General features: G+C 40.3%; 2 protein-coding genes across 3 annotated transcripts; one reads left to right on the top strand and one right to left on the bottom strand.

Moving 5' to 3' along the window:
* Positions 1-343: 343 nt before the first annotated feature.
* On the bottom strand, positions 344-27,144 carry LOC126162335 (cilia- and flagella-associated protein 418-like). Its single transcript, XM_049918771.1, has 3 exons — positions 26,963-27,144; positions 4,477-4,647; positions 344-3,182 (listed from the first exon to the last, which is right to left on the bottom strand). Exons 1-3 carry the CDS (start codon positions 27,049-27,051, stop codon positions 2,903-2,905), a joined length of 540 nt encoding a protein of 179 aa, XP_049774728.1. The 5' UTR covers positions 27,052-27,144; the 3' UTR covers positions 344-2,902.
* A 175-nt stretch (positions 27,145-27,319) lies between these two features.
* On the top strand, positions 27,320-112,205 carry LOC126162333 (activating signal cointegrator 1 complex subunit 1). Of its 2 annotated transcripts, none has more exons than XM_049918764.1 (8): positions 27,320-27,589; positions 54,596-54,686; positions 59,042-59,151; positions 60,522-60,673; positions 88,436-88,596; positions 109,122-109,291; positions 109,708-109,859; positions 111,727-112,205. In XM_049918764.1, exons 1-8 carry the CDS (start codon positions 27,457-27,459, stop codon positions 111,844-111,846), a joined length of 1,089 nt encoding a protein of 362 aa, XP_049774721.1. In that variant the 5' UTR covers positions 27,320-27,456; the 3' UTR covers positions 111,847-112,205. The 2 variants fall into 2 exon arrangements, with proteins under 2 accessions (XP_049774721.1, XP_049774722.1); XM_049918765.1 differs by having other exon boundaries at positions 27,400-27,596.
* The last annotated feature ends 31,974 nt before the right edge of the window (positions 112,206-144,179 follow it).

Genomic DNA, 144,179 nt, shown 5'->3' on the forward strand with positions numbered 1-144,179 from the left:
TACATTAGTGGGTGGTTCATAAGGTTACTTCCAGAGAGTTTTACTACATTTTAGTGATGGTCCTGAGAGGAACACATTCTGATTAAATAAATACATTCCTAAAAGATCCTCTCTAAAGCCCCCAAATTACAAAAAAACATGAGAGTGCATCTGATACATGACATGTCAGCTGAAGAATTTTTACATTTTCCTTAACCCTTACACATCTGAATGTTTTCTCAATGAAGGAAAAATTTTTCTTTACACTGTAATACTCTTAAGTGATTTTTAATGATTTTAATTGCAAGATTTATACAAAAATATGCAAGCATTTTCAAAATATACTTTTTACAATTTACTTCTTTTTATGGACTAAAATAACTAATTTTGAAACATTCATGGTTGAAATAAATAAACTGACCATTCATTGATTACCATCCAAAATAACAATAATAATAATAATCAGTTATGCAGTGGGATATAGCTAACCAGCTGCTTACAAGTATTCTGATGGTCACAAGCTGCTGCGTATTGTTACATTAACTTGTCAATACTTTTATAGTGATTCCCAAAAGTTGGCAGCACTTTTGCACGATGAAAAGGCTGAACATCCAGAAATCTGTACATGAGGTTTCCACTGATGAAAAATATTTCTGTTGCAGCTAAGATACATTAAACATTAATGCAAATAATTATAGCCAGTGCATCTGAAAGCATTAAGCTGTGAAATGGGTATTATCCAGTTACACATGTCTGGATACAGATTCTGAATGAGCTATGACTACAATTCAAAACTTAATTTTGTAATATCTAAATATATAGTTAAAATTAGGACAATATTATGGAATGTTTGTGTGATACAGCTATTCTTACCCCAAGAAACAAACAAGGCTGTCATCAATGATATTCTCCTGTAATCATTCAAAGAAGTATAACAGTTGTATAGTTCAACAGCTATAATGATAGGTATAGAGAACATCTGTAGAATTTGTGAATACTCTGAATCCACTGGGTCTGCTGTACCATAAATTTACCTTCACATGGGTACACCAGTGACTTTTATGAGAACTTCATAGCAACTAAAACTCTGTAATGGCACTACAGAAGTGGAAGCCACTATTTTAACTGGATGTTCTCAGTAAAAAAAATGTTTGTGCTCTGAATTATATTGATCCCAAATGATGTCCTGTTTGAATTCAAGAGACTGTGGTTTCCCCTCAAATTGTGCTTTGTAATGATGAAAAACAGATTGCAGGAAAAACCAGTAAAATTCACAGGAGCTGACCTGAGACAGGGATGTTTTTCCAAATGTCAGTTTCACTTGGTGTGCTAGCTTGTAAGCTCCGTCACCAGACAACCTGGATGTTTGCTGCCTCCTTCTAAAATGGCAAAGAACTTTTGTTTTCAAAGAAGTATTGTTAAAAATTTAAGATACAAAGTGATACTTAGATATGCTAATAGCATTCTTAAGTAAATGGCCATGTGCATTTGAGCTGGTAAGTAAACATCTGCCTGTCTGCAATTTGCACTTGAGCTTCGTATATAACTGTACAGGTCCTTGTTTAACTTTCTTTCCAAAGCACAGCCATACAGTTAGTTATTTTCTTATCTAGACTAATAAATTTAGATTATAGCTAATAAATAACTTTTTATGGAATGTGTTTTCTGCCATTGACTTTATAGGTCCTTACACATAATTCACTCCATTATTTGTGTTTTGTAACGCTTTATCTTTTCTTAGATTTTTATCTCTGTATGTTCATTTTCTTGAGCTATTTGTAGACACATAATGAATATGTCTTGAAAACCTTTTTGGTATCACAACTTTGTGTAGTGACCCAACAATGGACTGCTTGTAATACAGGCTGTACACCCCTTCATTCTGCTGGTCATCGGCAGCTTCACTAAATGCAGTACACACTCTGAGGTAGCTTGCAGGAAGTTTACAGTGCATAGATGTTAAGTATGATAGAAAATACTGGAATGTAAATTACAATCTAAGTTTAAGTTTACAATTTCACATGCCTCCATTGCATCACAAGAAGCTGATTTTACCAGATTTTAGCTTCCACTCAATGGGGATGTCATACAAGATGGAGCACTCATTCAGTTAGAAAGGAAACCATCAGTAGAGGCCTTACGGAAGAAAAGCTTAGAATTATCCTGAGGTGATGGCATAAAAAAACAGAGATGTGCTGAATTGGTACTTTTGCCACCACACTTGTTAGTGATTAACTCTTCCTGCTTAATTGTACATAGCTTGTTGTTTTTATGCAAATATCTGGGACCAGTCACAAACTTACGACTCAACATATACAATTGCTCAAGCATTTAAATGCTTTTGGTAAAAGTACATTTCAAGGAAGGAAAAAAGTTATCTGACAGTAAACCTGTCATTGTCTTAACAGTAATTTTTTTTAGAAAGTTTAACAATGTATCAAGAAAAGACAAATGTAGCGTATTCCTTGTAAGTCATAAGAACTTTAAAGCCATTTTTTGCTATAAATAACATAGGTCAACAACAGATGGAAAGCACATTTTTCAACACCCTGTAAATATTTAGCCTGCAGTAGTAGTTACACATCAGTTATATGTAAGTAAATTCTGTAAGACTACATTCGACATCTTAAGAATGTATTACAAATATGATTTATAAAATAATATTCCCAATTATATGATATCTTTTAAATTCAGCACTTTTTGCAATATTATCAAAATTATCATTACGTACATACACATTACAACTACTCTAGAAGTATCATAATACGTATTTTCACAAACTGAAAAGGAAGACATTACTACAACCAGGACTAAAACAAATGCAGTGAAATCTCTTGTGTAATTGAAGCATTTAACGTATACTATGAGAGCTACAGCAACATCTGAAAACTGCTACAAATTACATAAGAATAATAACAGACATTCAGGAACTGCTATGTTTTGTATCTTTTGTGGAATGACCTTTGCAGATCCACTGAATGGTTGGCAATGTATTTAGGTCAACAAGTTCACGTGTTGATTGGTGGCAGCATTGGCAAGCATAAGCCTGCCACTGTTCTGCAGTTTTGAGATTTGTGCTCACTTTGGCAAAATCTGGCATGTTTGTTCGAAGGAATAAGTAATCCGTACCATCTCTCCATGCCATGTTCCCATACATGGCTACTGAGAAGTCACAGGATGTGCAATGTAGCTTGTCACATGCCCTATGAACAGAATATTATTATAAAATCATACAAATTTTTACAACCAATATGATAAATCATGTTAAAAAAGTGTTTATCTTGTTGTCACAGATGAAATTATAATCATACTCACCTCTGTTCAAGTATAATGAATGTTAAAGTAGTATGGATGAGTGAAAGGTTGCACGTAAGTATCTGTGATTATTTGGTTCAAAACATGTACAGAATGACACAGGCAAAATTCACATATTTAATGGAATGTTCATTGTTTTAAAGATTCATATTGAAGTACATCTATTTGCAAATCTGGAGCAGGATACCTACTTTTCGTTGGGATTGTTTTTCTACTTGAAGTATCTAAGCCTTCCTCCTGAACTGATTCAGATCAACCAGACATTACTTCCTGTCTTCCAAAAATCATTGTTGTATTAATTTGAAGAAGGAAATAAAATATGGCTTTAAGACCCTACTGATGATGAGGCACCCAGCATGGAGAATAAACTTAGATTGGTCAAGAATGGGGTAGGAATTCAGCCCTGCCATTTTCAAACGAATCATGTCAGGATTGCATTACACAGCAGTGACAATAACACTTTTTCACTTATGGACAGCAATTTCTTTAAAATTATTAATTATTAATACTAAAATTTACATTCCTCTTAGTTTATGAAGATTTAAATATTTAATGAAAACACAATGGCCTTTTTTTTTTTTTTTTTTTTTTTACACACACACCTATCACAATTTACTTCTCAATTAACCTCATTCCTTTTGGGACTCTACAGTATGAACCTATACATTCAAAATCACACCATTGTAGGCACATTCTTGAGGATTAATTATAAAGATAAAATATTTCCCTATTACTAGCAGTGAACAAGTAGAGATACAAAGACCATTATTAATGTAATACAATCATTCCTTTACTTTTTGAAATAATTATCTATGTAATTTAGGAATTTGTTGTAGAATACAGTGAGGTGTCAGATGACACACCAATAGGAAGTAACATTCTTAATAGAAAACTGTCTGCCCAATACATGTTGTTTTATTTTTCTTAATTATATACAAGCCAAGCATTCCAGTCTCTGACAATGATGAGGTTTGGAAACACTGGGCATTTGCTATGTAGGAAAAGTCATGTGTTATCGACAACAAGGGGCCACATACCATGATGACCAGTTGCATGAAAGGAGCTGCTTATTCTGGTAATTAAATACAGAAATTTTGTTGTGGCATAGGCAGGTGTTTTCCTGTGATCAGAATGCTGTTGCTGAAATTACATATTTTGCAAAACAAACTGATTGCAGCTGACCTTATTTCTCCTGCAGTTGTACATCCTTTGCTGATCTGTGTTCCACTTAAATACACTGGGAAACATTTCCTTTGTGTTCTTGGATTCCTCATTTGTTCAGAAAAAACCTCATCATTTAATGACTCATATTCTCCAATATCAAAAAGAATGCTGTCCAGTGAAGTTACATCACTGAAATATAAAAATAAATTAAATGAGGTGACACTGATGTTTGGACAAAAATCAGTGCTCTAAATTGTACAATTCACAGTACTTGTCACATTTTATGTTATTTGAAGAGGTAACCAGTTTTGGCTTTACAGTCATCATCAATTCGATAAGAAGAAAATAAAAAAAAGATTTTCAGAATTTCTTAAACACAAACATGGACCTATTACATAAAAATGCCTTGTAAGGTAGAGACAGAGGACACACAGTAGTTAACTGAATAGATTAACAATATACCTGATACTCACATAAGTTACAAATCTTGGTACTGGCAGAAGGGGTAGTGATAGATTTTTAATAAGCAAATATTTACTGAGAGTAATGTGCCATAGAAAGTGTAGTCAACAGTATATATATCTTTCTTATCTCCTTTTACTAAAACAGTAGTTTTAAGTAATTGGGACATGTATGAACCTCACTTTTGACTATGCTTTCTGATATTTACTTACACTCGGTAAATATTTGCGTATTACAGATCTATTCCTGTACCCTCCACCAGTATCACCAATGCCGATATGTATACTTCAATTATAGATTGCCATATATAGTAGCTGATACACGTGAGATGTGTGTTTCATTCTGGGATACAGAATTTAAAATGAGCAGCAGGTGTGAAGGATATGAATAAATAAGCATTTAGTGGAAACACAAAGCTAAATTTTAGAAAATGAGTTGGGCAGTGCATGTGTGGCTGATGTTATTTGTATTGCCTTCAGGCTGAGAACTTATAAAGGTGGGCATTCTTTTGCAACATTCAAGTAAGATCCCACATTCTCTTCTGTGATTACATTTCTGCAAAACAGCTTTGCTGCCTTTGTAATTCCATTACTAGTTTATAAAAGAGTGTCTTCACACTAGGACTACTTAATTGTAAGAAGACTGATGATTTCAGAGATAAACAGAAGATGCTGAACTGGAATAATATTATGAAGAATGAGTTATTGAGAGATATTTTTGATTATTTCTAATGTATTGTTGTGACTATCCTTAAAGAATATTATCCCCTTATCATCCAACACAACATGTTAAATGTAAAGAAGAAACAGAAGAGAAGTTTGACTGACTGGTATACACCTTACTTGAACAATTAAGTAGACTGCTGAAAACTTACTGTAACTAATTTTGCTCTAGTAATGGATTCATATGCCAAATTGAAAAAAAAATGTTGCAGAAAGAAGATCATTTTTGCAATGCTTTACATTTGTTACTGGGCTGAGAAATATATGATCCTTGTGGCAAGGGGGTGCCATAGGGATGGACTGGGATGTTGTGGAGGTTGGTTGGATGACAAAGTACCACTTTAGGAGGGGTGGGAAGGATCTTGGGTAGGATGTCCCTCAGTTTAGGGCATGATGATACGTAATCAAAGTCCTGATGAAGGTTGTGGTTCAGTTGTTCCAGTCTGGGTTGGTACTGGATGATGAAGGGGCGCTCCTTTGTAACTGGTTCTTGGAGATGGTGGGACGATTGTGTTTTGATGGGGAAATTGCGTGGGAGATCTGTCTGCAGACTAGGTCTGGGGTATAGTGCCTGTCTTTGAAGGCCTTGGTAAGACCTCCCATCCCCAGGAGACCTGGCTGTATGGGAAGGGTAGTTTGGTGTGGAAGGGATGGCAGCAGTCAAAATGCAGGTACTGTTGGTGGACAGAGGTGTGAATGGAGCCATCAGAGAGAAGGAGATCAACTGGAGGAAGGTGATATGTTGGGTTGAGGAGTACTATGTGTAGCAGATGGGCGAGAGGTGCTGAGGTTGTGAAGGAATGAGGATAGGGTGTCTTGGCCTTGAGTCCAGATCGTGATATCTTCCATGAACCTGAGCTAAACTAGAGGTTTGGCATTTTGGGAGGCTAGGAAGGTCTCTTCTAGTTGGTCCATAAACAGGTGAGCATATGAGTGTGTCATGCAGGTGTCCATGGCTGTGCTGCAGATTTATTTGTATACTTTGCCTTCAAAGGAGTAGTTGTGAGTTAGGATAAAGTAGTAAGATGTATGAGGAATGAGGGAGTGGGTACAGAGTCTGAAGGATGTCGAGAGAAGTACTATTCAATAGCATCAAGACCATGGACATCAGGGATGTTGGTGTATAGGGAACTGGTGTCAACAGTGACAAGTAGGGATCCAAAGGTAAAGAAGAAGGGATGCAAGTGATTGATATAAGTGACACAGGAAGCTAAATTACAGGCAATTGGTTGGAGGTGTTGGTCAATGAGGCCTGAAATTCTTTCAGTGGAAGCACAATAACCAGCTGCAATGGGACATCCAGGAATGTTAGGTTTGTGGAGGATATAGAAGGTGGGTGTGTAGGGTGTTACAGGCACGAGGAGGAAAATGGATAGATGGGAGAGGCACTGGAAAGACAATAAACAGGGATTGGAGGTTATGTTGAACTTCTGGGATAGGATCACTCTGGCAGAGTTTATAGGTGAAGCAGTCAGATAATTGGCAAAGGCCTTCAATTTAAAATGACATTGGTGGATCCTTTGTCTGCAGGTAGGATGATTGGGCGAGGATCAGTTTTGAGGGTGTGTATGGATGTCTTTCCTTCTGCTGAAAGATTGAGGTTCTTAGAAAGGGACCTGGGGAAGGATGGTGATGCCATGTTGGAGGTAAGGAATTTCTGGAAGGTGACCATGGTATGTTTAAGTGGGAGCAGTGGGGGATTACAGTTGGGTGGCAGTATGAAATGGGAGAGGGATAGTTCAGTGTTCGGATTAGGTTAGATTTGGTTGGAGGAATTGGTGAGAAGGTGAGTAAATCTTCAACAAGTCAAACATGTTTAAACTTGGGTGTGGGGCTGAAGGTGAGGTCTTTCAATAGGACTGAAACTTCTGTGGAGCTGAGGGTTTTGTGGAAAGGTTAACAACAGTGATGCAGGAATGTTTCAGCTCTGGATTTGCTGGAGTGTTGTTAGGGAGTTTCAGCGATGTGGCAAGTTGGAAAGGTCAGCTATAGGTTTAGAAACAGGAATTATCTGGACATTCCTTAGATTAAAATAAGTATAGTAAATTCAAAAATATTTCTTTACATGTTGGCAAAATATTTTTAAACAATGTACCATATGACACTAGCTAATTGAATGAAAATAAATTGAAAATGGTGGTACATAATTGAAAAAGGGCTTATCTTTTACTATAAATGTGACTGTGAACAAACCAAGCCATAACTTATGGCATACAGCGTAATGTGTAGTCTATGCAGTCTGTGTAACAAAATTAGTACAATATTGGTAATATCTGTGTAATAATATTTATATATGTAAACCATTTGTACAATTATGCAAATGACAAACTCTCATACAACACAGTTGTTTACAGGCAAATAAATATTTTTTTTTTTTTTTTAAAATCGGCATATGGTTAATTTTCAACTCCATTGATGAAGAACAACAATGAAACATAATTACCAAATTGTCCTTAAGGAAACAATAACTTTCACATGATACCTCCAATGCATTTCTCAGCTAACAAACTGCCAAGACTCCAAGGAATGTCTTGTGTCAATCAGTTCATAAAACTGCACATTAGACTACCATCTTAAATTACTACTACATACCACCATCGGTAGAGAAATACTAGAAAACCACAGCATGGATTCTTATTATCATACTTTGCAGATCCATATGTGAAGGATAACCTACATATATGGAGAACTAGTCAAGTAAACACAACTTGACATTTTTAATTTCAAGCAACTAGATGTGAACAACAACAGAATACCAATGTTGTTGTTGTGGTCTTCAGTCCCGAGACTGGTTTCACGCAGCTCTCCATGCTACTCTATCCTGTGCAAGCTTCTTCATCTCCCAGTACCTACTGCAACCTACATCCTTCTGAATCTGTTTAGTGTATTCATCTCTTGGTCTCCCCCTACGATTTTTACCCTCCACGCTGCCCTCCAATACTAAATTGGTGATCCCTTGATGCCTCAGAACATGTCCTACCAACCGATCCCTTCTTCTGGTCAAGTTGTGCCACAAACTTCTCTTCTCCCCAATCCTATTCAATACTTCCTCATTAGTTATGTGATCTACCCATCTAATCTTCAGCATTCTTCTGTAGCACCACATTTCGAAAGCTTCTATTCTCTTCTTGTCCAAACTATTTACCGTCCATGTGTCACTTCTATACATGGCTACACTCCATACAAATACTTTCAGAAATGACTTCCTGACACTTAAATCTATACTCGATGTTAACAAATTTCTCTTCTTCAGAAACGCTTTCCTTGCCATTGCCAGTCTACATTTTATATCCTCTCTACTTCGACCGTCATCAGTTATTTTGCTCCCCAAATAGCAAAACTCCTTTACTACTTTAAGTGTCTCATTTCCTAATCTAATACCCTCAACATCACCCGACTTAATTCGACTACATTCCATTATCCTCGTTTTGCTTTTGTTGATGTTCATCTTATATCCTCCCTTCAAGACACCATCCATTCCGTTCAACTGCTCTTCCAAGTCCTTTGCTGTCTCTGACAGAATTACAATGTCATCGGCGAACCTCAAAGTTTTTATTTCTTCTCCATGGATTTTAATACCTACTCCGAATTTTTCTTTTGTTTCCTTTACTGCTTGCTCAATATACAGATTGAATAACATCGGGGAGAGGCTACGACCCTGTCTTACTCCCTTCCCAACCACTGCTTCCCTTTCATGTCCCTCGACTCTTATAACTGCCAGCTGGTTTCTGTACAAATTGTAAATAGCCTTTCGCTCCCTGTATTTTACCCCTGCCACCTTTAGAATTTGAAAGAGAGTATTCCAGTCAACATTGTCAAAAGCTTTCTCTAAGTCTACAAATGCTAGAAACGTAGGTTTGCCTTTCCTTAATCTTTCTTCTAAGATAAGTCATAGGGTCAGTATTGCCTCACGTGTTCCAGTATTTCTACGGAATCCAAACTGATCTTCCCCGAGGTCGGCTTCTACTAGTTTTTCCATTCGTCTGTAAAGAATTCAAGTTAGTATTTTGCAGCTGTGGCTTATTAAACTGATTGTTCGGTAATTTTCACATCTGTCAACACCTGCTTTCTTTGGGATTGGAATTATTATATTCTTCTTGAAGTCTGAGGGTATTTCGCCTGTTTCATACATCTTGCTCACCAGATGGTACAGTTTTGTCAGGACTGGCTCTCCCAAGGCTGTCAGTAGTTCCAATGGAATGTTGTCTACTCCGGGGGCCTTGTTTCGACTCAGGTCTTTCAGCGCTCTGTCAAACTCTTCACACAGTATCATATCTCCCATTTCATCTTCATCTACATCCTCTTCCATTTCCATAATATTGTCCTCAGGTACATCGCCCTTGTATAGACCCTCTATATACTCCTTCCACCTTTTTGCTTTCCCTTCTTTGCTTAGAACTAGGTTTCCATCTGAGCTCTTGATGTTCATACAAGTGGTTCTCTTATCTCCAAAGGTCTCTTTAATTTTCCTGTAGGCAGTATCGATCTTACCCCTAGTGAGATAAGCCTCTACATCCTTACATTTGTCCTTTAGTCATCCCTGCTTAGCCATTTTGCACTTCCTGTCGATCTCATTTTTGAGACGTTTGTATTCCTTTTTGCCTGCTTCATTTACTGCATTTTTATATTTTCTCCTTTCATCAATTAAATTCAATATGTCTTCTGTTACCCAAGGATTTCTACTAGCCCTCGTCTTTTTACCTACTTGATCCTCTGCTGCCTTCACTACTTCATCCCTCAAAGCTACTCATTCTTCTTCTACTGTATTTCTTTCCCCCATTCCTGTCAATTGTTCCCTTATGCTCTCCTTGAAACTCTGTACAACCTCTGGTTCTTTCAGTTTATCCAGGTCCCATCTCCTTAAATTCCCACCTTTTTGCAGTTTCATCAGTTTTAATCTACAGGTCATAACCAATAGTTTGTGGTCAGAGTCCACATCTGCCCCTGGAAACGTCTTACAATTTAAAACCTGGTTCCTAAATCTCTGTCTTACCATTATATAATCTATCTGATACCTTCTAGTATACCAATATGAAAATATACCAATATGAAAAGCAAATAATAAATGCATGTCAGGGATTATATGATGCAGTGTGTACACTTTCTGTTCGGCTCACGCTTATCACTATGTTGCACAATCACTTCACCACCCCCTCCCCCCACTGCCCTTAGTGCTAACGGTATCTTATCTTAAAACAGATGCAGTGTCTGGATCATGTAATGACAGGCCTTGTGCAATGTGACATCTAATCGTCAGTATGAGCAGTTGCCATCCGTTGCAGCTGGTCCATGGTGGGTAGCAGACAAGTCAGTTCTATCCTTTGAAAGTCTATCCGGTGACGTATTTGTACCAGTGTAAGAGGTGCTGAAAGTGAGTTTGGTCGGTAAATGGAGATAATGGTTGGTGTCCCAATATTAGCATCCTTGGACATCTGCTGCTTGCTGATAACCAGATATGGTCCATCATATGGTGGCTGCAGTGGCTTGCGTACCACAACATATGAGACAAAGACTTGATTGCATTTCCAGAGGTCACTGAAAATCAACAGGTGACAAGTCTGTTGAGCCCTCGGGGCAACGGGTCATAGCTGCTGAATTTGTGAACAAGTGTTATACCTCGACAAGGTAATTTGGCCTGTTTCTGAAGACTCACCAGGCATTTGGCCATAGACAGTCTCTGCGATCATGGCCTTTAGATCTTCCTTGATGGATGCATGGATGTCCACGAGGAAAATTGGTAGTGATTCTCTCCACTATTGCAAGTCACGAGATTGAAGGGACACTTTCAATTATCGGTGCATGTGTTCTACTAATACATTCACTGCTGGATGGCATGCTATTATTGTAATAAGCCTCATGCCCAGTGTAAAGGTGAGCACTTTGAATAGGTACAAATTGAATTGTCTGCCCTTGTTGGCTGTAATACAATACCAATCCATCCACAGAGGAATGTGGTAACAACTGTTTTGGTGGTACTGTCAACTATGGGGAACACTTCAGGCCAGCAAGTGAAAGCAGTAAGTATATCCTTTGGAAGGTGGGAGAGGGCTGATGATATCCAGATGTACAGGACCCAGTCATTGGCTTGGTGGTACAAATGCAACAAGGCGTGTGTTTGACATCTGATCTTGTTCCATTGAAATGCCACACACCAGTGCACAAATGTCTTGCAGTCTTTGGTCATGTTTGGCCACACAACAGCTCAATTTACTAGGCTCATCATACCATGTACCCCAGAATGAGACATATCAATTAATGAAGCTATTGCCTGTTGATGAAAGTCCCTCATCACAAACGGTTATGGTTGTACCATAGCCTCATTTGAGTATAACAATGTGCTTGATGAAGGTATTTGGATGTGACAGAGGTGCAAACCCGATGGTTGTGTCAGCAGATCTCACAAGTCAGCGTCAAACTGCTGTGTCAAAATCTATTGCATATGTAATCACTTCTATCCCCCTGTACACTCAGTTCTTCCTCAATATGGACAATACAAGTGATGAACTGACCTGAGTAATCAAGGTGGTGCAGTTGGCATGGTGATGCTCTGTCTGTTCACTGAAGGTAAGCATATGTCAGTGGCTTGTCATCCATGACAGGTGTAAACTGTTGTCCATCCAGCATGTGGTGGAACTTCTTGATAGTGACATACGCTGCTTACAATTCATGATTGTAGATTACCCAGGTCTGTTGTGATGGCAATAACTCTGGCTGAAAAATGCCAAGGGTCACCACTGTTCTTCTACATGTTGTTTTAGCAGGGCACCAATTGCAGTGGCAGACGCATTAACCATTAGAGTGAGAGGCACATACAGAACTGGATGCCCTAATAGAGCAGCCTCTGTGATGGTGATCTTTACTTCGACAAATGACAACTTTTTGTTCCTAGTTCACAGCAGTTCATCACTCGATTTCAGTGAACATTGCAGCAAACCATTCAGTGGAGCAGCTAAGAATGCATGGTGGTGCACAAAATGGTGATAAAAGTTGATGGTGCCAAGAAATTATTACAACCCTCAAAATGTCAAAGGTATGGAAAATTAATAATAGCCTTGACTCGCTCCAGTGGCAGCCATATTCCTTGTGAACTGATGCTGAACCCAGGAACTGGACCTGGCAGATTGACAAGTAATCCATGCGAACAGAGGCGAGTAAAAACTTGGCATAAGTGTGTTAGGTGTTCCACCCCCTAGCTTGACATCACCTAAACATCACCAATATATACATAGCAAAAATCATGGACACAAGTGGCTTCTTCCATGAACTGCTGAAGGCATCATCAATGTAAACATAGTAAAAATCGAGGTCACATGTGACTTCATCCGTGAACAGTTGAAAGTTCTGTTACATTGTTGCATAGTCCAAAAGGCATTCTGGTAAATCAAAGAGTCTGAATGGAGTGCAGACAGCGGTTTTAGCTATTTTATGCAGAGTGACATGTATCTGACAGAATGCACATACAAAGTCCAACATGGAGAAGATGCATTTGCCATGGATGTCAAATGCAAAGTAAGTGTGCGGTACTGGATAGTGATCATGGATAGGTCTGGCAATGAGCTGTCTATAATACCCTCATGGGCACCATCCATTATTCTTCTTTGGGACTCCATGGAGTGGAGGTGCCAAACAACTGCTCAACAGGCAGTAGATTCCTCTTGCGAACATAAAGGAGAATTCCTGCTTTGCTACTTTCAACTTCTTTGGTGTTGAACAATGAGGTTGAGTGTGAACTGGGGGTCCTGCTGTGATCTGTATATAATGCATTGTCGAGTGCTGAACCGATGTTAGTGTAGGTTGTTGTCAGGTGATTTCCAGGAACTACATCAATAGTTCTACAAATGGAAAATCACCTGCAATCATCAGCATTGGAGTATTATCTGTACGGCATACACATCCATGACTGACCAAGTTGCTAGCAGTTTCAAGGAAGTGACAATGATGGAGGTCAAGTAGGAGTCCATAGAATGACAAAAAGTCTGCCCTGAGAATAGGGTGTATCACATCCATCACAATTTCTATTCAAACTTACCGATGGAGGCCAATCACGTACAACAGAAGTGATATCTGGCATTCTGCAAGGTAGTGTCATAGGCCCTCTGCTGTTCCTGATTTATATAAATGATCTGGGTGATAATATGAACAGCCCCCTTAGATTGTTTGCAGATGACACTGTGATTTACCGCCTCATAAAATCATCAGATGATCAATTCCAATTACAAAATGATCTAGAGAGAATTTCTGTATGGTTTGAAAATTGGCATTTAGCACTAAACAAAGAAAAGCATGAGGTCATCCACATGGGTACTGAAAGATATCTGATAAATTCTGGGTATACAATAAATCGCACAAATCTAAGGGCTGTCAATTCGACTAAATACCTAGGAATTACAATTACAAGCAACTTAAATTGGAAAGACCACATAGATAATATTGTGGGGAAGGCGAAACAAAGACTGTGCTTTGTTGGCAGAACACTTAGAAGATGCAACAAACCCACTAAAGAGACAGCCTACATTACACTTGTCTGTCCTCTGCTGGAATATTGCTGTGCGGTATGAGATCCTTACCAGGTAGGATTGACAGACGACATCAGAAAAGTGCAAAGAAGGGCAGCTCGTTTCTTGTTATCGCGCAATAGTGGTGAGAGTGTCACTGACATGATATGCGAATTGGGGTGGCAGTCACTGAAACAAAGGCGGTTTTCTTTGTGGTGAGATCTATTTACAAAATTTCAATCACCCACTTTCTCTTCCGAATGTGAAAATATTTTTTTGACACCCACCTACGTAGGGAGAAATTATCATCATAATAAAATAAGAGAAATCAGAGCTCAAACGGAAAGATTTAGGTGTCTCAAGCGCTATTTGAGAGTGGAACGGTAGAGAAGTAGTATGAAAATGGTTCGATGAACCCACTGCCAGGCACTTAAGTTTGAATTGCAGAGTAACCACATAGATGTAGATGTAGCTGGGCAAATCAATATACTCACACATCAGCACTTGTGTCCACCAAGAATTGCAACTTCGTATAATGTTCCATGTTGAATAGTCAATGGCTGCCACAGGAGGGGGCCAGTCACCACCATCACTGACTTCTAGGTGTTTTGGGTGGTGGGTGGAGAGACAGCAAGTTATCTTAGGTTTAGGCCATGGAGGTTGAGGTTATGGGACTGAAGGATGTGCTGTAAGGATAGCTCCCATCTGTGCAGCTCAGAAAAGCTGGTGGTTGTGGGGAGGATCCAGATGGCACGGGTTGTGAAGCAGCCATTGAAATCAGTGGTATGAGGTTTGCTTGCTGTTGGAAATCACAGTGGTATCACCAGAATGTTACGGATTTAAACAAATTTAATTTACTCCCAAAATTAAACACCACAACTATAACTTGACATTTTTCAGTCCAAGCAACTGGATGCGAACAGTAACAGCATACCAATGAGAAGCAAAGCTATATGTGTGCCAGAGATTAAGTGATACAGACTATTCACTTTGAGTTTGGCTCACACTTGTCACTATATCACACAGTCATTTCAGACTCTTAACACTGCTAGATAACTTTGACTTGATTAACACCAGACTTACAAAATGTTCATGTTTATGATTTACAGCCAGTCAACACCTAGATTATCAGTGGATTAACAACAATCAGATAACTGACACAGAAGAGAAGCATGAAGCAATGCACACAGTTTAATTGATTTTAAAGATTGTATTGTTTTACTCCATGTCATCCTACTTTGTACAGTTTGCATTTACCTTTCCCTGAGATCTTAATCAACTTTTTTCTGATGATATGGAGGGATCTACAGTTTAACACGGGATCCAACCTATGGTAAAAGATGCTGTTATTCTTCACATAAACAAAGCTTTGTCAGAAAGTATAGTCCAATGAAATGTATGCACAGAAAAAAAGGGCATTTCTTAGTATCACTGTCTCTCACTTCTATGAGCCACCAACACATATTAAATGACTACATCTAAAAAATTCTGGAAGAAAATTTAGGGGTTTTCTTCCCTTTTTATTTGTTGTTATAGACAGTATCAAGTTCACAGGTATGAAGTTTCTAAAGAAAAAGGCATGCAAAACTGTTTTACTACAGTAATGTTTCGCAAAGTACAGCACCTGATGCAGCCAATAGAAATTACTTTTTATTTTGATTATGAGGCAACTGTGATTCAAGTGATGATAACTTCTTTTATTTAGACAACAATATTTCACTGATGCTGACACAGAGGTTAAGACATTAGACTCAGTCAAATTTCTGTGTGTCCTCTCTGGTTTATATTTACTAAAATAGTTTTAATACAATGCATCACTGGCCAATTAGACGCTTAATAAACATGAACTATTTTGTAGTTATACCTACAGCCAAATTATTTTTTTTGTTTCACAATTGACTGAACTACACAAGGGCAGTTTAGTGACATTAGTTCCATTCTCTTCTTTGTTTATAATCTATATTGCAAACAGTTGTTCCTTCTCAAGTGACTGATAATTGATAATACAGGTACTGAAATGTAAGTGTGTCACAGTTATTTCATCTATGTTTACTCAAAATTAATTATCTTCATATGAAGCACTGGTAAATTTCAGAAGTCCTATCTTTTCATTTGTGGCACCGATGAAATCGACACCAACACTGATGCATCCATCTTTGAACTAAGCTAAGATTGTCGTTGGTCTCTTCCGCCATGTCCAGTTCTTTGTGAGCCTTGCTTGTGTTTGGGTGAATAAATGAACTACTGTGAAATGGGGGTCATTTGGTGTAACTAACCCGAACATCTCCCTCACATTATTAAGTTAATTCTAAATGAATTTGGACAACTGAGTTTTTGTTTTTATCTTGCTAGCAGATTGTTTCTCTAGGCTGCTATTTTGTAATATACGCAGAATGTTTGCTTATGAAAAAGTAGTTATTACATTCTGAAGTTCTGTTACATTTTAGCACTGGTAAGCAGAGAACCTCACAAGGATTTCAAGTCAAACTATAGAACTGTTTGCTGCCACAAGATTTTTCTACAGCAAGTCTGCCACTTTTCCTGCATTTCATTACTGTCCTTTATATATGGGTCAATGGCTCTATAAAACACATATGTAGTGGCCAATAATGAAATGTAAAGATACCCCTCATTTACATTGTCTTGGTCATCATGAATGTATAATTGAAATAATTTTAATTAACACTAAAGAGTACTTTATGCACCTATTGTTTTATTGATTAACATAACTTCTTATTGAGAAATGTTTTCAACTCCTTTTTTTCAATGTAGGCGAGTTACAAATTTAAGGCTGAGATAGGTGAAAGGATTTTTCAAAAGACTTATGTTTGGCAGTACAATGTGTTTCTTCTTCTTTTATTATCATCAATATTACTAATTCTTCACAGAAGTTCTGTCTTAAACTTATGTTATGGACTTGGATGTCATTACAGAGTAGTCATTTCTGTTGGATGCCACTGATACAATAACTGAGCATCTAAAACAGTGATTTTCAGCAGTCCTCAATCTGAAGATCAGCTTCATTACAACTTGATAGCTTTGTTAAGCATGTAGGAATATGTTGTTGTTGTTGTGGTCTTCAGTCCTGAGACTGGTTTGATGCAGCTCTCCATGCTACTCTATCCTGTGCAAGCTTCTTCATCTCCCAGTACCTACTGCAACCTACATCCTTCTGAATCTGCTTAGTGTATTCATCTCTTGGTCTCCCCCTACGATTTTTACCCTCCACGCTGCCCTCCAATACTAAATTTGTGATCCCTTGATGCCTCAAAACATGTCCTACCAACCGATCCCTTCTTCTGGTCAAGTTGTGCCACAAACTTCTCTTCTCCCCAATCCTATTCAATACTTCCTCATTAGTTATGTGATCTACCCATCTAATCTTCAGCATTCTTCTGTAGCACCACATTTCGAAAGCTTCTATTCTCTTCTTGTCCAAACTATTTACCGTCCATGTTTCACTTCCATACATGGCTACACTCCATACAAATACTTTCAGAAATGACTTCCTGACGCTTAAATCTATACTCGATGTTAACAAATTTCTCTTCTTCAGAAACGCTTTCCTTGCCATTGCCAGTCTACATTTTATATCCTCTCTACTTCAACCATCATCAGTTATTTTGCTCCCCAAATGGCAAAACTCCTTTACTACTTTAAGTGTCTCATTTCCGAATCTAATACCTTCAACATCACCCGACTTAACTCGACTACATTCCATTATCCTCGTTTTGCTTTTGTTGATGTTCATCTTATATCCTCCCTTCAAGACACCATCCATTCCGTTCAACTGCTCTTCCAAGTCCTTTGCTGTCTCCGACAGAATTACAATGTCATCGGCGAACCTCAACGTTTTTATTTCTTCTCCATGGATTTTAATACCTACTCCGAATTTTTCTTTTGTTTCCTTTACTGCTTGCTCAATATACAGATTGAATAACATCGGGGAGAGGCTACAACCCTGTCTTACTCCCTTCCTAACCACTGCTTCCCTTTCATGTCCCTCGACTCTTATAACTGCCATCTGGTTTCTGTACAAATTGTAAATAGCCTTTCGCTCCCTGTATTTTAATCCTGCCACCTTCAGAATTTGAAAGAGAGTATTCCAGTAAACATTGTCAAAAGCTTTCTCTAAGTCTACAAATGCTAGAAACGTAGGTTTGCCTTTCCTTAATCTTTCTTCTAAGATAAGTCGTAAGGTCAGTATTGCCTCACGTGTTCCAGTATTTCTACGGAATCCAAACTGATCTTCCCTGAGGTCAGCTTCTACTAGTTTTTCCATTCATCTGTAAAGAATTCATGTTAGTATTTTGCAGCTGTGGCTTATTAAACTGATAGTTCGGTAATTTTCACATCTGTCAACACCTGCTTTCTTTGGGATTGGAATTATTATATTCTTCTTGAAGTCTGAGGGTATTTCTCCTGTTTCATACATCTTGCTCACCAGATGGTACAGTTTTGTCAGGACTGGCTCTCCCAAGGCCGTCAGTAGTTCCAATGGAATGTTGTCTACTCCCGGGGCCTTGTTTCGACTCAGGTCTTTCAGTGCTCTGTCAAGCTCTTCACGCAGTATCGTATCTCCCATTTCATCTTCATCTACATCCTCTTCCATTTCCATAATATTGTCCTCAAGTGCATCGCCCTTGTATAGACCCTCTATATACTCCTTCCACCTTTCTGCTTTCCCTTCTTTGCTTAGAACTGGGTTTCCATCTGAGCTCTTGATGTTCATACAAGTGGTTCTCTTATCTCCAAAGGAAAAAATGTAGGAATAGGCTGAACCAAATACAATGAGCAAGTTGGTGCAGTAGTTAGCACACTGGACTCGCATTAGGAAGGATGACAGTTCAAACCTGCATCTGTCCATCCAGATTTAGGTTTTTGATGATTTCCCTACATTGCTTCACGCAAATGCTGGGATGGTTCCTTTGAAAGATCACAGCCAATTTCCTTCCCCCATCCTCTTGACACAATCCAAGCTTGTGCTCCATCTATAATGACCTTGATGTTGATGGGACATTAAACCCAATCTTCCTTCCTTCCTTTTGAACCAGATACATCAGGCTAATTGCATATGTAACATGCTATTTTTAGACATATCAAGCTTTTTGAGTGGCAAAGATGCATCAAGTGACAGAAAAATATCAGTTATTGATTATTAATTAAGCTCTGGACACATCGTCAGTGTTTGGTCACTTAATCAACTGAGCTACCAAGTCAAATACATAATTATTAATACAAGCACGTGAATGCTAATAGCCGCTATTTTATTATGTGAATAAGGTTAGTACAGCATTCTGGGGTGAAATTATGTATCATTAGAGGTGGAGTATTATATCGGATTTGTCTGTTTCCATAGTTCAGTGGTCAGCATGCCTGGATGTTATGAAGAGAAGCGAGGTTTGATTCCTAGTACTGTCAGGGATTTTCATTAGCGAGAGGACTAAAACAGGCTGCACTCAATCTCATCCAGCCAACTGAGAAGCCACTTGATTGAGAAGTAGCGGCCCCAACATCAAGAAAGCAACAGCCAGGAGAGAGAGGCATGCTGACATCATACCTCCCCCCCCCCCCCCCCCTTACCGCATCCAAGTGATGCCATTGGCAGAGGATGATATGGCAGTCTGCCATTTCTGATTGGACCATCTGGGCCAGAACACAGACATTGCTTGCTTGCTTATTGTCTTGGATTTGAAACAGCAATTGGTGTAGGGGGGATGGGGTGGGGAGGAGAAGATCAGTCCAGCATTTACCTAAGAAGTTATTTAGGAAAAATCCACACTCTAAGGATGGTTGGGGACTTGGAAACAGCTCCTCCTAACTTCAGGTCCAGTGTCTGTGTAGAGAGTAGAAAGTTCCTATGAATTAGCACAGGTAGACATTATTCTTGACAAATGGAATAAATTAATAACTGTTTCAAACAATGGAAAATCCAGGGTGGAATATGACAATGGTGTGAAAATGATAGTTGCACTCACCATACAGTGGAGATGCTGAGTTGTAGATAGCCACAACAAAAAGACTGTCTGAAAGTAAGCTTTTGACCAACAAGGCCTTAATCGGAAATAGACAACATACTCATACACACACTCATGCAAACATATCCTTCACGCACCAATGGCAGCATGCATTTGTGTGAGAGCATGTATGTGTATTTTGTCTATTTCTGATGAATATCTTGTTGGCCAAAATCTTAGTTTTTGACAATCTTTTTGTTGTGTCAATCCGTGACTCAGCATCTCCACTATATGGTTAATAATTGGATCCATTTATTGATCCCCAACTCAGACGATACAGTTGCAGAACAGTTCAAAGCAGACTTGACTCCTGTTTCAAATAGGTACACCACTAATACAATTATAGTTGGTGGTGACTCCAATCTACCTTCAATATGTTGGCGAAAATACATTGGTAGGCATGAAACACCACCCAAAATCATACCAAATGCTTCCTCTAAAAACTATTTTGAACAATTAGTTCAGGAGCCCACTCAAAATGTAAATCTTTGCATGTCTATCCTTGTAATAGATGGTTACCAGGACTTCAGCTGTTCAATATGAAATGAAAGTTACAAGACCTGCAACTGTCTCTTTTGCATTTAATTAATTTATTCAACCAGTTTTGGTATTCCATTATACCATTTTTAGGTCCCTTGACCAACGTAAGTTGAGAGGACTCCAATCTCGTGTGTAGTCAAAACAGGAGCCAATATTAAATAACCAATGTACATAGGTCTCTGGTTTACACAACACATACCTTCATTCACCAACCAGTAACTTACATTTTGTCCTGGCAGTTGTTGGCTGACAAATGAATGGATAGTGTCATGTAAAACCAGAGATCTATGGACACCGGTTGTATAATATTGACTCCTGTTATGACTGCACATGAGATTGGATTCATCGCAATTTACATTAGTCAAAGGGCCTGAAGACGTTCTAATGAAACACCAAAAATGGTTATGTAAATAAATTAAATGCAAAACAGATGGTTGCAGGTGTTGTAATTTTCATTTTGAAGTGTAAATGGTTGCAAAAACACACTTGACCTCTTAGCAACAAATAATAATCCTGAGCAAATATGAAGCAACACGGCAGATACAGGGATTTGTGAGCACAAATTTGTAATCCACCAAAAATAATGCATAATATATCTATTTAAAAGCAGACAAAAATTTCCTTTACTATGTTCCTAAGCAACACACTTCATTCCTTCTGAACTCTGTAAGCACATACCACATGTGGCTTGAATTCAAATAAACAGTATTGATGGCAGTTGAGAGATTTACACCAAATAAATTAATAAGAGATGGATCTTATCACCCATGGTACACAAAACAGATCAGAATACTGCTGCAGAAGCAAAGAAAACACATGCAAAGTTTAAAAGCACACAAAATCTCCAAGACTTGTGATGTTCTACTGAAGCTCAAAACTTAGGGTGGGCTTCAGTGTGAGATGCTATTGATAGTTTCCACAATGAAACTCTGTCTCAAATTCTAGCAGGAAATCCAAAGATATTTCTGGCTGAATTTAAAGTACACCAGGGACAAGACACACAATTAATACCTTCACTGTGCTATAGCAAAGAAAATGTTAGTGATGACAGTGCCACTAAAGCAGAGTTGCAAAACAAGGTTTTCCAAGAATCCTTCACCAAAGAATATGAAGTAAATATTCCAGATTTCTACTCAAAAACAACTGCCAATATGAGTAACTTATAAGTAGATATCCTCGGTGTAGCGAAGCAGTTTAGAACACTTATGAAAGGCAAGGCTTCCAGTCCAGACTGTATTGCAGTCAGGTTCCTTTCAGAGTATGCTGAAACAACAGATCCATACTTAGTGATCATATACAACAGTTTACTCATCAAAAGAATCATACCTAAAGACTGGAAAGTTGTAAAGGGTACACCAGTAATCAAGAAGGCAAATAAGAGTAATCCACTAAATTAAAGACACATAACACTAATGTTGATTTACAGTAGTGTTTTGGAACATATATTTTCCTTGAACATTATGAATTACCTTGAAGAAAATGATTTATCAACAAATGGCCAACATGGATCCACGAAATATTGTTCTTGTGCAACACAACTAACTCTTTATTCACACAAAATAATGAGTTCTATCAAAGAGGGATGTCAAACTGTTTCTATATTTCTAGATTTCCATAAGGTTTTTGACACTGTTCCTCACAAGCAACTCCTAATCAAGTTGTGTGCTTATGGATTTTCATCTCAGTTGTATGACTGAATTCATGATTTTATGTCAGAAGGGTCACACTTCATAGTAAGTGATGCTATGTCATCGAGTAAAATAGAAGTAATATCTGACATTCCCAAGGTAGTATTATCAGTCTCTGCTGTTCCTGATCTACATAAATGATTTAGGAGATACAATGAGCAGCCCTCTTAGATTGTGGATGTGCTGTCATTTACTGTATTGTAAAGACATCAAATGATCAAAACCAATTGCAAGATGATTTAGAGGAGGTATCTGTATAGTGTGAAGAATGGCATTTGACTTTAAACAATGTAATGTGTGAAGTCATCCACATGAGAACTAAAATGAATCTGCTAAATTTGAGTGTGAGTTGCATTTGCGTGAGTGTGTATGTATGTGTTTGTCGTGTAATTTTGACGAAGGCTATATTTGTGACAGTCTTTTTTTTTGTGCCTATCTGTGACTCAGCATCTCCACTATACGGTGAGGGTGAGTAGCAACTTTCCTTTTCATTATATTGTTACATTCCATCTTGGATTTTCCATTGTTTGATATCCACTAAATTTTGGTTATGTGATAAATCACACAAATCTAAAGTCTGTAAATTCAACTAAATACTTAGGATTACAATTACAAATAACATAAACTGGAAAGTTCATACAGAAAATTTTATGGAAAAATGAACCAAAGACAGTGACTTATCTGAAGAACACTTATAAAATGCAACTGGTCTACTAAAGAGACTGCCTTCACTACCACTGTCCATCATCTGATAGAGTATTGCTGCAAGGTGTGGGATCCATGTTAACTAGAACTGACAGAGGACATCAAAAAATTTCAAAGAAGGGCAGCTCGTTTTGAAATATTGTGAAATAGTGGATGAGTGCGATGGATACGATACATGGGTTGGGGTGGTAATCATTAAAACAAAGGCATTTTTTGTTGCAGCTGGATCTTCTCCGGAAATTTCAATCATCAAATTTCTGCTCCAAATGCAAAGTATTTTGTTAGTGTCCCCCTACATAAGGAGAAATGATCATTGTAATAAAATATTGGAAATCAGAGCTTGCATGGAAATATTTTAGTGCTTCTTTTTCCCACACTTTTCAAGAGGAGAACAGTAGAGAAATAGCTTGAAAGTGGCACTTAACTGTGAATTGCAGAGTAATTGTATAGATGTAGATGTGTGACTTCACTTGGGCTCTTTCTTTAAAATAACACTAGTCGATGATTGCATAAGTGACACTGTGATTGCTGCATTACAATCTGTAAGAACTTAGAGTAACTCATCAAATTATTGGTATATTTTTCAACATAATCTTCTTATCAGAACATTATGAACACTGAGGTCAACCACTAAGTCCCTTTGCTAAATTTTGTTCAGCCCCTTGGCCACTTTGTCCAACATATATGAAAGCAATAAGCAATTCAGTTCCCTTTTGTGTATATCATAATGTTCACACAGTACATAAGAAATGCCAGCTGTGTACAAGCAAGATCTTTCCCTGCACATAAAATAACATTGTTCTTACCATTGGTAAGAAATGTAGTTAGCTCACTTTGTTACCTGTGGCCGATTTATTAATTCAGCACACATCATCACCTGTCACAATGGCGCACAGAGTACTTTACTCTATGGATACAAGGGCTCACACAGATAACAATATAGGTAACCTAATACAGCAACTGAGTAAACTAAGGAAAATACTTACAGATAATGGCTATGTTATGTTGGTGGACATAGTGTTACATTAAAAATAAATGTATAAAAATATGTCACAACGAAGAAAGAGAACAAAGGTCTATAACACATACTGTTCCTATCATATACTGATGGAAATAAATCACAACACAAAAAATTAATGAATAGTAATGAAATTTTGGGAGTACATTTGCCTAGTTAAAATATCTAAGTGATTAACTTTGCAAGATCACAGATTAATGTAATCGCAAGATAAGCCAATGCAAATATTAAATGCTTGTACATTAATAAGTGGTGTAACTGCTAGAATTCTGAATGTAAGCATCAAAATGTGCAGGAATTGTGTTATACAGGTACTAGCTGTTAGTTTGTGGGATGGAGTTTCGTGCCTGTTGCATTCAGTCGGTCTGTACAGGGATAGTTAATGTTGTTTGTGCATGATGCTGGAGTTGTTGTCTGGTGATGCCCCAAATGTGCTCATCTGGAAACAGATCTGGTGATCAAGCAGGTGGAAACAACATGTTGACACTCTGTAGAGCATGTTGTGTTATAACAGTGATATGTGGACGAGCATTACACAGTTGGAAAACACCTCCTGGAATGCTGTTCATGAATGGCAGCACAATGGGTCAATTCACCAGACTGATGTCCAATTTTGCAGTCAGCATGCGTGGGATAACCACAAGAGTGCTCCTACTGTCATTCGAAATCATACACTAGGTGTAAATCCAGTGTGTCTAGCATGCACACAAGTTGGTTGCTGGCCTTCAACTGGCCTCCTCCTAACCTACACATGCCTATCATTGGCACTGAGGCATAACCAGCTTCCATCAGAAAACACAACAGATCTCCACCCTGTCCTCAAATGAGCTCTTGCTTGACTCCACTAAAGTGGCAAGTGGCACTGGTCTAGACTCAGTGGAATGCATGCTACAGTGTGTCTGACAGAGCTGTCTTTGAAGTAACCAATTTTTAACAGTTCTTTGTGTCATTGTGGAGCCAACTGCTGCTCAAATTCCTGCTGCAGATGAAGTATGATGTGCCAGAGCCAAACGCTGAACATGATGGTCTTGCCTCTCCAGAGTGTCATAGGGAAGACCAGTCTCCTTGCGAATGTACAGTCTTGTGGCCACTGCTGCCAGCCGTCATGTGCAGTGGCTACATTTCTGCCAAGTCTTTCTGCAATATCGCAGAAGGAATGTCCAGCTTCTTGTAGCCCTATTACTCAACCTTCTTGTAACTCAGTGATGTGTCGATAATAGCATCTTTAAGGTATTCTAGGCTAACATCAACCCAAAACATCCAATGTCAAAGGTAACTAACACTCACGACCATTGCAGTGTGTATTTAAATCAAATCTGATTTTCGTCCTCATAGTGGTGCAACTAAGGCTGCTTTTATGCAACTGGTGAGAATTTTGGATAGATGTCATCTTTCAGAGGCAGAAACACACCTACCATTTGTCATATATGTCATTCAACTCCTTCTTGATGTTGTGATGTTTTCTTCCCATCAGCGTATATTAAACATGTAACCAAAGTAGTAGTAGTAGTAGTAGTTTTTTTTTTTTTTTTTTTTTTTTTTTTTTTTTTTTTTTTTTTTTTTTTTTCCAGAGAAAGATGAGACTGACTTCTTACAGACTGTTTGGGCTGTTGAGATGCACTGCCCAAGAATGTACATATAAAGGAGATCAGCATCTTAATCAATGAATGCTTCTCAGATTACCCAATACTTTAGCTATTTATTCATTACTCGTACCATAGATCCTATCAAGAAGGACAACCTTCATGGACGTGGAACAAGTCAGGGTATAAACTAACAAAAGAAAAGCAACTCATACAATAAACTATTATTATACTGCTTACTATTACTTGTGCTTATGGCAGCTAAATGTAACCTAGGGATTTAGCAGAACTGTTTATTCATTGGTTTATCCTAATATTTAAATGAATACAAAGAATAGCATTATCTTCATATGTAGCAATGGAGACCTTTTTACAGTACTTTTCTCTTGTTATGCAACTTGACAATGAATATTGCTACTAGTGAGTTTTGAATTTTTTTTTTTAATTGTAGTGAATCCAAATTTCTTTTTCTTTTATGCTATATGGGGGCTTGTGAAAGATATTAGCATGAGAGTAGGTAAGTCCAGTCTGAACTCTTGACAAGTAGAAACAGTTAAGGGACATGGAGTGCCAATATTTCTTCCTTACACAAGAAATGCAAACCATTTTGTTACTTAAAAATGCTGCGACTTTAATGTCTTGACAACAATAAAAAATTGGAGGAGGTGAGGGTCACAGACTGCTGTTTTAGAAATCTGCAAATGTTTTTGATATCTCGATTTTTGGTTCAATTTTGTGCCAAGTTGACTCTAGTCTGTCACGAGCTTTTACTCACGATTTCCTCATTGACTATTGTGCAGGATTATTTTTTAAAAATGTTTTCACAGCAATTTGTGAGCAGTTTGACTGTAACTTTACTTTATGATATTGGTAAGTGACCATGCAGGAGTATTAAAAAACGGGTCATTGCAAAAATGTGGGATTGGCCACATTCTGTGCTCTGTAAGAGATCACCATTAGCAATAGAAAATTTATTGGGCAATAAGAAGTTATCTCTCAGTGCCGGGTCAAAAGTAGCTTGTATTTGATCCGGTAAGCCGTGGTTTATGTATTCTGACCTGCCTTAGCCAGTGTAATCTTTGTGGTTATCATCAGGAAGTCAGCCTGTCGTTGCACGTGTAATACAAGTTGTATCCTACTAACGAGACTGAGAAATTGTTTTCCTTTTCCAATTCCTAACTTTGCATGTGAGCTGTGAATAAATGTAATTCTGTTTCAATTTTACAGTAACAGAGCACAACACTACAAGGTAGCAACTTAAGGTTAAAGTTCACCTTTCGCTTTTTTGTAAATTATCCCTGGGCTTGCTTTTAAAAAATTTATTTTCTACCTCTTCCAACAAATCATCAATATCGTCTGCCATCGTAACAACAACGAAATGTTGTATGTAAAACAGCCGTGGAAAATTGTGTACAAAAGAGGAAGCCGAGTGTTAACACACGACTTCGTTACTATGGAAACAGTTAACTATGTTTATAAACAGAGAGAGAGAGACCTGTCAAGTGAACAATTGGTCCATTTTAAGCATTTTGGTTAAACTAAAGTATGTTCGAAGACGAATGTAACGCTGCGGAGCTATCAAACGTTTCAGAAAACGAACTAATACTTGAGTATTGGGCTATTGGGCGATTGTAGCGTCTCAACCTCAACAAATGAGACTCCAAATTGCGATTACATTTTCGATACAATTCGATTTTTTATCTCGCAAATCGTAGAGTGGGTGTCAACACAGACTGCACAAGCGAAGTGAATGAAAACATAAACAAGAATGGATGTTCTCAGACCTGAGCTCACGTGGGTGGATGGAAAATGCTATCGTGTGAATTTCGTTGATCCATCAGTAACAAGGGGTGGAGGGGACGATTTTGAGACGTATGGTGCGGACAGTTACAGATATGAAGGTACCATGTAGGAATGTAAACTTCGTATTACTTTAACGTGTACATTGCATTTCCTTCAGTTCCAGTAATTCTTGACGATATAATGGTTGTAGGTGATGTAACGTATTTTTAATCGTCACGATGCATGTTGACATCACGTTTGCAGTGAATCATCAGTGTCATGACATATTATGCGGTTTGTGTATCTGCATACTGTAGTTACAATCTAGCATAGTGTGTGCTGTACTGTGTGTATGTTTCAGTTGGTATTAAATTTGTGAAAGTTCTGGTTATATGTATCTATTAATTACTTGTCCATATCGTAAAGTATTATCTTCAAGAACAGATGCAGTGATATAGCTCAAAGTATCCTAATGCTGTATTAAAAATACCAGACAAAAATTAGGTACTCCAGGAGACATCATGTCCAGTACCATGTGACATCGACTGATGCCTCGTTAATAGCTTCAGCGTATACATAAATTTCTTGACATATGCCCCATCCAGCTGAGATCACTAATTTGATTATTCAACCCAAAAAGCTAGCCTACTTAATTGTGTGAATGTTGTTTACTGGGTTTCATCTGCTGTTCCAAGTAATCCTGGACATTTTCTGCAAGATGAAGATTGGATGATACAACAGGCTAGGTGAGATTCTTTGTAGTAGTTAACTGTTTGTCAAGCCAACTAGGTGTATATACAATACTGTGGACATGTCAGTTGTTATAAAAGATGGGGAGTGTCCACAGCATATTCATTCTGAAGATGTAAAAAAAGGGATAACACTTGATCACTGAGAATCTTGAAATAAACATCCTGGTTCATGTTCTTGGTAATGTGAATGAGTGGGCTGAGGTTATGAGAGAGACCTGACAGCTATTCCTTTTGGGATTGATCACTGTTCTTATGGTGTGTTACATGACTGTGGGAGGTACATCATTCTTTGTTGGTACATTTTTCAGCCATGTTGATGCATTAATAAGTTGGTCAACTTTAGTCACTTTATGCCCATGGACACATCCAGACACAATAGTTCCACCTTACTGTGGTGATTCCATACAATCATTCAGCAGATAGACACCATTTCACTGCTATGATGTACGTCAGGTTTGAAGGGTCATGTGACCATCTGTTACCGATGTTACACCATAGGTTGTGTAGCACTCCATTGTGACTAATATGCTCTTCTGAAGGTTGAGTAATCTTTTGTCTGTGAGCCTATATGAACAAAGGTTGAGTAATCTTTTGTCTGTGAGCCTATATGAACACCTGAATACAGGTGTCTGTAAAGAAAGTGTACAGTTTGCTAGAAGTTAGTGAATTTCTGTAAAACATGCAAAAACCCTATAAGAATGGCACCCACTACCTCCTCAACATTAACCAATACCTTAGAAATGGTTTAGTGGATCATAACTGCATGATTAGACATTGTTATGTCAATTCAGTAACTAAGCACAGATGTAACAACATATGTAGGCCCCTACAAAAGATCGATAGGCAATGTGTGTATCAACTCTCACATAACTACATAATGAAATTGATTGAGGTGTGTTAATTATGGCAGAAGTGTTGACATCAACATCAAGTAGATAGAGTATTTTACAGAACTGTTATGATATGACTTCATAATCAGTTTCAGATGTCATTTCTTCACAAAAGTTGAACTAAACTGAAATTTGTCTTGCCATCTCTATTTTATTGTAATGTTGGTTTGGTAGCAGATTTGATTTCTAGCACAGCCCGAGATTTGAGCTTCTGCAGAAGTTTTTCCAGAATGGTGCACGAGTCAAAAATTTACATTTTTTTATATAAATGGTGCAGTGAGTTTAAAAATGCATCATTCCCCAAGAACTAAAGTTAAACAGAAGTACACAAAACTTGATATATCTCAAAGACAGATATAACAACACAAATAATCAATTACTGACAATATAATGTAAATGGATAGATAAATTGTCTACTCACCAATCAGCGACAGGGGAATACACACAAAAGGGTGTAATTTGTACTAGCTTTTGGAACCAGTGGCTCCTTCTTGTGGCAGAATAGTTGAAGGGAAGGAAAAGGACAGGAGCGGTTTAGGGAAAGGGGTACAACTCGGAAAAGCCCCACGAACACCGAGTCAGGGGAGACTTACCAGATGGGATGAGAAGGAAAGACTGATTGTTGGGAACTGCACTGGACGAAATTTGAAAACCTGAGAGCTTAAAGGTGGAAGACAGGGTAATATGCAAGAAAGAGATTGCAACTAAAACATCATGCACAAGTTAATAAGAGTGAAAAGCTAAGTGCATTGTGTGTAACAGAGGTGGGAGAGGGGGACGGCGAAAAATAGACAGGTCAGAAAATGAAAGATGCAGAAAACTAAAATGGAGTGAAGAAAGCAGTTACTGTTAAGAAATGCTGAGACAGAAGAAATTAACGTAAATTAAGGCCACGTTGGTGGTGAGGACCAAGGACATGTTGTAATGCTAGTTCCCACCTGCGGGGTTCTGAGAAACTGGTATCTGGGGGAAGACTCCAGATGTGTGTGTTACCTATATGCCTCACCTGCCAGTTTCCAATCCATCAGACTTCTCTTCTTCAAAACCCTGTAGTTATCTCTCCCTCATGTTTCCTTGGATGGTATCATCTGCCGACCCAACTTCAGACTGCAGCAACATGTCAGACTTCACCTCAAAGAACTATCCCGCCTTCTCCTAAGCTACTTCAACAGTGGTTTTCCCTTCCTGTCTGTTGGCAGCTCCCCTAACAGCCATACCATCAACCACCATTCCTCTTCTACAAAGCAAGCTTGGCCATCCTACAGGCTTCACCTCTGCCTCCCACACCAATAATAACTCGTAATCAGAAGAACCAGTCACAACAGTACAATGTTCTCAACCTCTCACCCAAAGCACTGCCCCCCCCCCTCCCTCCCCACCCCTGAATTATCTGTATTATCCAAGAGTCTCACTTTCAGCGCTAAACCAGCTCCTTTGGGCATACTTTCTTTTACACATAATGTCAACTGGAAATATCACTTTGCAGCACAATCCCAAAATTTTTCCAACAGCAAACCTGACATTGAACCCTGCCTTGAATAGTTCTGACCATGATCCCAACTTGACCCACCACCACTACCTCAGAATCATCCCATACAAGCCTTCCAGCCCCCAGGGGCTCAGCATTCATTTGCTGGGTACGGGCTTGGCGACCCCGGGGTTCCTGAGCTGGGGACTGGTAAGCGCCCCCTGTCCCCCGTCACCGTAAGCTCTGAGTACACTTCAGCGACCACCGTGCGGCGCGGCGGTGGAATGTTGTGTGTTTCAGGGAATGGGGATCTTGGCTTGACCGCCCGGATCGCGAGGATGGAACAAACCTCTATAAAAAACCCCTCAATCTTCCGGTGTGCTCCGCGCCTATGAGATGCATGGCTGTTGAGGTGGAACAGTCGCAAGCGGGCAACCTCTGGGGCACCTGCCACACCCCAGTTGTATAGGGCTTACTCAGGCATGCGGGGCTCTGTCTGAGCGGACCTTTAGTTCCCTAGCTGCTCGTGGGATCGAGATGGAACCCTCGAACTTTTCTTTTCCTCCCAGCGGAAAGGGTGGGCCGCTGGTAGGTTCTAACACCCAATCTAACAAGAGGGCTCGTGTAGCCAGTCCTCCTAATTCAGGTACTAGTAACAGAACGCATTCTGCTTCTCAGAATGTGTTTCTCATAATTAAAAGAAAAGATGGGAGTTTTGAAAAAGTTTCGCCATTTTATATACAGAAGGGCTTAGAGGGTATTGCTGGCACGTTAAAGTCTGTAAAGCGCTTGCGCAATGGCACCTTGCTGGTTGAAACATCTAGCTTCCAGCAAGTCCAGAACCTTCAGAAGGCACAATTTCTTGGGGAGTTTGCGATAGAGACTGTATTTCACAACACCTTGAACTACAGCAAGGGTGTTGTGACTTGCAGAGATCTTGTCGACATCCCCCAAGATGAACTAAAGTTTGAATGGTCCCGGGAAGGAATTGTCGACGTGCAACACGTTATGAAACGGGTGGATGGTGCTCTCATAAAAACTGACTCATTTATTCTTACGTTTAACAGCACCAAATTGCCAGAGCATGTGAAGGCCGGTTTCCTACGTCTCAGTGTACGGCCTTATTACCCCAATCCCATGCGGTGTTTTAAATGCCAACACTTTGGCCACACTACTCTCGGCTGTAAAGGGGAAGCCACTTGCGGGAAATGTGGTAAAGCCGCTCATGAGGGAGTTGATTGCTCCTCTCCTCCCAAGTGTGTCAACTGCTCTGGGGATCACCCTGTGTGGAGTAGGGAATGTAGAGTTTTCCTTGAGGAACGGAAGATCCAGGAACTTAAAACCACCAAACGCATCCCGTACGGTGAGGCAAAGAAAATTTACCAGTCCCTGCAGCCGCCCACGTTCGCTGCTTCCTTTTCTTCCGTTCTGAAACAGCCAGTCTTGAAAACTGATGCCGCTACACAAACGGAGGTTGCTACTGTCAGCACTAGCACCTGTGTTTGTCAATGTACATGTGCTGCTGCTGTTCCTGTGAAGCCTGCTGCTCCTCCCCGGCCTTCTGACCAGGCCGTGGTAGCTGACGTCATGGAACTTCCTGCCCCTTCCCAGGTCCAATATTGTGCCATGCCTAGCGCTTCTACACCCCCTACTGCTTCTGAGGTTTTGGCTCCAATGCCATCTCAGGCCAGAAAATTGAAGCACAAGCCAAAGGTGAAGACTCGCCCGCTAAAGGAGACTGAAGTTGTACAGTCTGCTGATGTGGATGTCATTCTCTCCGACGTCTCTCTCGACTCCTCTTCTGAGGCGATGGAGGTAGATGCCAGACTGGGGTAATCGTCTCGCCCCAAAACTGAGCCTCCACCTGTTGTGGGTTCTCCTCCCCGACAGAAAGTGCGACTGAAGGTCCTCCCGCCCCGATAGATGGCTCCCATTATTCAGTGGAACATGAATGGATTCCGGGCACATGTGGAGGAACTGCACCTCCTAGCACGGCAACGCCCCCTGTGCTTGTGTTTACAGGAAACACATCTAAAACAATCTGATGCTCCTGTACTCAGGGGCTATAGGTTGTATCGCAAAGATGACCTGACTGGAGACAGGGCCAAAGGCGGAGTCGCCGTGTTTGTCGATAATGACCACCACTCCTCTGCTCTCCCCCTGGATACTGACCTGCAAGCAGTTGCAGTTGCAATTTATTCCGGTCGGAGGCTTACCGTTTGCTCCCTTTATTTACCCCCTCTGGATGCAGTGAACTTAGAGGCTCTCACAAACCTTATCGACCAACTCCCCCGCCCGTTTCTCCTCCTGGGAGACTTCAATGCCCATCATGTTCTGTGGGGCTCCGCTTCTATTTGCGCTCGAGGTCGAATTTTGGAGAGCCTCCTAACATCTCAAATGTTGTGCATCCTCAACACAGGTACTCCGACTCATTTCTCTAGTGCTACAGGGTCATTCTCAGCCATTGACCTATCTTTCTGCTCTCCAACCCTCACTGACTCCGTTCACTGGGAGGTCATTGACGATCTACATTCCAGCGATCACTTCCCTATCCGCATTCATCTCCTGGATGGTGTATTGCTGGAGCAGCGGCCACCATCGTGGATGATTGGCAGGGCTAACTGGCCACTGTTCACTCGGTTGGCTGTCTTTGACCGCCACAACAGCGTACAGGAATGGGTGGATCACATCACGCTTGTGATCCACCATGCTGCTGACCTGTCCATACCACAGTCTTCTGGCACTCGTAAGCGGCGCCTTGTGCCTTGGTGGACAGAAGAGTGCCGTTCAGCCATCCGTGACAGGCGTGCGGCTCTTCGCCGATTTAAATGCCGCCCAACAGCGGTCAATCTTACCGCCTTTCGTATCGCGAGAGCCAGGGCACGCAGTGTCATTAAAGAGAGCAAGAAAAGGTCATGGCAGGAGTTTCTGGACTCCATCAACCGTTCCACTTGTTCCACAAAGGAATGGGAAGCCATCCGGAGGATTTCCGGTAAACGCAGCCGTTTACCAATAGCTGCAGTCCTGAACCAGGGATGCCTCCAAACGACACCCAGCGCCATAGCTCAGTCGCTGGCAGAGCATTTTGCACAAAGTACTGCCACTGCAACCCAGGATCCAGCGTTTCGTCGCTACCGTGCGACTGTCGAAAGAGCGAATTTGAACTTTCGGTCGAACGGTTCCGAGGCCTACAACTCCCCTTTCTCCATGTGGGAACTTGAGTCGGCTCTTACTGAGACTTCTGACACTGCACCAGGTTGCGACCGAATCCGGTACTCCATGCTTAGACATCTGCCAGCGGCGTCAAAGGAAATCCTCCTTGAATGTTTTAATCTCATATGGCACACAGGAGTGTTCCCAACCTCGTGGAGGGAGGCAATCCTCATCCCTCTCCTCAAACCAGGAAAGGACCGCACATGTCCCAGTAGTTATCGTAGTATCGCCTTGACAAGCTGTGTCGGAAAGACTCTGGAACGCATGGTTAACCGTCGTCTGGTCTGGCTGCTAGAGACCAGACAGCTCCTTAGCCGCTTTCAGTGTGGATTCCAAAAATTTCGATCCACAGTCGACAACCTGACCCTCCTCGAGGCGGCTATTCAGCAGGCTTTCCTCCGTCAGCATCACTGTATCGGTATCTTCTTTGATATCAGTAAGGCATATGATACTACTTGGAGACACTGTATTCTTGCACAACTGCATCAATGGGGCTTTCGTGGCCGCCTCCCTATTTTCATTCGGTCTTTCCTGTCTCAGCGGTTTTTTCGGACCCGCGTTGGTAACACACTGTCTGATCGCTTTGAGCAAGAGAATGGTGTCCCCCAGGGCAGTGTTTTAAGCGTTACCCTCTTTGCCATAGCAATCAACAGTATAACGTCTACAGTGAGGAGTCCAGTACAGTGCTCCTTGTTTGTGGACGACTTTGCTGTTTTCTGTTCCTCCTCTGGTGTTGCATCCGCGAGCCGTCAATTGCAACTAATGGTGCGGCGGTTAGAGGAGTGGGCTGCAAAGACGGGTTTTAGGTTTTCTGCCGATAAGTGTGTTTGTGTTCATTTTAATCGTTCTCGTCGTCTTTTTACGTTGCCTGCCTTGCATATGGGGGATACTGTCCTACAGTTTGGAGACACAGTGCGGTTTCTGGGCCTCATTTTTGACTCCAGGTTGTCATGGTTGCCACACCTACGTGACTTGAAAGTCAGAACGCTGAAGGCACTGAACATCCTCAAGTGCCTCAGCCACAGGTCTTGGGGAGCGGACAGGGCGCGTCTCCTTCAGTTTTATCGAGCTTTCGTGCGCTCACGGCTGGACTATGGCTGCACAGTATATGGGTCAGCGAGGCCGTCTTATTTGCGGATCCTTGACGCTGTTCACCATGCTGGGATTCGACTGGCTACGGGTGCTTATCGGACCAGTCCCGTACCCAGCCTCTGTGCTGAGGCTGGCGAACCGCCACTTACCATCCGGCGGCAGCTCCTGCTGGTGCGCCAAGCTTGTAAGTTTCTTGCAGCTCCCAGCTCGCCTGCTCACCATCTTGTTGCCCTTCCACCTCTGGATCGCCTTTTTTCCCGCCGCCCCCGGGCTACGTTGCCGTTTGGGATCAGAGTGCACCGTGTGCTTGAGTCCCTCGGTGTGGAGTCTGTCCAACCCCAAATCCTGGGTTTTAACCGCCTGCCACCCTGGTTACTGAAGAGGCCACGTGTGATTTTAGATTTATTGCAGTACAAGAGAGATTGCACTCCTGCCACCGTTTTTACTGCAGCATTTTCTGCTATTTTATCTGAGCACCACGACTATGTAGCTGTTTTTACGGATGGGTCGAAACAAGGGGATTCCGTGGGTTGCTCAGTTGTTTTTCCGGATCGTGTCCTCAAGGTCCGCCTGCCTCCGACTTTTACTGTCTTTGATGCAGAATTGTCTGCGATCTTGCGGGCACTGGAGCCGATGAGACTTTCTTCCTCGCTTAAATTTCTTGTCTGTTCCGATTCACTCAGTGCCCTTCAATCATTGCACCATTTGTATCCGGCGGATAAAGCAGTCCAGACCATCCAGGATGCTCTCCTCCGGCTACAGCGACTGGGGAAGGTTGTAGCTTTCTGCTGGGTTCCGGGGCATGTCGGCATTGCTGGGAATGAAAGGGCAGATCTCGCAGCCAAGGAGGCGTGTCTTGATCCACACGTATCTCAGTGTGCTATCCCGTTGCACGCACTCACCTCGCTGTTGAGCTCCCGAGTCATGTGTCGGTGGGAGGATGAGTGGCTGGAAGTGACTGACAATAAGCTCCGTCTAGTCAAGCCCACAACGCGTGTGTGGTGTACTTCCTTTCAGCCCCGTCGACGGGACGAGGTTCTCCTCACTCGGCTTCGAATAGGCCACAGCCCTTTGACGCATGGCTTCCTGCTCCGGCGAGAAGACCCTCCATTGTGTGGTGCTTGCGGCGTCCAGGTCACTGTGAGCCACATTTTACTGGATTGTGTTTTATTTTCTGACCAGCGGGCCTCGGCTGATTTGCCGGCGGACCTGCCAACTCTTTTAGGCAACACTCGGACGAATGTGGTTAAAGTTTTAAAGTTCTGTGCCTTGTCAAATGTTTTTACAAAGATTTTAGGAAGAGGATATTAATTTGCTCACTGTGTGACAAGCTCGCCCATCTTTTATGTAAGTGGCCAGCCAATGACACTTTCCTGTGTCATTCTTGTTGCTATGTTTTCCCTTCCCTTAGCTTTTACTTTCTTATGTAGTAATTTCTCTCTTTTCCTGCTTTCTTTGAATGTGTTTTTCAGTTTTATTAGGTCTCTCCACATTCGTTCCTTTTAATGTGTGTCAGGGCGCTGATGACCTCGATGTTGAGCGCCCATAAACCCCAACACACACACACATACAAGCCTTCCAAGAATTCCTGACATCGAGCATCGCTTCACAACCTCTCCTCAGGCTTTCCTCAGGTCACTACAACATGACCCTAACCTGCCCTTTGCAGAGCTCCATGCTCTGCATTCCCTAAAAGCTGATGAATCCATCACTATCCTCCTAGCAGGAAAAGGATTTACTACTGTGGTACTTGACTGACAGGAGTATGTTGGTGAAGGTCTACACCAGCTGTCTGACGTCTCTACATACAGCATCTGCCATCAAGATCCCATCCCTGAAATTTCAACTGACCTGGAGTTCCTCCTAAAAAGCTCAGGACCCTCACAAGGACTTATATGTCAATCCGTAGAACTTTTTACCCCACCCAAACCACACACTCCCACATTTTACTTACTTCCTATGATCCACAAAACCCAGTCATCCTAGCCGTCCTATAGTTGCTAGCTTCAAAGCACCTACCAAACCTATATCTGCCTTAGTTGATCAACAACCACAATGCACAGTACAAAGACTTCCCACATATATTAAAGATACCACCTAGTTCCCAGATCGTCTGAAATTCGTGCCCGTCCCACTCCCATCACTCACGTTGCTTGTCACTATATATGCCATATCCCTCTATACCAGCATCCCCCATGTACATGGTCTGTCTACTGCTGAACATTTCCTCAGTCAGCACCCACCTGATTTCAAACCTACGACATCTTTCTTGCTCCCTTAATCAGCTTTGTGGTTACCAATAATTACTTCAACTGTGAGGGGCAGACACACTAACAGTTCATGGTTATGGCCATGGGAACCATGATGGGTCCTTTGTATGCCAACCTTTTCAAAGGTTGCACTAGGGGGCTTTCCTGGGATCCATAAACCTTCAGTCTCTGGTTTGGTTTAGGTACACTGATGACATCTTTGTCGTATGGACAGGTGGTTAGGCTGACTTGTTAAAATTCCTGGAATCTCTAAATACCTTCTCTCAATTAAATTTCACATGATCCTATTCTGAATCCCGTTCCACTTTTTGGATGTTGATTTCATCCTCAGCGAAGGCCAGCCACACAATTCTGTCCACATCAAACCTACTGACAACTAACAGTACTTACATTTTGACAGTTGCCATACTTTCCATGTCAAACATTCCCTCCCGTACAGCCTTGAAATTCGAGTCAAACATATTTATTTGTTTGCAGCTCTTTACAGCAATACACCACCACTCTCACTTGAAAACTTTCTATCATGAAAAAGCTACTATTGATTTATATTGTTATAAATTATAATTTGGTGTATTCATCCTCAGTGTCTTGATCCGCTGCTGCAAGTTGTCCTGTGGTACATGTTGTCAACTGTACTTGACTGTTAAGTCAAAATAAACAATACTTAATAATTTTTTTCTTTCAGACAACTTTATTTTAACTCAAACAAGATGTACCTACATGTTACATGCACAAACTCATCTCATACAATGACCTCCTCTGCTAACATGGCTGCCCCTATGTATATGATTCCAAACAATCCTCATCCTTGGTATTGTTAAAAAAGGGCTTTTTAACAAAATTACAATTAAAGCTCTCATTTGAAAACCAATGACACATATCAACAATTACAATAGCTCTTATAGAGTAAATACAAAATTGAATTTTCAAGTATATAATAACTTAACTGTGTATAAATGCTCAGATATGTGGTGTTAACAATCTTGTTACTATTTTTATTAATTAAAAAAGGTTCATGGTTCGGGGAATGTTCCTATCATTTACAGGATATTATACAATTATAATATAGTAACTTGTTTCTTTGTATCCATTCCACAAGTATATGTTTACTCACACCCCTATGTCAGAAATTACTGTTTATGTACAAAAAATAAGTGTTTTTTTAAATTGGTTTCAATGGGCTGTTACATTTCAACACCCCCAAAAGGGTTCGTGCAACAAAAAGTTGTGCAAAACCTTTTCTGGCAGATCGATGAAACAGTGCTCACTTTGCAATCAATGGGAAGAACAAGCAATTTACATAAGATATGAGATCAGATTTCTGCTTAATCTGCAGAGTGAAGTGTACACATACATCATAATGAAATTTGACCTACATTCGCAACCAAATATGTAAAATCATCATAAATTATTTTGTATCAGATTCAACTAGATTAGACAAAATATTAATTAATAGCACAAAGAAAGAACAAGTTAATTTGCAGAATTTGTCTGTAGCATGTATTTCAGCATGAATATGAGGTAAATCTATTCCAATCAGGGAAATTATCCAATGGAAGTTAGCTAAATTGGCCTTGTTTCAGAATAATCATGTCTGTCATTAGAGCCTCCTGGTTCTCCTGAGTGCAATGGAGACACTGGTGTGTATAACTCTTTCTCAATATTGCCGATGCATTGTGGAACAAGCGGTAGTATCGGATACTACAATACTCAAAATCCATATTAAATTGTACTTGCAACCTCCTAATTTAGGCAGGTGCACCAAGTTCTTCTTATTAATGCACAGCATTAGACCATAGTATACCAAAGTGTTCAGTCTCCTCTGTGTGCAATGAGGAGCACTGAACTGAAGCTCAAATAAATAAATAAGAATAAAAAACTGGAATGTGGCTCATATTTCACTCTGTATAACCATCGTATTTCGTATAATTGATTGTTTTGAATAGAATAGTTCAATTTAGCAAAATTCCAAATGTTTATACTGTAACTTTCCTGTCTTAAATCTCATTTTGAAATTTAACTTTTTCTTTGATAATGTATCACTAAAATTTATACTAGTACAAAATTCTCAAGTGCCACTGCACTAATCGCTGCACTTTACACTAACATTAACACATAATATGGAACAATCTCACCTCCACACACCGCCATCTGGGCCAACCAAATACAATTCTCCACAGAGTCCACTTGGACCATCTGTACAAATATCGACTAAGTCACAGTACACAGACTGTTTCAGAGCTCCCTGGTTCATCAAATACATTATTGTAATTTCTTGAAGTATAGTTCCTTAGCAGTGAACATAATTCACTCTACGTGCACAGAATGAAATGTCTGACCAATGACCAATCTCTCCATATTTCATTTCTCAAGACACTTCCAATGTTTCCTTCCCACCTTTACAATCATTCAAACATTGATTAATATATTACCTCAGGAAAGTTAGTGCAACACAGTTCTTGCTTTTCCTTTTCAATAAGTACTAACATATAACAGAATGAAACACAAGAGTACAGTTATATACCACTAAATGTTCACCATTTTAGGTGTCAATACACAATAATTGAATCACAAGTAAGCGGTACATCATGACAGAAACATGGTTTTAAATCATCCATCTCAAAACAAAATTAGCAAAAGTGTATTATCAATTATATCAAAGATTATCTATACATGTGACATTTTTGGAACTTAGTATATTTAATTCTGCAGAAATGCTGGCTTGTTTCCAGATCCTCGTATACAATAGGCTTTAGTCAATAACAACAAGAGCTGACACAGTAAATGAGAAGGGTCTCAGCAATAGAGACATATGCATGTAGACAGAGGCAAGGATAGCTTGGTACTCTGATGAGAAGTAAGAAATGAAATAGAAGATTCGAAGTGTTGGAGTTGAAGAAGAGAGGATGACAGACCCCAGAGACAGGAAACCCCCCTACCCAGGACCCCCCTGTTCCAGTACTACACTGTGATGTGGGAGGGAGAAGTGTGTTCAGCATTCCCTGCGGAACGGACTTGCGCAGCTTCACCTTCCCAGTCCCCAAAAATTAACCCCAACACACCCTATTGACTGATAAACAATTAGCATTTTGCAAGACAGAGTAATTGACATCTTTAACTCTGTGTTGGTTAATTCAAGTAACAAATGCTAGATACAACCAGCTGACTTACAAGCAGTTCCTCTAATATCTGATTTAGATCAAACATAATTAATTACATATACATGAAAATATGGAAACCGGTGTTGGTTAATACAGGTGTCGAATGCTAGATACAACCAGCTGACATACAAGCAATTCCTCTAATATCTGGTTCAGATCAAACATAATTAATCACATATACATGAAAATATAGAAACCTGTGCCATAACTGATACATAAACATGGGAAAACTAAAGCAAGATACAGAAATACTCGGTTCCTCTGATATCTGTTGCAGCTCAAACATAATTAGTACGTAAACATGAAAATATAGAAATAAGGTACAGAAATATCACATCAAATCACAACAAGTTTCAGATCCATAAATAAACAGAGAGGAATGCCTCTTTGGGGTGATCATCCAAGTGCAAAAAACGTTTTTTACTTAGAGTTTGTGTATGTCACATCCATTCTTATCTTGATACTACAGTAATGATTTAAATAGCTTTGGGCTTACATCACCCACATTTACCCAGGGTATCCCAATGTCCCTGTAATTCTGTTCACTTACTAAGGCCATATGTTCTGAGTTAAGAGCTTACATAGACAACTTTAAAAGGACAAAAAAAGGAAAAAGGAAACTTGTCCTACATCAAATACTCAAATAAATTCATGTATACTCAAAATTTAATCTGCTTAGCTATCTTTCCTAACAAATAGGCATACCATAAAATCTAAGACTAATCACAGGAATAAAACAAGTTCGCCTCTATACAAATATGAAATGTTAAAAAGAAAATTAATCCAGTTCCCATTTCATGGTGGACAAGAAACATTAATAGATAGCCTTTCAGACATCAATATTCATGGTAAAATTATGTCAGACATAATGACTGTAACACCTAAGGGACCAAAAGACCTTACTTCTGTAGAAGTCAAACTCAGACTTTAGAGCGACTGAACCAACATGAACATTTCAGGTCAGGAAACCACAAGGGTGGATAGAGGGATTTGCCCACAATAACTGTCAAAGGCATCATGTTTTCTTAGCTTAGATGTTGCCATTCCAAATTTTCAGCATCTTCCTGTAGAGACTGTAAGCCAACATGGCCACATGCAACCGTAGAATCAGATTTACATTGGTACCAGCAGGTTACTTCCAGAACCTATACTGCTCAACAACCATTTGACAGTCTTCTCGTAGATCGTCCCCACATTAGACATGATGCAGCAACATCAGATCAGACAGCAAAGAAAATCGGGCGTAGGTAAGGGTAAGTTCCAACATAGGTTAATACGATGGGTGAAGTAACACAGGTTACATTTGAACGTGTCAAAAGTTAGGACTCAAATTGGTTAGTTCAGCCATTCTAAAGGTATGATTTATACATTTCATTATCAGATAAGGAATAATGAATAATCTAGACTCCATTTGAAAACAGATGTCTGCAAAGACAACAGCTTTACCATGAATACAAATCCTGATGACATAGCTTTGCCTTTGCTACTCATTACGTAGGAATTGTTTATGGCCATCAGAATTCAAGTGATATATCATCATAAAATTTAACTGGTTTTGATTAAGTACATCACATTAGATATAAACCTAAGTCCCTAAAGTATTTATGTTAGAGAAAATATATACAAGTTTCTAGATTGGTGTCATACAATAATGTAACCATTTAAAATCCTATAATCTATTAATATATTAAGATTGACAATTTTCAGTTTCAGACTATAGGCCAACCTAATGGGTGTATATTCAATTCAAACATCCTGCATCACATGAGATATGTAGCTGAGCAGTTTCCCAATTTGAGCAGATATTATGACAAAAGTAATATACATAACACCTTATATCTATATCAAACAGATGGTATAATATATACAGATACCAGACATGTAGCAAACATCATCCCTATCTTATAGTACTAAAAGGTAAAAGAATTATTAAACAAGACTACCAATGGCTGACCATAATGCCCATTGAGGCAGTAGAAATAGCATTAAAAGAAAAACTGTATGAATCTCAAAACCTAGGAATCAGAAACACTTCTGTCCCAGTAACTATTTCCAACATAAATTTCCATTTTCTTCATGCTCCACAGACGGAGCCATTCAACTAATATAAACATAATAAATTTCTTCCTGAGAAATGTTCGTTTGCCATGTACACAGTAGTTCCAATGAATAATATAGACAAGATCATGGCACAGAATATTTTCGTATCTGATAGTGATTAAATATCGTATCCAGTGACTTTCACGTAATTGGTATAGTAACCAGACAAACTAGCTTGCCTATTCAGTCTTAATGTTTAAATCAGAACACATATAAGAGACTATAAACAGTCTAACCTAATTGTAATCACATCCAAGATGTAAAGTGATAGAATTTCACTATAACTGCACAGACATCATAAGTAAACTTCAAACCAACCCTCCTCAAAAATCGTACATGTGTTGCATTATTACATTTTCTGACCAACTGTATTCATTTAAACAACATTCTCTCTCTATTAACTAATCACTGACTAACTAACTATTGGAGGACATGGATAGTGGAAGGAGGGTCAGTTTGGACAGAAAAGTAAGAGAGAAGCTGCCAACCTTCTGAGGAAGTTTCGTCAGGATGTTTTGAGGTAGTCATCATCTGAAATAGCATCTGTTCTTACTGTCCTCATGAAATTGTTATGCCTGTCACTACATGTTTCATCAGAAGTCATAGCCTTGAAAAAATAAATATGGAGATTGTGTTTATGTCTTGCCTTCTTCTTTGAAAATGGAACTGTACATGGTTATAGTGTAATGGACTCGTTGTATGTATGTTTGAGTTTGCTTTGGTAGCTATACTCATTATTCAGGGTACCATACAAGATTTTGAGCAACATCTGTCAGACATTTAATATCCATACCTCACAAACAGCCAGCCAAATCCTATCATGATTGCTTTCATTTCCTACAATAACTGGATTGCAAAATGCACCATATACTAAATTACTCTGTTCATATTTTACTGGTACACAGTAGCAAATTACTACATGATGAATCTTAATAAGAAAAATGGATATCATTTTGAAAATACTGGTTACAAAAAAAAAAAAAAAAAAAAAAAAAAGAAAAGAAAAGAAAAAAAAAAATGAGATTGGTGTCATTTTGTTCTCCACACTGAAAGTTAAGTGCCTGGTCAAGATATAGTCTTGTACCTTACATGTTGCACACTGTATACTCCAGGATAGTAGAAGGATCCTAACTGCTCTTACTAACTAGATAGGGTAGTAGAAGAGAAGTGATTCCAGAAAATATATATGGAGTCACTGGCTGGGGCAAGGCACCATAAGCCATATGGTGTATCTATGTAAGTACCACAGACCCCATACCTGTTAAATTTCACTGCAAAATTACTGAAAATTTTCATCTCCAGACTTTGCCTTGACTATGTAGTGCACATAATGTAATCTCATCTCCTCAAATCACTTTTTTAATTCGTAATTCATGATGGATATAAGAATTTTTAAAAAAGTTCAAATATTCAGTGATGACAGAGATTAGAATAAATTTATTTCTATTAATTACTTCACTTTCACAGGATTGAAGTACTTACCTTAGGGTTTGCTAAAGTATACAGTATGATCTTGACAGTGCATTGTAAGACGCATTTCAAATAAATTCCCGATGGTTTGTCAAATATCGCAGAACTATACAAGTCTGTATGCATTTGAATGTGGGTTTTCAACAACTTCAAATGGTCCTACATAAATATTAAACAACCTCCAATCTATGCCAGGTAAAAGCATACACAAATGTTCAGATATTCACTTTTCAACCCCCACTCTATGAATAGACAAAAATATAGGCAAATGTTTACACACAAAAAAATAAATGTAAACTACAAAAAAATATTATACTGTATCTTCAAATGTGTTAAGTTAACCGATTTTTCACTTCTCACTGTTTGAATTTACAGAAAGCAGTGGACATTAATTGCACTTCTCATGAGTTATAATTTTCTTTCAATTAGTATTTTCATTACTACTGGATCAAAATATTCATAGCGTAGCATGACACGGTATACAACACGAATTTGTCTGTGTGACATAGAGTATAAATTCTTCAGCACAAGTTTACTATTTGCTGGTTGTTCCTTTGGTTTTGTAGTACTTTCACTAACTGGGTAATTATTTTTGCAAATGTCCCTCAAATCTGTCTGCAAGCTACTAATTTCAACACATACACTCCCTTTCCTCACTACTTATTCACATTCACTGATTGAATTACTATTCTGTACCTGTTCCAAATTTTCAAAACAACTTTCTTTCCCTAAATATACATTTTGACAAATTTAATTTATGATTTTAAACTTTTGGTCACTAAGCTTACATCTGTTACTATAGTCACTACATTCAGACACAATATCACAAACATCTATTGGCAAAATTAAACTATCGTGTACTTTTCTACTTATTTCAAAATCATTATTCAAGCTTACATCAGAGTTTCCAGAATCATTCAGCATACGATCATCAACCTTAACTTCTGCATATACCGTTCCATCCAAGTCTGTGAGCAATATAGTATCATCAACATCATCATAAACACTATCATCACACTTAATATTATTCTCAACACCAAATTCATTTCCATCTTCACACACTTCTTCAAATACACCAACAACTTCAACACTATGATCATTCTGTTCTACCACATCATATTTTCCCTGTTTATTGCTTACTGAAATTTTATCTGCAATAACACTGTCATCCTCACTTTCATCCTCACTTTCATTTCTAAGTACATGATCATCAGCTTCCATACATACAACACCAATATCAGTTCTTTCACTCATTCCACAATCACTCAACATTTTCACTAAACCATACTCATCAGATCTGTTCTCATCACTATCAGTAACTACTACTACATTACTACTATCAAAGAAATTTGTCAAAATGTTTTCCTGTATTTTAAATTCAGATTATCTTTGCCTACTTTGTTTTCGGATAGAAAAAAAATTCCCTATCAAAATTTATTTTATTCACTTCAGGTTGTCTTTTGGATACATAGTTTTGGTAAGTCCTGTTTGTTCTACCCTTTCCCCTTCTGAAATCACCACAATGTGCCTGATTATAATTACCATTTCTATTTGCCTCACTCCGCCAGGCTCCGAAAGAGGCAGGACTTAGTTTCTCAGAACATTCCTTCTGTTATCAAAATTGTTACCATTATTTCCTTGACCTTGTCCCCACTGCCTACTTCTTGCTTCAAAATTTCTGGTCTCTGCCTATCATTTCTTTCCCCATCTCTTCTGTCATCATTTCTGAATCTATTGTTCCCTTGGTATTCTTCCCTTCTTCATTTCTAAAATCTCCCCTCCTATCCCTATGTTTGAAATGATCATTGAAAGCTCTGTTGTTTCTATTTCTACTGTCATCTTGCCTTTCATTCCTTTCCCAGACTAGGTCTAATTTGTCTATATATCTTAAAAATTCCTCAGTAGTGTCATCAGGCCCATAGACCAGACTCCACTGTACACTCTGTGGCAGATGTCTCTTCAAGGCGTCAATTTGTATCATCTCATCTAATAGCTTACCAGAATGCACTAATGTTTTTAACTGCTGTTCACAAAATGTTTTCATTCGACCACTACCTTGCCTGAAATTTGGACCATTTAAGAACTCAGCCTTGATTCTGGCTTGTCTAGTTTCCAACCAAAATTTATTCATAAAGGCATGTTCAGCTTCAGAAAAAGACATGTCAGGTTTGATTGTCTGGTTAGCTCATGAGAGAGCCTCACTGTCCAAGAATTTTTTAATGAATTTAATTTTTAAATTGTCACTCATATTACTTTCAAAATTGTCTTTAATTTGAAATATAAAGTCGACAGGATGTATATTCCCTTCCCCTGAAAAGGTTTTTATATTAATATTATTCCAAAATTGATTGTTGTTGCTGAAAGATTTCTAATTCAGTAAAATTGTCCTTCACAATTTTGCCAAAGTTTTGAATGCTTTTATCAGTTTTGGTAAATTTTTTCACCACGTCTTCGTTAAACTTTTTTAATTGTTGAAATTCTGAGGTTGAAAATTCTTCGCAACTATTGTCTTTTCTTTCTACGGAATCTAACCTTTCTTCATAATTCTGCTGTTCTTGTTTTAAGGTAGAAATTTCTCCCTCTATAACTGACTTGTTTTTGGTATTTTTGTCTACTTGTACCCAACATGTTTCTAAGCTATCTTTTGTTTCAAGAATTTTGTTCCCAAGTCCATTTATCTTCTTTTCAATAGAGTCGAGCGACTTTTTCTGTTCCTCCATTAGTTGAACTAATATATCTAAGACACACACACACTTGACTCAAACCCATGAAAAGGTGACCAAACCCTTATAATATTGTGGTCGCTGTTAAGTTCATCATTGGTTGGTGTGCAAATTGCCTCATTATCATTCATTTCCTCCCCACTAACATTTGTACCATTCTGATTGTTAGCTTCAACTTTCCTATTGTCCTCCATTTCAACAAAGCCAGCAAAAAGAATTTTCAAACAAGTAAAAAAAAATTAAACAAAATTTTTCACTTACAGCACTTTTTCTCTACATCTACATCTACATTTATACTCCGCAAGCCACCCAATGGTGTGTGGCGGAGGGCACTTTACGTGCCACTGTCATTACCTCCCTTTCCTGTTCCAGTCGCGTGTGGTTTGCGGGAAGAACGACTGTCTGAAAGCCTCCGTGTGCGCTCTAATCTCTCTAATTTTACATTCGTGATCTGCTCGGGAGGTATAAGTAGTGGGAAGCAATATATTCGATACCTCATCCAGAAACGCACCCTCTCGAAACCTGGCGAGCAAGCTACACCGCGATGCATAGCGCCTCTCTTGCAGAGTCTGCCACTTGAGTTTGTTAAACATCTCCGTAACGCTATCACGGTTACCAAATAACCCTGTGACGAAACGCGCCGCTCTTCTTTGGATCTTCTCTATCTCCTCCGTCAACCCGATCTGGTACGGATCCCACACTGATGAGCAATACTCAAGTATAGGTCGAATGAGTGTTTTGTAAGCCACCTCCTTTGTTGATGGACTACATTTTCTGAGGACTCTCCCAAATGAATTTCAACCTGGTACCCGCCTTAGCAACAATTAATTTTATATGATCATTCCACTTCAAATTGTTCCGCACGTATACTCCCAGATATTTTACAGAAGTAACTGCTACCAGTGTTTGTTCCGCTATCATATAATCATACAATAAAGGATCCTTCTTTCTATGTATTCGCAATACATTACATTTGTCTATGTTAAGGGTCAGTTGCCACTCCCTGCATCAAGTGCCTATCCGCTGCAGATCTTCCTGCATTTCACTACAATTTTCTAATGCTGCAACTTCTCTGTATACTACAGCATCATCCGCGAAAAGCCGCATGGAACTTCCGACACTATCTACTAGGTCATTTATATATATTGTGAAAAGCAATGGTCCCATAACACTCCCCTGTGGCACGCCAGAGGTTACTTTAACGTCTGTAGACGTCTCTCCATTGATAACAACATGCTGTGTTCTGTTTGCTAAAAACTCTTCTCCTCTCAGTCCACCTCCTTTGTTGTTGGTCACTACATCCTTTGTATTGTAATCCAGCCGTTTACCATCTTGATGTTTTTTGCATAACATTCAAATGTGATATGGGTTTTTCTGAAACAAAAATGTAAGATTAAATACAGCTCCATATACCACTTGAAAAGTTTCTATCATAAAAAAGCTACTATTAATTTATATTGTTATAAATTATAACTGGGTGTACTCATCGTCAGTGTCTTGATCTGCCGCTGCAAGTTGTCCTGTGGTACATGTTGTCTGCTTTACTTGTCTGTTAAGTCAAAATAAGCAATACTTACAATTTTTTGTTTCAGATAACTTTATTTTAACTAAAAAAAGACGTACATGTTACGTGCACAAACTCATCTAAAACTATGACCACCTCTGCTAACATGACTGCCCCTATATATGTGATACCAAACAATCCTCATCCTTGGTATTGTTAAAAAAGGGCTCTTTAACAAAATTACAATTAAAGCTCTCATTTTAAAACCAATTCAACAATTACAATAGCTCTTATAGAATGAATACAAAATTGAATTTTCAAGTATATAGTAACTTAACCGTGTATAAATGCTCAGATATGTGGTGTTAACAATCCTCTTTCTATTCTTATTAATTACAAAAGGTTTCATGGTTCGGGAATGTTCCTACCAATTACAGGACCTACACCCTTCAATACAATTATAATATAGTAACTGGTTTCTTTGTATCCATTCCACAAGTACATGTTTACCTACACCCCTAGGTGAGAAATTATGTGTGTGGTCAAAAAATACATGTTTTTTTAAAATTGGTTTCAATGGATTGTTACATTTCACACTATAGCCTTCAATGGAAGTAATTATCCCAACAGCCTTGTTCAAAAGCAGGTTTCCCAGGCCATCACATCGAATTCTAGTGCTGCTGATCTCTCCAAAAACAGCTTTGGAGCACATCACTTGCCATCCAGTATTATCCTGGTCTTGAATCTATTAATCAGCTAATTCGACAAGGCCATGACTTCCTAAAATCATGTCCTGAAATAAGATCCATTCTGTCTGAGATATTGTTCACCACACCTAGAATAGGCTTTCATTGCTCTCCCATCTCCGCAATATCCTTGTCAGACCCTATGCTCCTTCTGCATCCATCTCCCTACCCTACGGCTCCTACCCCTGTGACCATCCTCACTGCAAGACTTGCCCTATGTCCTATGCACTTTCCTACCACCACTTATTCCAGCCCTGTAACTGGCAAAACATATACTGTCAAAGGGAGAGCCACCTGTGAAATGACACTTCATATACCAGCTGTTATGTAAACACTGTTTGGCTTTTTACATTGGCATGACTATCACCCAGTTATCAGTCAGGATGAATGAGCATAGGCAGATGGTGTATACAGGCAACACACAATATCCTGCTGCAGAACATGCTCTACAACATGACAGTCATGACCTCAGCACCTATTTTGCCACATGCGCCATCTGGATACTTCCCCCAGACACCAGTTTCTCAGAACTCTGCAGGTGGGAACTAGAGTTACAACATGTCCCTGGTTCTCACCACCCACCTGGCCTTAATTTATGTTAATTTCTTCTGTCTCAGCATTTCTTCACAGTAACTACTCTTCACTCCATTTTTGTTTTGATTTTCTGACCTATTTTTCACCTACCCACCTCCCACCTCTGTTACCTACAATGCAGTTAGCTTTTCACTCTTATTAACTCATGCACAATGTTTTAGTAGTATTCTCTGTTTTGCTTATTACTCTGTCTTCCACCTTTAAACTCTAAGGTTTTCAAATCTTGTCTGGTGCACTCCCCAGCAATCCTCTTCATCCCGTCTGTTAAGTTTCCCTTGAATTTTCCGAACTGTACCCCTTTCCCTGAACCTCTCTAGTCATTTTCCTTCACCTCTCTTCCTCCTTTTCAACTGTTCTGCCAGAAGGAGATGCCACTGGCTCCGAAATCTTGTAAAATTTGAACCCTTTGTGTGTGTGTGCCCCTTCCACTGCTTGGCCAAACGACAAATAGTTATCCACATAGTATTTTTAAAGGTATATTACTTTATACCTAAACAGCAAGAATATTTCTGTAGTATATGCAAAGTACATCTTTCCATGTTATTGTTATAGACGTGAATGCCACCTTCTTGATTCAACAACCTTAAATAATGTCCTTGAATGGTTAAATCCTGGGCATCTGAGTTATGCTTTGTAATATTCACAAAAAATTATTCATAAAACTGGATATTAAAAATCTGTAATTGTAGAAGAACAACAGAGTGATAGTGAGAATCTTGTTGGATAGCAAGAAAAACATGCCATACAAGTATTTGTCAAAATTGGAGATATGTGGATTAAACTGTAATAAAGTCATATCCAGTTGACAAGGAAGTGACAGAAAAGATTCAGGACATTATTTCAGCACTGTTCTGTAAATGTTTGTAACCATCCTAATTTCCCATGAACAGTGCAACAACTGAAAAACTCAATGGTATATCCATGTGATTTCTAAAGTAACATTTTCCTGTCTCACTCACCAATATTAAATATGCAGTCAGTGATTGCCAGAAATGGGGCAGAATTCTCTAATGAATAAAAAAAGACTGTACCCAGATTGCAGGAGGGGTCCACATGTGTTGAATGGACACCTATGACCCAAGGTCTAGTTTAGATGGGTATATAACAATTTGTTTTTGAGTTAGTGGAAAGAAAATGTTAGGTTTGGTGACATAAAAATGTGTAGTGTAACTTGAGGTGTGGGTTAGCTTGAGATGTGGCAATTTGGTTTGAGATAGTAAAGAAAATTAATGCAGAATGTTGCAAAAAAACTATAATTTTTGCTACGGAGGGCATTTTTTTCAATGAGTGAGCTACATCCACAATTTTGGTGATGTTATTGGTCAAAGATGTTGAGTGGAACATCAGTATTTCCACAACTGAAAAACAAGTGACAAGTAATCTGTGAGACATCTGGTAAGAAAGGCAAAGACCCACTCAGAATGTGCATTAAGAGCATTAAGTGTGCACTAAAAAAGTGAAACATTCAGTTATCACTTAAAAAATACTTCTGGCAAAAATTAATTAAGATCTGGTATTGCTCTGAAGATTGCTTCTTCTGTGTCCAGAGACTGCAAATAAAATCTGCTGTAATATAATGCAGAAACCAAATACTCTCTTATGTGGTTTTGATGAGACTACCAATTACCTTGTAAAATAAATCTGCTAATTGTGTAATTTGTCCCTTGTCATATGTAATAAGTTGCTCTTACTGTCAGGCTACTTCCTCCAATCTTTCACAGCAACAAAATTTGTTCCTATCTTTAAAAAAAAAACTGAAAAGAGTGATGTTAAGAACTACAGGTCCAACTGAGTGATCTTCACTGTTTACCAGTGGCTATTTGACATCCGCTGTTGGACAAAGGACTCCTCTAGGCTTTCCCATTCATTGCGATCTTTATTTGTATGTACACATGTTAGTTGTGCATGTTTCTAATATCATCTGTCCAACTCTCATTTTCTTGTTATCCTGATGTCTTCATATCTTTTGGAATACAGTAAATAATTTCCTTGGTCTGTCTATTGTGCCATCTGTTCCCCTGGCTACAGGTCCTGCCGGTCTCAGTTCAATTTTTATTACAGTCTTATTTATGCTTCCAGTTATCTATTTTATGATAGATTTGTTTATCTTTTCTCTTGTAGTAATTACAAAAATCCTTATCTCTGTTGTTCACTGAACAATGATTGTTTTTGACTGGTTCTCACTTAAGAAGTTTGTGTCTCCCTGCTATTGTTCAAAACTGTTGACAGTCACTGATAGCAAACTCCCATTTTTCAGAGATAGTGGGAACTTAGTTCTGAAAACTACTTAGTTTGCCAAACACGGTTCTTAAAATTCTGATTGGAAAGCTACAGTATTATGATATCCCACTTGCATGGGCGGGGTGTTACCTCCATCATAGAAGGCAGTGGGGTCACATTTACTTAGTGTCCTCACAAATAATGCTATATTTGGAATGAGAAATGTAAGATATGGAGTCCTAAAACGTTTGCTATTGGCTTGCACCTGTTCTTAATAGCCTTCAAGTAACCTTAAAGATCTGTTCAAGTGCTGTTTTGTTTGTTAATGACACTAACATGCTACTCAAGGTCCCAAACTCAACCATGTCAGACAGAAGACTGATGATTGTTGAACAGGTGAACAGTGGTCTTTCACTAAGCATTCTAACCCTTAATCTCACAAAGATTAAAATTAATAAATTATGAGACAGATTTGATGGCTCGTGCTTACCCTCAGAAGTGAAATGTGTAGTATTGTTGATAGACACATATAGGAATGAGTGTGGGGTTGTAGATGTAGGAACCTGCAAGATCCTAGTGCCGTTGCCTTCCTCCAACCTGCTGTGAACTGTAGAGTGTGTATTTTTGTCATGTGAATGACTGTTATGGGCACTTGTACAATGTGATTTCTGATTTGTTTTGTTATGGCTGAAGAGAAGTGACATGGTGAAATTTGGTTCTGGCACATAGCTTACTCCTCTTGAATAACACCAAGATCACCAGTGAGCTTAATGTCACCATCCGAGAGACAGTTTATCTCACCAGTGTCACATGCCTTCAGTTCATGAAGCACTGCAGAATTTGGATTTTAATTTAATTTTGAGTACAAACATAATGAAGTAGCTTGAACAGATTGGTCTCCTCAATACCAATCTGCATGGATTTCGGAAGCATTGACGATGTGAAACCCAACTTGCACTTTTCTCACATGACATACTGAAAGCTTTGGATCAAGGCAACCAAGTAGATGCACTAGTTCTTGATTTGAGGAAAGCATTTGACATAGTACATCACCTATACCTATTGTCAAAAGTACGATAATGTGGGAAGGTATCAAGGACTTTTTAGCAGGGAGGACACAGCATGTCACCTTGGGTGGATAGTCATTGTCAGATGTAGAAGTAACTTCAGGTGTGCCCCAGGGAAGTGTGTTGGGACCTTTGCTGTTCTTGTTGTATATTAATGACCTTGCAGACAATATTAATAGTGAAACCAGGCATTTTGCAAATGATACAGTTGTCTATAATGAATTATTATCTGAAAGAATCAGCATAAATATTCAGTCAGATCTTGATAAGATATCAAAGTGATGCAAAGATTGACAGATTGCTTTAAATCTTCAAAAATGTAAAATTGTGTACTTTACAAAATGAAAAAACATAGTATCCTACGCATATAATATCAGTGAGTCACTGTTGGAATCAGCCGACTCTTACAAACACCTGGGTGTAGGTGTAACACGTAGGGATGTTAAATGGAATGATCACATAGGTTCAGTTTTGGGTAAAGCAGGTGGTAGACCGATTTATTGGTAGAATACTGGGGAAGTGCAATCAATCTACAAAGGAGATTGCTTACAAATCACTCATTTGACAGATTCTACAATATTGCTCAAGTGTGTGCGACCCATACCAGATAGGACTAACAGGGGATACTGAAGGTATACGGAGAAGGACAGCATGAATGGTCACAGGTTTGTTTAATCTGTGGAAGAGTGTCACAGAGATACTGAAGGAACTGAACTGGAAGACTCTTGAAGATAGATGTGAATTATCCTGAGGAAGTCTATTAACAAAGTATCAAGAACCAGCTTTAAATGATTACTCTAAGAATATACTAAAACTCCCACATATCACTCACATAGGGATCGTGATATTGAGATTAGAATAATTAATGCACTCACAGAGGCATTCAAACAATCATTCTTCCTGCACTCCATACGTGAATGGAACAGAAAGAAATCCTAGTAACTGATACTACAGGACATACCTTCTGTCACACACTTTGCGGTGGTTTGCAGAGTATAGCTGTAGATGGAGATATAATGCAAGACACTGATGCAGATACTGGTGATTAGGAACTTTTCACCACCACCTCTCCTCCCCTAGCCGACCAAATACTGACAGTGCATTCGTGCGTGCTTTAGCAGCCTCAGCTACGGATATGGGTTTTTACTCTTTCCTGTTTCCCATTTGTTTATAAGTACTAGCTAATTTGAAAGAATCATTATCTTCTGTTAATAATAATTGTAGCCTCCTGTGTAAGATGGTTGATGGCCTTTGTTTCCTAAATCCTTTTATAACTGTTATGTTACTATTATGCATTCTATTTAGGAGTGAAAGGGACCACTCATCAAAAACAGAAGCGATGAGTCATTGGCAGGGAAACACAAAAAGAGAAAGAAAACATGATAGCTCACAGAGTAAACCCTGTGCACACACAAACACACACACACACACACACACACACACACACACAAAAGCGCTCATGCATGTAAGAACATGTGCTCGCCTGTACTCCTACATAGTGGCAACTGGACGATGAGTTTGTGTGCAACGAGCACTATGTAAGGACACGCCAACATGTGCATGGTCACGTGTGTGTGTGTGTGTGTGTGTGTGTGTGTGTGTGTGTGTGTTTCCTTTCTTTCATTCATTTTTGTGTGTCCTGTCAACAACTCAACACTTCTGCTTTTTTGCTGAGTAGTCTCCTGTACTTTTAAGGTATTCACATTATATCAGAACTATCCTACTACAAATCCCTTAATTCTATTTCTTCCACTCTTTTTCATATATGTCTCAAGTACAACTTCCCCAAGTTGTATTTCCTCTTCTCAAAAATATATACTGTATTCAAGCAAAGTAATGTGTTTGTTGTTTACAGATTCTGAATGTACAGTTGATGATCCATGCGATGAATTTGAAATTGAAACAACAGATGGTGGCAGGTTTAGGACATCATTCCGAGTACCAAGGTAAAAATAAAATTTTTAATTATTTAATCTTAATATTAAGACATAAAGTTGTGGGTGTATGTGTTATCAATTATTTTAACTATGCTTGCTATTAGGTATTACACTATTTGTGCAAGTAATGTCAACTATACCATGCTCAGTCATTCGGTGTCTGTCCAATAAGGTTTGTAAATAAATTAACTGACATAATTAGTAAGAAATTAACACTAAGGCAGCTGTTGTGGATTTAAAAATAAATTGCTTTCAACAATGGAAGAGAATGAGAAAATCTTGTAAAGATATTTTATTTGTTGTGTATTGATTAGTGTTTGACCTTCTGATGGTTACATTTACTCCTGGTTATTTATTTATTTATTTTTACAATATTTATTTGTGTAAGAGAGGTAAATGACTATCCTGCCACATGGAGACAGAAATATGTATTAGCTGTACTTTCTATACTTATAATTTCTGTGTCATAAGACCCGTTTATTGGAGCTGATCACTGAACTGATTTTCACATTTAAGGGCAGAAGCCTGTTCAGTTGGAGGAGTATAAAAACAGAAGAGAAACTAAAGATTGGGGGGGGGGGGGGGGGGAGGGGAACTTCCATTGGTCCATTGGCACAGTGGTGATGTAGACGCTCAACTTGCATTTAAGAGCACAGCCATTCAAAGTCCCAATCTGCCATCTAGATTTAATTTTTACATGTTTTCCCTAAATTGCTGAAGCCAAATGCCATGATGGTTTCCTATGAAGAGGACATGGCCAGCTTCTTTCCCTAACCCATACTTGTGCTCTCTGATGACCACGTCATCTTTGGGGCATTAATCTTAATATTCCTTCCTCCTACTTTACCGTTGATGGCACATGAGTTTACTGAAAGTGGTAGATTTCCAGCAATGAAAAGTTTTCTTTGCAGTTAATATTTTTACAATATTTAATGTAGTATGGCATGAGATCTCCTTGACTGTTTGGAATTACAATATTGACAAATCCTGTAACAACTCACAATCTCACTGAACAAATAATTTATTTAGCTGTAATTGGATTGAGCTGAAGCCTGTATTCAGGCATGGCATACATTTCTTGTGGAAATTGTATATAGTTTTTCTCATTGCTGTAACACGTTCTTTTCTAAAACAATAGTTACATAATACCTTCTGCACACCATGTTCGTTCATGGTACAGACTGCCTCACAGATAGTGCTCAGAATGCAGACAAGTGTGTCTATAATTTTATTGAAAAGAAACTAACTCTGCATGAAGAACATTATGCAATTTCTACCAAAAAACTTCTAAATGTACCTCTGAAACAGGCTGTGGATTCTCATGTTCCTCTTGTTCCCCTAATTCAGCATTAAGTTTAAGTAAATTACTGTTTCAGTCTTATTTGGAACATTTCAGGTGCAGATGTTCCAAGGTGATCTACATCTGCACATACTCCACAAGGCATGGCAGAGGGTACTACTAGTCATTTTCTTTCCGGTTCCACTAGTAAATAGAGTGAGGGGAGAATGACTGACTCTGTGCCTCCATATGAGCCTTAATTTCTTGTATCTTTATTTTCGTGATCCTTATTTGAAATGCATGTTGGCGGCGGTCAGCTTCAAATGCCGGTTCTCAAAATGTTCCTTGAAAAGAAAGTCACCTTCTCTGCAGTGATTCTCATTTGAATTTCCGAAGTATCCCCGTAACACTTGCCTGTTGTTGGAAGCTACCGGTAATAAATGTAGCAGCTCACCTTTCAATTGCTTTGATGTCTTCCTATAATCCCAAACACTCAAACAGTACTCAAGAATAGGTAACACCAGCATCCTATATGTGGTTTCCATCTTTCCTTCATAGATAAACCACACTTTCCCAAAATTTTCCCAATAAATCAAAGTCAATCATTTGTCTTCCCTACCACAAACCTCACACGCTCGTTCCATTTCAAATCGCTTTGCAGTGTTATGCCCAGATACTTTAGCAACGTGACTGTTTCAGGCAGGACATTACTCATGCTGTATCTGAAGATTATGGGATTGCTTTTCCTACTCATCTACATTAACTTACATTGTTTCACATTTAGAGCTAGCTGCCATTCATCACACCAACTAGAAATTTTGTCTAAGTCATCCTGTATCCTGTTAAAGTCACTCAACTTCATCACCTTCCCATACACCACAGCATCATCGGCAAACAACCATAGACTGCTGCCTACCCTGTCTGCCAGATCATTTATGTATACAGAAAATAATAGCAGATCTATCACACTTCCTTGGGGCACTTCTGACAATAGCCTTGTTTCCATCAAGTAAAACATTTTGGGTTCTATTACTTAAGAACTCTTTGAGCCACTCATATATCTGGGAACAAATTCAATACGCTTTTACTTGTGTTAAAAATCTGCAGTAGGTCACCGTGTCAGATGCTTTTCAGAAATCTAGAAATACAGAATCTTGCTGTTGCCCTTCTTTCATCGTTCACAGTCTATTATGTAAGGAAAGTGCGTGCTGAGTTTCGCACAAGCAATGCTTACTAAAATCATGCTTGTTTGTGAACATAAGATTCTCAGTCTCAAGGAAGTTTATTATATTTGATCTGAGAATATGCATAAGTAGTTCTGCAGTAAATCTATATTAAGGATATTTATCTGGAATTTTGCGGGTATGTTGTTTTACCTTTCTTATATGTACGAGGGATTCACAATAAATCCAAGATAAGTAAGGTAGCAATGCTGAAGAGTACTCTTTGTAATACTGAGTTGGGATTTCATGCAGACCTGGAAACTTATTTGTTTTTAACTCTTTAAGTTGTTTCTCTATGCCAGGGATGTCTATTACTATGTCGTCCATATGGGAGTCTGTTTGACAGTCAAATGATGGGTACGTTTGTACAATTCTTCTGCATGAATGATTCCTTAAACACGAAATTTAACTGCCACACCTGACTGCTCAATGGGTGACTGGATGGAAGACTTAGACCTGATTAGTGATTTTACGAAGGTCCAGGGTTTTCTCAGGGTCTCAGCAAGATCTTTTGCTAAGGTATGTTGGTGGCAGTAGTTGTAGTTGTAGTTTTCAAAGATGCACAAATCTCTGCTAATCTTTGCCACATTTTCTGAATTTCATTGTTAAACCATGGTGGTTCTTTTCTGTCCTTAATCCTTTTACTAGGCACTTAGATTTCCAGACCACAACTACAATATGTTTAAACTTTGCCCATAATTCTTCTATATCTACGTTAGTAAAAGTAAATGATGTCAGTTCAATCTAAATGAGATGGATGAGATGGTAACAACTGCTTATTTGCTCTCCCTACCAGAAACGGTCTCTGAGCCTTCTTGACTGATTATTAACTTTTGTAATCATAGTCACTGTGATGACATCATGATTACTAATTTCCATATCTATACTGATGCCGTCTATAACATCTGGTCTGTTGCTAGCTACAAGATATAAGATACTTCCATTGCGCATGGGCTCCTAAACTAGCTACTCAAGACAGTTTTCTGAATAGTGTTTAAAAGTACTTTGTTAGACTATCTATACCTCCTGCAATGAATCCATAGACATTCCAGTCTATACTCGGTAGGTTAAAATTGCTTCCAACTAGTATTGTATTATATAGATATTTACGTGCTACTGGTCATAGACTTTCTTTGAATCACTGCACCACAGATCACCTGAATTTACAGTTACAGATGAAAACTATTAAACTGAAAAAAAGAAAAATCATGCATGAAATTTAAGAAATATCCTACTAGGAACACACAAAAAGCAAAATACATAACTCATCACTCTGGAGTTGTGAACAGGCAATTGCTGTGGGCCTGACTGGTGCATGGCATCAGTCATGGGAGGATTTTAATTTTGACCATCATCAGTAAAACTGTATATTTGTTCAGAGTTTCTCAGTAGCTGTTTAAACAGTTAGTTGCCATGTTTCAAGCAACCAACCATGTATAGCTCAATGTATCAATGTTAATTTTACAATTCACAATTTTTTCTCATTATTTTCAGTAGTTGCAAATGAATTACATCCTTGAGGGCATTGTTATTAATTATGTAACATTAAAATTGTGTATGTAGTTACGTAAAATTTCCTTTCACCCTCCATTCCATGTTGAGTGTGCTACATCACATTGTATTATTATGATGAAACATTGTGACAGTGCCATTGTGACATTACCATTTTCATCTAGTTAATTATATTGGATTGGCCACTTGAATTAATGTGCTGCTGCAGCACATAAATTTTCACTTTCTAAGGAACAAATTGTCTTATTAATTACTGTGGCTGTCAGTCAACTGTGTGCACAGTGTTAAAATTTTGTGTAACAATATTTATTTTTCATTTTGTTTATTATTGTGCTTATTTTATGTTTTAGGGTGTACTTTCCCTATGTCATTGGCTCCAAAGGAGCTACTAGAAAACGTCTCGAGACTGAAACAAAAACAAACATATGGGTGCCAAAACAAGGAATGGATGGTGATATTGGTAAGGAAAGCTTCTTTTCAAAACTTATTCTTATCTTGTTCAGCAGACTCCTCACCAGAGACATGGCTGATTGTAGGAAGTTATCAAAATAAAGAAAATGTTATGTTCTGCATCAGAATACCTCTGTGATGTAATAATAATTGGTGTGTTGTAACTGTTGTTAGATATTAGAATGAAGAATGTTATCAGAGTAATTTTGGTGATGTACCATTCATTCTTCCACACACTGGGCTAGATGTACTTTACACAAATAACAAAACATCTGTGAATTAATGAGGGAGTAGTATGTTGGAATGCAATGAACAGAGCTAGCATATTTAAGAGTATAAGACTGTGGCTGTGTGAACAGGATTAGTGCCCAAGACAGAGATGTTCTACATGATTCATAAAAAGAAACAGACACATCAGAGGGAGAGAAAAGAGAGATGAAATGGGAAAATTAAGTGAGAAGAAATTTCATAATGCAGGGGAAATGAAGTAAGTGGAACTTAAAGGATACAAGAGAATGTACAAGCAGTGTACAAGTAGTGCGATACTACTATGAAGGTTTTCCATTGAGAAATATTATGTGATTAACTCACAACTCAGTGCATTGTATGATTCGACTGAACCAAGAGTTCAAAATCTTCATATCGTTACTGCTGTAGGTGTTGATTAAATGGTGCCAAAGAGAAGTGGGAGTGATTTCATAATATAGTTTTTTGCTGTGGTAAAACATTCATATTTCATGCATTCTTATAAATGTGAACCATGGCCTTATTACTTATTCCATTAAAGCAGAAAAGCAGGAGGCTGGTATTTTGATATGAGGCTGTCCTGTTGTAGCCAGCAAATCCCTGTTTCCCACGAAGAGAGTGCTAACTTTTATTCGTTGTATAGGCTTGAAAGGGGAGCTCAAAAAGACAGTCACTGGTAAGAGACAGTAACTGTCTGTCATATTTTTACAAAGAAACAAGTGTTGAAGTTCAGTATCTATCAGTTGGTTTTTTTCTTTCATGATAAAGATCCAGCTCATTAACCCTTAAGTTAAGGGTGTTAGGTACAACATGCTGCAAAGTTATTGAGGCCCTCTCTGTAACCTGGAACTTGCATCACATGAATTCTCCCATAATAAAAAAATCAAATAATTGTTGTTTGTTTATTATTTCATTTCATAAATTCAGTGCTTCTTGGTTATAATTAACTCGGAAAATCCTGTTTGTGTTCAGTGCTGTCAGTTTATGTCTGATTCTTGGTACCAGTTTTCTTGCAAAATTCTGAACTGCAAAACAGAGTCTCCGCTGACCATTTGGGTTTTAGGGAGTTTAGTACATATATCAGTAATAATTTGCTACATTTCAAACTCTGTTTCTCATTGTTTTTCATTTCAGTGATAACAGGAAGTGACAAAAAAGGCGTTGCAGCAGCCAGGAGAAGAATTAACCTTATTGTTATGTCAGCACGACAGAAGCAGCCATTTACACATTTCATTTCCATTCCAATTACAGGGAATTCAATTATAGAAGGCTTTACCAAGTTTAGGGTAAGCTGCTAATACATCATTTACCAATACTAATCATAAAACACTATATGATATTAAGTTACATAAAAACCTTTGCTGTATCTTGTGAAACTTGTGTTGCTCTTGAGTTTGGTCTGTCCCTTGCTACCAGAGAGGAGACTGTTAAAGTACATTGATGATAATACTTGTTGTATCCCTGACATTCAGTAAACCACATATAGTTCCAGGTCATGTCAAGTGGCAAGCACCTTGAGGAACTTGACCAATCCTGAGTGTGCCTGTGGTTGGCAAACATAGGGATCAAGGACTGTTCAATATCTCCAGTTTTTTATAACTATAAGTTGTGGGCATGTTTGAGTGACCACTGTGTGGAACAACAAAGCTGTTGCAGGGAACAGGGACCTTGGCTCAACTGCTGAGGGCATCTTGTATTACATATGATTTGTACTAACAAAGAGATAGAGGGGCTGGCCAGTACTTACCTCAGCTCAGTACAGCCGATAGATACACACAAAACAAAACCGAAAATTTATGTTCCTAGCTTTCGGAACAAATGTTCCTTCATCAGGGAGGAGAGAGGGGAAAGAAAGGGAAGAAGGGAAAGGAGATTCAGTTACTCACAACCCAGGTTATGAAGCAACAGGGAAAGGAAAATAGGGAGGGTAGCAAGGATGGAGGCATGGTTGTCAGAGGGAAGCCAAAGATATTCTACTGTAAGTACTGTGCCAGCTTCAAACCAAAGAGGATGCATACAGAAGTAAAGAGGTATATAGTATAAAGATAAACACATCTATGCAGGATGAAAAGATGCGTGAATGGCTAAGAGGAAAGGGAAAGAGGAGAAGACTGAAGAGTAAATGGGAGTGAGGTTGTTTAACGTAGGTTCAGTCCAGGGGGATGGCGGGATGAAAGGATGTGTTGGAGTGCAAGTTCCCATCTCCGCAGTTCAGAGGGGCTGGTGTTGGGTGGGAGAAGCCAAATGGCACATACGGTGTAGCAGGTTCCTAGGTCCCTAGAATTATGCTGGAGGGCATGCTCCGCTACTGGGTATTGGGCATCTCCTAGGCGGACAGTTCGTCTGTGTCCGTTCATGCGCTCAGCCAGTTTAGTTGTTGTCATGCCGATGTAAAAGGCTGTGCAGTGCAGGCATGTCAGTTGATAAATGACATGTGTAGTTTCACATGTGGCCCTGCCTTGAATTGTGTACGTTTTACCAGTAGCGGGGCTGGAGTAAGTGGTTGTGGGGGGATGCATGGGGCAGGTTTTGCAGCGGGGTCGGTTACAGGGGTAGGAACCTTTGGGTAGAGAAGGTAGTCTGGGAATGTTGTAGGGTTTAACAAGGATGTTACGGAGGTTAGGGGGCCGACGAAAGGAAACTCTGGGTGGTGTGGGGAGAATTTTGTCAAGGGATGATCTCATTTCAGGGGTTGACTTGAGAAAATCATATCCCTGGCGGAGTAATTTGTTGATGTTTTCGAGGCCAGGATAATATTGGGTGACAAGGGGGATGCTTCTGTGTGGTCTGGGGGTAGGAACATTGTTGTTGGACAGGGAGGAATGTATTGCTCGAGAGATCTGTTTGTGGACAAGGTCTGCAGGATAGTTGCGGGAGAGGAAAGCACTGGTCAGGTTATTGGTGTAATTGTTGAGGGATTCGTCACTGGAGCAGATACGTTTGCCACGAATACCTAGGCTGTAGGGAAGGGAGCGTTTGATGTGGAATAGATGGCAGCTATCAAAGTGAAGGTACTGTTGTTTGTTTGTGGGTTTGATATGGACAGAGGTGTGGATGTGAGCTTCAACAAGATAAAGGTCAACATCCAGGAAGGTGGCTTGGGTTTTGGAGAAGGACCAGGTGAAATTCAGATTTGAAAAGGAGTTGAGGTTATGGAGGAAATTAAGGAGTGTTTCTTCACCATGAGTCCAGACCACAAAGATGTCATCTATAAACCTATACCAGGCCAGGGGAAGCAGCTGTTTGGTCTTCAGGAAAGCCTCCTCCATGCGGCCCATGAAGATGTTGGCATAGGATGGAGCCATCCTGGTTCCCATGGCCGTTCCCCTGATTTGTTTGTAGGTCTGGCCTTCAAAAGTGAAGTAATTATGGGTGAGGATGAAGTTGGTAAGTGTGATGAGGAATGAGGTTTTTGGAAGATCTTCGGGTGGGCGTTGGGAGAGGTAGTGCTCAAGGGCAGAGAGACCATGGGTATGTGGGATGTTTGTGTAAAGGGATGTAGCATCTATGGTGACAAGAAAGGTTTCAGGTGGGAGAGGAGTGGGAATGGATTTGAGGCGTTCTAGGAAATGGTTTGTGTCTTTGATGTAGGATGGGAGTCTGCGGGTGATAGGTTGGAGGTGCTGGTCTACCAGAGCTGAGATACGTTCGGTTGGGGCTTTGAAGCCTGATACAATGGGACGGCCAGGATGGTTCTCTTTGTGGATTTTGGGTAATAGGTAGAAGGTAGGGGTACGTGGCTCAGGTGGAGTGAGTAATTCTATGGAAGCCGTTGTGAGGCCTTGTGAGGGACCTTGGATTCTTAGGATTTTTTGCAGCTCAGTCTGGATGGAGGGAATGGGATCCTGGGTAACAGCTTTGTAGGTTGAGGTGTCGGAGAGTTGACGCAGTCCTTCTGCCACATACTCCACACGGTCAAGTACGACAGTTGTGGAGCCTTTATCCGCCGGGAGGATGACAATAGAGCAGTCTATTTTCAGCTCCTTAATGGCACGGGATTCAGCTGGGGTGATGTTGGGGGTTGTTGGGATGTTCTTCAAGAAGGACTGGGAGGCAACACTGGATGTGAGGAATTCCTGAAATGTCTGCAAGGGATGGTTTTGGGGGAGGGGAGGAGGATCCCTTTGAGAAGGCAGTCGGAACTGTTCTAGACAGGGTTCAACACTGGGTCTAGTATTTGGGGGCTGTGTTTGGGTAGTGAAGTGGTATTTCCAGTTGAGGTTCCGGGTGAATGAGAGGAGATCTTTAACCAGGGCAGTGTGGTTGAATTTAGGCGTGGGGCTAAAGGTTAAGCCTTTTGACAGAACAGATGTCTCTGGAGGAGAGAGGGATCTGGATGAGAGGTTTAGGACTGAATTGGGACTGGCGATATGTGGCATTTGACTGTGGTTATAGTTGAGATTTGGTCTGTGTGGGGTATGTGCTGGGATGGGGAGATTGAGTAGGGTGGCTAGGCTAGGTTTGTTGGCTATGAGGGGGGTTTGTTGAAACTACACATGTCATTTATCAACTGACATGCCTGCACTGCACAGCCTTTTACATCGGCATGACAACAACTAAACTGGCTGAGCGCATGAACGGACACAGACGAACTGTCCGCCTAGGAGATGCCCAATACCCAGTAGCGGAGCATGCCCTCCAGCATAATTCTAGGGACCTAGGATCCTGCTACACCGTATGTGCCATTTGGCTTCTCCCACCCAACACCAGTCCCTCTGAACTGCGGAGATGGGAACTTGCACTCCAACACATCCTTTCATCCCGCCATCCCCCTGGACTGAACCTACGTTAAACAACCTCACTCCCATTTACTCTTCAGTCTTCTCCTCTTTCCCTTTCCTCTTAGCCATTCACGCATCTTTTCATCCTGCATAGATGTGTTTATCTTTATACTATATACCTCTTTACTTCTGTATGCATCCTCTTTGGTTTGAAGCTGGCACATTACTTACAGTAGAATATCTTTGGCTTCCCTCTGACAACCATGCCTCCATCCTTGCTACCCTCCCTATTTTCCTTTCCCTGTTGCTTCATAACCTGAGTTGTGAGTAACTGAATCTCCTTTCCCTTCTTCCCTTTCTTTCCCCTCTCTCCTCCCTGATGAAGGAACATTTGTTCCGAAAGCTAGGAACATAAATTTTCGGTTTTGTTTTGTGTGTATCTATCGGCTGTACTGAGCTGAGGTAAGTACTGGCCAGCCCCTCTATCTCTTTGTTAGTATTTGTTTCACATCTCTATATGAGATTTTCCATTAATCATATGATTTGTACTGTCATTTCAATTTGGCGACAAAGCAAAAATCCCTGTTTCCTATGACACACACAATTCCACAGTCTACAGTGGTCACTTGATCATGTTAATAAGAATTAGGGTTATAGAAGACTGGCAGAATGAGTGTGGTACCTGTCACACTTCATTTGTAGAAAGCTTGTCTCCATAAAACAAGACTTTGTCTAAATCAACCTTTAATCTACAGCTACAGCTGGAGATACATCTACATCTAAATATATACTCCATAAGAGACCATATGGTGCATGGCAGAGGGTACATTGGTATCACCACTAACCATTCCCTTTTCTGTTCCACTCACAAATGGAGTGAGGGAAAAATGACTATTTATCCTCATTAGATCACAATAATCAACTTGGAAAGATGTTTGAGAGACTTCTATGTTACAATGTAAAACTGCAAATACACTCCTGGAAATTGAAATAAGAACACCGTGAATTCATTGTCCCAGGAAGGGGAAACTTTATTGACACATTCCTGGGGTCAGATACATCACATGATCACACTGACAGAACCACAGGCACATAGACACAGGCAACAGAGCATGCACAATGTCGGCACTAGTACAGTGTATATCCACCTTTCGCAGCAATGCAGGCTGCTATTCGCCCATGGAGACGATCGTAGAGATGCTGGATGTAGTCCTGTGGAACGGCTTGCCATGCCATTTCCACCTGGCGCCTCAGTTGGACCAGCGTTCGTGCTGGACGTGCAGATCGCGTGAGACGACGCTTCATCCAGTCCCAAACATGCTCAATGGGGGACAGATCCGGAGATCTTGCTGGCCAGGGTAGTTGACTTACACCTTCTAGAGCACGTTGGGTGGCACGGGATACATGCGGACGTGCATTGTCCTGTTGGAACAGCAAGTTCCCTTGCCGGTCTAGGAATGGTAGAATGATGGGTTCGATGACGGTTTGGATGTACCGTGCACTATTCAGTGTCCCCTCGACGATCACCAGTGGTGTACGGCCAGTGTAGGAGATCGCTCCCCACACCATGATGCCGGGTGTTGGCCCTGTGTGCCTCGGTCGTATGCAGTCCTGATTGTGGCGCTCACCTGCACGGCGCCAAACACGCATACGACCATCATTGGCACCAAGGCAGAAGCGACTCTCATCGCTGAAGACGACACGTCTCCATTCGTCCCTCCATTCACGCCTGTCGCGACACCACTGGAGGCGGGCTGCACGATGTTGGGGCGTGAGCGGAAGACGGCCTAACGGTGTGCGGGACCGTAGCCCAGTTTCATGGAGACGGTTGCGAATGGTCCTCGCCGATACCCCAGGAGCAACAGTGTCCCTAATTTGCTGGGAAGTGGCGGTGCGGTCCCCTACGGCACTGCGTAGGATCCTACGGTCTTGGCGTGCATCCGTGCGTCGCTGCAGTCCGGTCCCAGGTCGACGGGCACGTGCACCTTCCGCCGACCACTGGCGACAACATCGATGTACTGTGGAGACCTCACGCCCCACGTGTTGAGCAATTCGGTGGTACGTCCACCCGGCCTCCCGCATGCCCACTATACGCCCTCGCTCAAAGTCCGTCAACTGCACATACGGTTCACGTCCACGCTGTCGCGGCATGCTACCAGTGTTAAAGACTGCGATGGAGCTCCGTATGCCACGGCAAACTGGCTGACACTGACGGCGGTGGTGCACAAATGCTGCGCAGCTAGCGCCATTCGACGGCCAACACCGCGGTTCCTGGTGTGTCCGCTGTGCCGTGCGTGTGATCATTGCTTGTACAGCCGTCTTGCAGTGTCCGGAGCAAGTATGGTGGGTCTGACACACCGGTGTCAATGTGTTCTTTTTTCTATTTCCAGGAGTGTAGATAAATGTGAATTATTGTGTAAGGAAATTACATTTTTGGGACATACAGCAGAGGGGTTAAAGCCTTATCCCATGTAGGTGGAAACAGTTTCCTCGGCCAAAGACTAATACAAAACTACACAAATGTTATTGTTGTTTTATAAGCAACTGCAGGAACCTCTGAACCCCTGTATGAATTACTAAAGAAAGGGGTAACATATAACTGGGTGATAGAACAGGAAGTTGCTTTCTAGCAGGTAAAGAGAAAACCACAAAGCCCTCCGATGTAACAGGATCTAGACTTTAACAAAGAATTTGTCAAAACAGATTCAAGTCAGAGCTCAACAAGAGCTGTGTTGAGTCAAGGGGAAATGGCAGCAACTTACCTTCCGCATAAGCATCTAGACATTAAATAAGGTGAAATAGTCATATAGCACAATAGAAAGAGAAATCTGACCGTATTTGTTTGGTCAAAAATTAACGGTAGGCACGGATTGCAAACCACTAACATGGTTAAGTAGTATTTTGGACTCGTTTTCAAGATTGTTGAAATTCATATTAAAGTTGGAAGAATATGACTACCCAGCTTTATACAAAAGAGGTAAAGGATATTGTGTTGTGGATGCCCTCTCGAGGATAAAACTTCTAAGAACAGCTAATAATGAAACAGAAAACAGTAGAATTTACCAGAAGGAAATGGATGCAAGATGGATAATAAAAACAGTTAGGCAGAGTGGCAGTTTGAAATTGCTCCCAAGGGCACAGGTGACGGCAGTACAAGCCACCTGCAAGGGAGGAGATAGGCAGCACCAGAGGGGGCCCGAATGGAATATTCAGACTGAGTGAGAAAATCATTGTTATGTGCATGACATTGAAACACATGGTTGTAGCTGCGCAGAGGCTACTGTTGTTGCAGAAGCTTAGATTTTGTGAGTGCACACATGGGAAAGTTTTGTTTCATTAGTTCACGTGTTTTATGACAGGAATGCATGGGTGTGCTGTCACTGATTGCATGTCTTATAACAGGAAGACAAAGGGAATTGAAATTATGTATCACTAGTTCCCCAAGGATACACAACTTCAATGAGTATGGATGGTGAACTGTTACTGCAAAGATAACATTAATGTGGAAAAAGCCACTGTGTGTTCAGGTTAATTTAAATCATGACCGCCGCAGATGCCATTGACCATACAGTTGGTACAATACTGCAACAAGAGATCAGTGGTGTAACACAGCCACTGTGTTTCTTCTTCCGAGAGTTTACTGATACTCAGCAGAAGTAGTTGACTTTTGATAGAGATATAGAGAGCTCTTGGACATCTATGAGGCAATCCACTATTTCCGGGATGACTTGAAGGATGCCCTCTAATCATTTTCACCAACCACAGCCTCTTGCAGACACAATCAAAAACCCTTCTGTTAACAACACGCCAAGGTACTTTTGCCGCCTCATCCTGGTCTCGCAATTTACCGCCGACATCAGACATGTACGAGGTGTAGAAAATATAGTCACAGACTACCTGTCTTGCTTGGTGGTCACATCTACTCAGCTAGAGCTTGATCTACTCACTGACACACAGGCCATAGATACCAACCTACAACAGCTACTCATTGGACAAGACACTGGGCTATAACTAAAACAGTGTACACTGCCAGGAACCACCAAGCCTGTTTGGTATGATATGTCATGTGAGAGAATACAATCAGTTGTCCCATAATCCTATCATAAAACTGTGTTCAACTTACTGCACAATCTTGCACATTGCAGTGAACATCCCACACTCAAATTAGTCATGGAATGCTTCATCTGGCGCAATGTCAAGCATGATTGCACTGCATGAATGTTCACAATGATTTAGTTGGGCCACTCCCTGAGTCATAGGGTTCAAATTACATCTTATCCATGATGAATTGTATGATGCATTGGGCTGAGCCCACCGCGTTACCAAACATTTCAGCTGATACAGTTGCCCTGGCCTTTGTTTGCAACTGGATTTCCAGATTCAGCTGTCCTACATCGCTGATGACAGACCAAGGCCAGCAATTTGAGTTTGCCATGTTCAATGAACTGTGCCAACTGTACAGGGGCCCTTGTTTGCACATGACTGTTTACCAACCCCAGTCAAATGGCCTAGTGGAATTATGGCACTGCAGACTCAAGGCAGTTTTAATCTGCCACTTGCAGTTGTGGACCGATTCCCTGTCCTGGGTGCTTCTCAGAATTAGGACTGGTCTTAAAAAAGATTTGAATGCCTCACTTGCTGAGGTCTTATATGGTGAGCCACTCTGCCTCCTTGCAGAATTTGTCATTCAAGGTATAGCTATACCAGACGATGACCAACCAGAACTAGCGCAGCGATTACATGAGTATGTATGCAGCATCCTTGTACCACCAACTATCCATCACGTAAAGCCAATCATATTCATTCACAAGGGCTTAAACACCTGTTCCCATGTTATGCTACACACGGATGCCATATAGCCGGCTTTGTACTAACCTGCCACTCCTGCAGTGGCCCATATCACGGGACACCAACAGATTTGACATTATCATCTTGGGAAAGTCCACTATGGTGTCTTTAAGCAGACTGCTGAAGCCCCATGGACTTAAGTTGACTCCCCAGTGGCATGCTCTGCCCTGCATTGGCACCTCCACGGCCAACACCATTCACTTCAGAGTACAACTAAGTAGTTTCTGCTGGAAGATATCAATGTCACTTTATGTAACTCACTTTGTCATCTCTGCCAGTTTCACAAATAGACAGGCAGGCTCCAGTGTAGTCTCTAGGTCAATTGAACATGCCTGCCCTTGTTCATTGGTACAGTGGGTTTAACATCTCACCTCATGACTGATGGAGCCTTCATTGTCACTGTCCCTGTATAAGCCACTCCCATCACTTATGCCGGGAATAACACTGCCTCTGCCGCCGACCCACCAGTCTCTAATCATCAGACTGGGTACGCTGCTCCCTTCTCCATAGCCAATGATGATGTCACGCCTCCTGCTGCCTCGATGGTCACAGACCATTATACTGTCTACACTGCAGTGCCGTCTCCCTCTCCTCATCCTTCGGTGCTCCTCCCACTTCGCACTTTGGCCGCGCACTGTATCCACCAGCGCACATTGCTGATTATGACGTTTCAGTGATTAACACTGACATCCCACCTGTACACACAGCTTTCTTCCACAGGACCACATTATAGAGGGAAGAGGGGCCAGCTCAGTGGGGATGTAACTCCGTGGAGCCGCCGGAACAATATCACTGCCCTGAGGTAGCTCAACTAACCTCTCTGAATCTGCAGTTAGTTCGCTCTGATCAATGTTTGTGACAACATGCTTTGTACTTTGTATGACAATAAAATATATTTGTTGTTGTAGGTAACTACCATCCCGAATACCATACTTCCTACATAATCATTCCTGGAAATATTCTAAGTTGTGTAGTAAATATTTCCTTTGTAGATAGCAGTGTTTTTAATAGATATAAATGTTGGCCACTTCCTGCTGAAGTAAATGCTAAGAAGCAGTAATTTATGTATATAGACCCAGAAGTGGCAATGTTGTCAATAGATGATGCCAAAAGATAGTATGGGAAACTAAGTAATGAGCACTTATTGTGTAAAAGAATTGATCCGAGCCATGGAATATTTAAGCAGATATTTGTTCTTTTGTCTACATACAACCATTATGTGTGAAACCACAATAATGTTGCCTGTTACAGCAGTACCTACAAATTGCACTCAAAAGTGTATTATATTAAATGAAAGTGTGTGAATGCAAATATAGAGTAATGAATAGTTGTTAGTAGTGCCAAAGTATGAAGACCCCACAGTGTCATGTAGAAGTAATAAACCCACTGGTTTAGTTGTTCTGGTCACAGGTAAATTGAAATTTCTGGGTAAGTGTAGAAAATACAGTGCTGAAATATTGTTACAGTCAGAACACATTATTCAGACCGACATAATGAATATTGATATAGTTCCAAAGCTGAATGTGGATGTAGACTGCTGTTTTGTTAAAAGGAATGTAACAGAATTTGCTTTAAATTTACCCACTGAACATGTGGTGAGATTATTGTATGATTTAAATGGAACAAAACATGAAGTTCAAGAGCTGGAAAATGAAATCTTGTATCAGCAAAGGACTGCTTTCAGTGGCTTTTCACTTAGCATTATATGAATGTGGAGTTATGTGGGATCAAGTGCAGTAATTATGATAGTGGTTTTCTGTATTTGTCGACACTGTAAATATTGTCTAGATAATTTGCAGTTGGTTTTTAGAACCGTGGATGACAACTGCTGTGGAAAAATGCTTGTTAAGTGTAAGATAGTGAATCTGTGTCCTGGCAGAGAATTGGCCAGATACCAACCTGGTCATAGAGATTTCAGAGAGAAAGAGAAAACTGTGTTTGAAAGAGTGCCCATTAGATATGAGAGATGAAGTAGTGGTAATGTAACATATGAAAGAGGTCTTGTGTCACTGCAATATTTGTAAGATATAGAGGAAAGGCAACCTCCCATGATGTTAGTGTCTTGAGCAGATAGAGATAAAAAAAGTATTAAAGCAGCATTAAAAAGAATGAGTATATTTGTAAATTAGTCATATATCCATAATGGTATTGTGTGCTGTCCTTGGCAAGATAATGAAAAATTACTTTTAAAAAATGTGTACATTGAAAAAGCTTGTATGTGTTCATGATAAAAGTACAGCTTGTAGCAAAATTACATATAGTAAAAGGATATGTGTAATTCAAGATGGTGAATTATTTTTGAGTGTTCATGATAAAAGTACTGCATTTGCAAATCTACATACTGGAGAAGAATATGTATAATCAAGTATAATGAATCGTTTTTGACACTCATAACAGAAGAACTACCTTTTATAAATGTATATACACTATGTCATCAAAAGTATCTGGTCATCTGGCTGAAAATGACTTAAAAGTTTGTGGCACTTCCCATCGATAATGCTGGAATTCAGTATGGTGTTGGCCCATCCGTAGCCTTGATGACAGCTTCCACTCTCGCAGGCATACATTCAGTCAGGTGCTGGAAGGTTTCTTGGGGAATGGCAGCCCATTCTTCATGGTGTGCTGTATTGAGGAAAGGCATTGAGTGAGGCCTGGCACAAAGTCGGCGTTCAAAAACATTGCAAAAGTGTTCTATAGGATTCAAATCAGGACTCTGTGCAGGCCAGTCCATTACAGGGATGTTATTGTCATGTAACCACTCCACCACAGGCCGCATTATGAACAGGTGCTCGAGCATGTTGAAAGGTGCAGTCCCCATCCTCGAATTACTCTTCAACAGTGGAAAGCAGGAAGGTGCTTAAAACATCAATGTAGGCCTGTGCTGTGATAGTGCCTTGCAAAACAACAAGGGGTGCAAGCCGCCCCCCCCCCTCCCCCCATGAAAAACACGACCACACCACAGCACCACCACCTGCGAGTTTTACTGTTGGCACTACACACACTAGCAGATGACATTCACCTGGCATTCGCCATACCCACACCCTGCCATCGGATCACCACATTGTGTACTGTGATTCGTCACTCCACACAACGTTTTCCCACTGTTCAATCATCCAATGTTCACACCCTGTACACCAAGCGAGGCGTTGTTTGGCATTTACTGGAATGATATGTGGCTTATGAGCAGCCGCTTGACCATGAAATCCAATTTTTCTCACCTCCCACCTAATTGTTATAATACTTGCAGTGGATACTGATGCAGTTTGGAATTCCTGTGTGATGGTCTGGATAGCTGTCTGCCTATTACACATTACGACCCTCTTCAACAGTCAGCGGTCTGTGTCAGTCAACAGATGAGGTCGCCTGTACGCTTTTATGATGCTTGTGTCCCTTCAGGTTTCCACTTCACTATCACATCAGAAACAGTGGACCTAGGGATGTTTAAGAGTGTGGAAATCTCACGTACAGATGTATAACAAGGACACCCAATCACCTGATCACGTTCGGATTCTCTGAGTTCCGCGGAGCACCCCATTCTGCTCTTTCGCAATGTCTAATGACTACTGAGGTCGCTGATATGGAGTACCTGACAGTGGGTGACAGTACAATGCACCTAATATGAAAAATGTATGTTTTTGGGGGTGACCAGATACTTTTGATTACATAGTGTATATTGAAATATAACAACAAAAACAATTGATTATTGTCACAATTATTTAATTGGATAGATAAAAATATCTACTCACCAAGCGGCGGCAGAACACACACACAAAAAACTATTGTAATTGGTGAGCTTTCGGAGCCAGTGGCTCCTTGTAAAGGTAGAAGGATTGAAGGGGAAGGAAGAGGGGTGAAGGAAAAGGACTGGAGAGGTCTAGGAAAAGGGGTAGATTTTGGGAAAGTCAGCCAGAATTGCGAGTCAGGAGAGAGTTACTGTACAGGATGAAAAGGAAAGACTATTTGCTGGGGACTGCAGCAGACGAGATTTGACGACCTGAGAGCTTAAAGGTGGAATTATGCAGACAGAGATTACTGCTTAAACATCATACATGAGTTAGTAAGAGCGAAAAGCTAAGTGCATTGTACGTAACAGAGGTGGGAGGGGGCAGTGAAAAATAGACGGGAAAGACAGTGAAAGATGTTGTTGTTGTTGTTGTTGTGGTCTTCAGTCCTGAGACTGGTTTGATGCAGCTCTCCATGCTACTCTATCCTGTGCTAGCTTCTTCATCTCCCAGTATCTACTGCAACCTACATCCTTCTGAATCTGCTTAGTGTATTCATCTCTTGGTCTCCCTCTACGATTTTTACCCTCCACACTGCCCTCCAATGCTAAATTTGTGATCCCTTGATGCCTCAAAACATGTCCTACCAACTGATCCCTTCTTCTAGTCAAGTTGTGCCACAAACTTCTCTTCTCCCCAATCCTATTCAATACCTCCTCATTAGTTACGTGATCTACCCACCTTATCTTCAGCATTCTTCTGTAGCACCACATTTCGAAAGCTTCTATTCTCTTCTTGTCCAAACTAGTTATCGTCCATGTTTCACTTCCATACATGGCTACACTCCATACAAATACTTTCAGAAACAACTTCCTGACACTTAGATCTATACTCGATGTTAACAAATTCCTCTTCTTGAGAAACGCTTTCCTTGCCATTGCCAGTCTACATTTTATATCCTCTCTACTTCGACCATCATCGGTTATTTTACTCCCTAAATAGCAAAACTCCTTTACTACTTTAAGTTTCTCATTTCCTAATCTAATTCCCTCAGCATCACCCGACTTAATTTGACTACATTCCATTATCCTCGTTTTGCTTTTGTTGATGTTCATCTTATATCCTCCTTTCAAGACACTGTCCATTCCGTTCAACTGCTCTTCCAAGTCCTTTGCTGTCTCTGACAGAATTACAATGTCATCGGCGAACCTCAAAGTTTTTACTTCTTCTCCATGAATTTTAATACCTACTCCGAATTTTTCTTTTGTTTCCTTTACTGCTTGCTCAATATACAGATTGAATAACATTGGGGAGAGGCTACAACCCTGTCTTACTCCTTTCCCAACCACTGCTTCCCTTTCATGCCCCTCGACTCTTATAACTGCCATCTGGTTTCTGTACAAACTGTAAATAGCCTTTCGCTCCCTGTATTTTACCCCTGCCACCTTCAGAATTTGAAAGAGAGTATTCCAGTCAACATTGTCAAAAGCTTTCTCTAAGTCTACAAATGCTAGAAACGTAGGTTTGCCTTTTCTTAATCTTTCTTCTAAGATAAGCCGTAAGGTCAGTATTGCCTCACGTGTTCCAACATTTCTACGGAATCCAAACTGATCTTCCCCGAGGTCGGCTTCTACCAGTTTTTCCATTCGTCTGTAAAGAATTCGCGTTAGTATTTTGCAGCTGTGACTTATTAAACTGATAGTTCGGTAATTTTCACATCTGTCAACACCTGCTTTCTTTGGGATTGGAATTATTATATTCTTCTTGAAGTCTGAGGGTATTTCGCCTGTCTCATACATCGTCCTCACCAGATGGTAGAGTTTTGTCATGAATGGCTCTCCCGAGGCCATCAGTAGTTCAAATGGAATGTTGTCTACTCCCGGGGCCTTGTTTCGACTCAGGTCTTTCAGTGCTCTGTCAAACTCTTCACGCAGTATCTTATCTCCCATTTCGTCTTCATCTACATCCTCTTCCATTTCCATAATATTGTCCTCAAGTACATCGCCCTTGTATAAACCCTCTATATACTCCTTCCACCTTTCTGCCTTCCCTTCTTTGCTTAGAACTGGGTTGCCATCTGAGCTCTTGATATTCATACAAGTGGTTCTCTTCTCTCCAAAGGTCTCTTTAATTTTCCTGTAGGCAGTATCTATCTTACCCCTAGTGAGACAAGCCTCTACATCCTTACATTTGTCCTCTAGCCATCCCTGCTTAGCCATTTTGCACTTCCTGTCGATATCATTTTTGAGACGTCTGTATTCCTTTTTGCCTGCTTCATTTACTGCATTTTTGTATTTTCTCCTTTCATCAATTAAATTCAGTATTTCTTCTGTTACCCAAGGATTTCTATTAGCCCTCGTCTTTTTACCTACTTGATCCTCTGCTGCCTTCACTACTTCATCCCTCAGAGCTACCCATTCTTCTTCTACTGTATTTCTTTCCCCCATTCCTGTCAATTGTTCCCTTATGCTCTCCCTGAAACTCTCTACAACCTCTGGTTCTTTCAGTTTATCCAGGTCCCATCTCCCTAAATTCCCACCTTTTTGCAGTTTCTTCAGTTTCAATCTGCAGTTCATAACCAATAGATTGTGGTCAGAATCCACATCTGCCCCAGGAAATGTCTTACAATTTAAAACCTGGTTCCTAAATCTCTGTCTTACCATTATATAATCTATCTGATACCTACTAGTATCTCCAGGATTCTTCCAGGTATACAACCTTCTTTTATGATTCTTGAACCAAGTGTTGGCTATGATTAAGTTATGCTCTGTGCAAAATTCTACAAGGCGGCTTCCTCTTTCATTCCTTCCCCCCAATCCATATTCACCTACTATGTTTCCTTCTCTCCCTTTTCCTACTGACGAATTCCAGTCACCCATGACTATTAAATTTTCGTCTCCTTTCACTACCTGAATAATTTCTTTTATCTCGTCATACATTTCATCTATTTCTTCATCGTCTGCAGAGGTAGTTGGCATATAAACTTGTACTATTGTAGTAGGCATGGGCTTTGTGTCTATCTTGGCTACAATAATGCGTTCACTATGCTGTTTGTAGTAGCTAACCCGCACTCCTATTTTTTTATTCATTATTAAACCTACTCCTGCATTACCCCTATTTGATTTTGTATTTATAACCCTGTAATCACCTGACCAAAAGTCTTGTTCCTCCTGCCACCGAACTTCACTAATTCCCACTATATCTAACTTTAACCTATCCATTTCCCTTTTTAAATTTTCTAACCTACCTGCCCGATTAAGGGATCTGACATTCCACGCTCCGATCCGTAGGACGCCAGTTTTCTTTCTCCTGATAACGACGTCCTCCTGAGTAGTCCCCGCCCGGAGATCCGAATGGGGGACTATTTTACCTCCGGAATATTTTACCCAAGAGGACGCCATCATCATTTAATCATACAGTAGAGCTGCATGTCCTCGGGAAAAATTACGGCTGTAGTTTCCCCTTGCTTTCAGCCGTTCGCAGTACCAGCACAGCAAGGCCGTTTTGGTTAATGTTACAAGGCCAGATCAGTCAATCATCCAGACTGTTGCCCCTGCAACTACTGAAAAGGCTGCTGCCCCTCTTCAGGAACCACATGTTTGTCTGGCCTCTCAACAGATACCCCTCCGTTGTGGTTGCACCTACGGTACGGCCATCTGTATCGCTGAGGCACGCAAGCCTCCCCACCAGCGGCAAGGTCCATGGTTCATGGGGGGGTGAAAGATGTAGAAAACTAAAATGGAGTGAAAAAAGAGCAGATACAGTGAAGAAATGCTGAGACAGAAGAAATTAACGTAAATTAAGACCAGGTGGGTGGCGAGAACCAATGACATGTTGTAATGTTAGTTCCCACCTGTGGAGTTCTGAGAAACTGGCATCTGTAGGAAGAATCCAGATGGCCTGTGTGGTGAAACAGGCACTGAGGTCACAAATGTCATGTTGTAGAGCAAGCTCTGCAATAGGATATTGCGAGCTGCCAGTATACACCTTTTCCCTGTGCCCATTTGTCCTAATTGATAATTTGGTGCTAGTCATGCTGATGTAGAACGTCAAACAGTGTTTACATAGCATCTGGCATATGACATGTTGTTTTGCAGGTGGCTCTCCTTTTGATAGTATACATTTTTCAAGTTACAGGGCTATTATAGGTGATGGTAGGAGGGTGCATAGGGCAAGTCTTGCGGTGGGGATGGACACAGGGGTAGGAGCCATAGGATAGGGAGATGGTTGCAGAAGGGACATAGGGCTTGACAAGAATATTGCAGAGATTGAGAGGGTGATGGAAAGCTATTCTAGGTGTGGTGGGCAAAATTTCAGACAGAATGGATCTTATTTCAGGGCATGATTTTAGGACGTCATGGCCCTGTCAAAGTAGCTGATTAACACGTTCCCGACCTGGGTAATACTGAGTCACCAATGGTGTGCTCCGAAGTTGTTTTTTGGAATGATCAGCAGTTCCATGATTGGATGTGATGGCAGGGAAATCTGCCTTTTAACTAGGCTGGTGGGATAATTACGTGCATTGAAGTCTGAGGTGAGAATGGTGGTATATTGCTGTAAAGAGTCTGCATCTGAACAAATATGTTTACTTCAGATGCAAAGGGAACGATCAGAATGTAAGTACTGTTGTTTGTTGGTAGGTTTAATGTGGATGGAAGTGTGTAGCTGACCTTTGGTGAGAATGAGATCAAAATCAAGTAAAGTGGCATGGGATTGAGAATAGGACTATGTGAAATTTAATTGGGAGAAAGCCCTCAGGTTTTCAAATCTTGTCCGATGCAGTCCCCAACAATCAGTCTTATCTTCTCATCCCGTACGGTAAGTCTCCCTGACCCATGGTTCTGGGTAGCTTTCCTGAATCTACCCCTTTTCCTAGACCTCCCCAGTCCTTTTACTTCACCCCTCTTCCTTCTCCTTCAACCCTTCTGCCTGAAGGAGCCACTGGCTCCAAAAGCTTGCCAATTACAATTGTCTTGTAAGCATGTGTTCTGCTGCCACTTGGTGAGTAAATTTTTTATCTATACAATTAAATAATTGTGTATGTTGAAAGATATACAATTAATTATGTATACGGGTAAATATATATGTTGCAAGATTTGTGATTAATTGAAAAAGCTGAATTAAATATGTATAAAGATAACTATCTGTATTATAGATTAATGAAACAAAATATTCAACCATGTGCAAACAGTGTTGTGTTCAGCTATGAATGTACATTTTGTTTAATGAAAATGACAAACAGCTGTATGTAAGGTCCTTTATTTGGGATTGCAACCAGTTTCATAGTTTAAAGCATCATCTTCAGATGGGTATCTGAATACAAAATGGAATTACCAGTTAAAATACAGTGCATTTCTCAAGCACTAATAACAGTAATAGCAAATAGATACTAACAAAAAAAGTCTTATGATTGGTTTATTACATTGTAGGTTCTGGCTCAATTGCCACGAGGTGGTGATGACATCATTCAGCCTGTTTACAATTTGACAGTATGCTCACTTGGTGGATTACTATTATTTTTACAGTGAATGTTGGCTCTTCTATCCATCCCCAATTTGGGTCCCATGTGACAAAATTTATATATCTATTTGTTATTACCATTATTAGTGACTGGAGAGAACATTGTTTTTTTAACTGAATTTCCCTTTGTAGTCAGATACCCACCTGAAGATTAGGCTTTAAGCTATGAAAACGGTCATTGTATCAAAAAAAGATCTTACATACAGCTGTTTGCAGTTTTCATTTCAACCTTATAAAACAAGAAATTTAAGAAAAGCAAAGTGTAGATAAAGAAGCAGAACTCATGAGGCGCATAATAGCACAGCATTGACAGAAAAAAATTTTGCAGTCACCAGGGAAGAGACTGCAAAATTTTCCCTTATGGAGGGATATGTGTCACAAATGAATAATGTGAAGTAGTGAGAATATTTTGCTAGGCTTGTCACATTCCACAATGTGCATGTATACAAGATGTCTCAAACCTTTTGAGTCAAGTTGGAACAGGTGGTAGTCGGTCCACAGCTGATTATATTGAGATCGGGTACCAATGGTCAAAAATGCATATGTATTGTTTTGTGGAGATACACAGCATACTCTGCATAACAACAAGATAGCTCATAGTAACTGTTCAAAGCTATGATTGTCAGTCTCAGTGCATGCATGGCAAAGGCACATGGAGTTCTTCCGCATGCTCTCAAAGATTCCTGGTGCCTGTTGTAAGCAAACAGGTTTTCATCCATTTTTGTGACAGTTGCATACACCAACGTATTGACATAACCCCAGAGAAAGAAGTCTAGAGGTGTGAGATCTGGAAATCATGCTGGTCGTGAGACAGGGCCACCTCTTCCAATCCAGTGATGAAGTACATGTTGTTCAGGTGCTTATAGACATTAACATCGACGTTGTCTGGTGCTCAATCCTGTTGGTACCACATCCTTTCACAGATGACAGTGAGTGCAGTCTCCAAGAATTGAGGCAGCACATCTCATAGTAACACTAAGTACCATGGACCAGTAAAACAGGGAGGCAGGATACCAAGAATTGAGGCAGCACATCTCATTTTTTTTTTTTTTTTTTTTTTTTTTTTTTTTTTTTTTTGGTCTACTGACTGGTTTGAAGTGGCCCGGCACGAATTCCTTTCCTTCATGATAGTGGTGTAATACCTGTTCTGCCACTACTCTACACACTGTATCCTTTGAAATGTGTTTGTCATGGGCAAGTTCATGGGTGCATATTGCTGGGTGGTTGGCCACACAATCCAACGCCATCTCCTCAAAGTTTGATATTCGGACTTGGGGTGGGAACTGTGGCCAGCTCTGTTTGGAGTGAATGACCTTGTCTCTTGTTTGTTGGTATCAACAGAGATAAACTTCTTCCAGTGAAGATGACACCTGTTAAGAAAGCGTCCTCGGTTCATTCATGCTGCTTTACAGGCACAACATCCCACCACACCATACATTAGATACATGTCTGCCAAATCTCATGATGAGTAACGTTTCATCTTTGACTACTCATCATGCACAGTTCACAGGAACACACCTCACCATGGACACGTCACAAACTGCAGTGGTCAAAGGACACCAGTATTGTGGTGTGTGTGTGCAGCACAGGTTAATACACCGGTGTGATGCCCGCAATTGTCTCATGACACACATGCTATGAGCAACACTAGGTGATCAAAAGTATCTGGACACCTGGCTGAAAATGACTTCAAAGTTCGTGGCGCCCTCCATTGGTAATGCTGGAATTCAATATGGTGTTGGCCCACCCTTAGCCTTGATGACAGCTTCCACTCCCACAAGCATACGTTCAATCTGGTGCTGGAAGGTTTCTTGGGGAATGGCAGCCCATTCTTCACGGAATTTTGCACAGAGGAGAGGTATCGATGTCGGTCGGTGAGGCCCGGCATGAAGTCAGCATTCCAAAACACCCCAAAGGTCTTCAGTAAGATTCAAGTCAGGACTCTATGCAGGCCAGTCCATTACAGGGATGTTATTGTCATGTAACCACTCCACCACAGGCCGTGCATTATGAACAGGTGCTCGATTGTGTTGAAAGATGCAGTCGCCATCCCCAAATTGCTCTTCAACAGTGGGAAGCAAGAAGGTGCTTAAAACATCAATGTAGGCCTGTGCTGTGGTAGTGCCATGCAAAATAACAAAGGGTGCAAGCCCCCTCCATGGAAAACATGACCACACCACAACACCACCCCATCCGAATCTTACTGTTGGCAGATGACATTCGCTGCACATTCTCCATACCCACACCCTGCCATCAGATCGCCACTTTGTGTAGCGTGATTTGTCACTCCACACAACGGTTTTCCACTGTTCAATTGTCCAATGTGTACACTCCTTACACCAAGCAAGGCGTCGTTTGGCATTTACCGGCGTGATTTGTGGCTTATGAGTAGCTGCTCAGCCATGAAATCCAAGTTTTCACACCTCCTGCCTAACTGTGATAGTACTTTCAATGGACCTGATACAGTTTGGACTTTCTGTGTAATGGTCTGGATTGATGTCTGCCTATTACACATTATGACCCCTTCAACTGTCGATCGTGTCTGTCAGTCAACAGACGAAGTCGCCCTGTACGCTTTTGTGCTGTACGTGTCCCTTCATGTTTCCACTTCACTATCACATCAGAAACAGTGGATCTAGGGATGTTTAGGAGTGTAGAAATCTCATGTACACACATATGACACAAGTGACACCCCATCACCTGACCACGTTCGAAGTCTGAGTTCCACGGAGTGCCCCTTTCTGCTCTCTCACAATATCTAATGACTACTGAGGTTGCTTATATGGAATACCTGGCAGTAGGTGGCAGCACAAAGCACCTAATATGAAAAACATATGTTTTTGGGGGTGTCCGCATACTTTTGATCACATAGTGTAAGTTGCATACATTATGTCTGCCAGGGGTGTGGCCATCAGATGTGTATGCTGTTTATCATCCGCTGCCTGTTCTAGTGTACCACAGACACCTGTGATCATTACAGAGTGCAGCAGAACTGCATGCACCATTGAAGGACATGCACTGAGACTGGTGCTCACACTTTGAACAATTACTATGTGCTGCGTTGTTGTTATGTGGTGTATGCTGTGTATGTTCATAACACAATAAATATACATTTCCAACTATTGGGTCCCCATCTCAGTATAATTAGTTGTGGATCCACTATTGCCTGTTTCAATTTGATCTAAGATTTTCTCAATAGTGTTTCAAGAAACCCCTCCAAGGGATTACTGGTTGAGATTATGAAGCATCTCTGTAATGCATGTTGATCGAAATTACCAATAACAAATCTATTAGCTCCTCTCTGAATTGCTTCAGTGTCTTCCTTTAATCTGTCCTGGTGGAGTTCCCAAATACTCTAGCATACTCAGTAATGGATTGCACTAGTGTGCTATTTGTGGTCTTCTCAATAGATGAGCTACACTTTCATAAAATTCTCTCAATAAAACAAAGTTGACCATTCGCCTTTCCTACTGTTGCCCTTACATGCTTATTTCATTTCAAATCACTACGCTTAGATATTTAATTGCTGTGACTTTATCAAGCACCGCACTAATGATGCTGTATTCTAACATTATGGGATTGCTTTTCCTTCTCATCTGCATTAATTTACATTTTTTCTGCATTTAGAACAACCTACCATTCATCCCACCAACTACAAATTTTGTGCAAGTCATCTTGCATCCTCCTACAGTAACTTAATGATGATACCTTCCAGCACACCAGTGTCATCAGCAAACAGCAACAGATTGCTGCTTGCCCTGTCCCTAAGATCATGTACATATATAGAAAATAAGAGTGGTCCTGTCACGCTTCCCTGAGGCACTATTGACAGAACCATTATCTCTGATGAACACTGCCATCGAGGACAACGTACTGGTTTCTAAGACTTGCCTTTGAGCCACTCATATATCTGGGAATGTAGTCCATATGCTGAGACCTTTAGTAACAGTCTGCAGTGGAGCACCACATCCAACCTCCATGCAAGCCTCTGTAAGCATTGTATCCATCGCTGTTGGATATTCTGATAACAGTTTGCCTCAGACACTAGACTTGTGTTACTCTGCCTTTGGTATGAGACTTAGCTTCTCATGGGATTTGCACAGGGTAGATGCAGGATTGCACAACATACATAGTTGTTATGTTAATGTCGTATGGAATTCAATAGTAGTTTCTTATCATAAATAGCTGTTCAGTTTCATTTATTTGTTGGAGCTCCTTGTTCTTTCCCACTAACCCTCTTGTCTGAAAATACTCCAGCTTGTATTCTCAGACACCAGGATCAAGAGTTGGGCAGGTCCATTTCACTGGTGGAAATTAGTGTCAGTAAGTTCTAATCCTGACCCTTTCACAGGAATCCATGCAATTGACTGTTTTATTTCCCTAATTGCTGGTGAGAGCAGAGTGATTGACTGTTTGAGTTAACCACTGTATAGGAGAAACACAAAATAAACACGAGCGAGGTGGCACAGTGGTTAGACACTGGCCATCCTGATTTAGGTTTTCCGTGATTTCCCTAAATTGCTCCAGGCGAATGCCGGGATGGTTCCTTTCAAAGGGCACGGCCAACTTCCTTCCCCGTCCTTCCCTAATCCGATGAGACCGATGACCTCACTGTCTGGTCTCCTTCCACAAACAACCCAACCCCAACAAAATAAACAAAGGAAGCCCAGAAGAATAGTCTTCCTGAACACACGTCAAAATAATCGTTTAATATGAAGCAAGTACTTTTGAGAAGATTTCAGCCTTTTGTTTACCCTGAATGATTTAATTGTTTGGAAGTACATTGCTAGTATAACAGCAACTTGACAGCAGGCTGTCTACCCATATATTTAAAAATAACTAGAGGTTTACCTCACTGTAGTGGAAATGCTGCCCACACTACGTAACAGGAAAACTATCACAATGTGTGGTAACATTATGCATTTAGACACTGCTAAGCTTCTAGAGGAGGGGGTAGGTGGAGTCACTGAAGTGCATTATGTAATATGATGAATGATTTTGTCTCTTCTCAAACATTCCTAAAATGAAGCTTTGTACCTGTAGGAGCAGATGTTTCTGGAACCACAATGCAAATACTGTAAGTATTTTGTAAAATAAGGCTGCTTGCAGTATGTTGCAGTACTGAACAAGGTCTAGTGAAAGTACTGCAATTTTATTCAGCCTGGAGAATGCAGCAACACAGCTGAGCTTTGTCATAAGCACAATCGTACAGAGTCCAAAGACTAAACAGAACAGTTCCTTCTCAAGCAGGCATTTTAGAGGACAATGAGGTGAATGTAGTCGAGATTTAGCATTTTGTGTTTGACCTTCTTTGTAAGTTATTAGGCAGAATACAAAGTATTCTTGTATTGACTTGTATGTGGGCAGTGGATTTTATGCAGTGACAAATGAGCAAGTATTATCTGTTTTGCACTTCTGTTGAATTTATGAATGTATATAAATGAGAATGGAATAAAATGAACCAGATTTCAATAACAGATTTTACCTCTTAGTACAGTATTTTAAATGTTGTAACCACAGTATTCTCAAAATATTTTAGTGAGGATACTGATATGTTCAGCATTGATCATCCTAATTGTAATATCCTGGAGTAGATTTGTATACAAGTGTCAGCCAATACATATTATAAAAGTTTGGTGGGCTACATACTGTGCTATTTGAGCTTAATGCTAACTATCATGGCAGCATTGTGCTAAATTCATGGATGCAAACTCATCCTACAACATCTAATTCACCTTTGTCACAACCTCACCTTAATTTGTGCTGATATCATGTGGTAGTTGAATTTTTTTCTTTCTTTCTTTCTCTCCCTTCGTCCTGATTTTCCTTCTTCTTTCTCTGGTTTTACTTTGCCAGTTTTCCACTTTCTATGTCTTTTCCAACTTGTCAGTTCATGAGTTTTTCACTGTTTAATCTTCGATATTGTTTCACTAATTCCCCAGAACTTCAGATCTTGTCCATTAATCATGTGATTTGACTTCCTTTAAATATGACTGACATGTCTGAAATGTTTGTGTTTCTTGCCCTTCCCAGCTTTTCATATATTTATGAACAATAAAATTAGAAGCTCTAAATTTTGCATTCTTGTTGTGTGGCTCTTTTTAATATCTATCCTCCTAAAAGCATCATGTAGTAATGTTACAAAATGATATATATTTATCCAATTAAAAAAATATATCTCAATTTACTTTCTCTTTGGTTCAGCTTATGTATTCCAGTGAATTTCTAAATTTTTGGCATGCCTTGCAAAAAACAAACATATGGCCTACAGGTTTGTCATACAACACAAGCTACAGCAGATAAGAAAAATGAAGAAAAGCAGTGATTCAGTCCAGCCATTATTGGCAAAGCACATAAATTGACAGAAGGGCAGATCAGTGTTATAAATAGGTACAAAGCACACGCTACCAAGGATGAACAACAAATAAGTTCAGAATGTGCATGGCCTTTTTGTCACTTCCGTTGGTCAGAAATCTGTCCACCGACCACCTGAAATGATGGAAAGACCTTGTTGTTGTGGCTGAGACTGACTGTGACAACAATTGCTCTGCACAGAGGTGGTACTGCCTGGCACTAAACACACTCTTTCTGGGTGAGGAGGCACAGCTGACTGACCCAGCTGACTGACCTCATCCGTAATGGTGATAGTATTTATTATTGCCACCATTGCCTTTATTATAGTGTAAGTTCTGTGGCATAATGGTGATCCTATCTTCTTTGTTGGCTGTGTATTGTGAGGAACAACTGTAGGATTGCAAGCAAAAAACCCAACAACCTGTGCTTTGAAATGTGTATTGTCATGAGTTACAAGTAAAAAGCAAACAATTGTGACATACATGCGCACAGGACATTTTGATCTGCAATATTGTGTCTTTGGTCTGCCCAGATTGACAGCTACTTTGAAAACATGAAGCTGCCATTCTTCATTAGGCATCTTTTTTCAGTCTTTCCACGTGTAGGAACTTGGATGAATGCTTGGAGTATATTTAATATACAGTACATGTGGTTAAATCTACATCTACATACATGCTATGCAAGCCACTGTATAGTGTACGGCAGAGGGTACCTTGTACCAATACTAGTCATTCCTTTTGTTCTTCCACTCACAAATTGAGCAAGGGAAAAGTAACTATCTATGTGTCTCCATATGAGCCCTGATTTCTCTTATCTTGTCTTCATGGTCCGTACTCAAAATGCACATTGACAGCTGTAGAATCGTTCTGCAGTCAGCTGCAAATTTGAGTTCTCTAAATTTTCTCAGTAGCGCTTTGTGAAAAGAACTGTCTTCACTTCTGGTTTACAGCCAGTAAACTCCTTTGATATACAGATAAAGCTCTACAGATTTTATTATGTGACTTTAGGGCTGTTGTTTTTGTAATAGTAGTCATGTTGGTGGCGGTGGTGGTGGTGATCACGATCATCATCATTTTCCATCCAAAGAACTGTTTCAAGGAGCTCTATTTACTTAAGAAAATAGAAATGAAAAGTACAGATTTCTGCGATTCATTTTGACTAAAACTTAATTGAGGAGAACATGTTAATTAAATCTGCCGAAAGGTGTGACTGGTCCTCTGTTTCAGTGGGGAAATTGAGAGGTGTAACAGCAATTATCTCTGTATGATGTATTTCATGCTTTTCTATGTATGTATGTATTTCTATTTTATTAATATGGAGACATTATGTTTTGTAACTAACATTCTAAAAATTCGATACGATATTGTACACACAGTATGTAAGATTGGTCATACGTAACACTGTTGGCCTCTTCTTTCCAGCATTCAGGGTACTAGCAGTTCTGAATATGTATATTTATTTTATCTCTGCCAGTAACAACATTACATGAAGTGTTATCAGGAAAGAGATTCACCTTGTGACACCAACAATAAAGCAAAATTTGACTTACATCTGGAAATTCACATAAAGTTAATGCTCTCAGAATGTTTAATATATACATGGCACTGAAATTTTTTGAACTAGAACTGTCTCACTTGCTGTCAAACAATCTAATGTACAATACAAAAGTGTATTGTGACACTCACTGTAATGAATTTCAGCTTTAAGATTGTAGCTGTGCTAATTGAATTGCTATGCTGTTGTTATATACCTTTGACAAAGTCTTTTTCATGAATAAACATTCTCAATACTTGTATCTTATTCACTTGGCAGAAATAGCCAATAGCTGTAAACACGGCATGAATGGAGTCATAGCTACAAATAGTGTGTGCCAGGTGTGTATGCCAAGCTGTTTCTGTGAATTGTTTTGCACCCAAAAATTTGTAAAAGAAGGCCTGACATGCTTGCAGCTGATGTCCTCATTTTGCATGGTAGTGCAAGACTGCATATTGCTCTACCAGTGAGAGAAACTCTAGACAAATATGGGTGGGGATACTTCACCACCTACCATACAGTCCTGATATGAGCCAGCAGACTTCGATTTGTTTCCCAAGTTAAAGGGACAACTCTGTGGAAGACATGTTTATACAGTTGATGAAGCTTCCAGTAAGGTAACTTCAGTAATCAGCTACCTAAACGATGAAAATGTTGGAAAGCTGTTATAAGCAAGAATGGAGATCATAGGCCTATATTGAAGGCCCGTAAAGGTATTTTGTAAAATAAATTATTTCCTATTTCTATCTTACAGTGTACAGAACTTTTGAAATGACACTCACACATTTATGCCCCTGAGAGACAAGATGGTCAGTGCCTTCATGGAAAAATGGTTGTGACTGTCTACGGAACCATGATTGTACCCAAGCATGTAACTCTTTGTTCAAAGCATATCAAAGGCCTCGAGTATCTTTCTTCATGGCTCCAAAACTATGAAAATCACATGGTGAGGGATTGACTCTGTATGGTGGATGTGTAGGGGCTCCCAGCATGAAACTTCAGCAGCACAGTCTGAACAATGTTGGCAACGTGTGTGGGCACTATCCTGCAACAGACTGATGCAGTCTGTTAATTTTACTGGCTATTTGGACTTCATGGTACACTTCAATTTTTGTGAAGTGTCTACATGGACACTTTTTTTCTGGGAAGCGCTTACACATCCTCCATACAGTCTCAATCGCTACCCAAGTGATTTCCATTATTTTGGAGCCCTGAAGATAGACATTCGTGGCCAATGATTAGCTTCAAATGAAGAAGTGCACACCTGGGTGCAATCATAGATCCATAGGCAACCACAAGCATTTTTCCATGAAGGCACTGACCATCTCGTCTCACAGTGGAATAAATAGATTAACAGTTATGGCAATTACTTTGAAATAATAAACAGTTTACTTACTATTTTTCCGTCTGCCTCGCATTCATTTGACTGCCCCCTATATTTTTGATCTAAGTATCTTTCTTTTTTGATAACAGTCTTCACTGTGTGTAAAACTTTTATTGGTTCTATTTTATTTACAGGCTATAAATTCCTGACGTTACAAATATTGTGAAATGGAGTTTACATTAAAATGATATGGCGAGTGCTTTCCCTATACTTCCCCTCTCCCTTAACTGAATGTAAACAATTTATACAACTATTTTTAAGGAGAATGAGTAGAAAATTAATAAATGAAACAGTATTCTATGATATTGATGAAATTATAAATTTACAATAGTTAGTCCAGGGTTTCGGTACTTGTGGTAATAAATATTTTATTGCCATGTACATATCACATTTTACGTGCAGAGAGTGTGATAGCAACGACACAATATTATTATTTTCAGTAATTTTTGTACTAGTTTCTTGTGTTAATCTTTTCCTTTTTTGGCAAACAATATTCAGGTTATAACTTGTCATATAGTAGAAGATCAACAAATACAGACCCTGACAGTCGTAGTGTATGTAAACTAGGATGTCTTCACTGGCAGAAGGGTTATATAGGTATAGAGCAAATTCCCAAGCAAGAATTAGGCAAGATGGACAGCCATTAATCCAGTTAAAGGGGATTACAGGAGGGTAGAATAACACAATGATTAATGGCAAATGCATTTTGAAAACCTGGAAAGTGAAGGGACGGAGACAAAAATTGGAAAATTATGGATGAGGATAGGGAAGATGAAAAAAAGTGTACATAACGTAAATATGAGCAGAGAAGAATGATTAGGGAAGAAGAAGAAGAAGAGAAAGAGAACTGCATAACCACAGAAAATAAAATCTGTTTGTTTACTTATAGGTTCATTTCTTGCTTTTTGAGGTCAATATTTTTATGGGGAAAGATGTTCAGCATGAAATAACTTTTTACTGTTGCAGGAAGAAGTTTTGGAATCTTGTAGAAACCGCGGCATAGATGCATCAATTTTCCAAGTACCAGAGAAGCTACATTTAACTATAGGGACATTAGTTCTTGCAGATAATGAAGAACGGAAAAAAGCTGGTGAAGTGCTAAAGGAATGCAAAGACATTGTTATAGAGTGAGTAGTTCCGTGACATGATTTAACTGACTATCCGCTATTTAATTCTTCTAAGTGATAAGTAGGATAGCAAACATAGAGACAAGTACTTCCCCTGCTATATGTAGTATGTGATACTTTGTTAATTTGTGATTTTTTTCCAGTGTTGAAAAATCCTGCTTGCACTTGCTCATACCAGTTTTATGTATTTAAAGCCACTGAATTTTATGCAACAATAGATAACATGAATTTTAAACTTTTCTTAATATTCAGTTTATGATTTTGCCCCTTGTGTTTTATTAGTTTTGGATTGTCAAAACCATTTCATAAATAATTTATATCATTGGTCTGTTCTGAAGGATGAAGAGCTTCTTGTCAGTAAAAAGCATGTCTTTCTACTATTTCTACCAACAGTGAGACCACCAGATCAGATAATGTAAACATGGAATTCAAAATTGGTGGAACGGCTCTGTATTGCATATTTAACAGCTTATAAAGGCTGAACAGGTAATGGAAAAATTGGAGCAGGACTCAACAGCATAAAATAAATAGGAATCTTCAGCTTTGGAAGCAAATATTACTAGTAACTAATGGAAGAACATGAGGGGAGAGGTGTAGAAATATAGAGGAGATCAGGGGAGAGGACATATTTGTCATTGTGTTGAATGCAGTGAAACCATTAATTTGGAGACTAGTGATTATGTGAAAAATGGGTGCAGTAATTTGAGAGATATCAGTGAAAATGAAAATTACATGAAGGAAATAGGCTGCAAAGTGAGTGTCAAACTGGATTTCAAAAGTGGAGGGAGAATAGGAGAAAAGTGAAAACAAGCCAATATCCGAGAAAATTGTTAACTAGGGAGAGTTCAAGTCTGGAATAGAAAGTGCAAGATGTTACAAATAATCCAAAAGGTGGAAGTACTGGTAAGGAAGAATAAGTAAGAACAAGAATGTAAGAACAAGAATTGTTCTTATTTTCAGATGAGTGCTGAAGATTGAAAAAGAAGGGCTCCATATAATTTAAATAGTAATGTTAAAACAAAGTAATGTTAATTTAATAGTAGTCAGCTACAAATGACAACAAATCACACAACAATGCCTGAGGTGTATGTTTGACATTAAACAAACTGTACTACTCAGTGTGCATGGGTATACAGGTGTGATACTGTTAGTTACGTAAGCCCATCCCCCACAGTAAGGTCATATCACATTGGATGAGAAAAATCAGTTTTTAATTGTCCTGAGGCCAAAAACCGCATTAAAAAATATCACTCACATCAGTTTTTAATTTTCCTGAGGCCACAAACTGCATAAAAAGCATGAATCAAAATCAAATCAGGTTATTAATTTCCGTGAGACTGGCATAAAACGTGTTCAGTATGCTGTCCACTGTTTTCTGCAACAAGTTGAAATTGAGAAACAGCATGTTCCACAATTGACAAGTGTTTTCAGGGTCACGTTCAGAATGTGTTGCGCAACGCATGCCTTAAATGCAGCTAAGTTTGCAATCAGAACACTAAACGCAACATGTTTCAGATAGTCCCATAGCCAGAAGTCACACAGATTAAGATCAGGTGATCGCGATGGCCAGTCTGTAGGGAAATGGTGGGTGATAATTCTGTCATTTCCAAAGTGGCACTTCAGCAGCCACTTAACCGGATTTGCAGTGTGCAGAAGTGTGCCAGCTTGCTTAAAAATGATCCCATCCATGCTGTTGGAGAACTGGAATGATGTGGTTGCGCAAAAGTCACTCATAGCACTTACCAGTGGTACAGGTAACAGGACAAGAAGCACCTGTCATGTTAAATGATGCAGTAAACCTGCACCACACAGTGACCTTTTCAGGATGAAATGGTACTGGTTGATTTGTGTGTGAGTTTTCCGTTGCCCTTATTCGACAATTCTGTGTATTGACATATCATGTCGTATAGAAGTGGGCTTCCACGGCCAATCATTGTCCACTTCCATGCGAGCAAGAAAATCTAAAGCAAAGGTCCCTCTTGCTGGCAGGTCAACATGGGTAATTTTGAATGGATAGCAAAGGAGGATGTTTCATAGGATTTTACGCACTGTGCTTACGGGTATGTACAGTGTTCGGGCAATTCTCCATGCACTACATGTTTGCGCACTACCACTTGTCTCCTCCTGCATTACTGTGGTCACTGCTTGGACTGACGTCAAATCAGTTCGTTTCCTCCCTCTACCAGGTTGCACACCAAAAGAACCTGTCTTTTCGAATTTCCAAGTCATTTTCTCCAGACCCATGGCAGTCATTGGACCAGTGCCCTTTTTCCAACCCTTCTGCAGAGCGACGTGTTCACAGTCATCGTTCTTCCACTACAGCTTTACAAGCAGAGCGGTATCCTGCATTGAGACAGTCATGGTGAATGTCACAGACGCAAAAGGAGGAAAAGCAGTGTACCTGGCATATTTATACCAACTTCAATGGGCCATGCGCATGATAGGTGTTTCCATTTACATATTCTGACACATACAGTGCCATCTATTGATTAATTTTCACACAATTTTTTTTCTTCTGCCGTACGTTTTCCCCCTTCTCTGATAATATTCCGTTACAATTTGATGTCATTCTGACCCATGGTGTTATTTCTATAGCATTTTGAAAGTTTAACTTTAATTATAATAACCCTGCACACTGAAAACAATCTTTGAGGATCTTGAATGTATTAAAATGTAGGTAGCTAGTTTTACCTCTGAAACTCCCTTTAAATTGAAGCAGTATGCACATATTAATAGCAGTTCTCTTATGTGATAAGATTCTATTGATTGTTCATCTGTTCTTATCAGAAAATAAATCTCACTTACACACACAATGTCCGCCCCGGTAGCTGAGTGGTCAGCGTGACAGACTGTCAATTCTAAGGGCCCGGGTTCGATTCCCGGCTGGGTCCGAAATTTTCTCCGCTCAGGGACTGGGTGTTGTGTTGTCCTAATCATCATCATTTCATCCCCATCGACGTGCAGGTCGCCGAAGTGGCGTCAAATTGAAAGACCTGCACCAGGCGAACGCGCGAACACACACAAACTACAACTGCACAGTATTAAACTGTCTTTGGTGGGTAGAGCTGTAAGTTCTGGCTAGTAAGCTCGCAGGACTATCTTTTTATTAAATCCAAATATAGTTCTCTAATAAAATATCCAACTATCATGGGTCACTTCCTAGCATGAACAATTGTATGTACCCTCTCATAATACTTGAAACTTCTCTCAATAAATATTTGCTTGCTTTAAGTATTGATGAAACGTAGTCTTTGCCACAGATTCTATCAGCACACACAAGCACAATGTTTTTATGTAAAATTCCTTGAAATGAAACAAAATACCTATCCACTCTGAAGGAGTATTATTTTATTTAAACAAGTCTGAGCTGAATATTATTAATCAGTTCAGAAATATAGCGAAATAATGTTGTTGGTCTTAAGATGGTAGACAACAGTATGAATAGCATCTGCATCTCTTGCGCATTATTTAAAATATTCACAGACACTTCTTAAAGTGTAGGCTGGTGGGGTTAACAAATACTACAATAAGAGATTACAAAATTAGGTAAAATTTTATCTATTGCTTGAAGTTACCAAATTACACTAGAGCAGTCACATCTGGCCCCCAGCACACTCAAGATATGACATCAGAAATCGCAGAAGAAGAAGTGAGAACAGAAAAAATCATCCTTGTCACTTAATCGTTCACGCACCAGTTTGTAAGTTTCACTTCCTAATGTCATCACTTATTTAGTTCATCAAAAGTCACTTTACAGTTTGTACACCATTGACACTGTAAAATCAATAAAGTTCATCTAATATTTGAATGAAAGAGTATTTACAGTTCATGTAATGCATACCAATTCTTGCAGTGTACTCCTAACTTAATCAGAAATGTGTGCATCTAAAATCCTTAGCTAAACGTTAACACCCATCCACAAAATGAAGTTAAATTATGCATTGAAATGAATAGACCATCTAAAACGGACTTTTCTGATCAGTAGATAACTGCAAAACCACACCTGACCAGAATGCCCTGATTCTGTAATGGACAAAAGGAACAATTAGTGGCCTCAGGGGTAAGTTTATTGCCTTACTGAGAGCTCAGCCTAATTCTTTACACAAAAATTAAAATCAATTCTCATTTGAAGGTGCCTCTGACACCGTTTGTCATTAGTGGCTTAATGTTTTGAAATCTGCCACGAAAATGTCTTTAAGGTGTGGCAATAACCTACAACTAAACATTGATACTTACACAAAGGAAAACAATGAAAGATATAAAACTTACTACTAAGGCAGAAAACACATATACATGAATCTAACCTAGCTAGAAACCATTGAAATTGTGAACAACGTGGAAAATTCAGTAGAAAGGTTAATCCTACGTAAAACTTTGACTACGTAACTTTGACTACAGACTAAATACAAAATTGAGCACAAGATAAAAATAAGTGTAAGTACAAATCTTATAACTAACCAATGCTACTATTTACAATTTGAGGGAATCATGTTCTCTGTAATACTCATGACACAGTTGACATCTATTCCAGCCCGCAACTCGTGGTCATGCGGTAGCGTTCTCGCTTCCCATGCCCGGGTTCCCGGGTTCGATTCCCGGCGGGGTCAGGGATTTTCTCTGCCTCGTGATGGCTGGGTGTTGTGTGATGTCGTTAGGTTTAAGTAGTTCTAAGTTATAGGGGACTGATGACCATAGATGTTAAGTCCCATAGTGCTCAGAGCCACATCTATTCCATTTTTATAACTGTTTTTATGTTGTGGTGAGGATAGAGTCCTCTTACTTTTAGGTCCTAGGATGTGCTGGGATATAGCATCCATCCATCTCGGATATAGCATCCATCATATGGAAGGTTTGTTATTATATATGGACCATTATACAATAACTGCCACTTCCTGTTAACTTTTTTATCACAAGAGGCTCTAGGATGGGCCCTCAGTAAGACCTGTTCACCTGTTTGATACATGTGAACAATCTTACTTGAGCGTGTATGCCTTATCCTCCTGGCTTCGGCTTTTCCCTCCAAAGTCCTCAGAGCTTTAGTCACATTTTTATCAAAGGTTATCTTTCTTTTGATCCTTGGGAGTGGTCTAATCCACTCATCGAGCTCCTCCTTATTCAACATCAGTTCCACTAGTGTGAATCCATTAGTCTCGTGAGGTAGATTATTATAGATACTTTCAAATATTGGAACGTACTGAGTCGACTTCATATGTTTTTTAGGAGCGTATGTATGTATGAACCTGTTAAATTCTCTAAAATTTCTTTCTACCATATTAGCCTTAAGGTTAAAGGCTGAAATTAATATATTTTTAACTCCATGATTGTGTCTTAATTGTTTCCACTTATGGCTTTTGAAGTATGGTGTGTTATCCGTCAGCATCATGGCAGGCTTTCCCACTTGACAAATGTAATAACTATCAGATTTTCTTATGAGAGCATGTGACGTAGCATTTCTAGTGGAATAAAGCTTTATCATTTTAGAGAAGACATCGTACATGGCTACAATGTGTCTGTTCCTTCCTCAGGCTATCAGTAGTGGTCCTGTTATGTCCACAGCTATAAGTTGTTTAGATTTCGCAGGTATTGTTGTGTGTAACTTGCGGTATGTGCTAACATTGTGGGCTTAATTCTCTGACAGGTAGGGCATGGTCTGATGAGCTTTTTCACTTTTTTGGCTAAATTAGGATACTAGCAATGAGTGGCAATTTTTTAGTGCATTTTCTTATGCCAAAATGTCTCCATGAATGGTAGGTGTAACAGATTACATTTTCTAAGTTTTCAGCAGGTATACACACAGCAATATTCATTATCGGGTGCATTCCTAAGGAACACAATGCCATCATACAATTTGTAATAATCATTTTGCTCGTCACCCTCTGATCCAGCAAAGGATACAGTTGTTTTGCTCCATAAAGGGTCAGCTCTCTGTAAATCTCTGATATTCCGACACATGTGTAAGTACTGTTGTCTTCTTCCTGCATCCTTTCCTGGACTCGCATTCGGGAGGACAACGGTTCAATCCCGTCTCCGGCCATCCTGATTTAGGTTTTCCGTGATTTCCCTAAATCGCTTCAGGCAAATGCCAGGATGGTTCCTTTGAAAGGGCACGGCCGATTTCCTTCCCCATCCTTCCCTTACCCGAGCTTGCGCTCCGTCTCTAATGACCTCGTTGTCGACGGGACGTTAAACACTAATCTTCTCCTCCTCCTCCTCCTCCTCCTCCTCCTCCTCCTGCATCCTTTCAAGAAGGATGTTATACTCAGAAGATTGCTCAACCAACTCTGTGAACGTTGGCAAATCTTAATGCGTTAAGATATCTGCCACTATGTTGCCTTTCCCCTTTACAGGCCTGAGCTCGAAGTCATACTCTTGCAATGCAAGTACCCATCGGGTAAGTCTTGCATGCAAGAGTCGGCATGTTAAGATGAAACTCAACAAATGATGATTACAAAAGATGACTACATGATGCCTGTACATGTAGTAGTGATGCTGTTTGAGAACCAAATGGCTAAAATCTCCAGTTTGGTTGTTGAATAAGCCATGTAGCAGCCAGTAAATAAGTGGCTAGCGCAACTGATTCTTTTAACATCAGCTTGCCCATTCACATTGTTTACTTGGAATAAGCAAATACCCAGATCACAGTTCAACACATCCATAGCTAAGTAAAAGTCCTGAGACATGCCAGGATGGTGTGAGATCTCTGAGTGTACTATTGCATCTCAAATCCTATCGAGTATGATCCTAGACTCTGATGAAAAGAACCACGATGTGTTCTTTTGCAGCAGTCCCAACATCAGATCATTGTTTAACAGCTGTACAGAAACAAAACGCCGAAAGAAAGATGCTAACCTGAGCAACGATTTAAATTGTTTCTTGGTGCTAATGATATGATACATGTGTGATGGCATCAAGTTTACACATATCCAGGAAAATTTCTACGGGAGTTACGATGTGTCCCAAAACCTTAAGCTCTTTGTGCAAATTTTGATTTTTGCATGTTCGCTGCTACTCCCGCATCTGTGAATCTTTCAGAACTCTCTGTATAAGTTCCAGATGCTCCTCCCATGTCCTAGTGGCTATGAGGAGGTTGTCAATGTACAATGTGACTATCAAGCAGATCCGGCCCGATTACAGTGTCTAGAGCCGCTATAAACACCCCTGTGCTGACATTGAGCCCAAAGGGTAAGATTCTAAGCTGGTAGCTTCAACCTGCGAAGATGAAGGCTATATATCTCCTATATCTTTCTGATAACAGGACCTGCCAGTAACTAGCATGGAGATCAAAGCTAGTTAGATACCTAACACCCTGGAACTTCGGTATTTGCTCCTCTAAGCTTTCTGGTTGTGTTCGCACAGATATAATAATCTTATTAATATCACGGGTATCGAGTACAAGTCAGATGCTTTTGTCTGACTTGGGTACTGCGTCCAAGGGACTGCTATAGGGTGATAATGAAATCTCAGTTATTCCCCGTTCCATCATTCTTGTATCTCCTTAGACACAGCCATGGTACCGAGTAAGTGGCTCAACAGTAAGTTTTGTGTGGCTTTTCTGCCATGTCATACACATATCCATTTATTATACCAGGTTTTGCAGTGAAAACCATGGCATAACCTTTAAGCAACTGTATGAGTTGTTGTTGCTGTTGAGTTTCAAGATAGTATGATTCAGTAACCTTATGCTTGATTTCCAGACAAATCTTGTGTATGGTGCCATCATCATCAGACTGTATAGGAGGATAATCTTTCCCGGTGTACTCTCTTGCGATGTGCAAGAGCTGCAGTGCACCATAAGTCACTTTTAGCCCCCAGCAATACTGTCCATGAAAGGCCATAGTAGTCATTACTGCCAGTTCTAACTTTCTACCATTGTACATCAACGAGCAGTGTGCACGAGAAAGGTCGATCATAGCGTCCCTTTCCCAGAGAAATTCCCAGCCAATTATGCAAGGAACCACAAGATTCTTTACAGTTAGGAATGAGCATATAATGGAAACATTTCCTACGATGATCTCGACCTGCGCATCTCTGCTGATTCCTCTGAGTGCAGCCTCTTATTGTGCCAACAATTTGAACTGGCAAACCAGGCAACCTATGACCCTGATTTTCTTATATAAGCCATAATCCATGATCGAGACACTCATACCTATATCTATGATAACATTCACAGGAATATCGTGAATCGTGCCAACAAATGCAGCCTGGACTAATTCTTTGTTCTGCTGAGCACATAGATGTGTTTCAGCGCACAGTTCATCTTGAATTTCAGTGCCTTTCTTGTATCAAAGCATGGACACAGTGAGAGGTGTACTTTTGCCCCCCTCCGTCCCCCCCTTTTGTTCTCACACAACTGACTGCGAAGAGCTTACATTGGACGTGAGGAATTTGGCACCTGGGATGTTCCCACTTTTGGTTCATCAGTCACTTCTATTATACGTACATTCTGCTGTTGTGCCTGGAATGTCTGTGGTATGTTCGGTTGCTGAGGCAACTGTGACTGCACTTGACTTGTTGACAGCATGGGAATAACATTTATACTTTTACAGGATGGTTTCTACCTGCACTGTGGTTACCTTGCGAGTTAGCTGGTGCGGACATGTTGTGTCCTTGCCAGCTGTTCGAGTTATTACGTTGTGACATTCCATTATTCCCATGCATGTTCCTGGGTTGGAATTAGTTGGAAAAATTATTGTTGTTACTCCTCTTTCAGTTAAAATTACTATTTCCATTCCACGGAACGAGTTCTCATTGTTATTTCTGTTTCCGTGATAATTTGACTGGTTATTCACACTATTATTGTGACCATTATGTTGCCACATCCCTTGGTCATCACTCTACTTATTTCCATTGTTTCTTGGGCTATTTACATTCAATACTTTATTTTTCACATAGCCATTTGATTGATTCACATGAGATTCATTCTATTTTGCATCCTCTTGAATCAACTCTTGTGAATCAATTGTAGCCATAAACAAGTCCAGATCAGTGTCTGGAATATGGAATAACTTTTCCCTAATCAATATTGGAAATATACCTTTCAGACTGTGCCTTGCTGACATCGGTTCATCCCAGTAATGTGTCTTGTTCAAATATTTTTAAAAATACCTACATAGGTGTCCCTGACACGGGTTGTATACTTCCAGATTGTGAACTTCTTTACAAAGATGCCCTTGGGCTGACTTAGACCAAAATTTACCTAAAAATGCCTTTTGAAATTCGGTAAAAGTTTCGCAATTATCCGCTGTCTCCATTGCCCAGAGAGCACCCTCTCCCATTTTGAAAGAAGTGACAAATTGCACCTTTTTATGTTCACTCCACCTTTCAAAAACCTTTAAAAAAAATGACAGCATGTGTTGTCTTTTTCTCCTCAAAAAACATTTGGAAGTGGTGGTGCTTCAATAACATCTCTTCATGTTTTAAATGAGTCAGTGTTGGTACCGCAGCAGCTGACTGTGGCAGCACAACAATACGATTTTCACAGCATAAGGTGTGAGCCACAGCTGGGTGTTACCAACATTCTCATATTGCCTGTTTTGAATTAGCATGTTGCCTTGTTGATGGCTGGTACAAGGGATAACAGTTTATACCATATTGCTGCATACATTTACATTTTTCCCTGCGTCTGTCCTCTGTATTTGCAAATAACGCATGTTACATGGGAGAGAATTGAAATTTAGTAATATTTAAACACTGTAGAGCAGCAGCTACCTCTGTCTCTATTTTCTGTTCGAAGTTTGTAGTTAAATCGTCTACCATCTTTACTACGCTCTTAACATTCTTTTCTAAGCATTTGTGAGCTTCGCTCAAGCTTTCAAGTATCGCATCAAGTGTGTTCACTTTCTCAGGTAAGTCCAGTGTTTTAGTGAGCACTTTATCTACCTTTAACTTTATCTTTTTCATCTCCTCAGAGATCTGCTCAATAATACATTCATCACACGCATCAAGTACTTTATGTAATTGCTCTGCAGAGCACGGTCTCTGTCTTTCTCTTTCCTTTCCCCTTGCTTAAACACTGCTTTTCTTTGCATTCCTTCTCCCTAATTCAGTCTTTCTCTTCATATTCCTTTTTGCTCAACTTAATAGTTTCCTCTACCATTTTCAATAAAAGTCTGTCTTTCTCATCTCATTCCTTCTCCTTAATTCGATCTTTCTCTTCCCTTATCCATTCTCTCTCTTTCTCTTTCTCATCAAGTTTGGCAAAGAGTAAGGTTAAAAAATCATTCCTGACTGCTGGCATTGGCATAGCATTTATAGTCAGTGCTGTAACCAAGTTACTTTCTGTTGAAGTACCTGATTTTTGGTTGTTAAGTACATGAAAGAAAAATACAATACACATTAGTACATAAAACAAATATTGTGTTGTGGTAAATAAAAGTGCCTTGTGAGCCTCATGTTGGGCGCCAAATGTGGTATGCGCCATGTCGTGACATGTAGAATGTCTGTCTACATGAATTGTGTTTTTGTATTAATGTATTGTAAAGACATGCACACACTGTGAAATGTATTGTACGAATCTGATAAAGCTTGTTTGTGTAAAGTAAATCTTTGGATATGGGCATAGTTTAATATTGTTTGCGTAATTTGTTATGTGAAACTTTCAAAATATATGTTACCGGCCAAACCCGATTTTAGGATGAACTAATTTCACCTATGTCAAACTCGGTCGTCCTGTTACCGATAGGATGAAACAGTTTAGCCTAGGTCGAATCGGTTTATCCCAGTTAGAATTTACATACTTTAGGATAAATTGCTATGTCCTAGTCTGAACTAATTTCACCTTGTTTGTATTTTCCATAAGCTTTACAAAGTAAACTGAATAAAGGAATAGAAATAAAATAGTCAATATGATTCATTAAAGTTATTTATTAACTAATCTTTAATTTTACATCTATCACTAGATCAACTTACATCCATCCATCCACAGAAATCACCTTATCTGTAATTTGCTTATTTACTTATTTTTGCAAGGTTTACTTTGGTGGCACTTACAATTGCAGAGTTGTTTTTCTTACAATTGCATTTGTTTGTTGTACAGTTTTTCTTGCAACTGCATTGCCCTGATCCAACAATGTTTTGTGGCTGCAGTCCTTAAAGATATTTCAATATCCTGGTTAATATCTTCCACATCTAAAAACTTCTGAATGCATATGTCGAAATCAGTTCTAAAAAATTAAAAAGAAGGTAAAAATATTTTTTAATATTTTATTACAAAAAAATTATGGAAAATTCTAATAAAATTATAACTGCAATAATGTTTTTGAAGTATGCCATGTTTGGTGCCAACTTTGTAGAGGCCGTCATCAGTCTTTTGAAGTATTAGTCCAATTATGTTTCAAAGGTCACCTCTGCCTTTATCTACATCTGGAATAGGTATGGTTACATTGTCTCCAATGTCAGCAGGTGGATGGGATTTGTCAGAGGAAGCTTTCATTCTATTAGCTTGTTTTTCTTAGATTTTCTTTCAAAATTTTTCTAACATTTTGAATGTCGCTTGTGTCAATTTTCATAATGTTATCATTGCTGTCTTCTTACTGTTCAGTATTGCTGTCATCTTCAGTTGCCTTCATTAGGTCATCTTCATCCTGAATATCATTTATGATTTCTTGAGGCAACGAGGAAGTGGAAAGTCTTACTCTAGGTTCGATTCTGAATAATGCTTTGTAAGGTGATTGTTTTATGCCAGAGTGGTAAGCTCAATATTTCATGAATTGGACATACTTTAATCCTTCTAACCACTTCATCGAATTGTTGTCCTTTAACCAAGAACTTATCATATTTTCAATGTCTTGGTTGGCACATTCAACAGAACCCTGACTTTGGCTGTGCCTTGGTTTTCCATGCACAATTTTCAATTCTGACCAAAGCTTTACGAGTTCACTTATAATATTATTGACATATTCTCTGCCATTATCAGATTGAAGAATGCACGGTGCCCGTACAGTTAGGAATATGTCATTCAAATGATAGCCACTTCTTCAGCCCTCTTTGATGTTAACACACGAGGGAGAACAAATTTTGTGGGCTGGTCTTGGTAAACTAAAATGAATTTTAAATTCTCATCTGATTGTGTTTGGAAATGAATCAAATCAGTTTGGCATCTGCTATTCATTTCCGAATGGAGAACTGGCTTTGAAACTAGCCCTCTTTTCTTTTTGTCTTCTTTTGTTGACAAACATCACACATTGATAAATAGAGGCATATCATTCCCTTTGTGATATTGGCATATTTTTTTGATGTCTCTGCTAACATCCTATTGCGACCACCATGATCCACAGCTACACAAGCTGCGTCAATCACATCATAAAGTTCATCAACTGGAACAAAGTATTTTATATTCCCTTCACACCGTGCAGTGATTTTCTTCACATCGCCAATTTTCAAAACAGCAAACATTTCAGTCTTCTTTTTTGTAATGATGATGTTTTCTCCAACTTTTCTGCGCCTTCTACTTGTTTAACCAAATCCGCATATTCATCTACTGATAACACATTATAATAAGAAGACTTTTTGTTTCCACTCTTCAAAATTTCCTCCAGAAACTTTTCTCTCCACAGCTTTTGATTGGCTTGCCCACTACACGAAGCCTCATCCATGACGATTTGACTAGGCAAAATTAGTTCAGACTAGGACGTACCAGTTTATCCTAAAGCATGTAAATTCTAACTAGGATAAACTGATTTGACATAGGCTAAACTGTTGTATCCTATTGGTAACAGGATGAACGAGTTTGACCTAGGCAAAACTAGTTCATTCTAAAATCGGGTTTGGCTGGTAACATATATACTAAAAACAATCTGTGAGGATCGTGAATGTGTCAAAATGCAGGTCATCTTTACCTCTGAAATTTTCTTTAAATTGAAGCAGCATGCACTTACATAACAGCAGTTCTCTTAAGTGGTAAGACCCTATTAATTGTTCATCTGCTTTATCAGAAACTACAACTCATCTACATACACAAACTACAACCATACGGTACTAAAATATCTTTGGTGGGTAGGGTTATAAGTTCTGACTAGTAAGCTCTCAAGGCTATCTTTTTATTAAATACCAAAAATAGTTCTTTAATAAAATATCCAGCTATCATGGGTTACTTCTTCGTGTGAACAACTGTACGTACCATCTCATAATATTTTAAACTTCTCTCGATAAATATTTGCATTCTTTAAGTATTGATAAAACATGTTTCCCACAGATTCTATCAGCATTCACAAGCATGATATTTTTACATAAAATTCCTTGAAATTAAGCAAAATACCTATCCACTCTGAAGGAGTATCATTAGGATTATTGTTTTTTTAAACAAGTCTGTGTTCAATATTATTAATTAGTCCAGAAAGATAATGAAATAATGTCATTTGTCTTAAAGATTGCCAACAACAATATGAATAACATCTGCACCTCTCACGCATTATTTAAAATATTCACAGACATTTCTTAAGACTGGTGGGGTAAGCAAATACTACAATACCACAATAAGAGTGTACAAAATTAGGTAAAATTTCATCCAGTGCTTGCAATTACCAAATTACATTTACAGAAATCACATCTGGCCTCCAGCCTGCTCATGATACAACATCAGATATCGAAGAATAAAAAGAGGCAGTGAGAACAAAAAAAATCATCAGAGCATTTGTTCTAAGAATGACAATGATAATAGATATTAGTTTCCCATATAACACTTCTTTGTAGGTCACGACACATTTAATTAATATTTTTCATAATTTTTTTGTAAAGAATGTTCATCATTGTCAGTTTTTGACAGTTTATAACTTGTAACAAAGTTTTTCATGGTAAATAAAGTTCACTTTTACGAAAGTATATTGCACATTGTCTGCTGCTGGAGGCAAGCAGTAAAATAGACAGGAGTCACTGCAAGCAGCTCAGTGTCTCTCATAGAATACAAAGGTAGTATGTTCAGACAGTAGGTAGCATTAACTTTTTTGGGGTTAAAACTGTAGAACATTATTTGGAAAACCCACACAATACACTTGATGAAATGCTGTAGTTCAGATACATTTGCATTGCAGATTATTCCACATCAAGCTGATTTATAAATGAAGACTTTAGTATATTCTGATTCACTAATGAATTACAGAATCAATGTTTGAGAAAACTTGACTAATAGAGAGAACATTTTCAAAATACATAAATATTAAAAAGGGTGTGTGCCTGGTGTTAGTCGAGGACAACTCTTTAAAAGTATTGGTTACTTTCACAGCTGTTCAGCTAGCTTTTCGACTTATGTGGCAGCTTCAAACGTATTTAAATCACAACAGTTATTTGCACCTTTTTACTTATTAGCATTAGTACCCATATCATGTAATATAGTATATAATATCAAGTAAAGTAACATGATACATGATGTATTGTAGTATAACATCCATCATGTCATCCAACTTGGGTATTTCCTATTGTGGATTCATTCCACTCTCTAGAAGCACAAAAATTTGTGTATTTGTTCTTACATGCATCACCATACATGTAACTGGGGGTGGGTCCGGGAGAAATGGTCACTCAGGGGAAAAAATCAACCCCTAACTAGAAATCAAAAGCTACTTTTAATGTCTCTGCATGAACAAATCCACCCCCAGAAATTTTATTTCCTGTTAAACTTTTTTTATCTATTGCATGTATGCTCTTCAGCCATACGATATTATGTAATGTGTACTATGGCCGGTGAATCTTTTGGATTATGGGTGCAGGATGAGAGGCTTTAGCCTATAAAATATAAGGTGCATGTGTGCCAGTACCTCGCAGCTAAGAGAGCTCATTGCACTGAGTACGTAGGGTTAACTCGTAAAAAAGTGCTAAGACTTAAAAATGTTTTGATTTTAAATGTCTTTGATGGTACCGTATAAGTCGAAAAGCTACTTTCCTACTTTTACATCCTTAACTTTTCCCAGGACATATTCACTTTTTTTTGGTCTCTGATATGAGCAGTTTTCATTCTGGTTCCCAATTTTTGCTCTGCCTTTGACATTAGGCTGCTGTAGCGTGGTAACTAACACCACATCAAGGTCACATGCCCATGGGAGAGTCTTTGTTTTATTATTTTGTTGTATATCTTTTAGTTTATTTAAAATTGTGTTTAAATTTTTTATTGTTTTCTTTTTACTTTTTTGTTTTATAGTTACACATATTTTATTCATATCTGCACGAGATTGTACACACAAACATAAGAAAAACAACCATAAATACTTAATACAGTGCACAAAATAACAGCAAAATACTGAGCAAAATATGAAAATACTGTGTGAAGTTTATGATGATAATGTATGTAAATAGTTTACATTATGTAGATAAACTACATGACTATATTACATATATAAACTTATGATGCAAACAAAAATGTAGAATTGTTGTATAAAAAAAGAGGTGGTCATATGGTTCATGTGAAGTAGCAGATTTGAAACATAGGAAAAAAATGTGAATCTCTCTGTGTCCACATACTGCTGCTAAAGAAGGTTGCTTGTCAGGTGGCATTTGGATAGCAAAAGGTGTTTGCGTAATTAAACAACAGCATGAGACTACATTATTATGCTTCTTAAAAGTAGTTACAAAGTAACCCATAAGAAACGTGTGACCACCAACCATGTGATGAAATAGTAAAAAATAATATGCAGACAAAGATACAGTTGGCCATTGTGAAATGTGAAAGTAGCTTTATAATCAATGATGAAATGCAAGCAACAGTGTGCTAGGATAGGCCGGCTCTTCAGCATCCAGTGATTTGTCGAGCTGACAGTTTAATTTATTTGACAATTCATTTGATCATTTAAGTAGTTGAGGATTTAACCTGTTGACCAATTAACTGATGGACCAAAGTATACCCAGCTTACTGGGAACCCTATGGATCTGCGATTAAATTTACCTTCCCTATCAGCTGAATGAATGTATTGTTTTGAAATATTTGAAAATTTCCCAGATGATAGTGTAAATGAAATGTTTCATTTGAAACAAAACTAGAAAAAGGGTGGAAATGTAATGAATTGTGCACTACATGAATGCTGAACAATTTGTGCAACAAATAAAAAACTGCTGAAGAGCACACATCTTGTTATTGTCTCTAATCTCGCAAGTTTTGTCATTGTTTATTTAAAGTGTGCAATAACAAAAATCAAAAATTAAAAAACCACCACTAGAAAAACTCACGTGAATAATTTTGTCATGAAATGCAATCCAATGCGTTGCCTGTGGTGAGAAGTAATGCCTGAAATTTGGTATTCTCTGCATGCTCTTGACCCTGTTGATCTCAGAATATTGAATTCCCTAACAATTTCTGAAATGGAATGTCCCGTGCATCTGGCTGCACTTTCCAAGTCTGTTAATTCCATTGTGCAGCCATAATTTTGTCGTAAACCTATTCACATGACTCAGCTGTGTACAGTTCACAGCTCTACCCATGCACTGTCTTTTTGTACCTTGTGTAATCGATATTACCGTCATCAGTATATGTGCATCCCATGACCTTGTCACCTCAGTGTATGTTGTGCATTTGTGTTACTGCAATAAGTGTGTTGTTTAACGACACTGGTAAGATCAGTCTATAGAAGTGCTGGCAGCCTCACTTTCAGCCACAAGGCAGGCTCCCAACTTCTCACTACACCAAAATCAATAATTAAAAACCCTATGGCTACTGAAATTCTCTCACGAGAAGCACTCCAATCACTGGAGTGGTAAATGTACATCACTGATGCTTCATGCAGTCCCTCTATCTGGCTTCTAGCAACTTCAACCGAAAATCTAAACAATAAGAAAACAGGAAATAATAGGTTGGCTGAAATAAGCAGAACAAATGTGAAACAATGTATGCATGACAATATACTATCAACTTTTCAATCCTGTATGAAAAATGACAAACTTAAGCTTGTTTTCTCTGAAAATAAATTCTCTACAAGATAGCATAGTTGTCTTTGAAGAAAACACAGTAAAACATTTTCTACTGGTTAGAAATAATGAGACCTTTTTTATGAAAATTATTTTTATAGCAATTTTTGGATTAGTTTAATTTTCTGTATGGTCGTCATTAAAGCTTTAAGTGCTTGATCAAACAGTATACCATTTTGTTCAGGACTGGGCATAATTCTTGTTTGGTACATACATTGTTTTGCATGTCCAAAGATTTTTTTATAATTTTAAGCAACTGGCGAATAAATCTTTAACATATAATCAATGAAACAATAATCAACTGTAATAACATGCTTTTTTCTTTTTCTTTAATTATAAGCCAATGCGCTGTTTAAAACATAACTCATTTCTACAAAAAAACAGTTCCACGTGCAGGCATGTAACTTTTTGCATGTAAAATCTAAACAATGAAATATTTTTGCAAACACTTCTTACAATTACCGTAATAATATATTTTCTATCATCATCTGTATCATTTTAAACTCTCATAGCACATACAATTTGCTGTAAACCAGATTTTACTTGCATTTTATGTGCAACTTTAGATTGTTGTGTGACAATAGTAAAGCTTTCACAAGACCACAGGATGACCACTAATTACACGTATTTGTCAACCTTCTTACAAAATTTGAACCAATAAGCACAAGTCTAAAACACAGAAGTGGCACACCTAAAGAAAACTCACAAAAAAGTGTTTTTTGCAAGTAAAATATAAATAAAGCTACATTTTTGAAAGCAAGTTTATCATAAGAATGCATTTTTTATTTATTTGACCCACTTCAAATCATTTCCATGCATTCAGTTCATATAAGAATGAATCTTATGCGCTGCATTTATCTCGAATTTAAACCATTATATCTTGATAACTTATAAAGATTGTTGGGTTACAAGAATTCTGGCTTTGTCCTTTTATTTATCTTTGTGGAAAGTTTGAAATGGCTCATACAAGTTTAAAGTAGTGAGCTTCAAAAAACCTCCCAGAAAATTGTGGTTTCTAAAACTTATCTTAGACCAAGGTCTGTTACACCGGTAGACCAAATTTGAACCATCAGTCTTCCTCCAGTCCGGAATTATTTAAGGGTGACTGTTTCTGCACATTGAATATGAACAAGAGTGATGGTTTTTGCATGAAAAATCTGAAGTGCCATTAGCTGAGCATTAATTTCAGGCCAATTAAAATCTTTTGCAAAAGGATCTAATCAATTCACACAATTTTTGCTGGGCACCAACTCCAGTTTGTCATTCAAACATTGCTTAATATACTGTAACATAACTACAGTAAGACAGACATTCAAATTGCTATACATACAGACGTTAGTCAGGGCAAAGCAAAAACTTTTAACCTCGTGTTCCTAACTCAAATGGGAACCACAAACCGAGACCACCCCCCCTGCCCCCCCATCAAACTGCAGTTCTGCATGTGACCTTTACATATGTATTTGTTGTAGTACTCCCATGTTTTAACAATATGCAAACACAAAAAACAATAAAAAGCATGATTATACACTACTGGCCATTAAAATAGCTACACCAAGAAGAAATGCAGATGATAAATGGGTATTCATTGGACAAATATATTACACTAGAACTGACATGTGATTACACTTTCACACAGTTTGGGTGTATAGATCCTGAGAAATCAGTACCCAGAACAACCACCTCTGGCCGTAATAACGGCCTTTGTACTCCTGGGCATTGAGTCAAACAGAGCTTGGATGGCATATACTGGTACAGCTGCCCATGCAGCTTCAACACGATACCACAGTTCATCAAGAGTAGTGAGTGACGTATTGTGACGAGCCAGTTGCTTGGCCACCACTGACCAGACGTTTTCAGTTGGTGAGAGATCTGGAGAATGTGCTGGTCAGGGCAGCAGTCGAACATTTTCTGTATCCAGAAAGGCCCGCAAAGGACCTGCAACATGCGGTCATGCATTATCCTGCTGAAATGTAGGGTTTCACAGGGATCGATTGAAAGTTAGCCATGGGCCATAACACATCTGAAATGTAATGTCCACTGTTCAAAGTGCCGTCAATGCGAACAAGAGGTGACCGAGACGTATGACCAATGGCACCCCATACCATCACGCTGGGTGATACGCCAGTATGGCGGTGACAAATACATGCTTCCAATGTGTGTTCACCGCGATGTCGCCAAACACGGATGTGACTATCATGATGCTGTAAACAGAATCTGGATGCATCCGAAAAAATGACGTTTTGCCATTCGTGCACCCAGGTTCGTCGTTGAGTACACCATCTCAGGCACTCCTGTCTGTGATGCAGCTTCAAGGATAACCGCAGCCATGGTCTCCGAGCTGACAGTCCATGCTTCTGCAACTGTCGTTGAACTGTTCATGCAGATGGTTGTTGTCTTGCAAACATCCCCATCTGTTGACTCAGGGATCGAGACATGGCTGCACAATCCGTTACAGCCATGCAGATAAGATGCCTGTCATCTTGACTGCTAGAGATATGAGGCCGTTGGGATCCAGCACGGCATTCCATATTACCCTCCTGAACCCACCAATTCCATATTCTGCTAACAGTCATTGGATCTCGACCAACGAGAGCAGCAATGTCGCAATACGATAAACCACAATCGCGATAGGCTACAATCCAACCTTTATCAAAGTCGGAAACATGATGGTACACGTTTCTCCTCCTTACACGAGGCATTACAACGTTTCACCAGGCAACGCCTGTCATCTGCTTTTTGTGTATGAGAAATCAATTGGAAACTTTCCACAAGTCAGCACATTGTAGGTGTCGCCACCGGCGCCAACCTTGTGTGAATGCTCTGAACAGCTAATCATTTGCATATCACAGCATCTTCTTCGAGTCAGTTAAATTTCCCATCTGTAGAATGTCATCTTCATGGTGTAGCAATTTTAATGGCCAGTAGTGTATTTAATTCTATGGCCAAAAACAAAATTTACAGAATTTCAAGAGCTGGAGATAAAGACAGCAAGTAATCAGACATGTGGTAACACATGTACTCTCCTATATGCTGAGCACATTAAATGTGTGATGGATAATAAAGGTACAATGAAGAACGTATTAAAGGATTTTCTGTAGTTCAGTTCCTTTTATTCAAATTATGGGTATTAATGAGTATTTTCATATTAGCAAGTCATGTTGTAATATTCATTAATTTAATCATAAAAAAATGGCTCTGAGCACTATGCTACTTAACTTCTGAGGTCATCAGTTGCCTAGAACTTAGAACTAATTAAACCTAACTAACCTAAGAACATCACACACATCCATGCCCAAGGCAGGATTCGAACCTGCGACCGTAGCGGTCGCTCGGTTCCAGACTGTACCGCCTAGAACCTCACGGCCACTCCGGCCGGCATTTAATCATAATATTGTATTGGAGATAAATAAGATTTATATGTTTTTCTTCTTTCGGCACCTTGGAGACCACTCCCTGGGTTTCACTGAATGTAATTCATGGAATGTAATTATAAACTATTAATTGAAACTGAAAAAGCTTGAGAATCAAGTCATCTTAAAATTGTGAATCAGCGTAAGTGTTTCATATTTCTATAAAACTGTTGTTATAGTGTCAGGTAGCATGTGATAACTGCAAAAATTTATAAAAAATAATTCCAGCCCACTTCTTGGAAAGCGGCCTTTGAAATTACGTATGACTGGAGTTGAGTACATGAATGATGATCCGGCAGAGGTGGATGTTCTATATGGTAAGGTTCGAGTTGAAGGGAGTTCTGAATACCTGCTACAGGAGCTTGCAGATGGTATTGTAGAATACTTCGCAAACAGAGGTTAGTAATAATAACCTTGGAAGCATATGTTTTCATATAACTGTTATTTTTTACTTTGATAGCATGCCTATAAATTATTGTTAGATCTTGGTGTAACACAGTACTACAAGGCAAGTATAAGAGGATAGATCACAGCTCACAAAGTGGAAGAGAGAGTGAGCAGCAAATAAATACTTGGAATAGAATATCAACCTGCTAAAAAACCTCTAAAAGCCTAATAGCTGTATCTGGTGCTTAGCATCTCTTCTATTTGCATGTAGTGATCAGTCCTCTTGTTCATAAGTACGTTCATTTACTGACACATAATACAGTTATATGTAGAGTATGTGATGTAGTTAGTGACAGAGTATACTTACTTTGCTACATTTAATATTGCATTTATACTACCTTCAGTGAATTGTAGATATTCTTCATAGGTCTCATGCAAAAGCAGTATGAACAAGTCAAATTGCATGCAACTGTTATGAACACATTATTTCGCGAGGACAAAGGAGGAGTGTCTGAAACTGAAACATCAAAAAAGAAACAAAAACCAAGAGAATCATTTGATGCAACAGCAGTACTGAAGGTTGGTGTAAAATTATTCATTATTTGTAACAGACTAATGTGAGTCGGAAACTCTTACAGTTACAGCATTATTATCAACAGAACTACCCAGTTCATATTCTTACTGGTGCTGCAATTTCTTATTCTTGGATTTTAATTATTTTGGCAGGGCTTTTTCCATGAGAAGAATATAAGTCTTTCAGACCTTTATACTGACTGCTGATCGGTGTCATGTTTTATGAATGGAAAATATTTATCTACATATGGTATCAGATAGTGAGAGTTTAAATTTGGGCAGAGTGTATCAGGTACATAATAGCAAATACATAGATACACCATGGTTATACCATAACAGCAAATCACTTGATACATTCAGAACAGTACCATCAAAACTTTTTTTTCATATGGTTGATGTTAAAATATTTACTTTAAGTAAAACAAGATGGTCTTCATCCCAAAGCTCATTTTGAACATCATACTTATTTAGTAGGTGCAGTGACCTACTCATCTATTATCCCAACCTAAGAATCATCTGTCAGTCATTTGTATAATGACCTATCATTTAGTGTGGAACGCCAAAAACTCTGTGAAGTTAATTTTCACTTTGGTTGAACCATGCTGAAGTTTTTGTGGCAATAATGAAAGATGATGTATTTTCTAACATACATCTTCATTCTGATAAAGAAAATGGCTGTATAACATTTTTGTAAAAGTTCATTAATATGTACCTTCCACAAAAATTTGGGTTTGTTATTAGGTGCAAAGATTTAATTCTTCAGCTTCACTGATCAGGATATGGCATACAAAAATGGGTTCAAATGGCTCTGAGCACTATGGGACTTAACATCTGAGGTCATCAGTCCCTTAGACTTAGAACTACTTAAACCTAACTCACCTAAGGACATCACACACATCCATGCCCGAGGCAGGATTTGAACCTGCGACCATTACAGCAGTGCGGTTCTGAACTGAAGCACCTAGAACCACCCGTCCACAGTGGCCAGCTATGGCATACATATTTGTTGAAACTAAATTAGTGTGTGTCCTGTTGTGTGCATTGTTGTATTTAGCGTCTCATTAAGTATGTTGTCCAGATACTTCACATCTATGACACTGTCATAAAAATCTGTTGGACCATTTGTTATGTTTAATAAAAGTCATTAATTAATATAAGCATAAGTTTCAATAGTACAGAACATTGTGACAGACATAGAGATTGCAGCATTAAATGTTTCATAATGTGAAAGGCAAACTATCTCTTTCCTGCTCTTTAGATAACAAAGGAATCAGTACAATACATCCCCCTCCCTTCCCTTCAAATAAAAAAAATGTTCTGTTCAGTGAGTGCCACAAAACTATGATAAATTCTATTCACAGTTGACAAGGAATCACAGTTTTTTTTTTTTTTTCAAATTTATGTCTTTTTCACAACTTGGGGGAAAGTAAATGATTTTTCTAAATCAAAATACATAACTCAGCAATGCAGCTTTGCATGCAGGGAATAAACATAACTCAGAGTAGTCAGAATTGTTTTAACCAACAGTCAAAAGTTGTTTTTCTCTGTATGTTCTGTCAGCCCTGCTCTTGTAGTGTGAGTAGGTGCTCTTATGTAAATACAGTAACTTTTTCAAAGAATCTTTTGAAGAGACTGATGTCAATGTTGCATGGTTTTTTGGTATCCTTTCTACTTTTCTTTTGTCTCCCACAGGCATTGAGGTAGTTTCTGTAAAATTCTTTGTTCAGTTTAAAAGCCTGTTTCAGTAGGCTTGATTTAATTTTGTGGTGGAAAAATATTTGCTTATTTATTTGATACTAAGATTTTCAAAGTTCAAAATTCAGTCCTCATTGTGTATTATTGCATTCTGACATGTATACTACTTTGTTTTCAGATATTTGAGAATTTTCACTTCGGTGAACAGCTGGTGGAAACACTTCATCTTTCTCAGAGATATTCTACTGCGAAGGATGGTTATTACCAATCCTCGGCCTCCATAAGTCTGACAGAGTGAAATATGCTCACTAAATTGCTAAATTGTTCCTGAATGTTATTTCTCCTTGAATGAATTACACATTACAATTATCTTCCATTTTTGATGTTTTTATTTTTATAAGTTGACAATTTGACTGTCAATGAAATTATATTTGTTATTAGTTAAGAATGCTCCTAGCTACACCACATACATTTCAATACATGTAATGCTGCTCTGGCACTAACTTAAGAGATATTAATTAGCAGTTACAAAGGAAGCTCATTGTGATGCAAATTTTCACAAAATGGATTATGAACTTGTGTGTGTATACTGGTTCTAATGCTTACATTTTTGATGGGAATATCTCCACATGGAAAATAAATTAATATATAAAATAATGCTTCATATTTTTGATTCAGTATATTATCATTTGTTTTCATCACACTAGGCTCATTAATAATGCTTTTAATACTTATTACATTTTTATGATGTAAATGGGTAGATAAAAACTCTGCTCACCAGACGGTTTACTTTTACAAGCTTTCGGAACCACTGGCTCCTTCTAGCAGAAGAGTTGAAGGGAAAGGAAGAGGGTTGAAGGGAAAGAACTGGAGAGGTTTAGGAGATGGGATATAGTCCAGAAAAGTCACCCAGAACCCCAGGACGGGGAAGACTTACCGGACTGGATGAGAAGGAAAGACTGATTGTTGGGGACTGCATCAGACAAGATTTGAAAACCTGAGAGGTTAAAGGTGGAGGACAGGACAGTATGCAAGAGAGAGATTACAACTAAAACATCATGCACGAGTTAAGAAGAGTGGAAAGCTAAGTGCATGTAACAGAGGCGCGAGGGGGTCAGAAAATGAAAGGTGTAGAAAATTAAAATGGAGTGAAGAGAGGATTAATTACTGTGAAGGAATGCTAGGACAGAAGGAATTAATGTAAATTAAGGGCAGGTGGGTTGCAAGAACCAATGACATGTTGCAGCACTAGTTCCCACCTGCGGAAGTTCTGAGAAACTGGTGTCTGTAGGAAGTATCCAAATGGTGCGTGTGGTGAAACAGGCACCAAGGTCATGATGATCATGTTGCAGAGCATGCTCTGCAACAGGATGTTGTGTATTGCTGGTATACACCCTGTACCTATGCCCATTCAACCTGACTGATAACTGCATGGTAGACATGTCAATGTAAAAAGCTGAAGAGTGTTTACGTAACAGCTGGTATACGCAATGTGTCATTTCATAGGTGATTCTCCCTCTGATAATATATATTTTGCAAGTTACAGGCCTGGAATGGGTGGTGGTAGGAGGCTGCTTTGGACAAGTCTTACAATGGAGACAGTCAAAGGTTTAGGAGCCATAGTGTAGGGAGATGGGTGCAGAAGAAGCACAGGGTCTGACAAGGATATTGCAGAGATTGAGACGGCAACAAAAAGCTATTCTAGGTGTGGTGGGCAAAATCTCGGACAGAATAGATCTCATTTCAGGGCATGATTTTAGGAAGTCATGGCATTGTCAAAGTAGCTGATTAATACAGTCAAGACCATGGTAATACTGCCTGACAAGTGGTGGGCTCCGAAGTTGTTTTCTGGAGGGAGCAGCAGTATCTGGATAGGTTGTGATGGCCCGGGAAATCTGCTTTTGAACTAGGCTGATGGGGTAATTACATCCAGTGAAGGCTCAGGTGAGAATGGCGGGGTATTGCTGTAAAGAATCTGCATCTGAACAAATCTGTTTGCTTCGAATATCAAGGCTGTATGGGAGGGAATGTTTACATGGAAAGGATGGCAACTGTCAAATTGTAAGTGTTGTTGTTTTTTTAGTAGGTGTAATGTGGATGGAAGTACGTAGCTGGCTGGCCTTCTGTGAGGATCAGTGGCATGGGATTCGGAATAGGACCATGTGAATTTAATTGGGAGAATGTATTCTGTGATTCCAGGAATTTTATTAGGTCAGCCTCACCAAGAATCCATAAGGCGAAGATGTCATTAACTTATCCAAGCCAAACCAGGGGCTGAAGGGTTATGCGTTCCAGGAAAGCCCTCTCCCTGTGACCCCTGGAAAGGTTGGCATAGGAAGGAGCCATTCTGGTTCCCACAGCATGGCTCCTGATCTGTTTGTATGTCTGCCTCTCAAAAGTGTAGTAATTGTTGGTAAGTATAAAGTTGATTAAGATGAGCAAGAAGTATGTCATAGGTTTGGAATTATGTAGGTGTTGATTGAAGAAATGTGCAGCAGCACACAGACTGTACATGGGGGATGTTGATATAGAGGGAGAGGGCATCAATGGTGACAAGCAAGGTGTGTGATGGGAGTGGGATGAGCACAGATTTCAGACAACCTAATTAATGGCTGGTATCTTAAATATAGGAGGGAAGTCTTTGTACTATGGGTTGCAGGTGTTGATCAACTAAGGCAGATGTACATTCGGTGGGTGCTTTGAAACCAGCAACTATAGGATTGCCAGTTTGTTGTTTGTTTGTTGATTCGAGGAGAGAACCAAACAGTGAGGCCATTGGTCCCTTCTGGTTAGGGAAGGATGTGGAAGGAAGTCGGTTGTGCCCTTTCAAAGGAACCATCACGGCATTTGCCTTAAGCAATTTAGGGAAATCACAGAAAATGTAGATCAGGATGGCCGGACACTGGTTTGAACCATTGTCCTCCCAAATGTGGATGGCCAAATGTTTGGGTTTGTGGAGCTTAGGAAGAAGGTAAAAGGTGGGAGTGTGTGATTTGAGTGGGATAAGAAGTTCTACGGATTGAGGTATAAGTGCTTGTGAGGGTCCTGAGGTTTTTAGGAGGGACTCCAGGTCAGTTTGAATCATGATAGCAGATGCTGTATGTAGAGGTGTCAGACAGCTGGCATAGACCTTCACTAACGTACTCCTGTTGGCCAAGGACCACAGAGGTAGATCTTTTGTCTTTTGGGAGAATAATGATGGAGTCATCAGCTCTTAGGGAATGTAGAGACTGGAGTTCAGCAGGTTAGGGTCTTGTTGTAAGGACCTGAGGAAAGGTTGTGAAGCACTGCTGAATATGAGGAATTCTTGGAAGACATTTAAGGGGTGATTTTGAGGTAGTGGTGGTGGATCAAGTTGGGATCATGGTCGAAACTGTTCGTGGCAGGGTTCAGTGTCAAGTTATGGTTAAATGCAGGTTTAGGGTTGAAAATGAAACCTTTGGATAATACAGATAATTCGGGGGGGGGGGGGGGGGGGGGGGGGGGGGAGTGATTTGGACCAGAGATTGAGAACACGGTACTGTTATGACTGATTCTCATGATTATGAGTTATTACTGGGGAGCTGCAGAGGGACAGGAAGGGAAACACTACTGTTGAGGTAGTTTAGAGAAGGTGGGATAGCTTTTTGGGGTGAAGTCGAGCATGTTGTTGTAGTCTGAAGTTGCCCACCACACCTATAATAGCTTTTCATTGCCCTCCCAAACTCTGCAATATCCTTGTCAGACCCTATGCTCTTGCTGCACCCCTCTCTCTATCCTATGAGCCTATGGCTCCCATCCCTGTGTCTGACCCCACTGCAAGACTTGCCCTAAGCATCTTCCTACTACTGCCTATTCCAGCCCTGTAACTGGCAAAACTAACAAAGGGAGAGCCACCAGTGAAATGACACATTGCATATACCAGCTGTTGCGTAAACTGTTCAGCCTTTTACATCGGCATGACTACCACCCAGTTATTACAGAGGGCATATACAAGCAACACATAATATCATGTTGCAGAGCATGCTCTACAACATGACAATCATGATCCTGGTGCCTGTTTCACCCCATGTGCTTGCTATCTGGATTCTTTCCCCAAACACCAGGTGGGAACTAGCACATCATCAATTTCTTTCTTCTCACCAACCACCTGGTCTTAATTTTGTCAATTCCTTCCACTTCAGCGTTTCTTCACAATAACTTCTCCTTTCTTCACTATTTTAGTTTTCTGCATCTGTCATTTCCTGACCTGTCTATTTTTTGCTGTCCCCCCACTCACCTCTGTTACATATAGTGCACTTAGCTTTTCACTCCTATTACCTCGATCATGAAGTTTTAGTAGTAATCCCTGTCTTGCATACTCACCTGTCTACCACCTTTAAGCTCTCATGTTTTCACTTCTCATCTGGTACAGTCCCCAACAATCAGTCTTTCCTTCTCATCCCATTTGGTAGGTCTCCCCTGACCCGGGGTTCTGGGTGACTTTTCTGAACTGTACCTCTTCTCCTAAACCTCTCCAGTCCTTTTCCTTCCCTCCTCAACTGAAACTAAACCTTTCTGTCTGCTCAGTTTTTAAAATTTTATCTCCTTTCACAACTTTCACTATCGGTTATTTTCTTTTCCAATCATTTATTCGGCTCTTATAGACCACTCTTCTGACGAGAAATTCTCACACACTCATTGCCTCTTGTTAAACACTGTCTGTTCTAATGACTTTTTGTGCAGATTTTTCTGATTTTTCCAATTTTTCCCCTGCTTCTTTTCTCTTTTTCTATGTTTTTCCACCCTCTGCCTCTCCTTTTTGCCACTCCCACCATTTCTAACACTCCAAACCATTCTCTCTTGCCATGGTGAATCCCATCACATATTACATCCATTCCTTTCGAAAACATGCTTTTGCACTATCAAAATTAAGGTCCTACATTGTTTCTTGAAATCTGCTTGTCCCTTGGAGTTACTCCCAAAGGCCTAATATTGAAAGTCCCTGTCTGTGGAAGTAATCCTGCTTTACACCAGACTCTGTCACAGTTTCAAATACAGCAATCTCTTGCACTTGGATGACTAATTTGTGACCTATATGCCTCATCTGCTAGTTTCCATTCCACTAGACTTCTCTCCTTATACAGAACCCTGCAGTTATCTGCCCCTCATGTTTTATTGGATGGTATCATCCACCAAGCCAACTTCAGATTGCAACAACATGCTAGACTTCACCACAAAAATCTATCCCACCTTCTCCTAAACTGCCTCAACAGTGGTCATTTCCTTCCTGTCCCTCGGCAGCTCCCCAAACAGCCACACCATCAACCACCACTCCTCTCCTACAAAGCAAGCTTGGCCACCCTACAAACTCCACCACTGCTTCGCAGATCAGTAATGACTCATAATCGCATGAACCAGTCACAACAGTACTGTGTTCTCAACAGTACTGTGTTCTCAACCTCTCACCCAAAGCACTGCCATCCCCCCCCCCTTTAATTATCTATATTAGCCAAGGGTCTCATTTTCAGCGCTTAACCAGCATTTAACTATGCTCCTTTGGACATACTTTCCTTTACACATAAAGTCAACTGGAAATACCACTTTGCAACCCAATCCCAAAACCTTTCCAACAGCAAACCTGACAACAAACCCTACCTTGAACAGTTCTGACCATGGTCCCAACTTGATCCACCACCACTATCTCAGAATCATCCCATACAAGCCTTCCAAGAATTCTTCACATCTAGCATCACTTCACAACCTTTCCTCAGGTCCCTACAACATGACCCTAACCTGTCCTCTTCAGAACTCCAGGCTCTACATTCCCTAAATGCTGATGAGTCCATCATTATCCTCCTAGCAGGCAAAGGATCTAACACTGTGGTACTTGACCAACAGGAGTATGCTAGTGAAGGTCTAAGCCAGCTGTTGACACCTGTACATACAGCATCTCCATTAAGATCCCATCCCTGTGATTCAAAATGACCTGCAGTCCCTCCTAAAAACCTCAGGCCCCTCACAAGGACGTATACCTCAATCCATAGGACTTCTTAACCACACCCACCCCTGTACCTTCTTCCTAAGATCCACAATCCAGTGATCCTGGCCATCCTATAATTGCTGGCTTCTGCCTTTGTTGGTCAACACCTGTAACCCATAGTACAAAGACTTCTCTCCTATACTAAAGATACCAGCCATTATCTTGATCATCTGAAATCTGTACCCCTCCCACTCCCACCACACACCTTGCTTGTCACCATTGATGCCACCTCCCTCTATACCAACATCCCACACATACGTGGTCTGGCTGCTGCTGAACATTTCCTCAGTCGACACCCACTTGATTCCAAACCTATGACATCCTTCTTGCTTACCTTAATCAACTTTATACTCACCAACAGTAACTTCGCTTCTGAGGGGCAGACATAAAAACAGATCAGAGGCATGGTGATGGGAACCAGGATAGGTCCTTCCTATGCCAAACTTTTCAAGGGCTGCTTGGAGGTGGGCTTTCCTGGGATCAATAAGCCTTCAGCTCCTGGTTTGGTTTAGATACATTGATGACATCTTTGTTGTATGGACTCATAGTGAGGCTGAACTATTAAAATTGCTGGAATCTCTAAATACCTTCTCCCAGTTAAATTCTACATGGTCCTATTCTGAATTTCGTTGACGGTGATCTCATCTTCAGCTACATTCTTCCGTCCACATCAAGCCTACCAACAAACAACAGTACTTACATTTTTACAGTGGCTATCTTTTCCATGTCAAATGTTCCCTTCCATACAGCCTTGGCGAACAAGGCAAAGATATTTGTTAGGATGCAGACTCTCTAAGCAGTGCACCACTGTTCTCACCTAAATCTTCATTGGGCGTAATTACTGCTACAGCCTAGTTCAAAAACAGATTTCCTGAGCCATCACATCCAATCCTGCTGATCCCTCCAAAAGACAACTTCAGAGCACACCACTTGTCAATCACTATTATTGTGGTCTTGAATGTATTAATCAGCTACTTCAAGAAGGCTATGCTTTCTAAAATCATGCCCTGAAATGAGATCCATTCCATCTGAGATTTAGCCCACCATACCTAGAATAGCTTTTCGTCGCCCTCCCAATCTCTGCAGTATCCTTGTCAGACCTTATGCTCCTTCTGCACCTTTTTGCCTACTCTAGAGCTCCTAACCCTGTGACTGTCTTTGCTGTAAGACTTGCTCCAGGCACCCTCCTACCACCAGCTATTCCAGCCCTGTAACTGGCAAAACATATGCTATCAAAGGGAGAGCTACCTGTGAAATGACACATTGCATATATCAGCTGTTATGTAAACACTGTGCGTACTTTTACATCAACATGACTACCACCCAGTTATCAGTCAGGATAAATGGCATAGGCAGAGGCTGTATACCGGCAACACACAATATCCTGTTGCAGAGCATGATCTACAACATGATCGGCATGACCTTGGTGCATTCTTCACCACACATGCCACCTGGATTCTTGCCCCAGAGATAAGTTTCTCAGAACTCCGCAGGTGGGAACTAGTGCTACAACATGTCCTTGGTTCTTGCCACTGACCTGGCCTTGATTTACATTAATTCCTTCCATCTCAGCATTTCTTCACAGCAACTATTCCTTTCTTCACGCCATTTTACTTTTCTATATCTGTCATTTCCTGACCTGACTATTGTTTTCCATCCCCCCTCCCACCTCTGTTACATACACAGCACTTATCTTTTCACTCTTATTAACTCGTGCATGGTGTTTTAGTAGTAATCTCTGTCTTGCATAGTATTCGGTCTTCCACATTTAAGCTCTCAGGTTTTCAAATCTTGTCTGATGCAGTCCCCTACAATCAGTCTTTCTTTCTCGTCCCATCCAGTAAGTCTCCCCTGACACGGGGTTCCGGGTGACCTTCTCTGAACTGTACCCCTTCTCCTAAACCTTTCCAGTGCTTTTCCTTCCCCTTCAACTCTTCTGCCAGAAGGAGGAGCCACTGGTTCCGAAAGCCTGTGCAAGTTAAAGCTTTTTGTGTGCGTGTTCTCCTGTCGCCGCTTGGTGAGATTTTTTATTTATCCATTCACACTGTACTGTCAATAATTGATTATTTTCTTTATTACATTTTTAGTAAATGATATCTTGCTGCCGACGTGGTTTGTATTTGCCATTTGGTTATATGGAATCAGTGTGAAGATATGACAGAATAATGGAGAGGATGTATCACATTTGGATGTGCCTGTGACCTCACGCTGAGTTGCTCTGTTTGTTGCTGTGTCAATTCAGAATGTCCAACATTTGTACCGCCATCTAAACACTATAATTACAGTGGTTGTGTGAATATTCTAGAATATTCTAATCAGCCAGGATGAGTATCGCACTTTGCCAATGACAATCTGTTTCAAACTTGACGAAAGTGCCGATGCCAGTCAACACAGATCCTTCTTAACCAGTTTCCAGGCAAATACTATGTATGCAATGTATATTTGTAGTCAGGTACCTTGCTCACAGTGACACATAGAACTGCTCATCTTTGGTGGCCCAGAAACTGGTCATCAGTTGAGTGGAGGCGTGTGCTAAGGTCCAACGGCCCAATGGGTGTTTAACTCTGTGTGTGGAGTATTTATTTCAGGCCAGAAGTGGTTTTGTAATTTTTTTTTTTATGGATGGGGGGGTGCACTTTGACTTGGTCACTAAATGACCCAGTCTTAATCCTACAGAAAATGTTTATGGTTAGAGCAGTAGGTGAAATGTATCAGAAAACATCCTCATAATTTCGTAGCTCTTTGACATTTATTTATCAAAACGTTCTTTAGCTGAACTCTCATCCTCATCAAATTTAGACAGTTGTTGGCACCAGAGGCTATGTTATGTGCTATTAGTGTTATATCTGCTGGGACAGGCTAATTTATTTGTCCTATGTGCTTATTATTATATTACCAGCTATAGATGTGGAGACATGATTAGGGTGGATGGTAGGCACAGGGATTCATGTGATGATATTCTAAGTACTTTATCTGCAAATTACGTTGAGCAGTTAATTGCAGAACCATCTTGTGAGTGTAACGTCTCAGATCTGCTTACAAACAGGCCTGATATTTTTGACCAAATTAATGCAAAGTGGGGAACCAATGATCAGAAGATTCTTACAGCGTCTTTGACTACAAGTATCAATAGTAATGTTAAGAAAAGCACTGGGAACAGTCACAGCCATTAAATGTCTGGAGTATGCATATGGAATGATTTTAATTTGAATGATCTCATATAACTAATCATCCAAAAGGCAGATGCCAGATAGAGATTCATTGTAAGGATACTCAGGAAGTGTAGTCCCCTCCCATGAAGGAGGTAGCCTACAAAAGCCTCATTCAACCAATACTTCAGTGCTTATCCTAAATCTGGAACCCATGACAGGTAGGACTGGTAGAGGAAATCAAGGATATCCCAAGAAAATCAGCAAATTTTATTATGAGTTCATTCAGGAAGCACAAAAGTGTCAGGAAGATGACCATCTAGCTCCAAGGGCAGCTGCGACAAGAGAGGTATTGTGCATTACTATGCAATTGTCTATTAAAATTACTAGAATGTGTATCTCTAGAAGATTCGCCCAACATGTTGCTTCCTCCTATCTTTTTCTCATGGAAATATTACAAAGATAAAATTCAAGACAGTCAGTCTTACGCAGAGGCTTACCAGCATTTGTTCTTCCCATGCACTATTTGCGACTGAAACAGAAAAACGGGGTCTGTGGGAGTAGCAAGGGTACATGGAGAGCACTCAATGTGCAGTGAAAGATGGCTTTCAGAGTGTAACTGCAGATGCACATTGAGAAGTGGATACTTCTTATGGAGCGAGCACTGAACCGTGAACATGCCATTACTAGGAGGAAAATTGTAAAAAGTGGTGTCTAGAGTTGTTAGCTAAATGACTTAATGAATCACAAATGCTGCAGGAAGTTGAAAACTTTAATGCAGGAAAGACTCTTTGTGAAAATGAACTTCTTGGAGTAATCCTGAGATATGGAAGTGAAGGAATCCGATATCAGTATGCGGTGAATGGACTTTTCAGAAAATGTGGAAGAGAGAGAAATTTCCTGACAACTTAAGATCATCTGACCAGGTCTGTTCTGTTTGCAAGAATATATGAAGTACTTGAGACTGCAGGTCTTGTCGCAGAATATCTTGTCGCAGAATATCTTGTCCCAGAATATCTTGTCGCAGAATATCTTGTCGCAGAATATCTTATCGCAGAATATCTTTTCTCAGCATAGTAGGGAAAGCTTTTGCAAGGCTGCTGCTTAGCTGATTAGAAAATCTGACAGAAAGATCTCACTCAGTAGGAAAATTTCAGTTACTAGGAATTTTGAAGAATCAGCGATACTGTTGAATCTGTTTTCGAAGTCTGCCTACTTTGAAGATAAGTACTGGCCATGATATGAATGTTTTATTGATCTCGAGAAGGTGTTTAATACAATGCCACATTGTACATCTTCAAAAAATGGGCCATTCTCTGATATTTCTGTTAATGTTGATAGATTCCATGATGAGATGCAAAGTAAGGTCTGTGTCAAAAGTATTTTGTCTGACTATTTACATCATCTACAGCATGAAGCAGGGTGTGTTTTTGCACCAGTTCTGTTTTTCATATAAACCATTAAAAAAAAGTTTTGCACCACACTCAAAAGTTTCACGGTTTGTGTTATTTTGATCAGAAGCCTCTTTCTCAATATCTTTCTCAATACTCTTTCAAGTAAAAGAAATCGGTACGTACAGACACCTGTGTAATGAAGATAAAAATAAACTTGTACCTTCAGCGCAGTTCTGTAGACTATGCTACATCTACAATCTGAACAGTCTTTCAGCGTGCTTCGAACGGTCATTTTGAGCTGAGACGAAATGTGCATTGTCATGTTATGTCGTTAAAACATTGAACTGCTATTGTGAGACCTGCGAAGTTGGAGTTGTGCTTCATGATGGTCACCTGCAGTTAACCATTCCAGCTGTTGGTCACTGCCTACAGATGAATCTAAAGTATCCTGATGAGAATGTAACAGAATTGTGCGTTGCCTTTTTGGAGGCAACTGCAAGGGCTGTGTCGATCCGCATGTGATGGCCTCCACAGGACCAATTTGGCCTTCAGACATTTTGTGATCAACAGTACTAACCTTCAGCACTGTGGTGCGTGAAGAAGGTAGGTGAGGGATATCTAGACTGGAACCTGGATTAATGGCATCAGTGTTTTTTCTTTATCAGTAAGTGCAGGTGTAGTAGCCACCAGAAAGATCGCGGGAGGCGCACATTGGCACGGCGCGTCATGGACAGTAGTTGCCGCAAGTAGAGTCCCGTCCACCAGAGGGCACGCGAGAATTCGGACGCGCCCTCTGCCGGCGTAACAACAACAACAACAACTCCGGCAGGACAGGCAGAGCGCAGTCAGTCAACATCGGGCATGCCTAGGACACAGTCCCGGTCTACGCTAAGTGAAGTGCGACGTAACGTGAACAGTGTTACTACACAATTGGCGACGAGTAGGGTCGTTCTTTCGCGTGTTGCGTCGTTGTTCCGGTTTCGCGGTTTCTCCACGGCATGGAGGATTTGGTGCGGGTTTTGGTTGCGCAGCAGACGGAGCTCATGGCCACCATGAAACAAGTGCTTCCGGCGTTGCTCTCACCGCCGTCTGCTCCGGCGCCGTTCCCTCCTCCCTTTCCCCCGTATGACGAGACGGCGGAGGATTGGGACGCATATGAACATCGCCTTCGGCAGCATTTCCAGGCGTTTCATGTTGCCGATGCGGAGGTATGTCGTGCTCTCTTCTTGTCTTGGATATCTCCCTCGCTGTATCAAGTTTTGCGGCAGCTGGCGCCGTTGCAGGAACCCTCGTCCTTGTCTTTTGACGCATTGTGTTCATTGCTGTCTTCATATTATCGCCGCCGCACGCATGTTGTGGCGGCTAGGGTCGAGTTCTATCAATGCAAGAAACAGCCCCATCAGTCTTACCGGGCGTGGGCCCCAACCCTGCACGGTCTTAGTCGCAAGTGTCATTTTGTCACGGAGCAGTCGCGGGAGTCGTATGCCCATGTTATGGTACGCGACGTCATTGTTCGTTCGGCCCCTGATAGGGAGGTCCGGCAACGGGCCCTGCAGTTAGAAGACCCTTCCCTCGAAGAAGTCCTGTCCATTGCTCAATCGTATGAAGTCTCTCACGCAGCAGGTCAACAGCTGGAAGCGTGGTGCGACGTCGCGGAGGTTCAGGGCGGCGCGGCCGCGTCCACTGTGTCCGGGGTGGACGACGTGCGAGCGGTACAATCCAGCCGTTACGGCCGCTCCCGCGCGGCGCGTAAACAGAATTCCGGCCGCCGGCCCCTGTTGCCGTCCTGTGCGTCGTGCTATATACATCACGATCGGTCAAAGTGCCCCCAGCGTTGGGCCGTTTGTCGCAAATGTCATAAAAACGGTCACATTGCTAAAGTTTGCCGCTCAGCCTCAAAGGAATCGAAGGAAGCAAGTACAGAGGACATGGACGTTGACATTCAGGAAGTTTCATCGGGCCAGGCTCCCGACGCATCGGCACGCAAACTCTTTATCGAGGTGTCAGTTCGGTCGCGCCGGTTACAACTGCAAGTAGATACGGGCGCGGCAGTTTCGTTGTTGAATGCACAAACGTATTCCGACCTTGGATCGCCCCCGTTGGCGCCAGTTTTCCGGCGTCTACGCGGTTATGGTAAACAGTTCATTCCCCTACTGGGTCAATTCACTACCGACGTGACTTACAAATCAGTCACTCGGCCTATTACTTTTATTGTTGTCAGTGATGCGAGCTCCGCTAACCTTTTTGGCCTGGATGCCTTTCAAGCTTTCGGTTTTTCTATCGCTGACACCATACAGTTGGTCTCCGAAGACGTTCCCTATCACTCATTAGAATCTTTGATCTCAGACTTTCCAGACATTTTTGAGGAGGGCCTGGGGCGTGTTTCAGATTTTGAAGCTCACTTAACGTTGAAGGCGTCGGCTCGCCCGCGTTTTCTACGCGCGAGGCAGATCCCCTTGGCTCTCCGCCCTCAGGTAAAGGAAGAGCTAGACCGGCTGACAGCCCTAGGGGTCGTTCTTCCCATTTCTTCCAGTGAGTGGGCTTCGCCCCTCGTTATTGTCAAGAAGCCCTCTGGAAAATTACGTCTTTGTGGCGATTTTAAGGCCACCATTAATTCCCAATTGGTGGTGGACACCTATCCTTTGCCTCGTGCTGATGAATTGTTCTCCGCCGTGGCGGGAGGCCACTATTTTTCGAAAATCGATCTGTCAGAGGCTTATCATCAGATACCACTTGATGAGGACTCCAAACGGCTGGCAGTCGTCAACACCCCGTTTGGCCTTTACCAATACCAGCGGTTGGCTTTTGGAATATCCAGTGCCCCGGCGATATTCCAGCGTTAGCTTGAGCATGTCACGTCGACAATCCCTCATTGTATTAATTACCTGGATGACATAATTGTCACGGGCCGCAGCACGACGGACCACTTGCACAACCTTCGCACCCTCTTTCTCAAATTCAGGTCTGTGGGCTTGCGTTGCAACCTGCAGAAGTCAACCTTCTTCCAACCGTCCATTGCGTATGTGGGCTACACCATCTCTCGGCATGGCATCCAGCCACTAGGAAGTTTGGTCCAAGGTATCGTCAACCTTCCTCGGCCCACATCGCTGAAGGAGTTACAAGCTTTTTTAGGCAAGATAGCCTATTACCACCGGTTCATTCCCAGGGCTTCCACTATAGCCCACCCCCTGTACTGCCTTCTGCACAAGGGTGTTCCTTTTGATTGGTCGCCGGCATGCGAGCGAGCGTTCACCTCGTTGAAGGGCCTCCTCACGTCAGCCCCTTGTTTGGCTACTTTTGATCCCCATAAGCCGTTAGTCCTGGCTACGGATGCTTCACAGTATGGGGTGGGGGCGGTCCTGGCCCATCGCAACGCAGATGGTTCCGAGCAACCACTGGCGTTTGCGTCGAAAACGCTTAGTCCCGCGCAGGCCCATTACTCCCAGGTGGAAAAAGAGGCTTTGGCCATTGTCTACGCTGTTACCAAGTTTCACCCTTTCTTGTATGGCACGAAGTTTCAGTTAATCACTGACCATAAGCCGTTAAAATCGTTATTTGGCCCCGCCTCTCAGATTCCGGATAGGGCGGCCCACAGACTACAGCGCTGGGCCTTGTTCCTCTCTAAGTACCATTATGACATTCGTTTTCGCCCTACAGGCCAGCATGCCAACGCCGACGCTCTTTCCCGTCTTCCGGTGGGCCCGGACCCTACATTTGATCGAGAGGAGATTATGTGTTTTCATTTGGATGTGGCGTCCCGCCAGGCGGTTGATGGCTTCCCGATCACTAGTTCTCGAGTCGCCAGGGAAACAGCGGCTGACCCGGTTCTCCGGCAAGTAGTTCGCCTCATTCAGCAGGGGTGGTCGTCCCGCCCTCCGGGCCAGGCCTCGGACCCTCTTCGTAATTATTTTCTTCTACGAGACCGTCTCTCGGTCTTGGAAGGAGTTCTCCTTCTGGCTACCGATGATACAGCTCCTCGCGTGGTTGTTCCTGCAAGTTTACGACGGGAGGTCCTCAAGTTATTACATGCGGGGCACTGGGGTGTTTCCCGTACTAAAACCTTGGCTCGCAGACATGTGTACTGGCCCGGTATTGACAGAGAAATTGAGCACTTGGTGGCCGCCTGTTCCCAGTGTGCGAGCCAACAAGCATCTCCCAGGGCAGCGTTCTCTTCATGGCCGCCGGCAACCCAGGCGTGGGAACGTGTTCACATCGATTTTGCGGGGCCGTTTCTCAATGGCTTTTGGCTCATTGTCATTGATGCTTATTCCCGATTCCCATATGTGGTTCGCTGCTCCTCAACCACTTCAGACGTTGCAATCCAGGCACTAGCAAAAATCTTTTCTGTGGAAGGTCTGCCAATCACCCTGGTCTCGGACAATGGACCGCAGTTTCTTTCGCAGACCTTCCAGGATTTTTGTAGGCGCTTCGGTATTCGGCACGTTTGCTCTCCCCCCTTCCATCCACAATCGAATGGGGAAGCTGAGCGCATGGTGCGCACCTTTAAGACGCAGATGAAAAAGTATGTGCACGAATTTCCTGCAGAGGAAGCATTGACGTTTTTCTTGACGGCATACCGGACCACACCAATGGGAGACCGCAGCCCCGCAGAGCTCCTCCATGGGCGTCAACCTAGGACTCTGCTGCACCTCCTCCAGCCTGGTCCTCGCCCGTCTTCCCAAAACGGAGTACCTGGCTTTCCACTGGGTATGTCAGTCTGGGCCCGTGGGTTTGGTCGCAATCCACGTTGGATACCGGTGGTGGTCCTGCACCGACATGGCCGCCGGCTCTATACCTTGCAGGTGGGGGACCGGGTGGTACGTCGTCACCAAAATCAGCTACGTCCACGTTCGGGCACCCACCCTCCGCCCTCTCGGACACCGGCTTCCCCATTGCCGGCACCTGTATTGGTTTCACAGGGGACGTTACCTCCTCTCCCCGCTGTGACTCTGCCGCACTGTGATGGTTCTCAGCCTTGGCAGCCTCCAGTGGCTCCAGCACCGGCATCGCCGTCATTCGAGCTGCCCCAGCGAGAGCCGGCCCCCCTAGCCGGCCCGGTTTCGCAGGGGGCTAGTTCCCCTGTGGTCGTCCCTTCCCCTTCGTCCCCGCCACTGGGTCTTGCCCCTCCTGAGGTGGAACAGGATCCAGAGTTCGACAGCTTGTCGCCCGTTCTGTCCCGGGCTCCGGTTGTGGGACGACGGGGGCCTCTTCGTGTGGGTCATTTCCAGCCATATTCGAAGGTTCCGGCTTGAGGGTTGGCAGATTCCCTCGACTCCGGCCATCCCATGGATGTGGAGATCATCGCTCCTGCCCGACGCTCCACCTTTCGACGCAGTGGATCTCAGTGGCTTCACCCCCCGAAGGAGGAGGAGTGTAGTAGCCACCAGAAAGATCGCGGGAGGCGCACATTGGCACGGCGCGTCATGGACAGTAGTTGCCGCAAGTAGAGTCCCGTCCACCAGAGGGCACGCGAGAATTCGGACGCGCCCTCTGCCGGCGTAACAACAACAACAACTCCGGCAGGACAGGCAGAGCGCAGTCAGTCAACATCGGGCATGCCTAGGACACAGTCCCGGTCTACGCTAAGTGAAGTGCGACGTAACGTGAACAGTGTTACTACAGCAGGATTTGTTCAATGCCTGATGATCATCATATAAGAATGTGGAGTTGGCCAGGCACCAATGCTTGTCTTAGGCACGCCATTCAACAGGGATTTGAGTCAGTAATGTTTTTGACTATTATGATGTACATATGCGGGCTGTATCTTATCTCTGAGGGTAATTTGAGAGCTATGCAGTATCAGGATATGATCCTCCAACCTATTGTTCAGTCCTAGGATCAACATTTTGGCTATTATTCTCCTTTCAAGATGATAACGTACAAATACCCTGATCCCATCTCATGAACACCTTCCTCAGAAGTCTTCAATCAAGTGAACAGAATGGCCTGTGATATCAGCTGATATGAAACTTACAGTGCAATATCACCGGTACCCTCCTCACTCACAGGATGACCTCAGGGAGACCATTATCAAAGATACGGACAGGCATGAACAGTGATGTCTCAATATACTTGTGGGCAGATATCAAAGGAGAAGTAATAGGGTATTAAATTTTACACTGTGATAAATTTAATTTCACAGCTGTACAAAGATGTAAGCATTCCAGCAGACTGTATTTGGCTATTGTTTTTTTATTTCCCAATTATTTTTTTTTTTTAGTTTCTTATGGCTTATTTCTTTATTTTCTTCTTTCCTTGAATCTAAGCCCAGACACATTCAGAGATATGCAAGTGATGCAAAACATTTTTTTTCCTTAGTAATGCAATCAGTATTTTGTTTTTGCAATATATGCAGCTCAGGTAAATTCAGTAGGCTCAGATCACCCCATTTTTTCAGCATGATAAAAATATGGATCGCTGTATTTTGTGGAATGGTTATTACTGATAATTAACTGCCCCTTATCAGAGTCATACAAAATTCTTTGTTGTCATCAATGAATAAGTACTATTTTGAAAAGGATAGATTTCTACTCACCATACAGCGGAGATTGTGTGTCACAGACAGGCACAACAAAAAGAGTACTAAACACACAAGTTTTCGGCCAGAAGGCTGTCTGAAATAGACAACATTCACACACATACACACAAATGAAGCTCATACACACACACACACACACACACACACACACACACACACACACACACACACACACACACACACACGCGTCCACGACCACTGTCTCTGGTTGTCTGTATATATACGCACGCATCTATTTCTGAAGCAGGCCTTCTGACTGAAGGCTTACGTGTTAAGTAGTCTTTTTGTAGTGCTTAGCTCTCAACATATCTGCTGTATGGTGAGTAGGAGCCTATACTTCTCATAATATTGTCATTATTCCAGCCTGGATTTCCCATTGTATGAATAGCTATTCATACAGAAAAACTTCCCCAGGCCAAACAATCACTAATGCGTACTAACTTGGTATTTGTAACTCCATCCAGTTCTACCCGATTGCAGGGGCATCTTGAAAAATAGCAGCAACAGCAAGTGTTCCATATTAACTGAAACAAAGAATGCTGCACAATCTGGTTTCACTGGCATTAGTCTTTTCTCTCTTGTTTCAGACAGTGATGAGTTAAAAATCAATCACTCCCCGGTCTTTATGGACATATTGTTTTTCTTTTTGTTATGCTCTCCTCCTTCTCCCCACTTCCTACAGTACATAATTTTGCTGCTCATATAATCATTCTCCATACATCTTTCTATCTTTTCTGCTAGTTTGTTTCTTTTGTTTTACGGCAAAAAAAAAAAAAAAACTAGGATCATATGCGCCCATATCAGAACTGTAGAACACAAAGAAAAAGAGAGGAGTTAAAAAAGACTACACATTAATCCCAATCTATGGAAGAGAAGACATCTAAAAACAGGGATGTGGAAAAATGTCTATAAAATACCCCATAGAGAAACAGAGGTCCTGAACTAAAAATTAAATGTCCTTTGCCATATTGCTACCACAGATAAAAAGCAAAACACACTCGACAGCTTGTGTGTCATTCACTAAAACATCTGACAACTCAGATCGCAAACACAAATGAGAATGTACTTGGGTAAAAAAAATGGCATTCCATCAGGAAATGGCGGACCGTCAAAGGTTGGGCACAATGAGCATAAAGTGGTGGGTGAGCACCACTTAACAAGTGGCAATGGCTGAAAAAACAGTGCCCGATGCGCAACCTAGCTAAAATGATCTCCTCATGGTGAGAGGAGGTTGTCCAAGCCGCTGGAAGAGGCTTAATAACCCAGAACTTGTTCTCATGAAGACAGGACCAGTGGTGATGCCAAAGTGACACCACCTGCTGACAGATGGCAACACAGATATCTTTGGAGGGAAGGTAAGAACTAGCGGGCTGAGGTAAGAGGAATGCAGTCTTGGTAGTGTCAGCAGCCTCATTTCCTGTCAGACCGATGTGACCAGGAACCCACATAAGTAGCTCCATCAAGAGTGAGCAAGTGACAGATTTCCTGGACCCATTGCACCAAGAGATGAACAGCGTACAGCACACACAGGTTTTGAAGGGCACAGAGAGAGTCTGAGCAGATGGCACAATTGAAAAGCCTGTCTTGTTGGATGCACTGTGTGGCCTGATATAGGGTGAAGAGCTCTACTGTAAATACTGAGCAGTGTTCTGGAAGCCAATACTGAAAAGCATTTGTGCCAATGATGAAGGCACTCCCAACACCACGGTCAGTCCGAGAGCCATTAGTGTACACAAAGGTACTATCAAGAAGTCCCATGCGATGGTTGTGAAACTGAAGGCAATAGAGTGAGGATGGAGTAGAGTTCTTAGGAAGCGAATGAAGGCCAAGGAGAACACGGGCTGCCGCATGAAGCCAAGGTGGTGAGGGGTTCACTCGCATGGGGAAAGTGGCAAGTAATGTGAAGTTAAGCTGCCAGAGCAAGAGTCGAAAGTGAACTCCAGGAGGTGGCAAAGAAGAGGGACATGCCCCATACTGGCGATCAAAGAAGTCATTGAAGAAGGAAGGCAGACAAACGGCATGCACATCTGCTGAGGAGAAAGTCATGGCAGAAGGACACCAGTAGTTCAGCAGCTTCTGCAAACAAACTCTCAACCAGGCTAGTGTAAAAGATGCCAGTGGCCAAACAGAAGCCACAGTGGTTGATAGTATTGAGGTGGCGTAAGAGGGACGGACGTGCAGATGCATAAATGAAACACTCATAGTCTAGTTTCAAACAGACAAGGGAGTGATATAAACAGAGGAGGGTGGTACAATCTGTTCCCCAGGAAGAACCACTGAGGACATGTAGGGCAGTGGAAAAATGAAAGCCATTGTCAATGCTCCAAAGACAATTGAGACATCACTGAAGATGGTGCTCAATGAGACAAGTCCATGGAAAACTGCAATAGATGGCAAAATAGCCAAAAAAAGGGAGCTGGAGATGCCCATTGGGAGACAGGCCACTACAGAGTTAATGGTGATAGCAAGGATGATAATTCTCAGGACAGAACCCTGACACACACCGTTTTCTTGGGTGAAGGTGTCCAACAAGGCAGAACCCACATGTGTCTTGAAAATTCGGTCTTTTAAAAAATCCTGAAGGAAATGGGGCATGCAGCCACGTGTAGAGAGTAAGGATACCAGTCCTCCAGCAGGCATCATAGGCTTTCTCCAAAGCGAAAAATGGGCAAAGTTTGGGATTTCCACAGAAAACTGTTCATGACATGAGTGGACAAAGTGATGAGATGGTCAACTGCAGAATGGCACACTCAAAATCCACACTGTGGAATGGTTAGTAAATTGTGAGACTCGAACCACCATACCAGCCAGGCATGAATTATACATTTCATCAACTTGCAAACAGCTGGTGAGAGAAACAGGGTGGTAGCTGGAAGGAAGGTGTTAGCCCTACTACACTGAGGTAGGGGTATGACAGTGGCTTCACACCTGCATATGGGAAATGTACCATCTGCCCAAATGCGGTTGTACACTTGAAGCAGAAAGTGCTTGCCCACAAGCAACATCTGAATTTTAAAATCGTATGGCTCTGGGGCAGAAGTTTGGGATGAAGTGAGAGCATGATCTAGTTCCCTCATCGTAAAGGCAGCATTGTAGCACTAATGATTCTGAGAAGAGAAGAGTATCACCCAAGCCTCCTTCGCTCATTTCTGGTGGAGGAAAGCAGGGTGATAGTGGGAGGAACTTGAAATATCCACAAAATGATGGCCCAGGGTGTTGGAGATAGCAACAGGATCCCCCATGACATCATCTGCTACTATCAGGCTGGAAATTAGGGAATGGTTCTTGGTCCCAGAGCGCCGTCAGAGATTGGCCCATATGATGGAAGAGGGAGCAGAACTGTTAAAAGAACTAGTGAATGAAACCCAGCTAGCTTTTTTACTATACTGAAGAATGTGACAACACTGGACACGCAACAGTTTATAAGGAATGCAGTTTGCTGTCATAGGGTCATGGTTAAAAATGCAGAGAGCACGTCTCTGTTCACGAATTACGTTGCGGCATGCCTCAGTGTACCAAGGGACTGGAACACGGTGTGGTAGAGAGGAAGTATGAGGAATGGTACATTCTGCAGTGGTCAGAATAATGTTTGTAAGATATTCTACCTGATCACTACAACTGGGGGAAATGTTGTTCATCAGAGGAATAAAGCCTCCAGTTGGCCTTAGTAAGCTGTCATTTGGGTGTGCAAGTATGTGGGATAGGAGTCAGCCAATGTGTTGCACACGGGAAATACCGTATTTACTCGAATCTAAGCCGCACTCGAATGTAAGCCGCACCTGAAAAAGGAGTCTCGAAATAAAGGAAAAAATAATTTCCCGAATCTAAGCCGCAGCTGAAATTTGAGACTCGAAATTCAAGGGGAGAGAAAAGTTTAGGCCGCACTTCCAAATCGAAACAAAGTTGGTCCATTGTAATATGAGACACAATTCAGGTCGAATGAATGACGATACAGCTACAGTAGTTTGGTTCGAGCCATAAGCTTAGCAGTTAAGCTTTACCATGTAGCCATTGCTATGCGTCAGGCGCTCCGTCCTTATTTATGCGGGTACCCTTCGTTTTTCACATGCTTCGTCTGGTTTGAATTGATTACTTATTTTTCTTGGATCTGATAATTGCCGTTCTCTTTGTTATAGGTGTTTTCGTCACTCTAAGCTGAAAATGCATTACTGTACTGTGTCATGCATTGTTTGTCGCATTCCGATAATGAATGTTCACGACCTGTCGCCGCTCGCGGCATGGTTTGCTTTTGTGCACGCTACCGCCGCTTACAATAAAAAAAAAAAAGAGAGGAATTGTCTCATAAGTGAAACAATGGCAAGAGACTGCTATTTGTTGTCATTTACACTGCTGCTTTCTTTGATAATGATCAACAAGAACCAAATAATAAAGTGCGTAATATAGAAGATGTTCTGAACGAGAGTTTAGCGAAAATTTTTCTCCGTTCGAAAATCTTTGCAGACGCCTGTTTAGTACATGATTTTCTGCACAGAAATTAGAGTCATCTTAGATTTAAAAATCTAGTCAATTGCCGTGCTTCATTTCTGACTATATCACTATTAGGCATAAGAATAATACGAATATGAACATGACATATGTGTATACTTCCGCATTTGTGTTGTCTCACTCTAGTTTCGTAGTTTATTAGGCAGACAGAATGTAAATGAGATAGCAGCAAACACGAAAGAATACATGGCAAAATGTTTATATTTGTATTATTCTTATGGTGAAGAGAATACTGCACGTGATTCAGAATTCACGAAAGTTCCCATTAGCAACCATCTCTTCTCACAGGTAGAAAAAAAAAATCAGAACGTAGACTTGGCCATACTGACAAACATCGCAAATGGTCTTGCCAGTCGGATTTTCGTAGTACATTGAAAAGCTGCTACATTCGAAGGTGAACAATACGGAATTTGTATTTACTTTGTTGGATAATGTATGAAATGCAGTGGTCGACATTTGGGGCGGAGAAAAAAGCTCATCTTCCACCTTTTTTTTTTTTTAATTTATTTACTGACGCAGAGGTTTTGGCGCCAGTATTTATCTTTGTGCCTGTAAAGCATGCCTGTGTAGCGCTACATATATTCGACGGCAGAAGTTAGTTGTGGCGGCACCTACCAACATATTTCAGAACTTCCGCTTACTTTGCACTCGATTCTAAGCCGCAGGCGGTTTTTTGGATTACAAAACCGGAAAAAAAGTGCGGCTTAGATTCGAGTAAGTAGTTACTCGAGACAACTGGCAAGCTGGGCAGTGGTGAAGTAGGAGTCAGCAAATGTAGGGCACACGGGAAATAGTTGAGTATGTGTCAGAGAGAATGGATCACTTGAGACAACTGGCAAGCTGGGCAGTGGTGGAGTCTGAAAGGAACATGGGTGCTCCTGTATGAAGGCAGAGGAGATTAATTTGACTGAGAAGATCAGCCAAGATGGCACCTCTTTGACAGGTTCTGGGAGTACCCCTAATGGGCACTTTAAAGTCACCGAGCAGCAGAAAGGGTAAGGTAGCTCCCAATAAACTGGAGAAAGTCTGCCCTGGTGCTGGTGACATCGAATTATGGAGGGATGTAAACGGTACAGAGGGAGAAGGTCAAGTGAGGAAGGAAAAGGAAAAGTGCAACAGTTTGAAGGCACCTAATCAGGGAGATAAGAGTGACTGTGAACGGTTCCTGTATGAGCAGCATGACTCCCCATGAGATGGAATGTCGTCCTCTTTCGGGGGTGGGGGGGAGATCAAAATACAATGGGAAGAAATGCGAGAGGACGCAATTTTGCTTCCTTGAGGGAGAGAACAAGTGGATGCTGTGATTGTGTGAGCAGCCATAAATCCTCTTTGTTTGATCAAAGGCCATGAACATTCTATTGAAGGAGAGTCATAATGAGGAAAGGGGAGGAGGGGAAAAAATGAAGGAGTGTCACCTCAGTGGCTACCGAGTACCAGCTTTCAAATACTCACTGCTGCAGGGTACAGAGCCTGGAGGATCCTGCTCCATGATATCTTCAGAGGCATCGGCATTCTCCCTGTGTCGATCTGCATAGTCCAGGGCAGGAAAATGGTTGGCAGTGCGACACAGAGGTCGGCCAGGCAAGGGTTTCACGTGGCGACACTGTCGAAGAGGATCTCCTAGTGGGCAAAGGAGAAGACCGTTTGCCTTTCTTTGACTTCTTGGAGCCTTTCTGAATGGCAGAGGAAGACTCAGATGTTTGTTGGCTGGAGAGACACAAGAATCTTCGTAGGAGTATTCTTTCTGTCCTTACTGGCCTCCCAGTTGTGTAGCTGGTGGCTTCACCCTGTGAGGCAAATGTTTGGTGGCTTGTTGCAGAGCTGCATGAGGAGACAGCAATGCTACCAAGACACTGGGTGATTTCACAACTGCAGTGCTGAATTTGAGGTTGCATGTTTGTGTGGACATGTCCTTCAGGAAGCAAGATGTAGGAAGAACGATACTGTAAGTGCCAGATGGTAAAATGCAGGGTTTGTGACTAGCCAATAACTTGTGAGTGACCGGGTAAGGCACTTTTTCCTTTACCCTCATCTCCTGGACAGCCCGCTCATCAAGATCTTTCTATCTTCTTCCCCTTTTCTGTGAAAAAGAATCCATAAATTTCCATTTCAGGTCAAAATTCTGAAACCTAAATCAGTATTGAGTTGGTATTAGTGCATCAGTCCCTAGGAATACAGGATTGCAGTCCTTCCAATACTAATGACAACATTTAATTTCTTGTTGCACTGGACTCACATTTTGGAGGATGAGGTCCAAATTCCCATCTGCCAATCCAGATTTATGTTTTCTATGGTTTCCTTAAATCGCTTCAGCTAAATGCTATCCTTCCCAAAGGTGAGCATGTTGCCTATCTCTTAATACACTTGTCATTGATGGGATGTTAAACTATACTCTTCCTTCCTTCCTTCCTTTCCCCATTATAAACATCATACAACTCCCATTGCGATAATGCCCATGAGTATGTCTTGGTTTGGCATGGCAAAATCTGTGTGATTGTATGCAATTATTTGGCAAGTACAATTTTCTTGTTAGTTCAGTAAATAAAATAAAATAAGGACCCACCACATATTACACTTTTTTTGGGCTTTTCTTTTGGAACATCACTGTTTGCAAGAAGGAAGATGCTATTCCACTGACAGCACTAGCCCAATTTTCCCAAACGGAATGAGACGGCACAGAGATTAAGACACATGACTTATATTTCAGAGGAATTCAGATTTAGGCTTTCCATGAGTTTGCTAAATTATGTGCGGCAGGCTCTCCAAGAAAGGGCACTGCTGATTTCTGTCACCACCATTCCTCAATCTCACCTTGTTGTTGACATGACGTTGCATGGCAGAGGTTACTTAGCAATTTACCACATGTTAAGAGTTTCTAACCATTATAATCTTAGAGTATGGGAAGAATGACTTTAAAGTCTCTGTAACTAGTTTTTGCAGTCCCTAAGGCAGGTATGTTGAAGGCTGAAGAATACCTCTAGATTCTTCATTTAATACTGATTCTTGAAACTTTACAAGTAAGCTTTCATCGGATAATAGCCATCTATTTTCAAGCATCAGCCAGTTTGGGTTTTTCACCGTATTCTTGATGCTCTCCCATGAGTCAAACCAACCTGTGATCTTTTGTGCTGCCCTTCTTCGTATACATTCAATATCAATGTTATGCTATTTTGTCAAAAACTGACATTATGAGCCCGTGTAGCCACATTTTACAATGCTATTTATTTATTTATTTATTCAAACAGCGTCATTACTGAAACTTCCTGGCAGATTAAAACTGTGTGCCCGACCGAGACTCGAACTCGGAACCTTTGCCTTTCGCGGGCAAGTGCTCTACCAACTGAGCTACCGAAGCACGACTCACGCCCGGTACTCACAGCCCTACTTCTGCCAGTACCTCGTCTCCTACCTTCCAAACTTTACAGAAGCTCTCCTGTGAAGGTTCCGAGTTTGAGTCTCGGTCGGGCACACAGTTTTAATCTGCCAGGAAGTTTCATATCAGCGCACACTCCGCTGCAGAGTGAAAATCTCATTCCAGCGTCATTACTGGTTTCGAACTGACAGGTTCATCTTCAGACAGATAGTTCACGTTAAGATGTATCTTAACATGAACCAGCCGTCTGAAGATGAACCTGTTGGTTCAAAACCATTAACGGCACTATTTGGATAAATAAATAGCATTATAAAAAATGGATGGTTGCTGTTATCTTCTATGAAAGAGTCAACCAGTATTCCTGTTAGTCATATCTTAGACTGTTAATTTAAATTTGTTGTACTGTGCAATGTGGGGTAATGTTACTTGGCCATGGCTCGTGCAATGAATAGAAAGCTTATAAGAAAATTTGAAAATGAAAAGAGGAAGACAGTCACAATCAGAAAGTTACTGTGTGCAAGAACCAATAAGGTGAATACCAGTTTTCTGCTAATATCATCAATATTCCACATTTTTACTGTAACACTTCATTTCTCAAATGGATGGCATAGGGACAGCTGCTGTACTCACTTTGAAAAATTATTAATTGGCCAGTTACATATATTTATTGAATGTGTACATTGCCAAGGTAGCCATTCACCCCACTAAACTCTCCTCCACTTGTCCTACTGACACTTGAAATGTGATGTCTACAGCACATTAAATTGAGTAAAGTGTTGATGTTCCAAGTAGGTCAAGAAAGCTGCATTAAAAGTCTCAGGCTGGGAAAATGGGTACCAACTGTGGACATTAGGGAGAGGAAACCAGTACAGACAAAACAGCCTGACACTGAGAGCCCCAAACACAATACCCATCTACTGCCTTCGGCACTACTTGCCCACATTTAGCCAACTGTAGAGGATGCTCACCATTAGCTTAGACAGTGAGGAGTCGGGGGTGGTTCTTCTAAGTCAACCCCAATTGTGGTACCTGGGGACAGGTGCTAGGTAGCCTTCGTCAATGGAAAAATCTGAAAGGTGAGTCTATAATGCTGTTGGTCTCTCTTAGTTTTTCACAGTCATTAGTTATGTGGCCATCCACAGTCCACCTCCCCAGCTGCTGATGGGTGAATGTGAGAGTAGCTTCCAGTAGGTAAACTGCCCCATCATTACTCACACAACGTCTGGAGCTCATGTTGACTTTTAAGACAAGTTCTGATTCAGCAAGTAGTATCATGCTGGACATGTCCATGTGTAGAGGCTTGTAGGCAAACAAAAACTACCGGATTGCATGTATCACAGTCATACAAGCCCAGCAAATGGGATGATGGTGTGGGGTACCACTGTGAACATAACACTACCATCTCTGACTCAGATAGCATATAATTTAGGTTGCAGCCATTATATTTATGATATGCTAATATTGGTGGTTGTCCCCCATCTTTGAGGCCTACAAGACTTTAATTTCAGCATGTCCAAATGTTGCCCATGCTGTCCTGACTTCCTTCACTACAAAGTGTACTTGACTGGTGCCAAAGCCAGATTGTGCTGCAGATATCTAATTCTTTGAGAACACCTGGTTCTGTGTTACTGAGAGACTGACACACCTCCACACACTATGCTATTTTTCGTACATTTGTCTGTTTCAAAAGCCATATTTATATCATTGCTGAATACTTCTGTTATCTTTAGTAATTGGTTGAGTTGTTGATTTGTTGCTGCCAGTAGTTTTAGATCATCCATGTATAGCAAATGTGTGATTTTGTGTGGGTATGTTCCAGTAATATTGTATCCATAATTTGTATTATTTAGCATGTTGGATAGTGGGTTCAGAGCAAGGCAGAACCAGAAAGGACTTAATGAGTCTCCTTGGTATATTCCACGCTTAATCTGTATTGGCTGTGATGTGATAGTATTTGAATTTGTTTGGATATTAAGTGTTGTTTTCCAATTTTTCATTACTATGTTTAGGAACTGTATCAATTTAGGATCTACTTTGTATATTTCCAATATTTGTAGTAACCATGAGTGGAGTACACTATCAAAAGCTTTTTGGTAATCAATGTATGCGTAGTGTAGCGACCTTTGTTTAGTTTTAGCTTGATATGTCACCTCTGCATCTATTATCAGTTGCTCTTTACATCCTTGTGCTCCTTTGCAACAGCCTTTTTGTTCTTCATTTACATTAATTTCTGTGTAATGACTGAAGTTAATATTTTGTATATTGTTGGTAGGCATGTTATGGGGCGATATTTAGCTGGGTTTGTGTGTCTGCTTGATCTTTAGGTTTCAGATAAGTTATTCCATGTGCAAGTGTATCAGGGAATGTGTATGGGTCTGCAATGTAACTGTTAAATAATTCAGTTAGATGTGAATGTGTTGAGGTGAACTACTTTAGCCAGAAATTTGCTAGTTTATCTTTTCCAGGGGCTTACCAATTGTGAGTAGAATTAATTGCTTGGGTGACTTCATGTTGCAAAATTATCACTTCAGGCACTTGTGGTATCATCTTGTATGTGTCTGTTTCTGCTTGTATCCACCGTGCATGCCAGTTATGTTGTACCAGGTTTGAACATATGTTGCTCCAGAAGTGTTCCATGTCTGTTATGTTTGGTGGATTGTCTATTTTAATGTGTGTGTTATCTATTGTCTGGTAAAATTTCTTTTGGTTTGTGTTGAATGTTTGGTTTTGTTTCCTTCTATTTTCACTTTTTTTGTATCTTCTAAGTTGTTTGGCCAATGCTTGTAATTTCTGCTTCTTTTCATCTAACTGCTCTGTCACTTCTTGTTGTGAGATTTTACCTAACCTTTTTCGTTTTTTTGTCAGATATTTCATTTCTTTTAAATTGTGTTAGCTGTCCGATGTCTTTTCTCAGTTTTTCTATTCTGATCTGTAGCCTGTGTTGCCATGCTGGTTTTGTGGGTTTCTTCTGTGTCTTGGTTGGTTCTGATCTCTGCCTAGTGTGTATATTTAGTGTAGTGAGTGCTCCTGTATAAATCAGTAGTTGTAACTCTTCCATAGTTGTATTTTCATTTATTTTGTTGTGTATGATTGTGTTGATAGTTGTTATTGTTGTTTCGACTTGTGGGTTATTTGGTGGTCTATGCAATAATGGTCTAATGTCTGTGTTTGTGTCTTTGTATTCTATATATGTCAGCTGAAATTTTTCTTCTATATCTAACATGTGTGTAACTTCATCTTCTATTTGTGCTTGTTCTGGTGGCTGTCTTAAGATTTCGTTTTCCTCTGATTGTTTAATTGATGCGTGTTGTTCTTTGTTAGTTTGCTCTGGGAATGTTTGAGTCCATTACTGTATTTTCTTCTTCTTCTTCTGATTGCACATTATTTTGTTCCAGTATTTGTTGTACTTGTTGTTTGACGTTTTCTAATTCTGACTGGGTTATCCTGTTATTTTTTATTATTACACGGATCTGATCAGCTAGTCGTTGTTCTGTTAAAAATTTTAATTCTGGGTATGTGGTAATAAATGTTGTGTATACTTGTGATCTGTATCCAGTTGTGTTTGTTCCTAAGTTTGTTGCTTGGTAGTAACAGAACATGAGGTGTCGGTTAACTTCATATGAACATCTCATCCTCTGTCTTTGTTTTCCTTCTAGAGTGGTTGCAGGAAGCATATCCTGCAAAACACCTCTATTTGGATTTAAATCATTTTCCATGTGGCTAGCAGTGTCGTTACCATTGTGGGCGGGCATAGGGTTCAAGCATCGTCCCCGACCATGACAGCACTTGTCCGAGGCTTCATTAGTTCTGTCCTGAACGTGGTTTGTTCTTTTCGTCGTCTTTTACGACTGGTAGAACATCACTATTATTATTAAATATACAAATGTGAGTTAGTAATTCCTGTCCACCACCTCACCTTTTACATATTACAATAACAGAAATTCTTCTATTTAATAGAAGAAGTTGCCACCTAAAAACATTTTCAGTTTGTTTTCAAATTTTATTTTGGTATCTTGTCAGATATTTTATATCACTTTGTAAGTTATCAGAAGTTTTAGCTACATTTTGCACCCATTTTTGCTCTAAAGACAATGTCAATGTTGAGGAATGTATGTCATTTTACCTTCTGGCATTGCGTAGTTAGTTACATATTCCATAGATCATTTGAGCAATTCTTTTATCAAAATAATGTGGAAAGAGTCAGTTTAGAGGCTACGTATACACGATTAGCATTAACATTAATGAACACGTTATTATTTTAGTCCTACTCATGTTATCTTTAAAGACAACAATTCTTATTTTTATTTTTTTACTGGCTACCAGTTTTACATAGAAATTAAATGAAATGGATGGAAGGGGTTGTCCACGAAAAATTATTCATATTTAACTCCTTTCTGAGCCACTGACAGCTTTAAAAATGGGTAATAAAGGTCATTATTACCTATAGTGTTTTAGGTATGGACATCACTGTTCCTCTCAAACTGTGATGTACTATATATGATGAATTTCATTAGTGAATATACGTATTGTTACTACGAAACTAAAATGCCTAGGTCCTTGAAGAGGTACCTACATGATACTTGTTGGTGAACACCCATTATTCTGAATGTTCACTTTTGTGCAATGAATACTTTATTTTTAACAGTTGCATACCAATGCTGTATGTTGCACTGGCCAACGCCATTGGGAGGGGTCAGCGACTGACCCCACAACCATCACACATTCTCTATCTAGGATAAATCACATATTTCCATAATTTTGGCAAATTAGAACATTAAAATGTTGATTATTATTTCTGGGAAAGGGTTTCTGAGACATTTTTAGTAAAAAATAAATAGTTTTTTTACATTTATTTGTATTAATTTCACAATTACAAGGATTAGTCAGATTCACATCCAGAACACTTTACAATATGAGCTACTTCTTCTTTCTTGGTGTGTGCAGGGCAGATATACTTCCTGCAGGAAGTGCAAGCCTTCATGTACTTACAGTCTTTGCTTCTGGCGCGTAAGTAACAGCGTCCTTTCTTTGGCAGATTATGCACAGCTGCACATGTTACTTTCCGTCACGGCTCCGTAACGTTGTTTCCTCTGCTCACAGCACCTCGATTTTGATTACACTCATACCAAAAAGTTGATATTGCTGTAGTGTATTTTGAGTATAGGCCTACAGCATTTTGAGCGCGTATTTTCATTTTGAAGTCACAAAGTTCACGAGCAAGATCTTTCAGGTACTTCTTTCTTCCAGAACTCTTTGACGGGTAATTCTGTGTCCATTCCTTGTGTGTATCTGGAAATACAACATATGAATTGTATGCTGCAATGTCAATCAAGTTGAAAAACACCACCATTGGCCATCGACGTGTTGCTCAAAGGCAGTTGTACGTTCTTACACACTTATCGAATGTATCCACTCCTGACTTTGTACAATGGTAGAATGGAACGATGTCTGGCTTCTCTTCCGTCACATTCATATCATGATGTTGGGTTGACAATACTGTAACAACCTTTCCTTTCTTAGGCACGTAACTGACTAAAGTGGCATCATCACTAAAGGCAAATCGGATTGTTACCGGTGTAGCTTTTTTTTTTTTTTTTTAGAGATACAGGATGGGTTCTGTAGGAACATTGCATTTGTCACTTTGAATAGTACCAACTGTATTTATTTTCTCTTTCAAAAGATCAGATACGAGTGGAACGGTAGTGAACTTTCTATCCATGGTAACATTTCTTCCTGATTGTTTCAAGTTAGACATTTCAATCAATCTTCTAACTATTTCAGGGCCAATGTTATGGTTCTTCTCATTAGCGTGCTTTCCAGTGTAGGGATCCACAGCAAAGCAGTATTTCGTATCTGAATCACATAACAGGTTCATCTCTATTCCATATTTTCCTGGTTTTGTTGGAATATATAGCCTGAATGGGCATCGCCCATGGAAGGTCACAAGTTCTTCATCCACTGTGACTGACTCACTAGGATTATAAAACTAACCATCATGTTCCATATATCCCTGATAGGAGCAAATTTGTCGGTCTGTTTTCTAGCTGCTCGATTTAGAGAATCATCAAAATGCAAGCCCTTCAGTAAGAGCCTCAATCTATGCTCCGAAAATCAAGCTCGGTCCATCAGAAAGTTTTCTTTACTAAATATATCACATAAACTGTCCTTGTTCTGTCTATGGACTCCACGGTTCAGTAGAATTCCAATTGCTGACACAATTTCTTCCCTTTCAAATGCTTTCGAATTTTTTATGAAAATATCTTCAGATGATTCCCTAAGATTTCCAAGCTTTTGATTGGTACACATCAAAATGATATCCAGGATGTTATCACTGAAGTACATGAGAAAAGCTTTGCATGGTCTATCAGGTTTTATCCCTGGCTTAGTGCCTTTCAGGGTTCTCATTAAGTTAGCAACAGACCACCTGCTCTGATTTACGTAAGGGCTTCTCTTCCATATCATACTTGACGGGGCCACCATGTCTTGATCAATTTGTGCTTTTGGCCTGGGTCGTCTTCTTGTTGGTTGAATATCTATAAAAATATGAAAACAGAACCGAACACTAGCAAACTAAGCACTCTACCAAGACACACATCCTAATTACACCAAAATATCTGCAAAAAGTAATAAAAATCAATACTTACCCTGTTCACTTTCATCCAACTCGCTACTGTCAGAAACTACTTGATCTGGAATTTCCATGACTACATTTTCAGTTTCACTGTTTGAGCTTTCGGATAGTTCACCACTAAATTCCTTGTCTGAACTCTCAAGTAAATTTCTAATTTCGGCATCTGTCAATTTAATCTTCTTGTACATTCTTTCAAATGCCACAAAGATATTACCTTCCACTCACCACACTGTTTACCGGTTGACTGCGAGTGGTGATTGTTGACCTGCTACACCTTCAGTTATAACAATCGCTATAGCTCAACAATGAGTGTAAATCAAAAGCTGTTCTTATTGTCAATTGTAGCAATTATAATTACGATAAATGTCATGTATTTATTAAATAAACTACTGAACACGATAGGAGTTTTAGCCTAAAAACTTTGTTGGGGTCAGTTACTGATCTCCCCCCCCCCTCCCCCCATTGGTATGCAACTGCAAAGTGATGAGCTACCCCAGGAAATTATTCCGTAAGACATTATTGAGTGGAAATATGCAAAATTGTAATGAGACTGATTTGTATGTTTCAAAGATGCGGCACAAAATAGATTATAGTCGTTTTTTTGAATCACCTTGACATACTCCTTAGAGGCGTGTAGGCCGCGGGCGTCAATCGTGAAACCGACCTCTTGCGCAAAAAAGTCACACTTTTCTTTCTGGCAATGCAAGGTAGCCTCGGAAAAATCCTGAAACAGCCGATCCAGCTTGTCCACAAGGTCCACAGCGGACGAGCCACCGACGATGACATCATCCAGATAATTGGCCACCCTGGGCACCTGGCTTGTGAGGCATTCCAAATAAAGTTGGAAAATGGCGGGGCTGCTGGCAATGCCAAACGGGAGGTGGTTGTACCGGAAAAGGCCACATGGGGTATTGATGACTAGGATCTGCTGCGATTCCTCATCCAATGGCAGCTGCAAATAAGAATTGCGCAAATCAATTTTGGCGAAAACGGTGGAGCCCACAAGACGCGTGTGTATGTCATCCACCGATGGGATAGA

This window comes from Schistocerca cancellata, chromosome 2 (genome assembly GCF_023864275.1).
Source record: "Schistocerca cancellata isolate TAMUIC-IGC-003103 chromosome 2, iqSchCanc2.1, whole genome shotgun sequence".
NCBI lineage: Eukaryota > Metazoa > Arthropoda > Insecta > Orthoptera > Acrididae > Schistocerca > Schistocerca cancellata.

What these genes read in the sequence shown, in the direction of transcription:
- LOC126162335 (XM_049918771.1), bottom strand. Translation starts at nt 27,051, where the DNA reads ATGGCAGACGATATTGATGATTTGTTGGAAGAGGTAGAAAATAAATTT. An exon ending in AATTTACAAAAAAGCGAAAG is followed by an intron (nt 4,648 to 26,962) that starts GTGAACTTTAAC and finishes TTTATATTTCAG; the next exon opens with TGATGTAACTTCACTGGACA. An exon ending in ACAACTGCAGGAGAAATAAG is followed by an intron (nt 3,183 to 4,476) that starts GTCAGCTGCAAT and finishes TTCTGTTCATAG; the next exon opens with GGCATGTGACAAGCTACATT.
- LOC126162333 (XM_049918764.1), top strand. Translation starts at nt 27,457, where the DNA reads ATGGATGTTCTCAGACCTGAGCTCACGTGGGTGGATGGAAAATGCTAT. An exon ending in AGGAATGGATGGTGATATTG is followed by an intron (nt 59,152 to 60,521) that starts GTAAGGAAAGCT and finishes TTTTCATTTCAG; the next exon opens with TGATAACAGGAAGTGACAAA. An exon ending in ATGCAACAGCAGTACTGAAG is followed by an intron (nt 109,860 to 111,726) that starts GTTGGTGTAAAA and finishes CTTTGTTTTCAG; the next exon opens with ATATTTGAGAATTTTCACTT.